The sequence below is a fragment of the Podarcis cretensis genome, assembly GCF_951804945.1.
Source record: "Podarcis cretensis genome assembly, chromosome: 13".
NCBI lineage: Eukaryota > Metazoa > Chordata > Lepidosauria > Squamata > Lacertidae > Podarcis > Podarcis cretensis.
The window spans coordinates 33,496,281-33,611,457 of NC_137182.1; the positions used below are offsets into that span (position 1 = coordinate 33,496,281).

Below are 115,177 nucleotides of genomic sequence, written 5' to 3' on the forward strand. Positions count from 1 at the left end.
TTAAGGCTCCATCTGCTACTACTACCTTGAATTGGGCCCAGTAGCTCACTGGCAGCTAGTGCAGTGCTTTCAGGACCGGTGACACCTGATCTCACTGCACTGGATCCCACCCTAGTTTCTGCCTCCAGACTATCTTCAAGGGCGGCCCCACAAACACACGGTCTTATTTGGTATAAAAAAAGCTTTCCTATGTTCCTGACTTTAGCCCATGACCAGCATGGTAATACAAATCAATACTATACAGCATTTTCTTATAGTGTGCACGGCTAAAAGCTCTGTTATTATCAATTAAAAAACAACCAGATTGACATTCTCAGTTTTAACCAGATCTATTACTGAGAGACTAGCTTCTCTTCCAAGGTTCGAAACATTCTTCTCCCGGGAACATTTACAGCCTTGTTGACATTGCTGAGGCAATGAACACAACTCAGGGACTGTGTTTACTACCTCTGGTTAGTGTACTTGGCATCTGAACAGCTCCAGCTTCTTCCATCTAAGGAAGGTGCTATCTGTTGTCAGACTACAGGGCCAGATTTAGGTTTGATGAGGCCCTAAGCTACTAAAGGTAATGGGGCCCTTTATATGTCCAGCTGTCCTTTGTCAACAACAAATTGTTACTTTTTTTCCCATTGAATATATGCTATATGGTAATTTATGGATCTAAATAGGTATCTAAAGCCATTTGCCACTACTGCTGTATGTAGATTTTATTTTGTTTTTTATCTTATATTTTGGAAATGTACATCCAGGTTTTTTCCCCCTTTACATTTTTTTTTGGGGGGGGCCCAAGGGAGTAGGGCCCTAAGCTATAGCTTGTTTAGCTTATACATAAACCCGGCACTGTCGGACTACAATGCTCATCAGCCCTTGACCATGAGCCACGCTGGTTTCATGTAAAGGAAATTCCAAATAAACAACAGGAAGAGCTTTCTGACAAGAGCTGTTGGACAGTCTCCCTTAGGAGGTGCTGGCCTCTCCTTCCTTGGAGGTTTCCAAGCAGAGGCTGGGTGGCCATCTGCCATGGATGCTTTAGCTGAGATTCCTGCAGTGCTGGGGGCTGGACTAGATGACTCTGGGGGTCCCTTCCAACTGTACAATTCTATGATGGGAGGGGGGGAGGGAGTAGGTCAGGCCCGCCCCGCGTAATTGATCAGAAGACGCAGCACATCATTTGCACGACAATGCCCACTAACGGGGGTGGGCGCTCAAATATTTTACTGGGGCGGAGCTAAGGGCCCTGGGCCCTTAGGAGTTGGCCCTATGAAGCAAAGAAAGGGGGCGGCCAATGGCGCGGGAGGGAGAGGGAAAGGGAAAGGGAAGAGAAGTTCCTTGATCCAGTGCGGAATCCAGTGCGGGGGGGGGGGCAGCGAGACGGTGCATGCGCACTTGCGATGGAAAGCAAGCCGGGTGTGTTGGGGGGGGGGTTGCTAAGACATGCACCAGCCTTGCTGCTGCTGCAGCTGCCGCCGCCGCCTGGAAGTGCTGCCGGGTCTGCCGAGAGGAAGAGGAGGGCGGCCCAACTCTTGGTGCGATCGCGTGTCCGCCAGGAAGGGGTCGGGTTGGGGGAGCTCCGAAGCGGCGCCGGCGCGAAAGGGGCGGAGGAAGGAGGAGCAAGACAGAGGAGGCGGGCGGCTCCGCAGGGTGAGTCGCGGCAAGACTCGCCGCCCCCCTCTCCCGACTCCCGCAGGCAGGCAGGCAGGCGAGAAAGGGGTCCGCGCCACCCCACCCTAGGGCGCCCACAGAGGGAGGCGGTGCAGCCCCTCTCGGGCGGTGCTCCGTGAACCCCGATCCCCAAAGGCTGCCAGTGCCCCCGTGGCAACACTTGAGCTATTCCCGAAGGGGAGGGTCAGAAGGGAGAGCCCTCCCCCTAGAGGTGGAAGGAGGGACGTGGGATCCTTGGCTTGCCCCATGGAGGAAGTGGGGAACCTGATTTTATTTTATTTTAGCAATGCTGAGGTGGTCCGTCTGCCGCCTCTGCCTTCCGCCCCCATTTTCCTTATTAGCAGTGGATTCAGACGTGCTACACACAGTTCGTGAAACAGTATGGGAATTCCAATCTCTCCCCTCCGCTTAGGGAGATGACGGCAGTAATGCCATTTGATCTGCCATCCTCACTTCCATACCTAAATAAAAGAAAAAAGGCAGGATGGAATTGGGATGGGGGGGGGGTAACATTTTTTAATAAACCAACATACCAACAAACAGAAGTAGCAAAATCAATCACCATATGCTGTAGGTTCTGTCTTGCAGTACTGTGCTCTCCACCTTCCACAAACCTGGTAAACTCCCAAATGTTATTTGAGGTGTCACCTGCTGGGTTAATTTCAGCAGGTCTTGCTGAAATCCAGTAGTCCCAGGGGTATTTTGAATTTCTGTGCCTTCAAGGTAGGGCTGTTTTTTCTGCCAGTTGTTCTCAAAGGAGAAGCGGCTTAGGGCATAAGCCCATAATAGATTGGTGAATATATTCTAAAATGATTGGAGCATGGGTTACATGCCATATATTATGATGAATTTCCTGTGGTGGGGTGTTGGGGAATGTCATCAGTAGACAACACCACATTGCATGTGTTTGTATGGCCTCCAGTCATATTTTTTATTGTTTTCTCCTGTTTTTTTTTTTTGCATAGGATCAAGACCAGTTAGCTCTCAGCATTGTTCTTTGTTGGGTTAGTTATTGAAGAGATGGCCCATACTGCTGCCAACTGCCATTTTGAAAGGATGATAGTGACAGGATCCACACTCCCATTACACACGCTGATAGTCTTAAAATGAAGACCTTCATTTAGGTAAGTATATGAAAATGTGACAGAACCCTTGACTCCTGAGGCTTCCGCCATTTTGGATGAAAGTAGTGACACTCCTTAATCCCAGGGCCGTTGTTAGAAAGTGGCTGAGGGGACCCAAGTCCTGGGCTTGTTGTGGTGGGCCTGAGATCCCATGTTCCTTTTCTCTCTTGTGTAAAACCTTCCTTTTCTTAAAAAAAAAGCCTGTAGGTCAGCTGGGCACCCTGCACATCTCAGTGCTGCTGAGACTCCATCCATGTACCACCTTAATTTTCCAGACGCATTTATACATATAAGTTAACATATTAACATTTTGTGTAAGTTTGTGTCATTGGACTGTGCCCCAAGTCCTTTAAATACCTAGTAATGCCTCCCGTTAGGCTTTGCGGCAGCCAGGTTTCATGATACTTGGAGAATTTGGAAATGCACAAGAATATTCATAGAAACAGAAGGCACCCTTTCCCATAACGCAATAGCTAGTAGTTGTGGTTGGAAACTTGATTTTTCCCTTGCAGAAACACACACACAAACACTTGGAATATTTTCGTATGCACCGCGTATGTATTTTGTTGGCATTGTAAAGTGTCTTGGGAAATCAAGCTGTATTTCACACCAACAAAACAGTATATTGTTCCAAGTTATGGCGTATATAACATCTTACAGGCACGCATTGTAGATATTAGGATGGCTTAGAACACGACACAAAATTTACACAGAAAGGTTTCTGTGCAGAGAATATATTGTTGACACAGGATTATTGTACAATGGTATATTTTGCTCTGCTTAGCCTTGCGTGCTTGTGTTTTTCTAGTGCATGCAGTTGTGTGCATGCTGCAAAATAGACTTGGTAAATGTGCACACAGATTGAATATTCCATCTTATCCTCTGTTATATGGACTTCTTTAACATATGAAACTGCCCTTCCTGAGCAAGCAAAATGCTTTTCTCATTGATTGGCTTGCAGCTGCCCCTGCTGGAGCAATATTGAGGCCGCTTCCGGAACCAAATTACCTAAGAACATCAGAAGCTGTCTTCTACTGAGTCAGCCCATTGGCCCATCTAGTCCAATACTACAGTGGTGCCCCGCAAGACGAATGCCTCGCAAGATGGAAAACTCGCTAGACGAAAGAGTTTTCCGTTTTGGAGGTGCTTCGCAAAACGAATTTCCTATGGGCTTGCTTCGTAAGACGAAAATGTCTTGCGAGTTCCTGCAGGTTTTTTTCCCTCCCCCCCTTTTTCTAAGCCGCTTATCTGCTTATCCGATAAGCCGATAAGCCGCTAATAGCGCTAATAGCGCTAATCCGCTAAGCCGTCAATGGGCTTGCTTCGCAAGGCGAAAAAACTGCTAGACGAAGAGACTCGCGGAACGGATTCTTTTCGTCTTGCGAGGCACCACTGTACTGTCATTAGTGGGTCTCCAGGGTTTCAGCCAGGAGTCTCTCCCAGTCCTAGCTGGAGTTGCCGGGGATCAAACCTGGGACTTTATTCATGGAAACCATGTGCTCTAAGCCCTGAGCTATGGCCCTTCCCCAATTTACCAACTGCCCAAACACATCATCAGTACACAGAGAGGCAAAAGATCCAGAGCTTGGATTGGAGAGGACCATGCTTGCCAGGTGAATGTGGCTAGACTGAGAAACACACTCTGGTCTTGAATTGGTGTCATGTAATGACTATGATTTTGCATATATATATAATTTTTATTGCATTTTCTGTTTTACAATTTAAATATATCAATGACTTCCCTTCTTCCTTTTCCATGGTTCATTTTACATATCATAAAATCCCAACATATTTTACAGAAACTATACCATTCAGTATTCCATTATTACATCCATCTTAACTTGTTTACACTGTCGAATTTATCTTAATGCTGCCAGTGTTTTCAGCTGTACACAGTTATTTCACATATATACAATAAATGTTTTCCAATCTTCTCTAAACATATGTTCTTCTTGTTCTCTTATTCTATATGTTAAGTCTGCAAGCTGCACATATTCTGTCAAGCTGCCACTCTCCTTTGGTTGGGACCTTGCCTGTTTTCCATTTTGGGGCTAACAAAACACGGGCCACAGCAGTGGCAAACATCAATGACTATGATTTTGAGTTGTGTGTTTTACCAGGTGGTTTTGGGCAAGCCACCATCCCTCAGCCGTAGTCTTATCTTCAGCGATAACAACGCTGACCTACCAGACCGTGTTGTTAGTGAGAAGCATGTGTGAAGTGCTTTGAACAGGAATAAAAAACACTAGGCAAATTACTCATTTTTTGTCATTTTTTGTAGAGGAGTGAGCTCATGAAGTTAGCAGCACCCGCCATGGTGGACGTTTCCTCTTCTCCTGCCCATGAAGTGGATTTCTCACCATGTCGCATACCTGAGAACAGCTCTGAGGGATCTGAGCTGCCCGTATCCCTGGAGGACTGGAACGATGATGAGAAGGAGCTGGACTTCACCGGAAGCTCTGTAGGCCACTCTAGGAAAAAGCACTTTCTGTGTGTCTCATTGCAAGGCAAGGATGCCACCGCCTCCACCTCCAAGACTGAGGTGAGGGTGGCAGAACTGCAACACTCCTCCCTCTCCAGCCACAAGCCCCAGCAGTGTAGAAAGCAAGGGTTTGTGGCCCAGGAGGTTGGGAGGCCTATAGGCAGCATGGAGGAAGCTGGGCCTTCCCATGGGAGGCATCTACGGTCTCAGGGTGCCTGCAAGAAGAAGGGAACTGCGGAGAATGGGCAGGAAGTGCGGGAGAATCTAGACTCCCAAGCTCCCCACTCAGATGACGTGGTGCAGCTGATAAATGAAGATGGGGTGTATTCCTCAGCCAAGCTGGTGCCCGCTACGAAGGTGGCGCTCTCGCCGTGCCTGCCGCAGCATTTGGAGCACTGCAGAGGGGAGGATTTTGAGATCCGGGAGGTGATCGTGGACGAGAAGCCATTCCAGTGTGCCATCTGCACCAAGGCTTTCAAGCGGGCATGGGAGCTGTTCAGCCACGAAGTGGTGCACAATGAGGAACGCCCTTTCTGCTGCCAACTGTGCCAGGTGAGGTGGGTGAAAGCAGGCAGGAAGCTAGAAATGGGAATGAAAGGAAAAACACACAGAGAACTAAACTACTGGGTTTCCACAATTAGCCTTTGGAGCAAGGTAAAAATCCAACTTGTATTTTGAGGTAGAGCTGCTGCCCGTTGTTAGAAGGAACCAAATGTATTGATTCATGCTTCCTGCTTTCCCGGCCCTGTAAACACCATCTAGGGCAGAGTCTTTCCCTGCAGCATTTTCCTTGGGAGGAAATAGTAAGGGATGTATATGTGTGCGTTTGTGTTTTGTGCTCTTTATATTGCAATAACTAAGGGCCTCCATATGTTGCTGGACTGCAACTCCCACCATCTCTGATCACTGGCCATGCTGGCTAGGGCTGATGGGAGTTGTAGTCCAGCAACACCATTGTAAAGTTGCAGTTCTCATATATAACAACCAGCTGGGATGGAAGCAGTTCAGGTATTCTGATGGAATAGCAACAGCTCAGGAAAGCCAAAGGCATTCTTTTCATTTTGGGCAACAGCTGGTAGCCACCAGTCATTCAAAAGCAATCAGAGCGCCTTACATAAGGATATTTCATGGTTAAGCCATACAAAAATCCAAAGAGATGACCATCTTCTTTCTTTTTTGTGTAAATAATTTTTTGTTAATTTTCCATTAATAACTTTCCAATTAATAACATACCAAATCATAACACAAATAATAAAACCAATTATACATTCCAAATTAAATAGATGACCATCTTCTTTCTGTGTGGCTTTATCCATATGATAAATGACAAGAGGCAATTTGTGCAGAGGAGCAGGCACCGGAAATTATTCCTCTCTGTCCTGCAGTGGATCCCTGGGGGTTGCTGCGTGTGTGTCAGCCTGTTGCTTTCTGCCCCGCTTTCTCTCTCCCGCTCCAGGCCTCGTTCAAGCGCCATTCGGACTACAAGAGCCACGCCCTCGTGCACACGGAAGAGCGGCCCCATCGCTGCGAGCTCTGCGGGAAGCGTTTCAAGCGCGCCTCCAACCTCGCCGAGCACCGGCGCATCCACTCGGGGGAGCGCCCTCACCGCTGCGTCGCCTGCGCCAAGCGCTTCAAGACTCCCTATGAGCTGCAGAGGCACATGCTGACACACTGCGCGGAGCGCCCCTTTGCCTGCACCGCCTGCGGGAAAGGCTTTGCTGCGGCGGGGGCCCTCCTCCTGCACCAGCGGCAGCACTGTGACGACAAGCCCCACGTCTGCGGCGTCTGCGGCAAGCGCTTTGCCTACGGCCACAGCCTGCGCGTCCACGAGAGGGTGCACACCGGGGACCGCCCGTTTTCCTGCGTCCTCTGCGGCAAGGCCTTCAAGCAGTCCAACGCGCTGGCCTCGCACGAGCGGGTGCACACGGGGGAGCGGCCCTTTGCCTGCGCCACGTGCGGCAAGGCCTTCAAGCAGTCCTCATACCTGGCCATCCACGCGCGGTCTCACACCGGCGAGCGCCCCTACGCCTGCGGGGCGTGCGGCAAGGCCTTTGCACGGCCCTCACTCCTCCTGCAGCACCAGCGCGTTCACAGTACCGAGCGGCCTCACCGGTGCCGGCACTGCAGCAAACTCTTCAAGGACTTGGCCTACCTGGCCGTGCACGAGAAGGTGCACACCGGTGAGACTCCGTACAAGTGCTCCATCTGCCAGAAGGGCTTTGCGCACCCGTCCAACCTCCTTCAGCACCAGCGAATCCACCGGGATGGATAGCAAGGACGGACGCAAAGAAGAATTTGTCATTCAATGTAACTTTACGTTCCCCGACTAACAGAAACACAGCAGTTTCTGTTCACCTGTGCACTCCAACCTGCCTCAGTGCTACACATGCATGCTGCGGTGGACGGAGAGCATCACTTGCATGCCCTTTTGCACATTCCCCAAGCCATGCTCAAGCTTGCCTGGGCGTTCGTTGTTGTACACAAATGCACTATGGTTCCCCGCTCCTGCAGCAGCACAAAAATAAATAGTAGTGGGAGTATGAGGATCAGGGCTCTGTGTATTTCACACAAAATTGCACCCTCTGAGAATCTGTGCTGTGGCTTGGTTTTTCATCCTGCAAGCGTGTTTCTAGTCCATAAGATTATAGAAATAATGTTGAAAACCATGCATGGTGTAGTTTTGCAAATCGGAGCCATAGGGCTGAGCAGGAAATCTACAAGAGCTGCAGTGCTCTGGGTAACCCTTTGTCCTTTTCCTTAGCTAGCAAAAACAGAAGGCAATTGTGTAATATAAGCAAATGTATGCACATTGGCTTAAATTGCATAATGTGCTCCACTGACTATTTTTTAAAAGCACAGCCATGGTTCTGAGTCTTGTCGTCTTATACCCTGATGGGCAGTATTGCTGACTTACAGTGCCTTGCATATTTGCAGGCACTTACAGAACTTCCGAAAAAGGTAATTTGTGGATTCTTTTTATAAAAATGTGGGTCAATGTCAAGTCTCTCACAGTGTTGTGAGAGTGTGTTTGTGTGTATTGTATTATGCAGGGCCAGCCTTACCATTAGGTAGAGCGAAGCAGCTGCCTCAGGTAGCAGATGCTGGAGGTTGGAGCTGGAGGTACCATGAGGCTTGCCATATGCCACCTAAACTAGCCTGCTACCCTCAGGTGCAGTGCAGGATACTGACCTGTCATCATTGTTGATGTAAGATTGACTTGCCAGGCCTGTCTGTATACAGAATGGGAGGGAGGAGGTCTTAACCTTTCTTCTCTATTGTAGCTTAGGCAGAATGGGCCTCCTTCCCTCTACCGCTGCCTTTGAGCAAGAGGCGGTGTTTGCAGTATTACAGAAATAAGCTAGGGAAAATGCCATCTATATGTTTAAATTGTAAACAGCCCTAAGAGCTACAGTTATGGGGCGGAATACAAATAATAATAATAATTTCAATTAAAAAGCAATCCTCTTTATTTTCTTTATGTCTTGTGATTTCCACATGCATGTAGATTATTTGTGGGATAAAAAATTCCTGTTCTCTATGGGGTAACCAAATTGAGAAGATCAGTAGATCTCACATCCACGAACTGGAGGTTGTCTGTTCACCATACTCTCACACATGAGATTCAAATGGTGTTAATTATGTGTGTGGTCTAAAACCACTGAACCTCTTGGGCTTGCCGATCAGAAGGTCTGCGGTTCGAATCCCCATGACGGGGTGAGCTCCCTTGCTTTGTCCCAGCTCCTGCCAACTAGCAGTTTGAAAACATGCCTGTGCAAGTAGATAAATAGGTACCGCTGTGGTGGGAAGTTAAACAACATTCCTGTGTGCTCTCGCTTATGTCACGGTGTTGCGTTATGCCAGAAGCTGTTTAGTCATGCTGGCCACATGACCTGGAAAGCTGTCTGTGGACAAACGCCGGCTCCCTCGGCCTGAAAGCCAGATGAGTGCTTCAACCCCATAGTCGCCTTTGACTGTACTTAACTGTCCAGGGGTCCTTTACCTTTACCTTAGTTTAACATATACTTAGAATTTAAATAAGGATCTCTCAATAGTTCACATTCAGACACAATGACAATCCATCATCTGCTGTTATGAGGGTGCTCTTTCCCTTCCCCTTCTTTTGCACACAAGGGAAAAGAGATTAGGAGATTTTATTTTGCAACAGTACATAGTTTGGGTTCCGGATTTGAGGGCAATATGGTTTGCACAAATCAGTAGTTTGGTGCATTTAGAATCTAACTGAATCAGCAGACTAGAAGCAAAAGCTAATCTCAACACCCACAAGGGGATGATGAAGAGAAGGAACAGCACACATCTTTTTATGTCGAACTCTGAATCGAACCATTGCCTCTGTTATTCTTACATGCCAGAATTATCTCCATACTTGCAGATGCAGGGGCTGAGGATTGCCAGAGACATGTGGGTTCATAACAGAGGCAGGGTTTGAACCCCTGCCTTGACCATTGGCCTCTACTTCTGTGTATGTGTGTGTGTAAGCATGTAAAACTCCCTGTGGCATCAGGGTGATTTTTAAGGGTAACCTTTTTGGTGTTTTAGAAACCCATCACCACCAGGCCTGGATTCTGATATTGTGGCCTGATTAACAGACCTGGACACCAATAAGCTTAATGTGACCTGCCACAAAGTTTTCATTTGGTGGTTGTTGCTGACTGCCATTTTGAATCTTGACTAGAACCTCACTGTTCCATCTTTTACAGTGATTTGAATTCAAAACCTAGAAATCCATAAAATGCAAACCTCTTGAACAGCCTAACAAGAAGAATACCTGCCCATAACAATGTTAATTTAATAAGTTGCTGAGATGCCTTTTTTAAAGGTGATGTTATGAAAGCAATTCGGACCTCAGAGCCCAGTATGAGAGATATCAACAAGTTTGGTCTCAGTTTTATGACACTCTTAATGTGCCCTGGAGACACCTCATCAGTTGTGGAGAGATAGAATTGACCAAGACTTAAATACTTTCCTCTTGAATACATATGAAATTACCTGTTAAAACCACATTTAAACCATAGAATCAAAATAGGCCATTCATTCTTGTGGAAACAAATTGATCTCTGACTTTGACTTTCCAAGCTATTCTTTAAGCTCTACAGATCACCACAGATCCTGCACGTTCAGGGCTCTTCCACTAGAGGGCATGGAGGAGTAAGAGACTGGGATCCCTTTGCCAAATTCAGATTTCACCCCCAACTAAAAAACCGGGTGGGAGTCCAGAGGTAACAGAGGACACCTGTGCAGAGAAGCAAGGAAGGGAAGGGTCCTGCCTTGGTGCACACAGGTGTTGTGGTTGAAAGTTACCTCAGAAAAGGTGGAGACTCCATAATCTGGGAAACTATTGTGGAGCTTTCCCCAATTATATAGTTTTATGATTTTTATTATTTTTGTGAGTATGGCCTGTAAGAAAAAAGTTGCAGGGTTGAGTGTTTCTGTTCAGGATGCTCTATTCCCCCTCATTTTCCAGTCCACCCCCTCACAATGGGGAACATTTGTTGGCCACAGTGCACAAAGTCTTCATTGTACACCCCTCTTTTTTTGTTGATGGGGAGAAAGGTTTTGAAACTTTTCTGTACTTTTGCAAACCTTCTGCCATTAACTTGGGGTTGTCATATTTCAGAAAGTGAAAATCGGGACACAAAAGTTGCTTTTTTTTTTTTTTTGCAATGTTGAGCTTTCTTCAGTTTTGCCCAAAGTTGTTGAGTTTTTTTTTCCACACCCACAAACAAAAAAAATGTACCCCCCCCCCACGGCTATTTTTAAGGGAAATTGGCAAAGATGATACTGCTGATACGGATTGCCATACTTGCGGATTTTATGCCCAGACACTGCTTTTGACTGCAGTATTCTGGATATGTCTGGTAAATTCCGGACGTAGGTCAACCTTAGTTAACTTTTCTGAGTGTATAGTGCTCTTTTGACTACATAAGCAACAACACAGCCTGAACGTCAAAAGTATCTTATTCACACATACACATAGTGGCCTATGCTGACAAAATGGCTATTCTCATGAGGCATCAAAATCAGAAACAGCACCCCTAGGCTAGCCCCCATTTATGTGACATGTAAAAAGTGTTGTAAACAAAGCCCATCTCATGGAAGCTAGCTGGTACCACCTATTCTAGACACAGTCCTATAAAACCTGGCAATTCAGATATGTATACTTTATATACGCCATCACAAAAATGCTTAGGTATATATATTACAAATTACCGTAACTCAGTTGGTAAAGCATGAGACTCAGCCTCAAGGTCAAGGGTTCGAGTCCTCCGTTGAGCAGAAATTTTCCTATACTGCAGCAGGCTGGGCTTGATCCTTGCGGTCCCTTCCAACTCTACAATTCTATAATGAATTAACATCAACAATAATAAAATAGTATCAAAACAACATGTGCCAAAACATGACAAAATTGGACAGGGCGGGCAGGGGAGAGATATGATAAGGAGTCAGAGAAACAATATAAAAATACTGTCTATTTATTCCAAACTTTTCAAATATAATGGTGTCTATCAAGGGCCTTAAGACTGCAATTCTGTAGTCACTCACTGGGCAGGAAGTCCTATTGTGCATAACAGGTTTTACTTTCAAGTACTTGAACTGTAAGGCCACGTTCCTATACCCACCAACGTAAAATAAGGCCGATTGAATTCCATGGGACTTACATGTATTGGTCTAGGATTGTACTGCAAAGCGTGTCAAAACCATCCAATTTATAAAACACAACGTCTTTCCCTTGGGAAGTTGGCTCACTGACATTTCAAACCATTTTCTTCCTCATCAAGATCCCACTTTACACACAAACATGTAGCCTGTTAAGAGTTGATGGGGAAAAGAAAAAAATTACATCATCAAGGGAAACCCCTTTAGAACATGTAACAACGTGTCTCTCTCTCTCTCTCTCTCCTCTGTAATGCACGCAGTAACTAACTCCCAAGGGCAAAGCATTTCACAGCCAAGCTGAAAATATCTACTTTCTTAAAATACATATTCTATCGGATGAGAACCTACTATCAAGGCTGCCTCTTGCATAATCACAGTCATTATTCAGTCTGGCAATTCATTACCAAAGTGGATATTTCAGCTTGGCTGAGGAAGAATAAGGATAAAGGTAAAGGTAAAGGTACCCCTGCCCGTACGGGCCAGTCTTGACAGACTCTGGGGTTGTGCGCCCATCTCACTCAAGAGGCCAGGGGCCTATTTTCTCAGTGTATTTATGACATATGTAAGAATAAGGATACATATGTCATAAATACACTGAGAAAATAAGATGTAAGGTTCTAATCTTCAGAGATGTATTATTCTGCACTCTGTACTTTCCTGAGGGCTGAGGAGTGCTGGGGTACTGCCACTGGGTCCCCCCCCTTTTTTGAATGAAACATTCCTTGGGGATTTAAGATGTCTGCAATATTCAACTTATTGATAAATGCAGAAGTAAATGGAAGCAAACAGGCATACCTGAAGCACAGAGGGGTCTGAAAAGAGGGTGCTGGTGAGTTCCCAAAGATACAGTTGCAGTTCCAGCTAGAAACTTGAAACTCTTGAACCCATGGCCCTGAGCTGAAGAGTCCCATACGCTTCCAACTGAGCCATGCATGTATGTACATGCAGTACCCAAGCAGCTGGATCTAGCCGCTGTTTCTGAACCCAGAGAGAGTGATGCTACATCAGAGACATTGTGGTGAATTAAAATGTCGGCTGGAATTGGCTGCTCAGAGAACCAGGCTGAATCTTTTTTTAAAAAAGCAAGCACGGTTCAGGGCAGGTGGGACTTGCAAGGATGTTGAGGCCTGGCTGCTGCCCAAGGATGCCAGGTTGAGCTTGCATCTTCCAAACTGCCAACTGTGGTCTCTGCCCCTCTTGACCCCCTCATGCCAGCTTTGCTTGTCGATAAAACATCCACAACCATAAAGATTAAGGGCTTGGGGGGTCATATTTAAGCAGATTCTAAGCCAGTGGTGAGTGGTCAATTACAACGAATGGGGCACTGCTTCACCAAGCTCAGTCTGCCCTCAACCAACCACCAGCTTGCCTGTCATCTCGCAACCAGTCCGGGGGGTAGCGTTGCCTATCAGCTTCCTGCTCCTTAGCCCCCTCCACCACCTGTGGGTCTGCCTGCCTTCTGCTCCAGCAGTCCCAATGGGCCTCGGCCATGAGTACTTTCATGCAAATACAGTGGTACCTCGGGTTAAGTACTTAATTCGTTCTGGAGGTCCGTACTTAACCTGAAACTGTTCTTAACCTGAAGCACCACTTTAGCTAATGGGGCCTCCTGCTGCTGCCGCACTGCCGGAGCACAAGTTCTGTTCTCATCCTGAAGCAAAGTTCTTAACCTGAAGCGCTATTTCTGGGTTAGCGGAGTCTGTAACCTGAAGCGTATGTAACTTGAAGCGTATGTAACCCAAGGTACCACTGTAAGCATGCTTTGTGTTTCTTTCCGATTTTTTGCTCCATCGACGGAGACGGGCTAAGCTTATCCATTGAATTTTCAACTCTGTTCGTAGCAAAAGCAGGGGGGAAAATACTTTAGGACGATGCAGAAATCTTCATCTTTTGAATTCAAGTGGACAAGGAAAGGCTGAGGAGGGGGTGTCAGGTGATGGGGTTAACAACAACAGGCATTCCAGCCGCAGCGAGTGGGACAAAGCAACGCTCACAGCAACAAGGCCCGCTTATGAATGAGACTCACAACATCTGATTCACATTATTTCCACCCATGCACATTTCTTTTTTGTTTAAAGCCAGGGTCAGCAAGGGCTGTATAGACTGTGCAGGACATTCTGTTAATGATTTGCCTTTGGGTCGCTGCTGCTGCTGCTGAGGCACATGAGAAGATTAATAAAGACCTTCTGAAGAAGAAGCAGGCAGGCTGAGCTTGGGGCAAGCGGGTGGGAGATTTAGCTGCCCACTACTCTTTGGCAGTAGACGTTATCCCACCCATCCCTGCAATTTTGCTGCGGTCTCCTGGAACTTCTCCTGCTCCCTGCACATCCGAGGAAGCCATATTATTGCACAGGTGAGTAAGCAGATTTAGAGGAAATTGAGTCTCTGTGTGTGTGTTCCTGCAAATGCGACATCAAGCTTACTCTCTCAAGAAGGTTGCTATGCTCCACCTCCTGCCGGGCATTGGCTGGTTCGCCTGTGGCCCTTACAGATTCTACATGCCGTGGGGCAAAGAGGGCTCATGTATCAGTACTGCACAGCACATAGAAACAACATTAAAGCAGGGCCCACACAAGGAAATACCTACTATTGGGTCCTGTTCAGCAGTCCGGTTACTGGTTCCATATAGGCCCTAGTTCACATTCCTAGATATGAGGGGCAAAGAGCCATCTGGCTCATTCAGGAATATTCCAGGCCTGCTTCCTGATTGTCACCTCTTATTAAAACAACAACAACTAGACTTTTTTCTTTTTTCTTTTTTACTTTTGGAGAGAGAAAGGAACAGTGTGAGACAATATTGTTGTTGCTAACAGAAAACACCAACACCTGCAAAAACATAGAAAAAAGGAGGTGCATAATTTGAGTTGCTCCCCAAATCACGATGATCACTTCACTGAACTATCGTTGTGCAGCAGCTAGGAATACTAATGCCTGGCTTTAGCTGGAGCAGCAAAGGTAGCCATGCCCTTGTAACCTCCAAGTTTGACTACTATGATCTGTCCTTCAAGTTGGTTCAAGAATTGCAACTAGTGCCACAGTCAGGATGCTTATGGGAGTGACAGGCTGGGTATAAATTCCATCTTAAAGCAGCTTCCCTGGTTACCAGTTGTTTTCTAGGCCCAATTCAAGGTGCTTACGGTTACAGTCCTGGACAGTGTGGGGCCCAAAGATAGAAGAGAATGTCTTCTTCGAATATGGATCTATGGATGAGGTTTGCTGGTTGCCCCACACAGTAAAGACGTATGTAGTGCTGGGGCCTATGAAGAGCTTGTTCAATGGCAGCTCCACATCTATGGAAAGCTCTCCTCATTGAGGTGCACCTAGCTTGGCTCAAGGGCTTTCATGACTGGCCACAGCTTAGTGGGGCAAGGAGACTTCTTTGGCTGGCCTTCCTGCAGTTCCCTCCATTGGCCAGGACACAGTGATGGCAAACCTCCATTCAAAACCATTGTGTGATTGGATCCTGACACCTGAACACACTCTACAGTAGACCCACCCGTCTGCATCAAGAATCCACAGTTTCACTGATGCTTTGTCCCCATGTTGAACTCTCTTTTTTTGCTCCATAGGAGATGGCTGTCCAGTATGTCCATTATAAGGGGATAAAGTTCCCCCCTGGATATAACTCTGTGGAGAACCTTTGCTTTGCTGAGAATGAGTTTGAAGTGCGAGATGACGACATCTTCAACGTGACTTACCCCAAGTCTGGTAGGAGTGGGATTCCTGCTCAGGAATCGGGTGGGGAACGGGATTTCAAAACGGAAAGACATTCTGCATTTGTATAGAATCACAGAATGAACAGCCCTGCCCATTATGTTTGGACCTACTATGAATTCAGGCCAGCTTTGTCCTAAACAAATTATTACAATGCCTTCTTTTCTCGTGCACTTGCAAAAAATGTAGCTGTTTTTATGTGCTTCTGTAATTTGCTTCCCACCCCTGGAAACATTTGTAGTTGTTTAGTTTTTAGGGGGGAGGAATTAAAGGACACACATAACTGAATTTGGAAACTGGATAATTAGGCCTTAACATTCTTTAGAAAGACTTAAGGTTTTAAATTCTGTAATAGTAGCCTGAAACACCGAATTTCAAAAAAGAAATATGGGATTGCTCAAAATCCAAAATCAAATTTGCTTGATTCAGAATTGATTCAGATTCAAATGTTGCTTGAATTTGAATGTTTGGGAAATGTTATTAAGGATGTAATCCTCTATCCACTTTCCTGAGAGTAAACCCCATTGAACTCAAAGGGATGCACTTATGAGTTGGCATGTACAGGAAGGTTTGCACTGCATATTTTGAAATCAAATTCAAAGCCTTGTTTTCTTCTTCACCACTCCCAGTCCCAAATTTTGAACCAGATTTAGATGTAGGAATTGTGGTGGATTGCTTTGCAAATGGCTTTGGGCCAGCCACTGTTAGAAAATGATGGTGTGCTTGGCTTAAAGTAAAATGAATTTGTGGGTACCGACAAAATAACAACCCTCATTAAAGCTGTGGATTTCTTTCTTTCTTTCCTTGATCAAGGAACAGTGTGGATGATTGAGATCCTCAGCTTGATCCTCAATGGAGGTAATCCAAACTGGAATCAATCTGTGCTTAATTCCTGTCGTGCCCCCTGGTTCACCACCCAGCTAGGCCTGGAGGCAGCGCATCTCCTCCCACCTCCACGGCTGCTCACCTGTCACCTCCCCATTCATATCTTCCCCAAAGCCTTCTTTAGCTCCAAAGCTAAGGTGAGTAAAAGGTGGCAGAGCCTAGGGGCACTGCCATGGTGATTGCTTGTGCGTGAAGGGAAGGACATCTTTGAAAATGGAAAATAACTTTTCATTTGATCCAGGAGTGAAGGAGAAAAACAAACCATTTTGTAGTACTGTGGGTCTAGCCCATTCAGCACGAATGGGCTCCATGTTGGGTGTGCAGCTTATTTACAGAGGTGGGGGAAAATTTTGTCATTAAAGTTTTGGTTATAACTCCAGGCCAGACTTTTTTTTTTGCTTCAAGTACCTTAAGCTATTTTCATTGCAAGGACTCAAAAACCAAAATTATAACTACATAGTATAGTTGAGTTAAAGTGATCAGTGTTGGTGTTGCCATATTCACCAGTGAACCATATTCCAGGTCTCATCTGTACCTGCCCTTGGCATCTCACTGTTATCACTCTGAATGGCAAAAGCCATTTTTCATCGCAGAGGTTCCGCCTTGGATCATGCAAAGTTCCAAATTTTACAACATAATGCTCAGGTGGTTTCCTTGTAGTCACCCTAAGACAGTGTTCACCCACTGATAATGCCCCCCCAATTAACAAAAGTTTCTCCCTTAGGTGGTGTACACACTGAGGGACCCCAGGGATGTACTTGTTTCTTACTATCATTTCTCCAAGATGTGTGTCCCCTTTGAGAACCCCGAATCCTTCAACCACTTCCTGGAGAGTTTCCTGAGTGGGGATGGTGAGTTGGATTGAGGGTGGGTGGCTGGAGGAGGAAGAAGAGGCTGGGACATTTGGGTGTCCTTGGTGGAAATCCAGTTCACGCGCTCAGCAGTTCATTGCCACAAGATGCAATGAGGATCCACTCGCTCAGGTGGCTTTCGAAATAACAGCTGAGACAAATTTATAGGGTATGGTTTATCTATAGGTTTTGAGCTGTGGCAGTCACAAGGGAAACTCCTTATGCCTATGGCCCTCCAGATATTGTTGGACACCCACACCATATATTTAAAGCACTTTTGCTTTAACAGTCATGCCTTCCCCCGAGGAATCAAATCAAAGAAATCGTTATTTGTTAAGGGTGCTGGGAATTGTGGCTCCATGTATGGCGTGACCCTCATTTGGGTTCCTGTTGTGTGGCTGCTTACCTGCATAAATCTATCTGTATGTGCAGAGACATGCCTTTTCGGACTCTTGGATGCATGTGTGGCAGTCAGGGTCAGGACCAGCAAGGTGCAGTGACATTGGGGCCAGGCCAGCTGGCTTGGTCCCATTCCCCCTTCTGTGCATTATCTTTAGTCATGGAGAGAACATAGGAAGCTTCCTTATTCTGAGTCAGACCATTGGTCTGCCTAGCCCAGTACTAGTCTACAATGACTGGCAGTGGCTCTCCAGGGTTTCAGGGAAGGGAAATTCCCAGGCCTAGCTGAAGATGCCAAAGATTGAACCTGGCACCTTCTGCCTGCAAAGCAGATGGTCTAACAGCGAGCTACATCCCTTCCTTGAAAAAAAAAAGGGGGGGTCTGTAAAAAGTATTTCCACCACCCATTGCTGATGTCTCTATCTCCATGTATTCCTTGGTGCAGTACCTTTTGGATCATGGTTTGACCACGTCACAGGTTGGATGAAGCTGAAAGGCAAAAGCAACCTCCTTTTCATCAGCTATGAGGAGCTGAAGCAGGTGAGAGCATGGGGCAGATAGGACCTTTTCCAAGGTTTCTGTAAAGCATCCTCCCCATTGGTAGAAAAATGAATGCAAACCTATTCCATGCGTTCTTCATTGGTAAGACAAATGAGACAATGTTTTAGCAAAGCGAAAATCAGGGTTGAATTCAACGCTGCACACGTGTAGTTCCACCCGCACAGCAGGACTTCCTGTTCTTCTCCTTGTACCTCACCCCCGAACTGTTCCAGACGGTCCCCCAACTTAATAGAGCAGATTTTGAAGTTGCAATGGGGAACAGGGGGCTGCAAGAGAGAGGAGGGGGAGATTCCACTGTCCAAATGGAAGTTTATAGACCAAGCAGAATGGCCATGCTGGTAGGGTTGGCTGTCAGACACAAAAGTAGTTTTTGAGCTATTTTTAAGGAAATTTGCCAAAATCTACACTTCCAACATGGGTTACAATGCGTCTGGACACTGTTTCAGACAGCCAAATCCTGACTATGTCTGGGAAATTCCGGATGTATGGCAGCCCTAGGTGTTGGATGCAACCCAGAATTCAAAAATGTCTGCTAGGTGATGGAGGGGAAAGACAATTTACACAGGAACCTCCCATACACCAAGCCAGATCATTGCTCCATCTAAGCTCAGTCTACTGAACTGTCTCACAGGTTTCATACAAGAGCCTTTCCCAGCCCAACCTAGTGATGCTAGGGACCTATCCTGAGCAAAGCATGTGCTCTTCCAGTTGCCCTATGCCACCTCCCATTTTTATTTCATTCATCCCATGAGTCACAACCTGTATTCCTTTTCCATTGTTATCAGTTCTTAAACTGCATCTTAAACATCACTTGAGCTGCACTCATGGACACACTTTCCTTGGAGCAAGTCCCCGGAGTAGACATGTACAGGATCGTGTTGTTCTTTATTTAAAGCGCTACCTCCTACTCATTTCCCCCCCAGGGTTGTTGCATTGGATATTGCAGTATCATAAACAGGCAGACACCATTATTAATATATGGTGAAACCTCTAGAAGCTGTCTCTAGTCTTTTGTCTTGGCTGTGATTACGTCTCAAGTTTTGTGCAAAAATTAGAACCCAGGGAATGATAACAAAGGGACTTGGGGTTAACTGGGAAACTGATTCTCTGGCTGTGCTCAGGATAAATAGGGCTTTGTATATTCTGCAGTTTTCTGACATGATGCAGGATGAGTGCACAATTCATCACCATGAGCATCTCAAATTTCATTAAAACACACACACTTCAGGATACAAAACCTTAAGACTGAAGTTCGGTATCAAAGAACATAGGCCTTACTTTTTCTGCTGCCTAGAACACTAGTCCCCTCTGTATCTGTTCAGGACCTGTTTGGTATTGTGGAACGCCTCTGCCATTTCCTAGGGAAAGAGCTCGATGAGGCAGCGATTGCATCAGTGGTGGAGAACACTTCCTTCGAAGCCATGAGGAGAAACGACATGTGCAACTCAACAATGCTTCCCAAGGAATTTATGGACCAAGAGAAAGGGACCTTCCTGAGGAAGGGTGAGGCTTGCTCCAGTAGCTTTTTCCATAGTTTCATAGGAGATGGGGGAAAGGGGGCATGGCGGACAGATCACAGATAAAGGAACAATCCAGCCAACATAGGTGAGAGAATTTGGGTGGCGCCACCAGTGACCTTGCACAATCAAATATGGCTGGGGCAAAGATGGAGTGAGGACAGGAGTGGGATGTGTGTGTGTGGTGACACAGCAGAATCTGCTGACACAGCAGAATCCTCTCCATGTCAGCAAGACCAGAGACACGCCACCCAAAAACCATTTATATTAATCAGTGCTGAGGCCATAGCCCTAAATTAAAAACCAGGCGATAATTAGCATGTATTAGTGAAACAGTAGAGCATTAGGTTGTTAATGGAGTGGGAGAGAGCAATGTAGTATCTTTGCCATTGCCTAAGAGACAGGCAGTGACAAAACAGAAGAGGAAAGTTAAGCAACTTGAGAAGATCTTGGCTGGCTGGCCATAACAGAGAGTCTAAATAAGTCTTCTGGCACACCAGCTCCATGGGAGAGAGAGAGAAAGAGAGAGAGAGAGAGAGAGAGAGAGAGAGAGAGAGAGATCTGAAGGCTTCTACTTTGACCTCTGACCCTCCTGACTCTGCCTTTGCACCGGTCACTTTTCCCTTTGCTGGAAGTGTCCTGCACAATTTCATTGGCAATTACAGGCACCCTTTGATCTAGTAGCACTGGCTTTTACAATGCTTATTTTCTCTGGCGGGCTGACTTGCAAAGTACTGAGCTCAGCTCCAGAGTTTAATCAAAGGTAGTTTGAATTGAATTGTTGACCATGTACTCATTTTCTAGGCATCTGTGGAGACTGGAAAACTCACTTCACGGTGGCACAGTCTGAATACTTTGACAAGGTTTACCAGGAGAAGATGGAGGGCCTGAAAGATATATTCCCTTGGGAATACACTAGGCAAGAGAACCACTTGGGAAAAGGCCTTAATTTCTGAACTGAAAGATGCCGCAGCTTAAGCTTGTCTATCTGTTACCAAGAAAGCCCTTCCTTAATCCTAAACCCTAAAGTACAGGCACTTTTTTGTAGGGGAAAAAATGTATGAGCTCAGAGCAATTCATAACATTTTTTATAATTTCACATGCTTCAGGGTGCTGGATGTGAACACATGTTATGCTTCAGGGCACAGAGTGGCACATGATGTATCATGTGAAGGCATCTACTGCAGTCATCTGGCTGAAGCTGGGCTGCATTGGAATTAGCAGGGGGAAACTGAGAGAGGCTGCCTTAAGTTGCACAGAAGAAAACGGGGATCTAATCATGTTTCTTTTTCAAAAGAAATATTATTAAGGCAAGCAACGAACAGCAACTGAATATAGCGATGCAACACACTATTAATCTCAAGATGGTAAATAGCAAAAGAAAGGCAAATTTTAAAATAATAATAATCAGTGCTTTTTTCTAAAAAATGTTTAGGGGTACAGTGGTACCTCAGGTTACATACGCTTCAGGTTACATACGCTTCAGGTTACAGACTCTGCTAACCGAGAAATAGTGCTTCAGGTTAAGAACTTTGCTTCAGGATGAGAACAGAAATTGTGCTCCGGTGGTGTGGCGGCAGCAGGAGGCCCCATTAGCTAAAGTGGTGCTTCAGGTTAAGAACAGTTTCAGGTTAAGAACGGACCTCCGGAACGAATTACGTACTTAACCTGAGGTACCACTGTACTCTCATTTTGACTCAAGAAAATCACCATTTTATAGTTCAAATAGGGAAAAAATAAATGCAGTAAATGGACAAAAGTACAAAATTCACAAAATGTTTAGGGGTATGTGTCCCCCAGCGTCCCCCCAGAAAAAAGAACTGATAATAATAATTATAACAACAACCACCACCAGTTTTACAGACAACCACAACAGAGATCATATTTTAGAATCAGCAGTGTGGATTTCAGAAAGTTATTATTCTAGAACGTTTGTGGGAAAGGGCTTCCATACCCCATAAAACAAACTTGAAGGTAGGATGGGTGGCAAAGGCAGAGAGGCCTGCAAAAGCATGTGTTTGGGGGGCAGCATTTTGATTTGAGCTAATCAGATGCCTTTCCTAACTAAACAGTTTTTAAAAATAAATAAATAAGTAAGTAAATAAATAACGGATTAAATTTATTTGTTCTTTTGGCTGCAAATCTGGAACCTGATCAAAGTTAAGTCACTTGTCTCCCACTCCTCTATTGCCAGCTTTTCTGGGTATAGGCATCTCCATCCTGCCTTGTCCTCCTTTGCTTTCAGGCTTATTAGCTCTGCTCAGTCGAAAAGCCTGGAAAGTTGTGTGTGTGTGTGTGTGTGTGTTTAGGTTTTTCCTGGAATTTAAACTTGTTCTGAAAGGGAAATCTAGAAGAAAGTAGCCCCTCCCCCTAGCTGGCATATGAAATATTGCTGATACAATGTCAGTCTGTTATGCGTGCGTTTGTGTGTGGCCCAGCTCCTATAAACTGGGGGGGGGCAGGGGGGGATACAAAAACCCGCTTGGAACTCACATTCTTGGAATCTCACATCCCAAAAGTATGAGGGTCGGTTGCGGTTACGTACTGGCAAGGAAACCGTATGGTATACTCATAAGTGGCATGGCTCAAAAGTATAAAAGTATTCACACTGCGGGATTCCTCCACATGCTGAGGACTGCCTTCCTGCCATACTCAAGAGCTTTATAGCGGCATCTGGCTTGTTAGTAGGTTTTAGTGGACTGTTTAGATGCAGCATGGTTCTTTGAATGTTATTGGTGAGAGAGAGTATTTTGAATGTGGTACTAGTAGATAGTAGTTTTCTTGGATTAATTAATGTTATGTTGTTGGGTACATAAGGACCCATCCTCATGCCTGTAGGCCTCCATCAAAATGATTCTGTTTTCGTGGTTTGCAGCTCATAGCCCAAAGACAATGTCTCATTTCTGAACCAGAGAGGTACTGAGGCTAAACTCTGCCTGGGAATTGCACCCCTGGAAGTGGCACTCTGCATGCGGTCAATAGCCATTCTCTTCTATAGCAACCTGCTTGGACTCTGACATTTCTATTGTCCCAAGGCAAGGGCAGCGAATCTCTTGGACTATAACCCGGGTCACTGGCCATGCCGGCTTGGGCTGATGGAAATTGGACTCCAGCAACATCTGGAGGGCCACAGGTTCCCCGCCCTTGTTTATGGCCAAGCATCTGGTTTAAGTTAAGCCAAACAAGCAGTTCCTGAATTGGGAAGGGAAGGAGAGAGAGAGAGAGAAAGAGAGAGAGAGAGAGAGAGAGAGAAGGCTCTTAATGAAATCCATAAGGTCCATGTGACTTCTCCCAATTTTCCACAAATCATGATCCCGCCCAGCCTTCTAAAAACAGTAGCTACGTGGGGGACAACAGCACATAAACTAAGGATCCCTCTGTCTCCGCTGTGGTCCAGCGGTCCTGCGAGCTCGCATTTCTCAAACTGTCTCAGCATCATTTGCTTAAATCATTTTTCTCCAGAGGATCGTGTGTGTGTGTGTGTGTGTGTGTGTGTGTGTGTGTGCAAGAAAAGCCTTGGCTTAAACGCCAAATCTGCCCGGGGAGTGCGAGCCCTTTTACCGGGCACCCTCCTGGTCTAATGAGCCTCCTCCTCCTCCCGTGCCTTAAAACAAGCGCGCTCTGCACACGCTCAGAAGCAGCCTCGCCTCTCGATTCGCAAACGTTCCGACATCGCCGGCCGAGCCCCGCCGCTGCAAAGCGGGCTGGAGGGACTGAGCTGCCTCGAGCTGCAAGCCGAGGCGCGATCATCCGGCTGGGGGAACTTGTGGCTCGGCTCTCAAGGGCACTCGTAGGCGGAGAGCGGAGGCGTCGGCTGAGCCTGGTCCCCCTCCGTCCCTCCCTTCCCCTCCCCTCCCCTCGCCTGCCTGCCTCCCCTCCCCTTCCCCTCCCCGCTCACTCGGCGCTGCCGCAGTCGCGCCTCCACGTGCCCTTGGCCGGGCTCCGGCGGGGACTGCAGCTGCAGGCAGCCGTGGCGTCGGGGGCCGGGATTTCTGCCAGGGGGTGGCTCCAGGCCGGGCTAGAGCCGGCCAAAGCGGGCGGCGGGGGCGCAGCGCGGAGTTCGGAGGCGGCGGCGGCAGCAGCTACAGAAGCAGCCGCCTCAGCAATAGATCAGGCGAGCCCGTCCCGTCGGTGAGCCCGCCTGTCTGCGCCATGGTGAGCCGCTGTGCGCTCTGCTGGGGGGCGGCGGGTGGTGGTGGTGGGGGCGGGCTGGGCAGGTAACGCGGTCTCCCGGGGTACGTGGGTGGGTTGCTAAGGGCAGTGGGGAGGTGGGCCACGTCGGGAGAGGTATTCTAACCTGACCGCCCCCTCCCTTGAAGGAAGCGCACTAACTGCGGGAATGAGGTGCTGGGCATCAGAGAGGGCATTGCAATACTGGAGGGGGAGAGGGTGATGGGGATCAGGGTGGCTCGCCGCTGGAGGGAGCCCACAGCACTGGGGGGGGGGGGGGGGACGCAGGCGGGGGCGGGGCAAGAGTTACTGTCAGGGGTGTAACTGGCGCTTGCAGCCGAATCGCGACCGTGTTTACTCGGGAGTAAGTACTACTGGCCAACCTCGCTGTGCGCGCGCAGGACTTCTAAGTCTGCTCTTTAATTCCGAGTAGTTAAAAGAGATGGTGTATCTCCTCCTCAACCGCGCCTCCCCTCCTGAATGCTTCATGCCTGCTGATGTGAGGGATCGCAGCCTAAGATTTGTGATTCTGGGTCGGGAACCCCGGTACTGTGGTGGTGGTTAGTGATTTCTGGCCGTGCAGTAAAAGAGTGTGGTTTTCACCAAGGGATGCTCAAACAGAGAGTTTCCTTTGACGTTTCCTGCATCTGTAATTCAAACTACAGAATCTACACTAACCAGAACACTCCTTTTGGTTTAGAATTGTGTGTCTTCATTCTGCTTTCTAGCCTACTCTTCCATCCTGCCTCCCTCCCTCCCTCATTAACAACACTCTCAAATGTTTTTTGGACAAAAAAGGCATTGATAGAGTATATTATTGGGTGGGGGGGGGAACCTTACATTTTGGAGTGGGGATTAAGAGCAGCATAGCTAGCTGAAAGTTGGCTCTGAAGGAGACACCTGATCTCATTGCCTGTGTGGACCAGGCATTTGTTCTAGCTGGGCTCAGGTTGGTTGCTCCAAGCTGCAGGTGGTGGCAAGATACCTTTTCTTCCGGATTTAAACAAAGTCCTACGATCTGTGTGGGAGGTCAGCAAAGGGGAACATATTTTAGTATCTTATTGCATAGCTGTCATTTATAGATCCAAAGAAACCCCAGAAAAGGTTGACCTGGTTCCTGGCTCCATTGAAAAAGAGCAATCTTTGGTGTGAACACACATGCAAAGAATTGTGAGAGTCGAACTGCACATGATCTGTGTATGCATGCCACAAAACCACAGTAGGTGGTTCTTCAAAGGAAAAATGGTTAGACTGATACTTTTTTAGGCATTTGTTTGCTGCCTTATAACCTTGCTTGCCATTTTCCCATAGCAACTCTATTCCCCCCACCCCAAAACACAAACACATACTAGTTGCTACTCTTCCTCCTCCTCAGCTGCTAGGTATGGGTTTAAATAGGTGGAACACATTTGGAAACCTGTGGAGCAAGGAAGGAATAGGACTGTGGCTTGGGCAGAGGTAACTGCCACTGAAAAGTGCCAAATAACCCCTTCCCTCCTTATTATCTCCCTCCCAGAACTGCTTGTTTTTAGAAGCAGCAGCTTTTATTTCACCAGTTTATGTGTAATTTGACTTCGGTGGGCCTTGCACTCTTTTTTTGCTTTTGCAAGTTGACAGTGTGGCAGAAGGGCTGTCCCATAACCCCCATAATGGCTGTGTGGTCTAAGGGAGTACCAGGCAGGACACTGACTGGTGTGCTTCATGCGCCTCCTCTCAGTGCTCAGGGTTAAAAACAAAAGGCACCAGAGCTTTAATCCCGGAAGCGTAAACTGGAAGCCCCCTCTTTGTCAGGTGGGACCGTACAACACATACTTCGCAAAGAAGAAACCGCAAGTTCAGCCTGTGGTGTCTTCAGATAAAAAGGACCAGGCAGCTGATAGGCCTATGCAAATTGTTTAATATTTTCTTGAGCAGATGGTCATTTTCACTATTGTTCTGTACCACTTACAGTGTTGTTGTTTTTTTAAAATGTTTTTATAATGCTGTACACCATCCTCCTGACCTCCTATGAGAGGGCAGTGTAGAAATACTTCTGTGAATAGGTGGATAGCAGGTGATGGGAAGAATGTTTGCCACAAACCAGAGCATTTTTCTACCTGAGGCAGAACAGGAAACAGAGCCCCTCCCACAAGCCAAGGTGCAAAGGACCCCTGGGAGTATGTAATAAATAAGCAAAATAAAATAAATACGAGTTTTCTGCTCTTTCGTGGCAACCGAGACCAGTTGCCTCCACCCTGACTCATGGTGGAGCTGGCCTTCTGCTGAAACTGCTCAGTGCTACTCAAAGGAAACATCTCTGGTCTAGATGGGCAAATGAGCTGGCTTGGCATAAGGCAGACTCCTGTAATCCCAGGTGTGTGAGGGCTAGAGTTGATTGTGAAGTCTTCTCCAGTAGGGAAAGGCACTGCACTTATTCAGCAGGGTGGTTCGTAGGTAATTTGTTCAGCTTCTTATTTTCTCCATGGAAACCATTCCCCGGTACACACAAATATCTGCAGAAACATAATCATGGCAGTCAGTGGTGCCCAGCAGCGATTTCTGAGATCAAGGTGACGTTTTCTAAATGATGTGATTTCCCCCCTCCCTCCACACATTCAAAAAGTGGGTATCAACTGTGTTTTTAAATAGAAAGTTATTAGTTCTTGATGTATTTCAATCTAAGACTCTCTTCACTGGGGAATATCAGTAAAAATGTAAAGGTAAAGGGACCCCTGACAATTAAGTCTAGTCGCTAACGACTCTGGGGTTGCAGTATAACCACTAAACACAGGCACAGTTCTGCAATGGTAATATTTACAAAAAAATAAAAAATAAAGAGAGAAGAATTTAGAAAGTCAGTATATAAAATCATATCATAAATATTGCTAATATTAATATCTGTCATAAAAGTGATTAAAAAAATAAGTATACTTGCTTGGAAAGAATAGATGCACCAATGTGTGCCACATAAGTAAGGACAACGATGATAAGTAATGAGTTTAAACATTTTCCTACATTCTCTATTTTAAAAGCCATACAAAAACTAGTCCTCAGCAATCTGGCTAGGAAGAAGTAGAATTTAACTCTGGCATTTAATTTTCTTAATGCAGGAGGTGCCAACATGGAGCCTTCCAGAGATGATGCTGAACTGCAGTTCCCATCATCCTTGGCTGTTGGCCATGCTGGCTGAGCCTGATGGGAGCTGGAGCCCAACAAGATCTGAAGAGCATGATATTGGCTCCTCTGGACCTAAAGAGATAAAGAACAGCCTGTAACATCTTAATCATACATAGAACTACTTCTTTAGACTTTCTATAACTTCCCTGATCATAAAAAAATGCTGCTTAATTATATATGGACTGAGTTCCTGGCTTACACAGTATATTGCTGGGCAGGCCATCCCAAGACATTCTGCTACCTGAGGCGGAGCAGTCCCCCCAGGTGCTGAGTACCTAAAGCCAGCCAAGTTATTTTAGCACCCGAGGCAGAAAATTCCATGAGCACTTCTCTGCTGCTGTTTCCTCACACTGTAATAATAGATTAGATGAGTAGTAATTTGCTGACCTTCCATGACACCCAAAATCAACTGCCTGAGGGGGCTGCCTCATTGCCTAATGGTAGGGCTGGCCGTACCTGACGCTAGTAAGAGAGAAGACTTGGTCACTTTTAGAAATGGAGGCAGTGAACCCCTTTGAGCAATCCTTGAAAGTTTACTTTGACCCATTGAAAACCACCGCTGTAGAATTAGATGAAAGACTGAGATCTGCCTCTGGTGTTTGATGTGAGACGATGGCTTTTCCACCAACGCTAATACATAATTTGTGCAATTACTGAGTGCTGGGTATGTGCATGCATGCATGTGTGAACCTGCCCCAAAACAGGGCATAATCTGACCAGGGTTCAGCCCCTGTGAAATGTTGCATAGTGTCCAAGAAATGGTGTTGTGTACTAAGCGCTCCTCAGTTCCAGTCTGGAATTCTGTAAGTGATCTTAGGTAAGCTGCTCTCTCTTGGCCTCACCTGTAATATGTATGGGGATAATAACTCACAGAGTTTTCCCTAAGGATTGGTGATGTTGAGTATGTGAAGCTTCTGGAGTCTGCTAAAAACACTATATGAATGCTAAATCTGATGATGACCTAGTGCAGAATGTATTTCCTTGCCGGAAGGGCTGTAGCATAGTGGCAGAACATCTGCTTTGCTTGGGAAAGGTTCCAGGTTCAATTCCTGGTATCTCTAGGTAGGGCTGGGAGGGAATGCTGTCTGAAATCCTGGAGGGCCACTGATGGTCAGCGTAGACAACCCTGAGATGGATGGACCAATCGTCTGCATTCAGGGTAAGGCTCCCTTTCCACTGAGTAATCCTAACTAGGTTGCTGTATATTGATTACATTAATCTTACACTTCCTCCCAGAAGCTTATACAGTGATACCTCAGGTTACAGATGCTTCAGGTTACAAACTCCGCTAACCCAGAAATACTACCTTGGGTTAAGAACTTTGCTTCAGGATGAGAACAGAAATTGTGCGGCGGCGGCCCGGCAGCAGCAGGAGGCCCCATTAGCTAAAGTGGTACCTCAGGTTAAGAACAGTTTCAGGTTGAGACCGGACCTCTGGAATGCATTTAGTTCTTAACCCAAGGTACCACTGTAGTGGGTTTATGTGCCCCCCCCCATTTTATCCACAAAGCAAGCCTGTGAGGTATGTTAGGCTGAGATACTGTCACAGTGAGCTTCATGGCTAAGTTCAGATTTGAATATTTTTCTCCGATAGGGCCAGTCCTATCATTACATAGAGTGAGCTGGGTTGCCTTAGGCGGCAATGTAGAATGACCTGGTTCAGGGTTCCAGCTAGCCAGCCAAATCCGTTCCATTCTCACCTCACGTTTTCCCCCTTCCCCACCCTGTCAGTCAGTATTTTGTACCCACTGAGCATGCTCAGTGTTCAATGAGCAATTTTGGGATCTCCCATCTTAGGATTTTTTAAATAGAAGGCTTCCCCCTTTTTGTACTTCTGCAAACCTTGGGGTTCCCCCAAGTCTGCTGATAATTCTCCTTTGTGCATGGATGGTGCTGTTTTCACTGCAGAAAGATCCACACTTTGAGAAGGAGTTTGGGTTTGATATTAGTACATAGGATGGAGATGCGGAGACTCCAATTTGCGTTTATGAGAGAGAGAGAGAAAATATATATACTCCACCAGCAATATTTCTGGAGGAGGACGGCTTTCTGTTTTTTTGCCAGCCACTGTTCTCCCTGGAACCATCTGCCTTGCACACCCTCCAGGACGGCGAGCCAAGAAGGGGCCTCCCCACTGCTTCCTGCCTCCTGCCAGTGTCTGTGGGGGAAGGGGGGGTTGCCTCTTCCTGTCGGGGATGTAGAACTTCTCCCTCAAGCTTGGCTGGCTCCGAGTCTCTACTTTCCTGCCTCTCTTCCAGAAAGTGGCAGAAAGCTCCGGGGGGGGGGGGGGGCGAAGGAGGAATGTAAAACAGACATACTTTCCACTATTCTACAAAGTACCGTGCGGCTAAAAACTTGAACTGAGGCCTGGTCAGGGCTAGTCCCTGAAAAGTAGCCAGGTTGCCAGTTTGAGCCTTCCTTGTGGGAAGAGGGCTGGGGCCGGCCCTATTATGAGACGCGCTGAGTCACTTGTCTCAGGTGTCAGATTGAAGGGGGCAGTGGAATGAATGCCACCCCCCACTGCCTTGCTAAGCCACCCCCCACCCCCGGCTGCTAGAATGAGCTTGCCCCCTTGCCAGCCGCTGCTTGAGCTCTCGTTTCTGGCAGCTGCCTTGGCTAGACGTTTTGACACGGTGCTGCGAGATTTGGGACACCTTTGCTGCTGTGCTTGCAGTAAGTAGCACTTGCCCGTCTTGTTGGTTGCAGTGGCTGGGGATGAGGGGTGGTGCTGCCTCGCTTCAGGTGGCAAAACGGCTTGGGCTGGTCCTGGTTGTAGGGCACCTGCTTTGCATGTAAAACAAGGATGTAGTGCCTTGGCCTTGGGGATATGAGTGCCACCGCCTGGTTCTCTTTATCAAGCCCTTGGGATTCTTTGTCACTTGCCCTCTTGAGTGCTTTGGCCTGCCTGGAATGCGTCCTTGAGCAGTAATAACTGCTGCTTGCCAGAATGGAGGCTTGTATGTGCACTGGGTGTGTTTAGAAGGAAACCTCTTGACTTCTGTGTGGCTGGAATGCAACCTGCTGTACAAAGGTAAGAGTCACATGTATCTATCTGCTTAAGTTTGCTTCTACCTCTCACATGTGCCTGGAAGGTTTGTTTGCTTGTTTATTTTCATATCCCACCTGCCTTCCAAAGAGCTCAAGGTAGCATTCCTGGCTCTTCCTTTCCCCTCACAACAACCCTGCAAGATAGGTTAGGCAGAGAGAGTGACAGGCCCAAGGCCACCAAGTGAGCTTCATGGCAGAGTGGGGATTTGAACCCAGGTCTCCCAGGCTGTGGTCCAGCACTCTAACCACTACACAACTCTGCCCGTGAGCTTCCTCACACCAGTGAAAAGATTCCAGGTTCAATCCCTGCTGTCCCCTGTTAAATGATATTGAATAGTAGGCAGGAAAATTTCTCCGTTGGGAAGCCACCACCGCACAAGGGCAACGAGTTTACTGGGTGATTTGGGAGGCTGGTTTCAGAGGCAGATTTAGGGGAGTGTGACTGGTGCAGAACCTCGGGGTTGGCACAGCTGTGATGTAGAATGGAAAGCAAGAGGCACCCAATTTTGGCATTGCCCAGGGCACCACTGGAGAGCCAGAGGTTCCTCACCATTGTCCCAAAGGGTAAAGGCATCAATAGTACGCAGGATCTGGAGTGGATGGAAATTAAATGGAAAGGGGTAGCGATGTTAATGGATATGCAGCGGGATGTGTTTTACAAAAGAACAGAAGACAAATTCCTCACTACTTATGCCAAAGAGGAAAAATGCATGGAGAATATCCTTTAAGCTCAGTGATTTCATAGATTGGCTAATTATACTCACTAGAGAAGAAGCAAGGGCAGTTAAATGATACAATAACAAACCCACCTCTTCAAAGAGAAGGATCTGATTCAAAGTTAAGAGATCGATTCAAATTTATTATCACCAGGAAATTATTATTTTTAAAAGCTTTCTTCGTTTTGACTCTTTGGGCACAGATGACTTGGCAAGTTACTTACGCAGCAGAGGTGAAATTGGGATCCCAATCAATCCAGGAAAGGAAAAGGCAGGCTACAGTGGGACTGAAGATCTTATGGAAGTGGAAGCTTGAAGGGTATAGTTGGCCAGGTAGACTGTTCCCCCAGCAACCAGGTAGCTGGCCCCGATGCCCTGATGGTCATTATTGTGCGGTTGCAAAGAGAGAGGACAAAATTCTTCCCTAGAGATTTTGCCTATCTCCAGCAAAATGAGCATACCGCACTTGAAGACATTCATGTTTTGCTTAAACTATATTCCACCTGCTGATAACCACAAAGATGGGATTTCATTATTATTATTATTAGTTTATATACTCCTTTCTGAAGTGGTATGTGGCTTTTTCCAGGGAGCCTCTGTTGGCCACCACATCTTTCTGGCTCTCGGGCATCATCCTGACACAATCCCTTCTCCTGACATGCGCACCAGTGCATGTTACCTCCTGGCACTTTCCTTACAGGCCCCAGAGGTGACCAGTGGTGTCTTCCTTGATGTGTCATGGAAGGAGCACTCCTGAAGTATCTCTTAGTGGAAGTGGTGATGAAACGTGTGAGGATAAGGGTAGCCAGATGACACTTCTCTGACATCCAGTTTTGTAGGTGGAAGTTCCTCCAGCAGGCCTTGCGAACTACCTCAGCAGGGATGTTTGCTGTATTGATGACAAGTACTGGCACATGGCTGGAAGGATCTAGACTTGGTGCACATTGAGTTTGGCTTAAAGCATGAGTTTGAGCCTCATGCTTTAAGTGGGGAAACTTTTAAAGCCCACAGGCCATGTACTTTTCCAGACAACCTTCTGGGGGAACCCAGTGGTGGGTGTAGCCAGAGGCAAAACATGAGTGAAACAACAGGTGTTACTCTTGTCTTTGTGCAGTAGGCCACATTCAAGTCACACAAAGCTTGGAGGTTTCTAAGGCAAGCAAGAGGCCTTATCACAGTTCAAAGACACAGTCCAATCGGCCTCAAGCTCTCCAGAAGAGGGTGGAGCAGTATCCATGAGAGAGAGTCCCAAGGGGTGGACAGAGATGCTTAATGGCCCCCAGGCCTGAGTTCCTCACCACTAAGCTAAAGCATAGTGGGTTACACATTGCTCCATCTTGTTTCTAAAGCATCCAGTCCATATATACCACTTCATATGGTGTATATGAGGCGGAAGAATTGCTGATGGTGTTGAGGAAAGCAGAGTATTCCATCAGTGGGACATTAGGTGCGTTTTCAAAGTTTGCCCTCCGGTGCCATTAAAGTTATCCTGCCAAGCAGGTAAGCAGGTGCAAGAATGTGGGGAGAGGCAGGAGAACAAAGAAGCACAAGAAAAATAATAGGGAGTGCTGGCAGAAGACGTGTGTTTCTGGGAGAGTCCTAGCTCCACAAGGGGGGCTCTTAAAGAAAGAGTAGGGTAGAGTGAAAAGGCAGGTAAGACTAACACTCTCAGCACACTGCCAGGGAGATGTATTCATACATCTCTTGCCTTGTGCCCAGCTGGACCATATACTTCAGCCTGGTCTTCCGCCCCCCCCCCCCCTTAAATAAGATTCATTGTTTCTTCCTTTGCCTGGTGGAAGAGTCGGCAGGAGAGGGGAGAACAGTGAGCTGAGAGGAGGTGCAGCAGGCAGCAGCTGTGATGGGGGGCGGGGGACAAGGAAGAAAGGTGTGTGAGGCGGGGGGGGGGGGAGCGGGAAAGCTGAGGGTGGGGAGATGCAGATGCTGTCGCAGTGCTTCTTCTTCTCTGGGCCCCTCTCTGGCAGGTGACATCACCGTTCTGGCACCGAAAGAAGGAGAAAAAGCACCAAATCCTGTTTTCCCTACCATTGTGTAATCTTAGGCAGCCTCTTCTATATCTGGGATTAGGAGAACTGATTTTTTAAGACATAGTAGCATACCCTCTCCTTTTTAGAAATGTAAAATAAAGCCCTGTTTACGCAAAACACATGAATATGTGCTCTTGCATTTGGTGTCCGCCCCCCCCCCATAGACAGCTACACCCAACAGATGGTTGCTTGCACAAAGGCAACCTAAAAGTGCAGCCCTGATTCACTGTCGTTGCAGATGTGCTCTGTATCCACGTAACGCTATGATAGGTTTCAAGGCACTCCAACTTCTACATCAGTTGTATGTGAGCACTGAGCTTTTCACTGTGAGGTTTTTATAAGCCACCCTGCAGACCTGGCCCTACCGTTAGGGAGAATAAGGTTGCTGCAGCAGATGATGATAGCAATTCTCTGTGTGTGTCTTGCACAGCTCTCCGTATTCCCTAAGGGAGCCTGATGTCCTTTGGCACATTGTCCTTTTGCCACTGCAGAAAACAAGATTCATATGCAATTTTAGGAGGCTGGGGTCTGTATCTTGTCCTTCACCTCAGGCAGCAAAATGTTTTGGGCAGAAAACTGCATGGTCTGTAAACCATTTGAAGAAACGCGGAAATAAAAAGAACAAAAAGTCTCAAAATCTTGTGGCGTTTTAAAGACGAAGGGCTGCATCCCAACTTAGTCCTATTTAGAGTAGGCTCATTGAAATGAATGAATGTGACTCAGGTCATTAATTTCAACGGGTCTATTTGAGTATGACTAACACATTGGATACAACCCTAACAAATGTCTCATGACATTTTGGGTGTGCTACAAGACTCTTAAATTGTTTTTGCTGTGACAGAGTAACACTGTTACCCCTTTGGAAATAAATACAAGAGCTAGTGGTACAAATAAGTCAATTCTAAAGGGTTGTAATGGTCACTGTCTGCTACAGGTTTTTTTTTTTAAGGCTCAATTCAGGGTGGATTTGATTTAAATCAAATCGATTAAAATCACAATTTAAATCACTAGTCAGTAAGACTTGATTTAATTCCCCCCCCTTTTTTTTACAGAAAGGCATTCCTGCTGGTATAATCTTAATATTTACAATGAGATGAAGGTTTCATTTTTTGGAATAATAATTTTTCAGAGTAGTTTTTACAGCTATATCAAAAGTTAATGATTTGATTATACTATTAGAAATACATAGACAGATTATTATGAAATTATTGTGAGGTTTAGTAAGTTAACTGTTTACGTATATTTGGACAACTTTTCTGCTATACTTTATTGGAAGGAAAAAACCAATCATTTCCTTAATAACAATTTAAACAATTTATTTAACTAAAACAATAACATTGTATCATATGTACCCATGTTTGTTAACTTTAGTGGTTAAACGTTTATATATATACTTAGACTGAGTTTTAACATGCATGGAAAACTTAAAACAAATCCTTATTTCCTGATGGCCTTTGGACTATAACGTAACTTAAATAGAAAACTATCTTTAGAAATACTATTTCTTCCAAAAGCATTTTATTTTAAAAATCCAATTTAAATTAAAAAAATCCATTTTTTATTTTTTTATTTTAAAATCATTGATTTTTATCCACCCTGGTTCAATTGATGGTTTAGTTCCATGGACCCCTCCAGAATTTTCACATTTCAGTACCCAGCAGTGTGTTCCTATGTCAGTGGAGCTTGCCTCTAGGTACGAGGATTTGGATTGCAGAATACCCTCTTTTTTTTGGACATGTGTTTCATTCCACTTCTGAATAGACATGGAAGGGATTAAAAACCAAGAAAGAAACTTTTAGCACCTTAACAACTAACAAGCATAAGCTTTCATAGACTTTGGTGCACTTCAAGAAAACTTGTTCCTTAATAAATTAAGCTGCCTAGGTGCCAAAAGACTCTGTTGTTTTCTAATGCAGAAGACTAACAAGACTACCCCTCTGTAAATGTACAGGACTACACAAAGGGGAAGGGTCGCAGTTCAGTGATAAGAGCATCTGCTTTGCACACCAAAGGTCTCAGCTTCAGTCCCTGGCCTCTCTAGATAAAGCTGGGAGTCACCCTCTGTCAAAAACCCCCAGAGGGGTGCTGCCAGTCAGTGCAGGTAATACTCAGCTAGATAGGCCAGTGCCTTGCTTGGTATAGGGTAGCTTCTAGCATGTGCCCTGTAAATCAAGCCCACCACCACCTGATTCTGCAATTTTGGGGATTTTTTGAAAACAAAGCAAAATAAATAAATAAATTGCAATAGGTTTGCAAAGTCGTTTGATCTGGATTCTGAAACCAATGCAGGAAAGCAATTTAAAAGAATTTAAAGGTTTGCATCTGATTCAATGTGCTTGCAAGTGGTACGGAAAGGGTTCTTGCGACTCGTGATTAGGTGCATTTGGAAGGTCTGGCACAATGGCTGCCTCTTGCTGTTGGCCCCTTTCCCTCGCAGCCTCTTTCTCTCTCTCTCTCTCCCCCACCCCCATTTCCTTTGCTGGGTGGAGCTGCGGAAGGAATGAGCTCACAGCTGCTAATGTATTCCAGATGGAACCTCGGCTGCTCTGTTCTCAGACTTTGGCACCTTCCCAGACTCTTTCTTCCCTGCTGCCCCCTCATGCCCCCTGTTCTTTTTACACGCTGCCAATCTCTGCGCGATGCGCCGCCGCCGCCGCCAGCTCCCTTGCTGCCCTGTCCCATTTGGCTCGCCGCTAGGGGGCAGTGATCTGGTGCGAGGCTTCAGCCAATGCTTGCAGGTAGCCACCACCGCTACATCTCTTCTGTGAGTTTGCTAAAATAAATAAAAATGTGCTTTTAAAAAAAGGACAAGATCAAGTACAAGAGGCCCTTGGCAGCAGTGCAGCAAGTCCCGTGTCATGCAAAACAGCAAAGGACATTGCGTTTGTGCTGAGAAGGCACTGGTGCAACTGGTTGGATCTAGCAGTGGTGGAGTTTGTCCTGGAGTATTTAATGGTCTGGGAATTGGCATAGATTCCCTGGTGATTGTATGGGCATTAAAGAGCCAGGGAGCTGGCGAAGGGGCAGAAAGGGAAGGTGCAGGGGAGGCTACTGTTGGATGCTGTTTTCCCCTCACTATGCTCTCTCTCTTTGCAGGAGCCTGAGCCGGTTGAAGAATGCGTCCAGAGTACGCTGGCCGCCTTGTACCCCCCCTTCGAAGCCACTGCCCCCACCCTGCTGAGCCAGGTCTTCGAGGTGCTGGAGCGGACGTACCAGCACGATGCCCTGCGCTACACCCTCGACTTCCTTGTTCCTGCCAAGCACATCCTGGCTCGCATCCAGAGTGAAGCCTGTGTGAGCTGCTGCATCGGTTTGGCTCTGTTCCTCTGGAGTATACCTCTGAGTGGGAAATCTAGCTCAGCACAGGGGCAGTATAAAAGCATTCTGTTCTGACGCTGGAATCCCATTACAGACCTGTAGAATCACAGCTGGTGGACTTCCCCTTCTGCGCTAGAGCTCGCTCCAAGAGTCAGGCCGAGTCTTAATAACTTCAGCATCCCCCTTGCTCCAGACAATAAGTTCCAAACACATCAACCTTGTACCCCCATTTGACTGTTGGCAGATGTGGGTGGGTGGCAGTTTAGAGAAGGAGTGTACATTTTCTTCAGCTTTAGGACTCTTTGAAATGTTAAGCCGTGCACTGGGCTTCCCTCTCCCCTCCCCTCCCCATCAGTTGTGTGGATTCCATGATGGTGCCATGCAAAAGCAGGAACTGTGTGCATCATGAAAATCTCAGCTTTGGTGCAGAAACCAAGTTTTTAGCCCGTAAGATGCTGGAGGGATTCTTATAAATCCTTTGACTGGTGAAATGCCAGCTGCCAGAGGAGGGTGGGACAGGATTTCTCATGATCAGGGAGTGGCTCTTTGCCCCTCTGCGAGGTTGGCAGAAGCAAAATAGATGGTGCAAAATAAACAAATCATCAGTATATTCATTGTCACGGGACTTAGCATTTCTTGATGCACAATTTTCTTTTCTCCCAAGGCAGTGCCGCATATATAATTCTGTGCCTCTCTTTCCCACTGTTGCAGGCTCAGTATAGTGGCTTTGTGTTCTGCCATGAGGGTTGGCCACTGTGCCTCCGCGAGAAGGTCCTAGTGCAGCTGGGCTCGCTGCCCTGGCAGCACCTCTGCCCTGGCGATTTTTACCTGCAAGTGGTGCCTCACCGGGAGTGCTCTCCGCGTCTGGTGCTGAAATGTCTGTCCCCGGAGGGCCGTGGTGTCCAGGAGCTGCCTGTGTCCTCTGACTCCTACCCCTTCCTTTTCACCGTCGAGTGGCTCAATGGCATTAACAAGGAACGCCGAGCGGGGCGCCTGGAGCGTTGCCTCCTGGCTGCTGGAGAGAAGGTGCTGAGCCTGCCCTGGCCAGAACTGGTCTACCCCCAGTTTGTGCACAAGGACGGGTTCATTGTGGGCCAGCGGTGCCCTGCGGACTTGCCTCCTGAGGTCCTGGGGGCCCGGAGCCCTGGAGACGGGCGCCATTCCGGCGGCGAGAACCGGGAGTCTGAGGGGGAATACGTTCACCTCCTGGAGGTCAGCCCCACCCTGCACCAAGCCCCCAGGATCCCACAGCCTTGTGGTACCCAAATTCAGACAATGCCTACTCGCAAGGGGCACAATAAGAGCAGGAGCCGGCGCCATCGGGCCTGGCTCCACCACAAGTCTGGGTGTGGGGAGAACTTTGCCTTGCGCCAGGCCTGCAAAACCCAGGAGGCGGAGAGGTGCAGCCGAGAAAGCAGTGCTCGGGGGGATAGGGTTGAGCAGCAGAGAGGAAATCCTACTCTAGTCCTGGGTTTAGCATCAGAAGCCTCTCAGGAAGTGGCGAGCTTGAGTCCTGGGCAACAAGAGCAAAACCAGAGCCCCTCTGGAACTGAGGCACGAGCGGCCATTTTTGATGTTGTTGCTGCTGCTGCTGCCGCCGCTGAGGACACAGGACAAGGGAAAGCTGAGGTGCCAGGAACTATCCACCACGATCCTGCTCATTCCAAGGAGGACAGCAATGAGAACCACTCTCCGGCTGCAGCCACACCAAAACGCACCTCCAAGGGAAACCGCAGGAAGAAAAAGGGGGCCGGGAGAGGTGGCAGCGGACGAATTAGACAGGGGGTCGATTCGGCTAGCAAAGAAGAAGCAGCTTCTACTGATATAAAAGAGCCCAGGAAAGAGGAAATTTCTGTTGGTACAAGGGAACAGGATTCGAGGAATGCAGAAGCTGTAATTAGCACCCAAGAGCAAGCAGCTAGCATCGAGGACTGCTGTGTCAGCATCGCAGTTTGTGGCAGCACCCAGGAGAGAAGTAGCGTCCCTGGGGATCAAAGCCTTGTCGCCAGAGAGGAGGTTGTCAGTGCCAGTGAGTTGGCTGCTGGCACTGGAGAATGTACTGTTGACACCAGAGAGCCAGAGGGTGATGCAGAAAAGTGCTCTCTTTCTGTCGGCGATGGTGGCATTGGCACCAGTGGAAGGGGCATCGGCAGAGAAGGCCCGAGCCTTTGTGCCGAAGACCCAGCTGCTTTTGTGGAGGCTGACGGACCTGCAGTTGGCAGAGAGGAGCAGAGTATCAGCCCCCCAGGGCAAGGGGTGGATGGTACTGAAGGGCCTTGTATGGGAGAACAGGGCCTCCCCATTAGTACCGAAGAAGCAACGTTGATCCCATTGCTAAAGAAGAAGGAGCCAAGTGCTGATGGGAGAGAGGACGCCCTAAGTACTGCAGCTGATCAGGGCGCAGAGGAAACACAGAATTCGCCTCACCTTGCTGCAGTTCATCTCGGGCAGGCTGTAGACTGGGCGCTTGTGCTGTCGGGTGTCTTTGCTCTAACAGGTAAGTGACAAAGCAAGGTTGTCTTGGGTTCAGACAGTCATCTTTTCAGGCTTTGAAACTGCCTTGTTTTGTCCTTCTTGTAACCCTTAGGATGTGCAGAAAACTTTGGACCCCTATGCTTCTGTATTCACAACAGTGTGGGAATACAGTGTCGGGATTATATTCATTTTATAAATGGGAAAACAGGCTTTGGTTAGCTTATCCACTCACACTACAATCAAAAGCTGGTTTTAAGCCAGTTGAGGCATCTCCCCAGGCAATGCTGCTTTTGCATGAGGAAGTCATAGCTGTTGCAAAGGATCCCACAAACTCACTGGGTAAGGGTAGACAAGCCATCAGCTTTCAGCTTTTGCCCACTCCCATCTGTCCTACAGGTAAAATAAAACTGCTTTCTCTTACAGGGCTGTTGCAAAGATTATTGCAATTAAAGCACCATCTATGTGTTAAATGTAATTATGTATTGCGAGGATCCACCTGTTGGATGATGCTTGTGACATCTCTGCGGCGAGTCACATAGATCCTGCTTCTACCTTTTCTATTTTAAGAAATGGCTTTCCACTATGGATAGGCTTTTCCCTTTTGTTATCATTTTTCTACTTTGGAGGCTGTGCACTCCCAAGTTGTTGGAGCACATTTCTGTCCCTGGAATGTTTATTCCCTCTGTCTCTCTTCTGACCTTCTCCACTATGCAGGGATGGGGAAGTAGTGCCAGAGATGCTGGGTGAGGTTAGTGCTAAGAGAAAACCATAAACAGGTACAAAATTGGTTCAGAGCTGCCCTTAACCGAGAGGTGCATTATGGTGAGGAAAGGCCACCTGGGGACGTAGATTTTGGTTGCCATTGAAAATGGTGGAGTGGGAGGCAGGCAAGTGTGGCCCACAGGGCACAATCGACCAACTGGTCCTCCTGGCTGAAATTAGTAGGAGCTGTGCGAGAGCCCATTATACAGCTTCTTTTAATTTCAGTGGGGCGTGTGCAGAAGAATTCTCCAGTGGATTGTGCCCCATATTAACCAGAGTGCAGAACAGTGGAAGTGCACCATGGGAACTTGGGATGGGATTCCAACACCAAGTCTGGAATTCTGTGCGCACTGCATGAGAGCAAATCCCATCAAATGCAGTACTGCTTAACTTCCCAGTAAATATGCATAGGCTTGGGAAGCATGGATTAGAATGGAGGTACTCTGGCAAGTGGGAAACCCAAGGGGCCATTGCACACTGCAGCCTGTGTCTGACTGTGCGTAAGATCTCTGCAAAACTAGTCTCCTTGGGCTTCCCAAACTGACTGTCCTTTCGCCCACATTTTGCCATCTTCCTCAACATCACAAGGTCTGAGCAAAACAAACCTCCTCACATGCCACATCACAGCAGTTTGCAAAAACCACTCCCTAACCCAAAGCCACAAGACACGACCCAAAATAACACCAGAGCCTGATCACGTTACCAGAGGCCTGTGGCTTGCAAAATGGGAGGCAGACCTCCCTGAGGGCAGACACTAAAGGGAAGCGTAAACAAAGGCAGGACAGAAAGGAAGGGGAAAACTGGAATGTTACAGGGGAGGACAAAGGGAGGAGCTGCTTCAAAAAGGCATGATATTAGTGGCACTCTTTAGGGTCCCTCTATATTTAACAAACTGGTCATCAGAAGTAACAGTGCATCTGAACGTGTGGTTAAGCGCCATTATTTTCTTTGAATTTGCCTCATCCTTTTCCCTCTCCCAATTTAGCTTTTTGGTGAGATGATAAGAGGGGAATCAGAGGACCCTCCACACACAGAAAGAACATGGGGCAGGGGCCATGTGGGTTAGCTTCACATTCTGTTTACCATGCCATCCATATACGTTTAGAGCATGTTGAAAGGAACTCTGTATGTGCACTGCTATACGTGCATAAAACTTCTCCAAGCAAGGGAGAACTCCCTTGAGGTATTCCTAGGCCTCATTCTGACACACTCTGAATGAGTTGAGGGGTGGGGCATGACCACTTGGTACATCAGTGGAAGTGGGCAGAGACCTCCCCCCACATCTTTTTCCATTGTGTGTGTGGGGGGGGGGGCGGTTATTTGAACTGTCTGAAGAACAGCCCTATCAGAACAGATCAGAGCAGCAATTAGTCCCATGTTCAGCAGCAGCCAATCAGATGCCTTTGGGAGCTCAAAAACAGGGTGTGCTAGGCAATATCTCTCCCCACCCCCCAAAAAAATCTGTTCCCAGCATCCGGTATTCAGAGCTAAATTGCTCCACTAGCATGGAGGTTCCATTTCGCTTTCATGGCTAATAACCTTTGATTGACCTGTTTCCCCCTGCATTCATCTAATCCATTTTAAGAACCATCTAAACTGAGGTTAGGGGGAAAAGGCTGTTTCCTTTCAACTGATGTGGTAGAGACCTTTGGGGCTGGATCCAAAGGTTCTCGCTTCCTCTGTTGGAAAGCTTTTTCCTTTGATAGAAGAACTTCCATTGGCAGAAGACTCGGAGGAAGCAAAGGACGAGAACTTTGGGATCTGATTGCTGCCCTTTCCCACAGCACATCAACTTAGTGATGACAATGTGTTCCTCCATGCAACACAACAGTGCTTTGAAAAAGACCTGTAGGGCGAGCTTACATTTGTATAGGGCAGGGATGGAGAACCCTTGGCCCGCTAGGTGTTGCTGAACTACAACTCCCATCAGTCCCAGCGAGCATCCCATCAGGGATGATGGGAGTTGTGATCCAGCAACATCTGGAGGGTGGCATGTGTTCCCCATCTGTGGTGTAGGGCAATATATCCCAGCACACAATACAGCAGCAGGGGAAACGGAAGAATTTTCATTACAATGACAGTGTGTCACCATCCGGGTGTGTGTTTATAAGAACAGGTAACTTAAAGAAAAAGGTAACTCGCTTGGCAAGATTTTCCTAAAGGAAAACAATGAAAGGTGGGTGGGGAGTGTCTTTTAAACAGCCTTAATTTTGTCAGTTATGAATGATACAACTTCCATATCTGCAAAGTACCGTAATTGCAAGTCACAAAAGTGGAGTACTTACACTATTTCTGAGCAAACATCAGACCTTCCAAGTGTCCCTATTTACCAGGGACAGCCCCTGATTTACAAAAGCTGTCCCAGTTTCTGATTTGATCCCGGAATGTCTTGCTTTTCCTTAGGATGTTCCTATTTTCATCAGAGAAATTTTGCAGGGTATGGAGTTATCTGACCCCTGAGCCATCTGAAGGCAGCCCTGTATAGGGAAGTTTTTTAATGTTTAATGTTTTATTATTTTTTTATATATGTTGGAAGTTGCCCAGAGTGGCTGCAGCAACCCAGTCAAATTGGTGGGGTATAAATAGTAAAATTATTATTATTATGGAATAGGTTGTCCCTATTTTCATTGGATAAATGTTGCAGGGTACGGAACATTCAGGGTCTAGGTATCTGGAGGTATCCCTCCTTCCCCTCTACCCAAAAAGAACAATGCATACTATGGCTTTGATGGATCCTTAGTTAACTTATGGAAGCTGTCCCTTCCTCTTAGCTGCAGCCACCTGCCACCCTCACAAAGGCTTCATTGAGGGTCTCTTGTGTGTGTGTGCTCCCTCTTGAGAAGGGAGGAAGGAATGGGAAAACTTTCTCTATGTGAACTTCTTCAAGTGAAATTATCTTAGGATTCAAGCTCTATCCTTACATTGTTGGGGAGGGGGCTGAGCTTCCATTTAGGCTTTTTGGAGGGTTTTATGTAGCTCTTCTGCGAAGGCAGGAATTAGAAACTTTCCTTCTGTGAACTCTCTTATGCTAACATCTTAGGATCTAGGCCTTTGTGCTGTGTGTTTGCTGTTATGGAGCAAATAAATTATAGGAACTGGTAGGAAATGGATTTTTTTTTCAATCAGTAGGAAATTACCACTTTTTCCCAACCCCAAAAGGCAACATAACCCTGGGAAGATAGCGCAGTAACAATTTTATGGAGCATGAGCTCAGGGGTTCTTTCTGTAATAGTCTATTTTTAAAAAGCGTTTTGTGTTGGTTTGGTAAATAGGCATGGCTTGCATATGGCAATGGCTAAAATCTGTCCTCTTTAATCTTGTATTATCTCTGCTTTAGCATGCAAGCATATCAAACTTCTTCATTGATATAGTTGCATCTGGGCTTTTCCACACTCTTAACATGCAGCAAAAACAAGGTTTGCAACCATCTGTATACTTGGCAAAGTGCTGCAGCCAAGTTTGCTTCTCTGAGGGAAGCATGTGTTTTGTTTCATTCACAGGCTGCGTTTTGAGATGTATACTTAAACCTTAAGGTGTACCCTTTAGAATTGCAATGTGTGAACAATTTAATTATATGGTGGGGATTTGAGTGGCATCTAGGGCTTGCCGATCGAAAGGTCGGCGGTTCGAATCCCTGCGGCGGGGTGCGCTCCCGCTGCTCGGTCCCAGCGCCTGCCAACCTAGCAGTTCGAAAGCACCTCCGGGTGCAAGTAGATAAATAGGGACCGCTTACCAGCGGGAAGGTAAACGGCGTTTCCGTGTGCGGCTCTGGCTCGCCAGAGCAGCGATGTCACGCTGGCCACGTGACCCGGAAGTGTCTCCGGACAGCGCTGGCCCCTGGCCTCTTAAGTGAGATGGGCGCACAACCCCAGAGTCTGTCAAGACTGGCCCGTACGGGCAGGGGTACCTTTACCTTTACCTTTAAGCTCAGTGTGATTTCAGAGGAGGGAACAAGGATTAACTGTGAGTCAGGACTAAACTGGATCAGACCCCTTGGCTGTTCCACAGCCTTATGGCAAGTAAGGGAAGATCTGGCCCACAGATCCTTTCTAACCAGCCCTTAGAAAGAACATTTCACAAGCCTCATTCCCCCTTCCCAGCTCTTCTTCACTATAATGCCTGCCATCATTTTGTTCGATTGGCATCAAAAGGGTTCAGGAACCATCAGAATGTATGCTTCCCCATATCCTCAAATGCTTGCTAAGGTCTTCATTTAAAACTGTGCACTTTAGAGTAGTGGTTTTAAAGGCTTCTATCCCTTGCTATTCCCAGTGAAAAAAGTGGCTGTTAAGAAGAAAGGCTCTGTCAGACCTCACTCCAAGTTCCTGCTTGCCTTGAAGCCATGGGCCCAAATGCTTTTTTTGCCCCTCAACTTTCTTGATAGGTTCTTGAAGCCGCACCCCCCCCTCTTTTTACTGCTGTTTGCTGTTTCCCAGTAACTGAGCAGCTGGGGTTGGGTGGCAACGCAAGAAAAGGAAGTTTGGAGTCAATGAAATTTGGATTTTGAGTGGCTAACCTGCTCGTTTGTTTAAATCAGGACCGGAAGCTTTCCCAGGTTCCAGGACAAATGTACCTTATGTTTTTCTTCTGATGCTCCCTCCACAGGAGGAATGGACAGGTCAGGACGGCCCTTGCTGATTGTGGTGCCTCAGCCTCTTCGGGATGAGCTGCCACCAGGACAAACGGAGCTAGTCAATACCATGAGATACCTGTACTCCCTTCTCAGGTAAACTTTTACCTCAAGATGCAGCTCCTCCCAAGGTGACCCAGCAGGAGATAAAGTGTGTTGGCTTGAGTAAACAGCTGTGCTAACAAAGATGTAAATAGTCTTGGAGTGAGGCTGATTGTCAGGATTTCTTTCCAAAGAAAAATAAAATAAATTCATCAAGAATGGTTGAAAATTCAGTAAATTCTCCTCAGCATCGTCATAAAATAGCAAGCTAACAGAAACCGCTTTGGAAAGCCATTAACAGTCAAATTGGCTTAAATTTGTAACTTAAAGCTGCTTTGACACATGATGCTAAAAAGTGCCTTTGAGGCACTGTTTGCGCCAAGTGTGAGTGTTTTCATGAGCTAGTGTGGCATCATGGTTAAGGGCATGAGCAGTGAGCTGGAAAAAAACCCCTCAGTTCATATCTTACCATGAATTCATTTCATGGCTTTAAGCCAGGGATGGGGAACCTGTGGCCTTCCTGTTGCTCTTTGACTCCTGACTCCCGTCAGCCCCAGCTTGCATTCAGAGGACCTCGGGTTCCCCATCCCTGCTTTAAATAAGCCACTAGATCCCACCGCCCTCTCCTCATCTGTGGAGATAATAATGCAGGCCTACCTAATAAGGGCCAGTAAACTGTGCTGATATAATGTATGTGGAGCACTCTGAACACCATGATGTTAATTAGTACCATTCAGTGCACAGTTGCTGTCAGTTCTCTACTTCTTAATTTGGAATTGTTAACAACAAAGAATTTCCTCCTGTGCCTTGTGTGTACTAATGATAGTACACAGAAATATATATATATATACACAGAAATTTCTTCAGTTTTCTCATCAGTACAACTGTGGCCTAGAGTGGGGTTATTGTGAGGATAATATAAGCCTTATGCTTCCATGAAGCCCTTTACAAGTGAAATATGCTGACCAGCTTTTGTACACTGACTTTTTTCCCCCTTGATGACTTTGCAGCTCCATTTCTCCCTTTTCTCTCCACAATTGTTCCAGGCAAGAGCTGAAGGCCCGTGGGTTGACACTATTGTTGGACCTGAGCCAGGTGGATGACTGGGCCCTCCAGGCCCCTGTGCTGCTGCCGGCCATTAGGACATTCCAGGTATCTTCCTGACTCAACTGTAGGAGCTCTGTATCTGTGTCCTCGTGTTTTCTGCTCCTGTTCTCAGTAGACAGGCTGTGGGTTTTACTGATGCAACAATAATTTATTATGGCAATATCTTCAGAATGTAAAGGGGAGGGGGAGGAGAAGGTGCTCACTGTCACAGCCTTCCATATTTAGGATAGGTATGTATAATGGCATAATAACAGTAATGATCATGGCGATGATTATGATTACATAATGAAAAGTGATCACCAACTCTTCTGCCCTGGACATCAAAATGGTACAGTGGTACCTCAGGTTACATACGCTTCAGGTTACAGACTCCGCTAACCCAGAAATATTGCTTCAGGTTAAGAACTTTGCTTCAGGATGAGAACAGAAATTATGCTCCGGCGGTGCGGCAGCAGCAGGAGGCCCCATTAGCTAAAGTGGTGCTTCAGGTTAAGAACAGTTTCAGGTTAAGAACGGACCTCCGGAACGAATTAGGTACTTAACCCGAGGTACCACTGTACTGGATTAAAACAACAACAAAGCTTTCCACCCTTTTGAGAATATATTAATTTATTAATTAAATTTCTATCCCACCCAGAGGAGGGATGGGGTAGCAATACGGTAAAGCTTTGGCTTTTCCATTTCGTTGTCTGAGAGCCACTACTAAGAAGCCCTTTCTGTGACCCCTTGTTCCCTCTTGCATACCACAGAACATTGCAGCTCTTGTGGCTATGCCCTATGTCCAAGGCCCCCTCCTCTTCCCCAATCCACAACTTTTTCTCCCTCTGCCTGTATCTCAGAACCACCTCCCATCTTTTCTTCCTACTCTATGAAAGCCTTATGCAAATACGCCTCCATAAAGCAAAATCCTTTATCTTTTTAGGAGAGTTCTCCAGCCCCCATCCGTCAGCTGCTGGTGATATTGCCACCTGATGACCGTTTTGTACCCCATGAAGAGGAGCTGGCTTTGGAACCTGCTGCGGTAAGTTCTCCTATTTATTATTATTTATATACCACTTTTTCCTCCAAGGTGCTCAAGGCAGTGTACATAGCCCCCTCTCTCCCCATTTTACCATCACAACAACCCTGTATGCTGAGAGACTGTGACTGGCCCAAGGTCACCCAGTGAACTTCATGGCTAAGGGGGAAAGGTCACTTATTGACTGCATTTCTGAATCACCTTTCTTCCCAAGGGATCTCAGTGCAATGCACAATAAAAAAGTACTTCCAATAAATAAAGCATAACAGATAGCCAAATATGATTTAAAAATATCAGAACCATTAAAACACAAAAAACCTTACCTGTAGTTGTTAGGTATTGACGCAACTTTACTCGTTTTGTAAAAGCCTAGCAGAAGCATCTTCGGCTAGTGCCTCAATGTATAAAGGAAGGAGGGAAAATGTACCGCCAAATGGAGAGCATTCTAGTGTTGGGGTGTCACCACAGAGAAGGCCCTGTTGCATGCCCCTGTACCAGGAATGCACATGGGAACAATGAGTAGAGCCTCATCTTGAAGAACAAGTTGGCTATTATTGGATTTTAATCCAGGCCTCCTAAGCCCCAGCCATCACTCTATATGCAGAATAAAAGTAGTAGAATATAAACATGACAAAATACTGCAGAGAGAACACTAAAAGAGACAACATAATTTGTACTTTGTCGTACATAACTGTACTTCCAAGATGTGTGTGTGTGTGTGTGTGTGTGTCTCCATATATATGTGTGTGTGTGTGTGTGTGTGTGTGTGATAATTATAAATAGCTAAGGACTGCCCCTCTCTTCTCTAATGTTAGTTTGGGCCTAACTTGAACCTAGGGTTCACGAGTGGAGCAGAAGATGGGTGGTGAAGGGACTGGGGTTAGGCACTGATGCAAGGAGGCAGGATTGCCTCTGACCTAATAGACTCCTTTCCCCACAGGAGGTCAGAGTTCTCTCTCTTCCTGAACTGCCACATTATGTGGCTTTGGACCAGCTGACTCCGACACTAGGAGGGACCCTGAACTACTCAGCGCGCAAATGGGTTGAGGAACACCAGGTAAGAGAGATTAACAAGGAAATGGACCTTGTGCGCTTCTGCACATGGTTCATTCATGGAACCAAGGCAGCCTCCCCGCAGCCCTGCACAGAATCCCCCTGCCTTTCCTTCCTAGTGGTATACGGTTAATGTCATAGGCGCCGGCTCCCTGGGTGCCGCATCACCCACAAAACTTCCCATGAAGGAGCTGGGCGCCCACAAATTTCGGCGTCGTGTCCACAGGTAGCCTTTTCCTTACTGGCTTTCAATATATCCTTGAACCTTCTCACCCCACTCCAGCTGCATCCAGACTCTGTGTTAACTTGGGTCTCGTGTGGGCCCACAGACCACTAACCACAAATGACAACGGGCCACTGTGACTCCTCCTTCTCTCACAAGGCATTTTCTCTGGGTGACCTTCATGTATATTCCAGCTCGGCACTTCTGTGGTACTTATCTTCCTCTGCCCCACCTCTTCTCTCTGCACAGGCTCTTGAGCAACTGCAGTCACTCTGTCGTAGTGTCCTACAGGCTGTGTGCGAGGCCAGTGCCCACCTTGAAGCAGTGGGAACAGCATCAAGTCAAGAGGTAAACTCATGTGGTGGTTCTCCAGAGACTATGAGGGTGCAGGAACATAGCAAGTAATTGGTTTGTTTTTGTGATGTGTGATACTTCTGTTTATGGACTTGTACGTTTCTCTGGTTCACTTGTGGTTCTATAGTTGTTACGACTTACAGTCTTAAATAAGACACGGACATGTCTGCTCAGAAGTAAGCCCAATTGAGTACAGTGGGGCTTTCTCTCAGGTAAGTGTGCATAGAAATGCAAACTTACCTACTGTGAAAGCATCAGCATAACCATTCCACTGGGGACACTAAGATGGGACTGAACTTTGGTTCAGTTGGCCTCAGGCCTGTATGAAATTCATGTATTCTGCATTAGTCCTAGAAAGAATCGTATAGCGTGGAGAAACTCCAGCTTGGCATGCTAAAAAAGACTGGAATCTTTTTGCAGATACTCCCTTGTGTACTGCTACAGTAATAAGGGTGAAAAAATTAAGACAGTGACTAAATAAACCTACATCTCGGTTGTACCACTTCAGAGTGCAGGCTGCTTAGTTTTCTGTGGAGGGTTGGGGTAACTGACCAAGTTTTCTAGTGGTCAGGAAGTGAGGTTTCACCACTTTGTGTATCTCTTTGCTCTTCCCTTTGATGAGCAGCGGCTGTAAAAATTATTCAAAGTAAGATGAATATCAACAAATTTGCTTGATTATTTGGCCATTGTAGAAACCAGGGTTTTTGCTGCAGTATTTGGGTTACTGAGGATCTGATTGCCCCCCCCCCATTTTTAAAGCACAGAATGTGCATGACTTTAGTGATTTATTCCCTTGTACAGTCAAACCTCAGTTGTCGAACGCAATCCGTTCTGGAAGCCCGTTTGGCTTCCAAAATGTTTGACAACTGAGGCGTGGCTTCCGATTGGTTGCAGGAGCTTCCTGCACTTAGTGGAGCTGCGTCGGATGTCGGGTTCCGAAAAACGTTTGAAAACCAGAACATTTACTTCCAGGTTTTCTGCATTTGGAAGCCGAAACATTCCAAAATGGAGGTGTTCGGGATCCGAGGTTTGACTGTATCTCTAACTGCTCCGTAAACAAATCAGCATGAATGCTCAATAAAGATTGGATACAATCTAACCTCTGTATTAGCTTGGTGCAAACATATCAGGATGAATTCTGAATAAACATGCTGGGTGGAGGAATCGGGACTGGTTGTGTTGCTGTGCTGTTTTGTTCTATGCTATTATTATGCAGTTATTATGATAGTCATGTCAGCGCTGGTATGCAGCATTACCACGTTGCCATAGTTTCTTTTCTGTCATTGAAGTCAGAATTCCCATTCCACTATCCCCCAACCCATTCCTTTTGCCTTGTCCTAACTGCTAGGATCTCACCCCTGTAGGAACTGTCGGCCCAGATCACCTTGCACCAAGAGACCATGCAGAAGCTCCTCTCAGAGCCGCGCCTGCTGGAACTCCAGCGCCGTGGGGGGGCCTTGCTGGCACGGCTGCCCCCCCTGGGGCCCTGCAGGTGAGGATCAGGGCTGCAGGGCATCATAGCAGAAAGTTCCCTTTGTCCCCTGTTCCCATTTGTTCTGTAGCAGAGTTATGTAAAATAACAACAGCACTTGTGGATAGCTTTTAAAGCTATTGTATAATACACTTCACTGCTGTTCAATTAACCTTCCTGCGTGTTGGAGTAATCCTGCAGTTATGTGCTTATGTATCTGGAGGGGATGCTTAATTGGTGTGTGAATGGGTGGCAGGGAAGGTAGCTTAGCAGCTTGATTTCCATTGTGTGTGTGTGTGTGTAATCAATATTGTGTGATCTGCACCAGCAAGACCAGCAAGACATAGCTGATTTCCCATTGTAAGCATGAAGTTGTTCTTGACTCTCTCTCTAACTTTATGTCATGCTGCGCAATGGCATCTGTTTTGCACTATGACACCCCACCCTCCATGGCAGCCATTTTGTGACTGGTGCCCCCCAGCACTCCCTCAACATTTGAAATGTGGCCACTGGGTCAAAACCAGCCCCTGATATATGTAATGTGTAGCTTGTTCCTAAGATCCCTGAAACACAAGGTGGGGGTGGGAAGGCAGCAACATTTTAGCTGATCTGGAGCAGTAAAAAGACTTGCAGCAGTATGCAGCCATTGGCCTGTGAGGGCTAATTCCTGTCCCTCTCCGCCCAGGGAGAATGTCCCTTGTGAAGAATTTTCAACAGATTTTTATCCAAACTTTCCTCAAACCCTCTTTTTGTACACGTTGGCATCTTCCATTGAAGTAGACAGAACCTGCTGTTACATAAAGCAAAATAGCTGAGTGGGAGGGGATTGTTCCCCAGAATGGCTGTAATTGGGTCACGTTCAGTTCGGCCTTCACTGGCGTTAACCTGGCCCACGCCAGTTTCTTCCTTCCTTGCTTCATGCAGCAGCTTCATACCGCAAGGCTCAGAGTAACTGTGTGTATCCTTTCCCCCTGTAGTACAGAGGCTGTGACTGCTACCAGGCTCTACCAAGAGGTGGATGAGGCCCTTCATGGCCTGGTCCAACTCAGCAACCGGCGCCTGGAGGTGCTGCAACAAGAACGGGAAAATGCACAGGTAATTCCTAAAGTCCCTCATTATGTGTTTGTGGGGAAAGCTGCAGCCTTCAGGGCTTTGGCAGAGCTGGTATCAGCGAAGAGAAGTTTCCCTTCTTTTTCTTAGTGTTTGGCAATTGAGCTGAAGGAGCCTTAAAGACATCACTGGGACTACAACTCCTGATATCCCTAACCATTGGCCAAGTTGGGCCTTACCTCTGAAGCTCATTCTTACTGTTCCTAGAACTGAACTATAAAAATCAAGCTGGAGGAATTCTGCAGAGGATGTTCGGGAGAGATGCTAGGCCTAAAAACTTTTTTTTTTAAAAAAAGGACAATGCACCTACAAACAGTCACATCTGAAGCATGAATCTTGATCCTGCTGGGAATTGTTGAAAGGGATGAGAGGAGCTTCACAGATCATTGTTTTATAGGGCTCAGTTTTCCTCAGGCAGGTGATGGAAGAAGGGGATAAATGCAGGCACCATGTCTGAAGGGGCTCTGAGGAGGCATTATGGCGAAAGAAATGCAAGGGTTGCAGAAACAGGATAGGTATACAAACTGTGGTAGTGGTAGAGGTGTGGCGAGACTATAGAGATGCTGTGATGATAAAATCTCATGTTCAGAATGTAGCACCCTGCTTGTGGTTAACGCTTAGCTGGAATGAAATATTCAACGCAGCAATAGAGAAATTAAAATAATAATTTATTTGTCAGACAAATAAATATGAGGCACAGTGGTATATGGTTACCAAGCTCTGGCCTGGCCTCCTGCCATTCTGGCCAGCACTTATATTTCCTTAATCCAGCCCCCTTGCTCCTCCTGTGGCTGCCTCTGTCCAATCAGCCTGGTTGAAATTCCTATTGGCTGTTTGCTAGAACCAATCACAAAAGATACACCCATTTCCTTTTGCCCTTTTATGGGAAATAAAAGCTATATTTATAATTGGCAAACAAGTAGCCATTAACCTCTACAAGGCACCTTAATTACCAAATCACCTTTGCCCCCTTAATTCTAAAATAGAGCAGATGGCTAAAACAGATGGTGGCTAATTCTATTTTAAACAGGTATCAAAGATCTTTTGTACGCATCATCAATGAAAGATCTCCTTCATTGGAGGTTCCTTTAAACAAAAACCTGACAACCATCTGTCTAGAGTGCTCTGATGGTGCTTTCTTGGTTGGCAAGGGGGGGCTAGGCTGGTGGCTGATGGCCCCTGTGATCTCTTCCAACTATATGAAATAAGAATCTAGCATAAGGATTTAACATTTCTTAGCTTCTAATTCCTTTGCATAATTACATTTAAGCCAATATATTTTTAATACATAATATATAATTTTTTATAAGCAAAGACGTTTTCAAAGTAAGAAAAAACTTAAAAACACTTTCTTTCCCTATTTCCATTAGCTCTTGCCCTTAGGAAAATGTGGCTCAAGTCTCTAATGGGAGGCACAATAATTCTTACTATTTACCAACTTAATTGTAGCTTAATTGTACTCTGCAACATGCAAGGTCAGTGACCTCGCTCAGCCTTTTATGACCGCAATAAACCAGAGGGCCTCTCTGGCCAAGAGGATGAACATCTGCCAAAATCCTAGCCAGCCTAGTTCCTGCCTGGCATGAATCATTTGTGAATTTGAACTCATTTTTAAGATACAACCTTGATCAAAAAATACAAGCTTGATAAAAATGCAGGCTTATGATTAGATGCCTCAAGAATTTCACCTCTCCTTTTGCAGAAGCTAAAGACTTTGGGCCTTTAAATTGGCAACCAGGGCCAGCTCTAGAGGGTGGCAGGATTGACCAACTGATAGTATTTCCACTTTGCACAGATCCAAGAAGATCAGATGCAGCTGGAGAGAGTTCTGAGTTTGTTTGCCCTGCCACCTCCACATTTTGCAGGTGCAGAATGGGACTGCAATGCTCAGGAGCTCTCAAAGATCTTAAATTACAGTGGAATTTGTACACTGGCGATATAAGAAACAGTGAGGTCAACAGAGAGCAGCCTTCTGGGATTGGCCAAGCTTTTGCTACTTTTCTCTCTCTCCTGCTTCTACACAGGTTCAGGAACAAGCTCTGGAAAACAAGGCCCATCTTGAATCTACTGGCAACTGTGTAGAAGAGAAAAGGGAAGCAAAGAGGCCTGTTGAAGGGTTGGCTGAGGGGGCATCACTGGAGAGGACACTGCTGCAGAGCCCCAAGTCCCCAGGGAGGATGCAGCTCATGCCAGAAGCTGGCTGTGCCCCACGGCCCCGGGCCTGCAGCATCAGTGCCTCCTCCTCACCCAAGCATGGCTGGGGCCTGGGGTCCAGATTTGGCTCCTCTTGCAGCCTGACCTCCCTCTTCCAGCCGCACCCCAGCCCCAAGGCCTCGCCTTGCTGTTCTCCCACTCGAAGCGGCGTCCTGGAGAGTGGCAAGAAGAGACAGGGCCTTCCCAGCAGCCCCAAATCATCTCTGTCCCCCGTCTCCCAGCTGGCTTTGCGGGCCTTGAGTGACCCTGGCCGCCCCAGCGTGCACATCCGCGGCCTGGAGGTGAGCAGCCGTGAGCTGGCAGATAGGAGCTGTTCTCCCCGTGAGCATGTGCTGCTGAGCCGTAGCGGGACCCACGTTGCAGAAGCACCTTGGGGGGCCACGCCTCGCACGGAAAGAAGGCGCTGCCTTGGGTGAGTAGCGGATGGGTACATGCGGGAGGTTTTCCATCCACAGTCTTTGTGTTACCCCAGGGGTATGATTGAGGCTGAGAAGATAGTATTCTGAACCTGTCAAACTTAGATTTGCAACCAGGCCCAGCTCAAGAAAATCTAAATTGCACCCCCCTTTTTCCTGTGAATTAATGTGAGGTATGGTCAAGCTTTTCTTTGTAAGTGTATTAAAATGTACAGAGAAGCTGCTTGTGTTCTAGGCCTCATGTGTCTGCGGTTTGATATGCCATCTCCCTCTGTGACACCCAAATCTTCTCCCCAGGAAGGCTAGCCTGATGCCATCATTATATATCTTTAGGTGCCAGGCAAAAGCTTTTCTCTTTAACCAGGCCTTTGGTCTCCATCTTTCTGTGGCCTCTTAGGAGTGGGTGGGGTGTTTTTAATGCATTTTAATGTATTATTTTAATGGGTTTTTTTAAAAAATGTATCTATGTGGATGTTAGTTTGTTTGTTTTGGTTGTAAGTTGCTTTGAGTTGCCTTTGGCAAAGAAAAAGCGACTAATAAATTTAATAAAATAACAACAACAACACTAGCCAAGCTGCTAGCACTATATCACCAGCTGTATTGCACCACCAACACCCCACAAACATTGTTCACTTCACAGGACCCACTTACTCTATATTGTTCAGGGAGGGCCGAGTGGCTTGGTACTGGTATTGCGTTTTATTTTATGTGCATGTTTGTATATGTAGAAATATGTGTGTGTACTTTTTATCACTTTTATCACTTTTTAGCACAGAGTGTTTGCTAAATAACTGGCGCGTGTATGATCACATACTTCTTATTTATCAAAGACTCTAGTGGTGGAGGTAAAAATGATAAAAAGCATACAATGGATAAGATCCTTTTAACTCAATCCTAGTACAGTGGTACCTCAGGTTAAGTACTTAATTCGTTCCGGAGGTCTGTACTTAACCTGAAACTGTTCTTAACCTGAAACACCACTTTAGCTAATGGGGCCTCCTACTGCTGCCGTGCCACCGGAGCCCAATTTCTGTTCTCATCCTGAAGCAAAGTTCTTAACCTGAAGCACTATTTCTGGGTTAGCGGAGTCTGTAACCTGAGGTACCACTGTAGACATGGGCCTTGTATCAGAGCCATGGGGAGGGGTGTGTGATTCTTTTCCAACCTCCCCCTTTCTCCTCAGGGTCCAACAGCAACTTCTGGCTGAGCTGCTGGAGTGTGAGCGGGAGTATTTGACCGCCCTTGCCCAGCCCATCTCTCTGTCCCAAGAACCTGGGGGACAGGCCTGGCCGGCCGAACTGAGGTGCTTGGGCAGTGCTCTCCGGACCCTGCGGGACCAGTTGCTGGCTTTCCATACCAGCTACTTCTTTGGCGAGTTGGAGGGGTGCATGAACCACCCGTCACGTGCTGGGGGCTGCTTCCTGCGACATGTGAGTGCCCCTCCACAACTAATATCATTTTGTTCTTGCACACTGGTGTTGTTCCCTTGCAGAAAAATCCTTCTTCCCTTTGTGCCTGCTGCAGAAGGTCTGCTTCTTTTGATGAATGAAAACAACCTTAAAAGCCAAACTAGCTCTGCTCCTGTTTTTTTTACCATTCTGGCACATAGGAATGTAGCAGCTGAAGCCTTTCCTGGCACAGAGATAAAATGATGGGGAATTTAATTGCCCAATTAATGCCTATTGGACCTCTGTTGAAAGAAGCAAGAACAGGGCCAGTGGAAAAGAAGGAGAGATAACAATCCTGTCCTTTGAGCTCGCCTCTGGGGCATATTTTCCCATTAAAGGAAATGGGGGTGGGTTGGAGAAGAGAAGGAATAATCCCCCTCACATGAGCTAGATTTCACATTGTTTCATTGCAGCAGCCTAATGTCTGGCCTCCTGCTCAGTTGGAATGAATGAGGGATCTCTCTCTCTCTCTCTCTCTCTCTCTCTCTCTCTCTCTCTCTCTTCTTCTTCTTCTTCTTCTTCTTCTTCTGTAGGGAGAGAAGTTTCAACTTTATGCCACGTATGCCAAAGAGCACCACAAGTTCCAGGCTGCCCTGGCTTTGCTTCGAACTACCAGCAAGGTAAGATCTGTGGCCGCAGGGGACCGAGTTTTAACTCTGACCTTTGTGTGGGTGGGTTGCTGATAGAATAGCTTTAGATTCTTTCGACCCACTTATTGGAAATCCTTCCATGGCACTAATCTTTAGTGGGAGTTTGATGTTCAACTAGTCAGCCATCTGATTTGTGAGGAGCTTGGCCTCTGTATGTGGCTGTTTTGAAAACTTTGTGCACCTTTCAGTCTCTCTCTGACTCTGGGTGAGACCGTTTTCAAGACTGGAGTTAGATGCAGGTCAGAGTAAAGAGACAGAGTCAGCTGTCAGTGAATTTAACTCTTTGTTCAAGGAAATTGCATACAACTCAGCAACACTTCCCCGCAGGTCTTGCCCCTATAGAGCAGTTGCCAGGACTGAAGGTCCCAGTGTTCCACCCCCTCCTAGGGCTCCTCCTCTCCCAGATGTTTCCCAAGCAGTCTCAAAATGTGTCTGCGCACCTCTGGTCTCTGTTGTGCCCTCATCATTATCCTGCAAGTTTTTGGAGACCAGTGGGGAGGGAAGTTTGTCACAGCCAGAGAGGGAGACTCCTGGGATGCTTCAGCCTTGGAGTCTGAACTGCTCCCTGTCACAGGTTCCTCCTGTTCACTAAACCCTGTTGCCCCTTCAGCATCGCGCCTCTTTTCCCAAGCTTCCCCCTCTGACCTCTCCTCAGCGTCCCACCACCGGTTCCCAGGCTTTGAGCCTTCCTCCTCTGGGATATCCCCTGAGGGCTCCCTGCCTGGTGCCTCCCACCACCCCTCATCATCCAGGAGTCCAGGGTATTGTGGCAGGTGGGTGAAGGAAGGGCAAGAGATTGAGTGCCTTGAGTTCCATCACTTCTGCAGAAGATCTTGTTGCCCTGCTTCCAGCTCAGCTGCCTTTTCTCTCCCCTTCCTCCATGCAGAAGAGCCCGGCAGAGCTGCGTGAGGATGGGCAAACGGCACACACGTTGCGTGTGCCCCTGGAGCAGCTGGAGCGGTACCGGCGCTTCCTGGGTGAGCTGCTGCGCGAATGTGAGCTGGAGCGGGGGCCTGGCCGCCAAGCCCTACAGGAGGCCCAGCAGCTGCTGGAGGCCCAGGAGCAGCGAGGCAGGGACCTGCTGGCCGCAGAGCAGATCCGGGGCTGCGAGGTGAGCGCATGGGCGCTCCCCTGGCATGCAGCGCTGCATCCTCCCTGCTGCTTCCCTGTGCATGCGCTGCTCCCTCCCCTACTGCCTGTCCCTCACTCAAACCAGGTATCCCCTTCTTCTGGTGCTTGCCCATGGCCAGGTTTTGCCCTTGCTGCACTCTGGGATCTCTGTGCAGGACACTGAGTGGGAACACACACGAGGAAACTGGACAAGTGACACTTTTGACCACTTCTGCGATTGGGGCGGTTGGGGGGAGGGAGAGACCTCAGCCAGATGACTCTGATCAGCCCTCCTGCTTCCTTGCAGATGAAACTATCGGAACAAGGGCCACTGCTGCAGCGTGGCGAGCTCACCGTGGTGTGTGGGCGTCGTAAGTGCCAGCGGCATGTCTTCCTCTTTGAACGGCTGCTGCTCTTCACCAAGTGCAAAGGACCCGAGGGCGGCTACGTCTGCAAACAGGCCTTGCAGGTGCGCAAGCGTGTCTACAATGGAGAGCTCCTTTCCTTGAGTCGTGAGCTTCGTGGTTTGGGAAGGAGGGCACTGACACACAAGACAGGCTCCTGCGGCATAAATGGATGGAATAATGGTTATTTGGAATGGAATTGCTGGACCTGTTTGGTGGAATATACATCCCCACCCTTGATTTGCATAGGGCACAAAGCGGGAAGGAACTGCCAGTGCAACAATGAATGGGATTAAAATTCAAGAAAGCTGAATTTAGCAAAGACAGGTGTTTGGCATTACATAATACACCAAGAACAAGCCTGGATTATTAACCATGGTTTGTCTGAAGCAAGACAAGCCAGAAGCTTGGGTTCAGACAACATGCTAAGCCTAACCATTGCTTAGCTCACAGCAGTGCAGCAGGACTAGAGGAGGAGCACAGCAGTAGCTGTTTCCCTTCTGGGAAATACGCTGCTATTATTATTATTATGCTATTATTATTATTACTACTACTTTATTTATATGCCACCCATCTGACTAGGTTGCCCCAATCATTGTGGGCAGCTTCCAACAAATTATAAAACCACAGTAAAACATCATTAAAAGCTTCCCTATACTGGGCTGCTTTTGGATGTTTTCTAAAAGTCAGATAGTTGATTATTTCCTTGACATCTGACAGGAGGGCATTCCACAGGGCGGGCACAACTGCCCTCTGTATTCAGAAAGTCACAGTTTGGCTTAATGTTATCTCTGAACCAGGTCAGTCTTGAACATAGACTTCCTACTTCTTGTTGCAGGTGGCCATGTCCTAAGTTTTCATTATCCTCTCTTTTTCTTCCACAGACAGCATCCATGGGGCTGACAGAGAGTGTGGGGCCTAGTGGGCTGCGCTTTGAACTATGGTTTGGACGTGGACCAGGCCGACAGGCCTACACATTGCAGGCAGCCTCTGCTGAAGTCAAGCATCAATGGACAAATGTTATAGCCCAACTGCTATGGAGACAGGGTATGTGGCTACCTAAGAGATGGTCCCAGCAGGATGAGAATTGTACCAGGGCAATGTTTGTGCAGATAGTTACTTCACTTTAACAAGCTCTTAATCTTCTTCCTCACTTTCTTCCTCTTTCAGTGAAAATAGTTAAAGAGCCAAGAGCACAGACTGCTCTCCAAAGAGGAATGGTTATTTATTTTATTATGAAATGTTGTCTGCCTTCCTATAGTTAGAATGATTAGAGTAGCTTACAATAAAAAAGGGTTAAAACACAGAGAGAATAATACATTCTCAACATCTAAATAAGCTAAATGCAAGAAATGTAGCAATATAGCACAAAATAAAACAGTCCAGCAAGAATTAACAGCACTAGACATCTGGGGAAATAAAAAGGTCTCTGCATGCTGCCAGAATGACACTGGCATGAGCAGCAGAAAAGCTTCTCTAGGGTGGGAATTTCAGTACCAAGGATGCCACCACTGAAAAAGCCCTTTCCCTGACAGCCACTTGCTGTGCCTCAGATGGCAGGGGAGCCCTTAGAAGAGTCTCTGGTGGAGATCTCGGTGTACAGATGGACACATGTAGACAGATGGTCTTGTGGGCACTTCAGTTAATATTCCTGAGCAAACTAGGGAGAAGTGGAGAAGGGTCCTGCCCAGGTATCAGAGTAGGGCCTGCCCCACTCCTCTGAGGTGCTTCTCTCATTTACTGTAATGAAGATCTGTTTTCAGTATGAAAAGGAAAGAAAGGATCATTGATGGCTGGTGGATTGTGCCACTAATTCCCTGGGCTGGTTATCAGGCGGCAGACACGTGGGTGTGGGCAGGCTGAGATTCATGGGGCAGTGCCCCACTTGCGATAATGAGCCAGCCTCCGCTGGAAGAAAACTCAGTATCAACACATAACCTCACTGAGCACTATCCTCTCTTTGTGGAGAAAAAAAATGGAAAATGAACTCATGTGCATAATATGTGTGTGAATAGTATGAAAGCAGGGCATAGCTCTTTGAATATTCCATGCTATACCTAATGCTTACCATAGAGAAAGGCCAGAAAGATTATTCTGTTTGGTGAGATGGGAGAATGCCAAGGGTACTGATAGCACTTGGAGCAGTTTTTAAGAATAATGCCTTGGATGTTTTTTTTCTCCCTCTCTTCAGCTGCCCATCCATCTGTCTCGATGAGCATATCCTCCTGCCCTGCCCAGCGCCTAACCCCTCTCGGCCTTAGTCCTGGGGCCCCTCCCGGGCTGTCGTTACCCGGCCACTTTGAGGAAGAGGAATGGGACCTGGATGTCAAGCCCATCCCAAGGGGTGAGTGCACACTGCTGTTCTCCCTGCCTTCTTACTGAGTGTTGCTGCTCAAATTTGCACTCACCCCTACCTTTCTCTGCTGCTCCCCTTAGCCGAGACCTCTGAGTCCGATGGACCCTCCCCAAGCCACCAAGAGCTACCTAGGCAAGGAAGAGGATCGTTGCCCGGCAGCAGCACTGCTTTGGGGCACCCCCAGTCGGTGAGTGTACACAACACCCAACGGCTCTTTGATGAGGGTGTCTGTTGTCATGGGTCCATTTATACAATTGAGAGAATCACGTGGTAAAGCCCTTCTTGGAGTGCACTGGTTCAGGCTTCCAGCAGGGAAAGAGCCGCATGTTCAAATGGTTCCCCTTATCCAGACAAAATGAGCACACTCAGGAAGAGTTCAGCCCCATTTATGCTAACTTCCTATAGAAATAAGGTATCCACATCCTAGGCTCATTACTCTCCCCCCCCCCCAAACACCCACACATTTTTATCACTTGATCCTGCCGATTGTATAAATAGGCACTAAGTTTGGGAAGAGCACCAGTGGGGCTCTACCAAATCTCTCCTTGCTGTGAAAAGGGTCAGGGGCATGCTGTTCTGGGTTAGGTGCTGGTAACCCAGTGGCTGTGTGCGCCTGGGCAGAAGTCTGGTGTGCTTTTGTGTGTGTGATAGTGCAATCCTCCTGTCCCACCCTTGCCCCCCTCCCTTCCCCACCAGGATTCACCACGCCATCCCTGATGGCTTTCATATGTTTTCTTTATTTGCCAGAGCTCTGGCGTTGCCGACGAACCAGTGACCCCACTCTGAGGCCATGGCGGCCAGGTACAGAGCCCCTGCCAAACTTCTCTGCCTTTGTGCAACCCCCTCCCACCTCTTTACCTAACTACTGTCACCTTTTCCCCAAAGTGCAGCACATGGCACTCCCCCATGTCTTTCTCTGAGCCTTTATTTCCAGGCACACTACTTGCTCAAGTTCACTCCATCCGTTACATGTATGACTGTACTGTCCAGGTTTATCTGTGTTTCACCATCCTGCAGCTTCTCTTTGTCTTGTGTGCTGTTCTCACTGGCTATCCAGTTGTCTTAATGCTACTACAGTTGTTTTAAATTAATCTAATCCCTACAGAGCAGGCATAATTTAATGGCTAACAGTGTGAACTGGCAAGTCACTGATTTAAACTTTGCCTCAAGCATGGATTTACTGGGTGACTGCCATTTATCAGCCTCATCCCCCTACCTGTGAGAATTGGGGGAAATAATATTGACCTACCTTGCAGGGTTGTTGTAATAAACCTGGAGATAATCTAGCTGAAGTGCTTTAAATACTTAAAAAATCAAGCTACAAAATGCTAAGTTTTATTTTTACAGGGAAGTAGGACCTATATGTTGTCCCTATCACAGCTTATAATGCATTATATTTAACTAGACCAGGATGGGTTGCAGAGAATCATGTATAAATTTGGCTCATGAGGACTAGAAACTTGTCGAGTATTGGGTAGCCAGAAAAACTAAGAGGCTTGGTGTCTTTCTTTGTATCTAGACACTTACCCATCTGTTTCTTTTGCAGCACTGGGTGTGGAGTCTACACCGGAAGCTGTTCTCCCCAGGCAGCCGTGGAAGGCAGGACTCAAACCCCAGGAACTCTGGGAACAGAACTGTCTGAGCCCCACCAAACCTTGGAGATGGGGCATGAATGGGCACTAATGACAAGCAGTTCTATGACCTGCTCCTACCAAGACTCCTGATGGCTGTCCCATTCACGCCCCTCTGCTACCATCCCACAGGAACACCCAGACATGGGCTGCAGTCTACCTTGGGATGGCTCTGTCCTATCCCTGGCAGTACCCATCCAGTGCCTTTTCCACCATTTTTTCGGGCTGCAAAATACTGGAGATTCTTGACCAAGCTGATGTGGTTGGTAGTGAAATGGTTGTGTATTAGGCAAGGAAGGCCAAACCAATGAGCTCTGGGCTGACCCAAACTAAAGTGCAGACTAGAAGGAAACTCTGGAGTCACTGATCGAGTGGGGTGGTTTCCAGACAGTGTTGAAATACTCATTTGCCTGGTGCCCTACCTCTGATCACAGCTTCAATCTCTTGCCCAATTGGTGTTCTGATCATTTTGATGGGAGATGGAAGGAAGAATCTGGGCTGCAGTTGCTAGGCAACAACAGTATGCACTCCCCAAACCATGTCCAGGTTAGCCGAAGAGGAAAAGGAGAAGGTGGGTCTGGATTGCATGGTGAATTACTATAGGACACAAAACCACCTTCATCCAGAGAGCAAGTTCAGAGGCAGCCGAAAGGAAAGGCATGATACAGCAATATACATAATGCTATGGAGGTTCACGTAATACAGCTCCCCTAGGACTGTACCACTTTAGATTGCAGATGGGTAGCGTGTTTGCATACCCCCACATAAAATAAACTAGTATGCCGAGGAGAAGGGCTCTAACTTAAGTCATCTCCCTGGTGTGCTGTTTTCTTAAAATATGTGAAGAGTTTTGACAAGTAAGAATACTTGGTCAAGTTTACTTCCCCACACTCATGTGTTTGCAGTCTGAGGACACAGAATCCAAGGAGGGCTGTATCATGATTCTGCTGCACCTGGGGAAGTTTTCCCCCTCCCTTGGTTGCTTTTGTTTGTTTTTGAGATAAGTCTCTGCACACAGTAATGTTACCACATTGTTATGAATACAGTAAGCCTACAACTTATGTGGGGGTTACATTCCAGGGATCGCCTTTAAAGCCAAAGTCATGTATAGTCAAAACACATTTGAGTGCAATGGTGGGTGGAATTGCCAAAGTCTTTTTTCCTAGATGCCTACCCTCTTTCCGCCTCCCTTTAATTCTTTTTTAAGAATTATTACCAAGCGTGTGAAGCTGAATGCACACAAGTTAAATGTGGTTAAGTTGTAGGCTTACTATACGAGGAAAAAGCCAAGTGAAAAAAACACAGGGGCTGTGAAAGAGTGTTTTGCTTCTTTTAGATTACTTGTTGGAGGTCTGCAAACACCCTTCTGCAATGTCTGTGACATTTTGGAATCTGAATTGTAGGAACTGATCTCTTAACAATTGGTGCTATATTTTGTGTAAGGTAGCTGAATATGTGGTGTTTTTGTTTATTGAGACTCTTCTATTGGATACAAATGGCCTACCTTTGGTCTGATTTTGGTAACTTGAGTTGCTCAGCTAACTTGTTCTCTTTGGCAGGTCTTGTGCTGCATTTAAACCTGGGGCCTCTCATATAGAAATCACACACACTTCACCTGCCCACATGAAAAAGATTTAGTAAACTCACTTGGGTGCATAGAGACTACGTTAGTGGCACTTAGTTCCCACTGAAATCAGCAGGAGTCGTAACCAACTTTTCACATTGATTTCAACAGTAACTAAGTGCAAAACCACCCTGTGAGCTTCAGATGAAGGGCAGTATAGAAATTTAATAAATAATAATTATGATACTAAGGTGGCCTCAATACAACTAACTGTGTGTGGACTATACTGCTTCAAAAACAAACATTAATAGGGAACCAGAAAAAATGCAAAAGATAAGCAGTAATAATGGAAGACATGTTTGTAATGTCAGAATGGTGCACAGGCCAGGCAGTTCTTGAGATTTGTAAGGAAACGTAGGAATTCTTTCACAGAGAACACTGAAAGTGGCTGCTAACTACAACCTCTTCTCCCAACCTTTTCAAATACTGGCCTAACAATCCTCATCAGCCCCATGTATGTCAAGAGCACTGATATATATGCCTTTGTCCAACTTGCCACTATAGAGCTGTGGCTCTACAACTCCCTCCCTCCAGTTGGATTGGAATGAATGTCTCTATTTACAACCACTTTTTGATGAGGCTGGTGCTAACTTGTGCTTTGCCTAACCACTAAAGTAAAATATAATGCAGAAAAGCAGCTTCAAATATGCAAAGCAGGCACAAATGAGACTTAGTTCTTGAAAAAGAGTATGTACGGTAGTAAATCTGTTTCTGGGGTGTACTATTTGACCAACTAGACATGATGAATGGTCCATGTGTTTTAACACGGAACTGCTCTTGTTATGTTTGAAAAGGTGTACATGTTGAGTTTAACCGCAAAAGTGGTCAGTGGGTAAGAAGTGCAGAACCCTCCCCTGACTGTGGTTTATCTCCCTGAACACTTGGCAATCCTAACCCATTCACTCCTTTTGCTGTTGAAATCATGTGCTTCTCACATTACTGGGCAGCTTCATGTTTGTACACGGCACTGTCATCATCATATGTAGCGTCCAGATTACATGACTGCTATATGTATGTGAAGTCTAGCTACTGTAAACCGATTGGGTTCAAAATTCAAGGTATCATGGTAGGGGACTGTTTTCACAATTAGAAGCATTTTCTTAGAAGCTCCAGCCCTGAGTTTTGCGGCATCTGCAACTCTTTACCTGTGCTCGCCTCAAATTACCAACATTGTTTTAAGTGTTATGAAGTGGAAAAGGTGAGGAAGGGCCAAGAGTAAGTTGGAGTTGAGGTTGGTCCTGGGGAAGGTAGAAGCCCAAGGAAAGTAGAAAGTACGGGTACTGCAAGTGTTCCCATTGAAAGGGTTCTCCAAATGGCTGCTCTGCTGGCTGGGAAGATATGGTGTTGTAGCTATGCTGGTTCAAAGAAGTAAAAATTGTGCAAGCTGCACAGGTGTTCATAGGAAAATTAAAATACGATGGGAACAAACTAATTTTTAACCCATTTGAAGAATGATTTTTAGCTACTGCTGCCCATGAACCTAAGCCATGTAAGGTACTAAGCAAACCCCTTGGGTCTCTGTAAATTAATGGTTACCTTTGCCAAACATGTAATCTTGTCAAAATAATCAGTCAGGTTTGTCTAACAAGACCTTATTTTATATAAAAAGCATGCTGAACTGTATTAGTCATTTCTGTTCTTCCGTTGCAGGGGCTACCCTATTAATTGCTTTCCCACTACTTTTAACTTGGGTTTTCTGTCAGCTTAAGGCAGAACATATTTATCTCTAGGGCCGATTTCACTTGCCCTTGAGGGGCTTAATATTGGTTCAACATCTTGCTCCCACTATTCTCTGTTTTTTCCTTGATTTGGAGGAGGTTATTCCGGAGAAAAGGCTTTCCTTAACCAACTCCTTTAAAAGCAATGACTACTTGCTTAAGCTTGCAGATATACGCATGTGGGCATATATCTCACTGAAGTTAATAGAACTGAGGAAGGGTTAGCTTGTTTGTGTATTTACACCAGTGCGTGCTTAGTGAGGTCCTTCATTCATCCCCATGCTCCCTCCCCACAAGGGTCCTTTTCACCATACTGCCATTTACCCTTTAGCCTGCCCTAGCTGGAGCCTCCCCCCACCCATACCCTGATATGGGGAGGGAAACAATGCCAGGCTGAAACAGCCCCCTCCCCCATCTGCTTTCCTGTCCTTATAAGTATTTGGCTTGTGTGCTCCTGTTCCCACTCTCTCTGAGGCCTACACAGGAGGTGGATAAAAACCTGACCTGTAGTTGCTAGGCAACCAGAATGTTCCTGTTCCTATCCGCTTTCCCTGAACTGACCTGAGTGGCTAAACAGTGAGAGGCCCATCTAGCAGGCCTCATGCTTGAGACCAATATTCCAGGCGTGCCTATCTGCAAACGCAGCCTGACAGAGCCCGGCTCTTCCTCTCCTTGTCAGTGCCCATAGACCTTGCTTTTTCCTCTATGGTTTGGTGATGGAGAGAGGCTAGCATTTTGCCCTTCCCTGTCTCCTGGCACCACCACAATCCAACAAAGCAGGCGATGCCACTGGCCACATGCCCTCACCACAAAATGGTTCACAGTGCCCGGATCTCAACTCTTAACAGCTAGCTGTACATCCGTAAAAGCTTCTAATCTAGACGGTACCTTCCTCTGCCATGGCACCGCTGTATAGATAGGGACAGGCTCTGCCAAGCTGGCCATGACAACCCAGCATCCCTTTCTATCATGGCATCACAGAACAAAGCTAGGCTGTGTCTAGCTAGTGCCAGGCCAGTGTGCTACTCCCCACCCACCCCTGCCAATGATACTCCATCAACCAAAAAGAGCAGACTGCGTCAGGCTTCCCGCCCACCCACCAGTGTACAGCAGAGCAGACAATACTTGTCTGTGCCAAGATGGTGCCCTGCTCTCCCCCCTCCCTGGCTCAGCAGAGCAGCATCCTGCCACCACAACACAGTGGCTCTTAATCTACTTCCATTACGGCCCCTGTGTGCTTGGCTCTGCCACAAGCAGCAAATTTTGACTATCACTGACCCGCCCGTCCCCCCCGTCAAACATTGCCCACAGAGCAGGCTGTGTCCCTCCGCAGGCCACTAGGATGCACAGGCAACTTGGGTTGTGCCAGGGCAGTGCCACCCATCCTCGTGGCGCAATCTTCCTAGGGGTTTAATGGGGTAGGTTTAATCCCACACTGTTCCCTTCCCGCTGCACCCCCCCCCCCGCGTTGAGACAGTGCCCCTTCTTCCTACTTATTCCCTGCCACCATGGCAAGGGAGATCCAGACTGCCCTTCGCCGTGCTGGGGCAGCGCCTGCTTCCACTCCCGTGGCGATTTTCGTTCCATTTTGCAATGCACGGCCTAGCAGAGCGAGGAGAGGCAGCAGTGGCAACCCTAGCCCCAGCGTGCCTCTTTCCCCATATTCCTTCCTCTCTCTGTCCCCATAGAGTGCCCCCCTCCCTCGGGGAAGGGCTGCCCCCTCCGCGCCCGGCCGAGCGAGAGCGCACAATGGAGCCGGGCAATCCCTCGCCGCGCAAGGCTCAGAAATGCAAATCGCCGCCGCTGCCTGCGGCTCCGTACAATGGAAGGGAGGGAGGAAGGGAGCGAGAGAGAGGGAGGGAGGAAGGAAGGGAGAGAGAGTGAGAGAGAGAGGGAAGGCGAAGAGGAGAGGAGAGGAGAGGGGGGAGCCCCACTGGCGGGGAGGCTGCTCGCCCCGGCCCAGCCCCGACGACGCGGCGGGTCCCCGGAGCGCCCCCCTCCTCCTCCGCGCCGCCTCGCCGTGCGCCTTGGTGAGTAGCTGCGCTGCGCCGCGCCGTCCGCCCGCCCACCGTGCGCCCCCCTCCCCAGAAAACCCGCCCGACCACTCGGCTCTCCTCTCTCCCCCCCACCCCCGGGGCTCCCAGAGCAGGTGCATGGCAGCAGGGGAAGCGAGGCCCGGGCTCCGATCTTCGTCGCGGGGTGGGGTGGGGGGCAAGTCACCCGGCCGCGGGGCTGCAACCGGGCCAAGCTGCGGGGTTGCGCACCGCCTGGGCGGCGCACGGAAACCGCCCGGCCTCGGCCTCAGGCTTCGTTATCCCCGAATGACCCGGTCGATTTCCTCCATGTCTTTCTCTAATAGATCCTTCTCTCCCCACCCCCAGCCCCACTATTCCTCGTCGTCTCTCTCTCCCCCCCCCCCCGCAACTCCCCAGCCACGTGACTGTGATTGGAACTTAGAAGGGGGGCTCTGCTTCAGAAATCGGAGTAGGGGGAAATGTGGCGCGGGGGGTGGGTGGGCCCGTTGGGGCCATTTGGGGTGAAGTCGCTTCTGCGGGAGGAAGGGAGGGGGGTTCCTATAGCAGGTGGCTCGGAGCCATGAGGGGTCGCGGCGTGGGGTGGGGTGGGAGTGTATCGCGGCTGGTGCTGCAGCGACGAGGGCCAGAGGGCCATGCTCTCATTCCATCTCTAGGGCATCCCCCTCTCCCTCAACCCCCCTCCCCGCCCCACATACTTTGTAAGGGTTGTTTCCAGCTGTCCCACAATCCCACATTTCTGTACCCTTTCAGTGGCACTAAATGGAATGCGCACGCGGGGGGGGGGGGCTGTCCTCCGATGTAATGACCCAAGATTATTAAGTTATGACTCTCAGAAGCTTGAAACATAAGTGGGGAGAGGGGTGTCTAAAGGGTGATGACTCGGTAGCCCTTAATCACTGGAACAGCCCCCTTTACTCATCCTAACCCCCAACCCCCCCCCCCCACTGGAATGTGCACTGGAGCATTTGCTCAGGCAGCTGCTCCCTTTGTTCAGGGTGTGTGGGGCGGGAAGGGGGGGGGTCAGCTCTGTGTCTTGCTGGGACAGTCACTCTCTTGTCTCTTCTCACACGCCAAAGCGGGGGCTGTGGTGTGAGTGAGGGGACTGGCCTGCTCCCATGGATATATTTCCCCCTCTCCTCCCCCTATACTCCATCGTGGCCTCGAAGTTGGCGGGAGTTGGCTTGAGGCCTGGCAGCCGCCATCCCTATTCCTGGGACCCAGGGGAACCTTGAAAAGCTGCCCCGTTTTTCCTCAGGGTGCCTTCCCCTAAGAAGCAGCCATCTTGTTTGTTTCTGAATAAGACTAAATGGGCACCCAACACACACACACCACCGTTAGGTACAGTTGCACTCTATTATCATGTACCTCTCCCTCCCCATAGTATGCACAAACAAGCAAGACAGGATTGTCTGCCTTCCTAATACTGAGTAGGCCCAAAAGACTTCATGGTGTGTGTGTGTTTTTTAAAAAAAGATTAGTCATTTGGGTACTGCTATAGGCCCAGCATGGCAAGGTGCCAAAATGAATCAGCTATCTTTTATGCAGGCTTATGAATACCACCAGCCTTGCATTGCTGCAAGAGAACAAGGCCTCCTGCTTGATTTTGGCAATACCTAGGGGAAGAACAGGCCCGTAATACTCTCTCTGCAAACTAGACCCACCATTATAAGCAACAGAATGTTCTATAATAAAGGTGTCAGGATAGTACCTGGTATGCTGTTCCAAAATCACGGCTTAGTATTAGAACCTGTTTTTATATGCCTCCAGGCACAATCATGTGTAAGAGACACTCTGCACATCATCCAAGGCACTCTGTTATTAGTTCTTAATAACAAAGAAAAGAGTGCCTCAGAGGATGTGCAGAGTGTCTATTACACTAGCCACAGCAAGCTACCCTCAGCTCTCCCTCCGTGCCACCACATGGGAATACAGGGCAGACCTGCCTTATCAGAGGCTGACTTACAAACAAGATTAAGGCCTGCCCATTGGGCAAGTGTCCCCTCTTTTGAAGAGCGTTTGCAAGGAAATAATTAGTATGGTAAACTATAAGACTGCGTGCCTTTCTAGATGGCAAGCTTTCAGGTTGCATAGAACACTTGCAGACAATAATAAAAAGTTGGGCAAGGCAGAGTCTTTTTTTCCGTCTGAGAAATGTTTCTATGCTTCTCATATGATTGCTGCCTTACTCAGCCTATATGAACCATTTTAGGGCTTGTTCATACAAGGTTATGTTATCCCGAGTTTGTTACTCTGAAATAATATTCTATGTCTATACAAGCAAAGAATTCCAGGGAGTCTCTGCTCACTCTTGCTTACTGTCTCAGTTCATTCAAAGATTGCTAAATTTGCTCTGAGGCACACTGAACTCCATCTAGCAGCTATCACAACACTATATAAGTTTACATGACCTCTTAGCCCAGGACGACATGGGAGCCAAAGAGTCTCTGATTTTGCCACAGGTTGTCAAATCTCATTTCAATTCCTTCAACCCCTGATTCACCCCTTGAACCTGTAACAGGCCAGTGTTTATGGAGAGTTGAAGGGTTGCTGTCCTTGAGTAATGAGGACATTTCTCCAGCACAGCCTTAAACTGTTAAAAATAGTCATGCTATTCCCCACCTGTCCCAGAAACCTTGGAAACTGTAGTTCTGTTAGAAATGCTAGGGCTCTCTAACAGAAGTCTGTATTCTTGTTAGACTGCAGTTCCCATGATTCCTGGAGTTGGAGAGCTTTGACAGCTAAACTGGTATAAAACAAATAGGAATTTGCAGTAGCATAGAGGTCCCCTAAGAAGCTTTAAGGATACCATGGTTCCTTTGGGATAAGAATTGCCATCTGTGTTACAGAGAGTGTAAAAGCTATGAAAGATACATACATACACAGTTGCCATCAGAAGTAAAGTGCATTCCCAGAGAAGTCTTAACTAAACCTGAGGGTAGAGCCTATGGCTTATTTTTATGTAAAATGTGTAGCCTTTAAAGGGATTCTAGAAATGTTACTATAGTTATTAGTACTACCTCTGCTACTAATGATGGTGATGGTTGCAGGATTAAGGAAGAAGTGCTGTTCACATGCATAATCTTATGATGCTGTATGAATGCTGTGGTTAAATTTTATTTGTTAAAGATTATAATCTCCTTTTTTTTCTACCAGGTGCTATGGCACATGTCTTTAGCTGTGAATTATTTCTATAAACAGCAGGTGTGTTGACAAAACTGCTCCTGGGCTCTATCACTCCAGATTGTAGGTGGCAAGACTGAATGCCCATCCATAGGAAAATACTTCTTTCAGCAAGGGAACTAGATATGAAGAACCTCCCTGATCTGCTGGCTTTTGTAGGTGCAGGAAGCATTCAACCACGTGCACAGGAAGCCAGTTCTGTGAAAGGTATTGCCTTTCCAGTGTGACTATCAACTCCAGACAGACGTTTCTCATAGTTGCTCTCTTTTCTTCTGTGAGGTCTGTTGCCCTTCCGGAGGGGAGGAGGGGTGTCACATGATAACTATGAATTCACAGCTCTGATTCACACATGCCAAACCTACAGCGAATGTCATCTAAGGTTTCTACCCCCCTCCCCTTCACCAAAGCCGACTGTTTTGAATCTGCAGGCCTTGGACCACCTTGCTTCTTGTTATAGTCCTTTTTTTTTGCTGGCGTCTGCACAAATCAAAGCTGCTTCCTTTTCCAAGAAGGTGTTTGCAAGCTGTAAAATTGCATTTGGACATTTTCCTTAGAATGCGGGGGTTTTAAGGCACACACACTTAAAGTGATGTACTTGGGACTTGCTACCTCTTTACACGATTTAACCAACCGATTGTTTCTGTAAATCAGTGTGATTAACGGGCTGGTTTTTCATTTTTTTGGTTGAAGTGAAGATTCCAGTTCCTGCTTGTAATTGTGAGCACAGAATCAAGAGTTGGTTGTTCATTTCAGATTAATTAATGCAGGATGCTATCTTGTGATTCTGCTGGTGTTTTGTTACCTAGAACTGGGAGGCTTAAGAGCCTGCTGGGATGCATCAATTGTGCTTAGTTCATCAGAAATCCTTGCAGCCTTGAGTATTTGTGTTTTAGTAGTGATGTAACCTAAAGCAGAGGTGAGGAACCCGAGTGTGGGTCACAATATCAATTTGGTGGGCCTGACCAGAGAACACAGCATGAAGGCACTTTGGTTCGCAGGCAAAGGATTGTTATTTATTACACACAGAAAATAGGCCTCTTCAAACACCCCCCCCCCCCGGCATCAAATGAGGGGAAGAGCAAGAGAGTGCTGCACCTTTTGTTGTGTCACCATGTCTACAGCCCTTCAGGTGTAGGGAGCTGAACCCTGCAATGGAGGGAGCCTGTTGAACATGTGAAGGCTCCCTTGTGTGATTGGGAGTCCCTGGAAGATCAGAAATCTGAATTCTGTGGGGAACCAACACAAATAGAACAGGCTCCCTGCTGCGGAAGTTCAGCCCCTCAACATGTGGAGGGTGGCAAGAGCAATGACACCATGGAGGGGGCTTGGCAAGGGAGCACCCTCTTTGGCCCATCCCTACTCTTCTAAGGACAGTGGAGTCTGGTGAGCTGCTAACCCAATTTGCCCAGGGATTGTTTCACCACACCAGTCCTGCATCCCATTGAAGGCTACTGCTTTGGGGAAAGAGAAAGGTCATATCCCAAGCCAATCACTGTGTAATGAAGATCCCAGATCAAACCTACTACCAGCTCCAACCCCTTTATAATCAAATTAGCCCTGAAGCCCAGCTCTAATTCCAAATCAGACTGGATGAGTCAGATCCTGAAGACACTGTAGGATTTATGTCACTATAATAGTTAGGACTGCTAAAAAATCTGGGAGTTGCGAGTTGGGTGAGGGTGCAAAAGATGCTTTTTGTTTTCTTTTTTAAGAGATCCCTCACTTCCCTCACAAAACTGCAGGCTTTGGGGAGGACGGAATGGGATAATTGCTGTGGTGTAGTGTTTAAAGAGTTAGGCTTGTGGAGACCTGGGTTCAGCTCTTCATTCAGCTCTGGGCTATGTACCATTTCTCAGCCAATAGGACTTGTTTTCATAAAAAGGCAGGAAGAAATCCAGGTACTCTCTGCCTGCGAGCTTCTTTGAAGTTGTGGAGGAGGGCAACAAAAGTGCAATAAAAATAAAATAAAATGACTTGTTAATCCAACTGTTGCATAAATGCACTTGTAAGTCTCTCTCTCTCTCTCTCTCTCTCTCTCTCTCGGCTCCTCCTGAATTAGGGTTGTGGGATTTGTAGGAGCAGGGCATGCCTGAAAACTGTGTAGAGGGCCTATTGCAGAGTGAGGGAATAAGTAGTAGGAAGAGCCAGCCGCTCATCCTGTTTCCTGGATTCCTAACATGATATTTACAGTCATCACGTTGAATACTTGGCTGCCTGAATGCATCCATACATTCTGAGCTTGGTAAAATATTTTAAATAGCTGGGCTCTGACAGAGCCAATTTTTCAAGGATTTTGTCAGTCTTCTCTTTCCTTTTCCAGGGAGGAAACTATTGCAGGGAATGAGAGGAGAACACCCACAAACACACAACCTCCATCACCAGCTAGCCTTACCCCACTGCCACTGCCATCACTTGCTGCAGTCTACAGGCAGGGGTGGGGAGCCGTAGGTCTCAGGGTCAAATGTGGCCCTCCATGTGTCAGTCTGGCCCTTTGGGACTCTTCCTCCTGAACCACATCCCCTCTTCTCAGGCCACACCTGGCACCAGCCCTGCTTCACACCCTCCTTGAGTGGCTTTGTGTGACTGGAATGTATCCTTGAACTCTGAGGTTGCAAAGAGGAGAATGTGAGCCTGAGGAAGGTCCCCTACTCCTGAGACGAGGCCACATCCAGACCTGACACGTAGGCCCTGCGTCAGGAGGCGGCATTGCCGGGCACTCACAAAGCCCACACCCCAGCAGGGAGCCCACTAGAGCCCCCTCGTTTACCACTGATGCTCCTCCTAAGCATTGCTGCCTGTTCAGCTTTTCAGCTACTGTGTGGTTTGAAGGAAGAAGGCAAGCGAAGGGGAGGTGAACCCACACAGGAAACAGGCCCAGTAAGGACATCTTGCTCAGTGACCATTCAAAGCCTGATGTAGGCCAGAGTGAGAAAAACTGAAGGATGGCTGGATTTCAATGCACCTCCTTCCAGTGGTTCCCGATACAGTACTTTGGGAGGCGACCCTCTGAAAGTAACCATATTTTCTCTCCCCTTTTCTCCAGTTATTGTCTTCTGGTGGGAAGAGAAAGAGAGAGAAATAGGAGGGCTGTGCTTGTTTGCATCTGCTTCAGGAGAAAGGAGGTTCCAAAGAATCCATATATTGCGGGGTGTTTTTTTGCCATAAATTATAGCTTGAGTTCCACATGCATAGAATTGTAGAAGATGACAGCCTTGCCTCAGGCAGAGTGGGAGCGAGGTTTGGGTAAACATGTTGATCAGACCACACCTGCTTATGGTATTGGGGCATATCACATGTCTATATCTTGGTGTGCAGTTAGTTCCCTGGCATTTGTCTTCTGCATCATCAGGATTTCAGATTTGAGGTAAAATAAAGCTATTAAACTATGGAGCTTCTTGTCATTAAAAAAAAGGTGGCAACCAGCACTGTGTCAGTTCCTCTATCCCCACCCAGTTTTGCTTGATCTTTCTCCTCAACTTCTGGCATGGTCTTCTCACATCTCTGTCTCTTCTGCTCTCTCCCTTAGAGCTGTGCTTCCTAGCCCCCAGTTTCCTTTCCTTTAGCCACTCTGTCTTGTATTCCCCCACCCTTCAAGAGCTTTTTGCCCCTACTGTCCTTTGCTCTGTGCAAAATGTTCCTAACAGCCAAAGTTTAATTGCCCTCACAGAAGCGGACACCCCTGGACACTTGAATGTTTGTGAACATTCCCTGACATCACAGTAGGTCAACTAATGGTTGTCGGGAAAGGAGTAGGGTGCAGAGCACAGCTGTTTTGTTTTTTCCCTGTCTCTTATGAGCATGATCCCAATTTATTCCTTTAAAGCTGGAATATCTTGAAATGGTGCTCGTAGAAGCCCGAAGAACACCCTATAGAGTTATGCATTTTTGTTTCAATTTCATGAACTGCAGAGCCAAGTGTTTCTGTTTTTATTAGCTTCTGTGGAAGCGTAGGTTTTCTGTTATTCGGAGCCGTGGGTGCATGTTCTGCTGAACTCTGCAAAAACAATGGGATGTTTTACGTGCAAGCACTTGTACCGTGAAGCATTGAGAGACATTTCATGGTATGAGAGTTGTTAACACATACTTTGCCTGTTTGTATCCCACTCCTTCCTCCAATGAGCTCTCCACAGTCAGCATAGAAGTTGAGGGTGTGGGGCCCAGAAGGAGAGGCTGCATGGGAGGTCTCAAAGGGATGCACCCAGCCTGTGAGCTAGAGACTCCACTGAGGTCATCCATTGAGCCAAACCAAGCACCCCTACCTTTACCCCACAAATTTTCCTTTGGATGATTCATTGAGGTAAGATTTGACGGATTCGACAGGCAGTCAGATCAGGAAATAAATTTCCCCCAGGGATGTTTTGCCCTTCCCTGCATTCTTGTCAGACTTTGTACAAACTCTGAAGTGAAAGAAGATGCAGTTGAGGCTTTTCCCACACTTCTCCTGCCACTCACTCTCTCCTTTGGCTTGCAGGGTGGTGAAATAATTTCCTGCTGCAGAAGGTGGGAAAAGAGAGGTTGGGCAGGGCCAAGGGAGGGGCAGCAGTGAAGAGAAGCCATGGCTACGCCCTGTTTTTTACTTCAGAGGCACTAAGCTGCGTGGCAGACAAAAATCTCCATTGCAACCTGGCAGTGTATTATCTGGCTTGGCTTCCTTCCTTCATCTTACTGCTGGACCAGTCCTGCTTTAGCATCCCCAGGAATGTTGGTCTGAGACACAACATGGGCAAAATACTTGCAAGGTTCCAAAGGCTCTGTTCCATAGAGATAGAATAAGGACCACTGTGCTGTCAGTTCAAGGTTTACAACTTTCTCACCTCACTCTCTGGTTCCTAAAACAGGTTAAATCCAACTTAAATCATGCACATTGCATGTGGAAATTAGGGTGGGTAGTGTTCTCAAAGCTACCAGCATGAGTTTGACTAAACTGCGGGAGGCAGTGGAAGACAGAAGTGCCTGGCGTGCTCTGGTCCATGGGGTCACGAAGAGTCGGACACGACTAAACGACTAAACAACAACAACAACATACTCAAACTCATGTCAACAAATCTCTCTGCACTTGAACCCCTTCCCCTGATGTTTGGGGTCTCTTATGTCAGGATTGGGGAGCATGATGGTGGTCTTGCCGACGCTGTGGGCTGAAACTCCCAACTGCCCATTGGTCATGCTGGCTGCGGTCAATGGGAGTTGGGAGTCCCAACTTGCAGAGTTCCCTTCCCTGCTCTTATGTATTCAGTGGTGAGCAAAATGCACCCTGGGCAAATCCAGCGGTACTTCAGTCCTACACTGTATAAGTTCCAGGGTTAAGCCTCGGCAGCAGAAATGTGCCAAGATAGCTCTCTGGATGTGGCACAGATTAAGTCCTTGTGAATGAAGAATTAATGGTATTCGTCAAATAGTGAGCACTGCAAAATGGCAACTGTGGGCAGAAGGCCTGAGCTTTTCTTGTTGAAATTCTTTTTTTAGTAGAAGCATGAAAAGCTGCCTGATATACCAAGTCCTATCTAGCTCAGAATTGGCTGGCAGCTGCTTTCCAGGGTTTCAGACAAGGGAGTGTTTCCTCTCCCTATCTGGATATGTTGAGGATTAAACCTGAGACCTCCTGCATGCAAATCAGATGTTTGACCTCTGAGCTAAAGCCCTTCCGTTTCTCCCCTTTCCTGCAGCTCATGCTCCCGCCTACTTGCCTATCAGGTGTGAGATGTCAGGTCACATCCTACGTGCTGCCCTTTCACCAGTCAACGACTGAAGCATGTGATCAGGAGCATCATGGAGGTAAGCCAGAAGACCAGGGTTAGGTGTGGTTGTCTAGGAGAGGGACTTAAATGCCCTTGCATGTCAGCCACACTGTCTCAGCTAGAGATGGGTAAGCTCTCCCAGGCTTATCATGAATTAGTTTGGAAAGTAGGATCTTCTTTCTCCAATCTCCGCCCCCCTTCAAATGGGAAGATCTTGTATAATTTTTTCCAAGCTGAAAGTCAAAGCCTAGAAAAATTACTTCCATTCGCCCTCTAATGGATGTAATGGAATGACATGACTTAATTACTTTTAATAGGGGAGGCTATACACACACACATTGTTGCACTGTTTTTTTTTTTGTTTTCTTTTCCACCTTTGATACAAATCCTTGCCAGGCAGGCTACATTCAAATCAAAATATAGCAATGAAATCACAGCCAAATAGTATCCTAGCATATCAGTTCATCAGGATCCTTCCCACAGGGCAGCTGGTGTCATTTGGTACGATTTTTTTTTTGCTTAGGGTGGTGAAGGACGGTCCATCTGGGACAGGAGAAGCCTCCAATGCCTTTTTCATCTGCATTCTTATGGGCTTCCCATGGGCAACTATGAGAGGAGGTTCTTACACCTGCCGCATAAGCTCTTGTTCCTTCCCACAGGGCAGTTGGTGTCAATTGGCATGGGGGTGGGACACATTCCAGTTGGAGCTGGAACAGGAGAATGGGCAAAAACTGAAAGGAGGAGGAAGCTCATCTCCTGTCAAAGAGTCCTTTGGAATGTAATGAAGCCCCATTTTTCCATCACATTCAAGAGGGAAAAACTGTACCCTCCTGGGGCACAGGAAGCCAGCAATTGGGGTAAAATGTGGAGAAAGATTCTGGGGTTGTAAAGGTCATTTCTCCTTTGGTGCCTATGGGCCAGGCTTTTACTAGCCTAGCTCTGGAGAATGTTGCCCTTATCTCTAGTCTCAGCAATGGGTCTTACTGCTCTTCCCCTTGTTGGGTTCCCAGCAAAGCTCCCTCAGCATGATGTCCCTTTGCAGCAAACCTATAGATTGATTGGCTTTCAGCCTATGGTTCTGCAACCTCCACTGTGGCAAAGGATTAGGTTTGGGCACCTAATCCCTGCTGGAAGAGATGCTTGAGTCACCCCTTGCCCTTACAAGCGGAGCTTGGCCTTCATATGAGGGAATACCACGTGGCTGTGTTATCAGCTGCTAGTTTGCAAGCTGCTTTTGTAGCAACGTAGATGGCCTTGTCTGCTTCCCCTAGGAGCTTGCATGGAGAAGCAGTAGCGGGGAAGGGTGTCTGCAGGCCTCCTGCCTGGCCAGCGCTACTCTGCATAAAGATCATTCGCTCCTTCCTCAGATTTTAAAATATACGTTCAGAAAGAAATCAGAAATTTTCCTGCTAGGGATATTAGGGCAAGAGATTAAAAAAGAGGATCGTAGAATAGTATACTATGCAGTGGCAGCAGCAAGGGTAGTATTAGCCCAAAAGTGGAAACAGCAGGAAATGCCAACGGTGGAGGAGTGGAGATCTAAGCTGTTGGACTACGCAGAACTGGATAAATTAACAGGAAAAATTAGGTATGTAAGAGACCAAGTGTTCATCAAGGATTGGGGAAAGTACGTGGATTATCTGGAATGTATTAGTGAGGGACAAACAACGCTAAAGGGATTCAGAGACGCACTGTGAAAGACTATGAGTTATTGTTTAAAGCAAATAGGAGACAGAGATAGGCACAATGACAATATAAGCAGAGAAATGTGTGAATTTGATTATTGCTTCGAATGATTTATGGACAAGCTGAAGGAAGTCTTGAAAGGGATGGATATGTAATAATGTCAATGGGAAAATTATAAGTTTATGTATTTTTTTTATTTACCTTTTTTCTGTAATTCTTCCTTTTCTTTATTTTCTGTATTCTGACTTTTTTACACATGTGTTAGTTTTTACTTTCTTTTATGGAATCAATTAATAAAAAGAATGATGAAAAAAAAAAAAGATCATTCGCTCCTTCCTCCAGCAGTGAGCTGTTTAGTTACACTGGAACAGCAGTGGTGTGAAAGAGGATTTTTTTGGGCAGTGTGTGTATGTGTCATTCCATGCTGAGTTTTCCACTGCCTTTCCCCTCCTTCTCGTTCCTGCAGGGTGCAGATTACCAGTTGCCTTCTGGCCACTCAGCCAGTGTGACCCTCTCTTCCCCATCCTCCTCCCCCTCTTCCTGTGATGGAGCGGACACCCTGGCTTTCAACGGGGAGCTGGATCTGCAACGCTACTCCAACGGGCCGGGGGGACCTGGGGGCGAAGCCCGCCCTTACCCGTGCCCCATCTGCGGCAAGCGGTTCCGCTTCAACAGCATCCTGGCCCTGCACACGCGCATCCACACCAGCTCTTCCCCTCTCACCTGCCCCTACTGTGGCCACCGGGCGGGGCAGCGTGCCAGCCTGCGCCTCCACTTGCGCTCCCACTGCCCCGAGGCCCGCGCCCGCCTCAGCCACCAGAGCCGCCTGCTGCTTGAGCTGGAGGAACGGGCGCTTTTGCGGGGGCAAGAGGAGGAGGAGGAGAAGGAAGAGGAGGAGGAGGAAGATGAAGAGGAAGAAGAAGAAGAACAAGCTGCCCCTGCTCCACCTCCACCCCTGCCCACCTTCCGCTGCCCTTTCTGCAAGGGCAAGTTCCGTACCGCCGGCGAGCGGGACCGCCACCTCCGCATCCTCCACCAGCCCTACAAGTGTGGACAGTGCTCCTTTGCCGCCGCCCAGGAGGTGGAACTCCAGTGGCACAACCAGCAAGCCCATGGGCTCCCGGCCGCCCGGCTGCCCACCCCTCCTGCCCCTGTCCCCGCCGCAGCCGCCCCGCCTGCCCCTCCAGCCTCTGCCCCTGCTGCTCCCTCTGCCGCTGCACCCACTGAGTTCCGCTGCCAGGTTTGCGGCCAGGCCTTCACCCAGTCCTGGTTCCTCAAGGGTCACATGCGGAAGCACAAAGACTCCTTCGACCACAAGTGCCAGGTGTGTGGGCGTGGCTTCAAGGAGCCGTGGTTCCTCAAGAACCACATGAAGGTTCATCTCAGCAAGCTAGGCCTCCAGAGTGAACAAAGAGGGCCCGGCCCAGGCCGGTCCGCCCAAAGCTTGCTCGTCGGCTGCGAGGCCCTCTACCCTTCCCTCCTCTCCCCTCGGCCCACGGATAAGGCCAGCACGGGCAATTTCTTGGGCTATGGCGATGCCAGCTGCGCCGAGCGGCTGCAGGCCACGGCTCGGGCGGTGGAGAGTGGCCAGCAGTGGAGGGAGCGCTCTTACGCAGGAGGTTCCAAGCTGGTGAGAGAGGACCCAGGAGGGAGCCACCGCTGCCCAGATTGCTCCCGGACCTTCGGCACGTTTCAACAGATGGCCTTGCACCGACAGAGCCACCTGTCCCGAGAGAGGGAGTGGAGCAAGGGGCAGTCGCTGGGCTCTCACCTTCTCGCAGGACACTGGCTCCCCACAAATGTCAGAGCCTCCACAGCAGCCAACACCAGTCCGTCTCTGCTGACCCAGGAGGAAAAGGGCAAGTATGGACAAGCAGAGCATAGCTGCTTTGGGATTTGGGGGTGGTTATTTTTTTGTGGGGGCTACCAAAGTGGGTCTCACATATCACAAAGCAACCTCAGATTCTAGACCAACCCGTGCTTTTGAGCTGCTTCCTCTAGCAAAATAAAAAATGAGGATGTGGGTGGGTTACATTCCATAGCTAGGCTGCTTTTAGCTGAAAACTGCATTTCCCCCTTTGTTTTATAAAAGGATATGTGTGAGGGGTGGAGGAAGAGATTAAGGGATATGTCCAGTTGATGGATATGAATAAAGGTCAGGAATAAACTGATAGAATTGTATCGGTAGGCCAAACCCAGCAAAGGAAGCAACATACTGGGTGGAAAATGCTTAACAAAACCATATGTTTAAAATAATGATGTTTAGCAGCGGCCTGTGTGGTGGGACATGGTTGCCACTATTGGGTAGCATCCAAGGCAGAAGCAGGGCAAGACCCATGTACTTACTGATGTCCACCTTTCCTCCAGCCCTCTAACAGAACTGCACAGGAGGCTGATGATGCCATTGGATGTCAGAGCACATCCCACCAAATAGGATACTACTAAATTCTTTAAAACATTTAAGTAACTAGCCTAAAGGGATAGCCAACATGGAGTTGACCAGTTGCTTTTGGACACCAGTTCCCATCAGCCCCATCCAGCATGGCCTAGTGGTCAGGGGTGATGGGAACTGTAGTCCTTAAATATCTACAGGACACCACTTTGGTCTAAACAACGGAGTGCTTATAATATAAAATACAAAATAAACCAACTAACAAAAACCTTGTAAAGCTACCATGCCTGGAATTCTGGGAAGGGCAACAAGCCTGGCATGCAGTTATCTACAAATATTACCTCAGAATGAGCAAGAGTTTCGTGATACCCAAACAATAGCTCTCAGTATTCAAAATATTAGTTGGTGTAACTGAAACATTTTTCCATTGCTCTGGACAGTTTTGCATGATTGTACGGTGTCTCACCTCTGCCTCCCAGTTAAAACAAGTTTGGGCAAGGGGATGTTGGTGTCATGAGACCTTGTAGCTTTCTGCATAAGCACCCACATGCACCCACACCCAGATTCTGCATGAGGAAAATTCAAACTCTGTGTCTTGAAGGAAATAAACTGCATTGATGCAAATAAATACTTTCCCAAGTGGTTTTACAACATTCCTTCAAAGCACATATCCGCACAACAAATGCATATCTGTTTTATACTGTTCCACTGTTCTAGAAGCCATACTGTTTTGCTGTTCTCCCAGTAAACCTGGGGAACTGTGATAATTGTGCTGAGAACTTTTCTGGAACCTGTAACTCCTCCCTCCACAGAACAGCAGTTCCTACCAATTCCTGATTAGAGAAAAGCGCTATTAAGCCATTTTAAGCCTATGATGTAGAAATGTCCTAATTCTCAAGTCTGCCACATTGCTTAGCTCTTTAAAAAAAAACATAAGGCATGAATCACATGCTGTGTCACCGCCATGAGGTGATTTTTACCATGTCATTTTTGTATGGTGGATGTGTTGCTTAAATATGCCCTCAGGTGGCGAAAGCTGGGATTTACTACACTGGTTAGAATAATTGGAAACTAGGCTTTGAGGTTATTATGTTTAGTGTAGTAAATTCCATCTCTTTCCACCTGAGGGTGCATTAAAACATGTTCACCATTCCAAAAATATCATGGCCTCATTTTTTGCTTTGTATGCATTTGTGTGTGCATTTCTTCTTCCCCACAAGACCAGCATGAACCAACACTCAGGCAGCTAACTTGGGCCTCAGTACTAACAAGTACCCAATACTTCCATCATTCTCACTTTCAGCTACCCGCAAATATTACTTCTTCTGTCCTTTGGCAGAACCTTTTACAGGAAAGAGGAGGGAAGGAAGCATGGTGAGGTTGCCTAGCAACTTGGAATGGAATAACTAGCAATTGTGCTTTCCACCCCTCGCTTCTTCAAGCAAAAGTTTGAGCTAAACCATAGTTTGGAGTGATGTGAATGAGCTGAAGTGAGCCTCAGGGTCTTGTGGCTGTGCTCTCCCTCTCCTGCTCTTCCATTAGGATGAGTTTGAAAGCTTTTGCCTAACCACAGCTTGTCATCTAAACTGACAAGCTGTGGTTAATGTTGATCATGGTTTGTTTGAAGCAAGCCAATGTGAAACCATGTTGCTGACCAAATGGTTTTTATTTTAGACTTGGTGTATGAGGGTGCAGTATAAATTTTTCCAGTCAATTGATATATATATATATATGTGTGTGTGTGCGCGCGCGCGTCATATGACTAAGAAAAAAGAAGTAGAAAAGATGACAACACGGTCAGATGTTAATATAACAAACAGAATATCTCTTTTTAAAAAATCAAACCAACCTATCAAAGTCAACTTCTGTTGTCACAAATGATTATTTTTCTATTTCCATCTCTAAAAAACATAAAAAATCACCATTTTTTTGACACATCACTGCATGGTGTGTGTGATGTTTGTGAACAGTTGCAATGATTTTTTTTTATTCTAAAGCATCCCATGTAATCTTTACCCAAGGCAGCCAATCTTCTGTCATTGGTGTTTATTTTCAATTCACAACCCACCCACCCCCGTTTAGAGCAGTCATCATTTTTTGCAGCTACTATGTTGGGCTACATTTTGAAACAAAGGTGACAAATTAGCTACAGATCCAGACCTTGCAATGTAGCTGTCATGGTTGTCTTCGAAGGCATGGTCTGTGTTGGGGTGAAAAAGTGAGACACCTGTGGCACTTATGGATGTGTGTGTGGGGGGGGGGTAAAAACTATGTTTCTATAGCTCTAAAGAAGAGCAAAGTGGGCAGAGAATCCATATGTAAAGCATATAGAGAAGGGTCAAGAAACCTTGCAGTCCCCTCATACTAAAAATCTTCCCTCCTTGCTGTGTTTTCCCCAGACATGCAAGGGCAGTCGCGCCTGGACGGATCCCGGCGGGGCACTGGGAAAGACTGTCCATTCTGTGGGAAGTCCTTCAGATCCTCCCACCATCTAAAGGTGCACCTCCGCGTCCACACAGGTAAGATCAAGATGCTGCAAAAGTGGGGTAGGGTTTGCCTAAACTGGTGGAAATGTGCAATAAGGCTGGTACCTGCTAGGTCCCCCCCCCCCAAGTTCTGTATCTTGCAGAGGCATACCACACGGGTGGAACCTGATACCATCTGAGGCAGCTCAGACCTCTGTACAGTCGTACCTTGGTTGAAGAACGCCTTGCGAGTCAAACCTTTTGGCTCCCGAACGCCGCAAACCTGGAAGTGGGTGTTCTGGTTTGTGAATGTTCTTTGGAACCCGAACGGGCGAAAGGGCTTCCTGCAGCCAATTGGAAGCCGTGCCTTGACTTCCGAACGTTTTGGAAGTCGAATGGACTTCCTGAACGGATTCCGTTCGATTTCAGAGGTGCAACTATACTGCCTGTTCCTTTGCTTTCACCAGACATGCAAAGCAGTGGCACAAGTGCAGACATGGAACAGCATTCTCTGCTGATCTCAGTTTAGGCTGCCTTTCCTTTCCGTATGGAAACTCAAAACTGGTTACAAAAAGCCAGCACAAAGAAATATATATTATGTATAAAACTACCAATTAAAATGGTAAACTAGACTAGTAAGCTCAAGGTAATTCACATAGTTGTCGTCTCCATTTTATTCTCCCAACAACCTTGCGGGGTAGGTTAGGCTAAGAGACAGTGGCTGGTCCGTGAGAGCTTCCTTGCAGGGGATTGAAAACACTCACCACACCAGACCGACTTATTTGCAAGGATGCTTCATATTTTGTCTGTTGGTTCCTTTCGAGGCTCTCCACCTTAGAGAGGAAATGCAAAGTTGTGGTGTCACAACCCAAAGGCCCTGCTCTGCCTGTTCATTGATTTAACCTCCTCAACAGGTAGAACTTAAAGTGGGGCGTTCCCCGTGTGTCTTAAACACTGGGTGAATTGTAATATTCCGATCTGAAGATCACACTGTAGATGGTTGATGCTTTTTGCACAACTCTGCAAGGTTGCCTTTATTCCTGTTTTATAGTTTGGGGAAACAGAGAGAGAATGATTCACCCAAAGTCCCTCGGTTAGTTTGCCCCAGAGGTGGAGCTTGAACCAAGGTCTGCCAGGTCCAAAGTCAACTGTCTAGGAAACAGGAAACTGCATTTGTTTGCTGCCTTTCCAACTTGCCTCTACCATTTCTCCTTGCAGGCGAACGCCCATACAAATGCCCTCACTGTGACTACGCTGGGACACAGTCTGGCTCTCTCAAGTACCACTTGCAGCGCCATCATCGGGAGCAGAAGAGTGCTGCGGCTGCAGCAGCTGCTGCAGCAGGAACGCTGGAACGGTGCCACATTCCCCTCGCTCCAACCGCAGTCCCTGCCTTTCCCACCACGCAGCTCGCCAAGAGCCACAGGCCCTTCCTGTCTCTCGGGAGCTTGGGTGCAGCTCGGTCCCGCCCATCCCGCCGCAAGCCGCTGCTCAACGGGAAGACCGACTTCCAGCCCCTGGACCTGTCGCTGCGCCCGACTTTGGCAGGAGGAGCCCTCCACCGCTGCCAGTTCTGCCCCTTCGCCACCTCGGCTCCTGAGCTCATGGAGTTACATCTCCAAGTCCACCACAGCCGGAAAGCCCGAACCCGCCGCTGCTCTCACACTGCCCCTAAGCCCCGGGGGGTGGCGGAGGAGGAGCTGCCCGAACCCCAGAGCCCCCAGCTGAAAGCACCCGAGTCTCTAAGTCCAAAGGGGGAGATGACCAAACCTCAGAACCTCTGGCATTCGGAAGACCAGGGAGAACTTCCCCGGCCTGAGTTGCCCCGCGGGAAGAGGACGCCCGATCGAGCAATAGTTGCCAGCCTCTCTCCTGGAGCCGCACCAGCTAACCAAGATTGGGAGAACCTGTCTCAAGACTCTGAAGAGCCAAGAGGAGAGGAGGAATTGCCTGCCCCCAAGGTCCAAAAGGGCCCACACCAGGAGACATCTAAGACAGGCCAAGGCCTCATGGAATTGCAGCTGGAGCCAGTGCAGGCCTGAGTACGTCTACTCTGCATATATAAACCAGTTTTGAGCCTGTCTAACTGTCATGGCGGCTCTCAAGCAAGGGACCCTGGGAACTGTAGCTCCTTTCTATGAAGCAGCAATCTCTAATAAAGAATTCTCAAGCACCCTACGAATCTACGCTTCCCAGAGTTCACGGGGAGGGTCTTGGATAGCCCCTAGCTTAGTGGTAGAGCCCATGCTTTGCATGCATTAAGGCCCCAGGTTCAGTCCCTCGTATCTCTAGCCAAAAGAGACAAGGCTCGGAAAGGCCGCTGCCAGAAACCTTGAACAGACACGGCCAATTCAAGCAGAAAACATGGGGCTCGATGGATCAATAAATAGTCCTGCGCAATAAAAGGCAGCTTCACAAGACAGTTGAACCAATTTCAGACCTGTTTACATTTGTAGTATAGACGTGCAGAGACCAGAAGAGGCAGCTAGTAAGATGCCACTCCACAAATGACAGGGTCATGCACCCATCTGTTGAGAGGCGTCAAAATAGAAGGTAGTAGGGTTGTCTTTTTGGAAACAGGTTTCTGTGTCTTTAACAGCAGCGAGGCAGGCGGAAATTCAAGAGGTGCAGATCTTCTCTGTCATGGAGCTGTTAACGGTACAGAAGACCTGTCAGGAAAAGTGCCAACCTTGGGATGTAGAAGGGAGAAGCTGTGATAACGGCTGGGGTGTGGAATTGGTTAAGGGGCACCGATTCTGTTAAAAGTCTTTTTTAGTCAAACAGGGTTTTGGGGTGAGGTGGCTGGAGTCCATTGGATTCCAATGCCTTGTTCTCGCCTCAGTTCTGGGCTTGATGCTGCTTCCTATCGGTGCCACCGTATGAGAAATTGGGCCCTTTCAGGACCTCATTGTTGGCACAAACATAGGGTTGATAGGCCCTGTAGGGAACAAGATACCTGTGGTGTATACCGTTTTTGTAAAAAAAGGGGAGCATTTCTGCGGGCACAGCTTTCCCTCTCCGTGGTGCTGCTGCTATGGCGGGAGAAGCTGGCCCTTTCAAAATCCCCCCTTTAATAACACAGGAGCCCTGTCTCCATTAGCCTGTTTACCCTGTCGAGTGCCACAGAGGCAGGGCAGGCTGCACCAGCCACTCTTGGCCTAAGGGGACTTCAAGCACCTGTGTTGGGGCCTTGTCTCCATAACAACCAGGTGCTACAGTCTCTTGTGTGCGCAGCAAGCAAGCAAACCCAGTGCCAGTATGTTATCTCCGTAGTGACCCAGGAACAGAGCCCTGTTTCTGTAGTGAACTGGCATGTCAGGGAGCTTGACAACTTCTAGAGTTTTCTATTTTTTTATTGTTTTTCTTGTAGAAAATTTGAAACTGGAAATAAAAATTAAAATGAGAATCAACTAACGCTTCATTCAGTGCTTGTGTGAGTTGTGATCAGTGTTCTCAATGCAATCCCTGTCAACAGATTTAAAAGCTGCAGCTTCACATACCCCCTTTTTTTTAAAAAAAAGAAAAATCCCCTAGAACAACTGTAGTACTGCTGTAAGCTCACTGTCCTTTAATGGTGCAAAAATAAGTTTTACCAGATTTTCTGTTTCTGAACATCTGAGAACTGGAAACTAATCCCTAAAATTGTGTGTTCCTGGGTTTGAGCTCAACTAAATCATATTAAAGAATCTCATGGCGCCTTGAAGACTTAACAATTTTACTATAGCATAAACTTTCTTGGGTGGCTTGATGCCTCTACGTTTAGAGGAGGAACAGAGCCACCAAATAATACGGTAGTAGTTTCTACATCTTCAATATATTTCTAAGGTATGCAGAAGTATATTTGTATGCATTTTTAAAAAATAGCCTGAAAAAAGATCTGTGGTCCGTGCTTTCCAGGACCTACAGAATGAAGGTGTCAGCTTAAAAACAACAACCACCAAATGCTGGAGCTGTCAGGCTTTTTTATATAAAAAAAGAAAGAAGGTGGGAAGAGGATTAATCTGCTTGAATAAATAAAAATGTTCAGTATTCTGGAGCAAGGGGTGAGGGTGGGGGATGCATGCAATGATTTTTTTTTAAAAAAAAACTACACTGGGCTGCTTACGACCTGTTTATTGAGCATTAATTTGCTTGAACAAAGCATATGAGGAGGTTATGGTGATGTCCGATCTTTATTTATTGAGCATCTGTTCTGATTTGTTTGCAGGGAAGTGCAAGAATAAGCATCCTCATTTGTTTGTGCTCATTTACATGCCTTCCTGTCAGTCATTTGTCCCCATACTCACACTTTTTAGTGCACGTCACTGACAGTCTCCTAACCACATTTTGTGTGCCTCTCTCATGTATTATTATTATTATTATTATTATTATTACATCAGAGCTACAGAGCACTATAATCCATTGTAACTCTGAAAACCTAAATTTCCAGTGTGCAATTGAAACCCTTCTGCAAAAATACAATCTAGAAGTGACTGATGGCAAAGTTTTTCCTTCCTACCCTTTCCCAATGTGTTCCTTCTCTTCTAGCACAATCTGGAAAGGTTGAAAAACTCCTTCTAAACCTCCCTTCTGTTCTATATAGGCTGGAGTTCTATATAGTAAGAGTCATTTTAGGAGTCATATAACGGTGATACTGAAACCAACCTGATACCAGGTCTTTCTTGAATTTCTTTTTCTTCAAAAAAGAAAAAAGATTATACCCATTTTCAGTATAACTTAATATATCTCTATAAGTCCACAATTCACCATAATTATTACTTTTTAGCACAAGCGTCTATTGGGGAGGGAATCAATTTGTCCAAAGATTTTATATCCTTATTCCTTTTCTGTTGAATTCCATTGGCACAGCAAATGGAGGCCACAAGCGGATCTATGAACTTGCCTTTAACATCTTGCCCTCCATGATTGCAGTGAGCAACTGTTCTGGCTTGGCCTTGGAAACACATGAAAATGGTCAGCGGCCTTTCCTCCCCTCGAGGCCTGCTAACTATGATGAAGCGTGAGAGAAGATTCCTTTGAGATTTATGGAGTAAATGCCTCATAAAATAGATTATTTAAGCAGCATACAAAGCAAACAAACCATTAAGCACACATAAAAGCCAAATACAAAACTTCCTCAAATGGCCAATGGCGATACAAGATACACAGTATGGGATTGTTGGGGTTTTTTGTTTTTGTTTTAGAATAATGGTGTGTCAGTATTATTTACAGCCTTGAGTAATTGAGAGGACAATGGGGATTTTCTTGGAATAATAATTGAAAGGTGTGCTCCTAAATTCTAATAGTTTAGCCTTGACCATACACATGCCTACCTCAAATCAGCTATGTGGGCCTCAATGAACAAGAAACATAGAGGACACAAAACCAAATCTTTTACTGTATTGGGAATAACATGTTCAAAATGCAGAAACTGACTGTGGACTCCATGCTTTGAGAAAAAGAGAAAGGCCATTTCCAAGACTCTCTCCAATAATTTTTATTGGTTTTACAAAACAAATCACACATTTATCACATTTAAATTTTTAAATCAAACAAGAGTCTTCCAAATCTTAGGACTTCCCTCCTCCCCTCTGTGGGTCCTTTATATATCTAAAAAACTGCATATTCTAGTTCATCTGCACTATAGTCCTCCAAAATAACCAAAGTCTATGTAACATTGCAGAAGTTATTGAAAGCCTGCCAAAGAGCTCAAGTGATTACAATACACTGTTCTTTTAAATACAGTCTGGGCAGGGACTAAGAGAGGGGAGTTCCCAGTTCAAAATATCCACTCAACCTTGGACTCACTCAGTAATCTTAGAAAAGTCATCATAATCCCTCTGTGCCTTAACTTCTCACGTGCAAATGGGGATAATAATGTTTGCCTACCTTACAGGGTTGCTGTAAGGAGCAGTGAAACGGCGAGTGCAAAGTACCTCCTTCCCTTAAAAGTGCAACGGAAATGCTAAGAAATAGTGTTATAATAAAGGAAGAAATAAACTGCGGGTATGCACTGCTTGAATGCAAAAACGACAGCTCTGCATAGGTACGCCTTATATTGCATGCAAACAATGGAAACCCGGTGTTCAATTAATCCGCTCCCCTTCTTTGGGGAGCTGTGTTGCGGACCAGCATCCGGGACCCCCAGCAACACGGCTTGGGGGAGGAGGGATGCCGCTTACGTCATGGGGATTCCTGGCACGTCACGCCGGGGGCGTGACCGCAGGCCGTTTAAACTGCAGCGCGGCCCGGGAGCGGCCTCTTTTCGGCTAAGGCTAAAGAAGTGATTTAGAAGGGAGCCTCGGGCTTGATTCAAGCAGAAAGAAGGCGTGCGAGAGGAGGAGGTTGGGAAGCAGGATCTTGGTCCGCCGCTTCCTCTCCTTTCCCGGTTGAATTCAGGACCTTCCATGATGCACCCATTTGGACAGAACATGTGAGGATTGTTTATAATATTCTGTTGGGGAAACCCAGCCAGATGGGCGGATGATGATGATGGTGATGATTATAGATCATCTTCAAGGTAGAGACGGGGACATGATCACCCCCTGAGGGGGCTTTTTTTGGTTGGGAGCTGATGATTTGCGTCAATTGGTAGCGTAGTTTTTTCTGGGGAAGGGGAGGCCGAGGCTTAGAGTTTTTCTCTCTTTGAAGCTCTTACTTCCGTGGTGCACAAATGTATAGGGCTGCTAATATTTATTCGTTGGCATATTTTTTTAAAGATCTGTTGGCGTGAGGGATAGCTGCGCCTCCCTGGCAGCCAGGAGGTTGGGTTAGGAGACCACTGGATCACACCCGTGAATCTTGGGACTGTCCACACTACTGTGTTTTATTCTAGAGCCATGCATGCAAGATCAATCCGCCTTAAATACTTTGTGTACTCCCATCGCCTTGATTAAAAATATAACAGAGTAGCTGAAGTTGTTTCAGAGGCAACCTTCCTTTCGTGCAGCGCATCTTTCTTAATGCCACAGTCGCTTTACTCTGCTTTTGTTATTCTGAATTTTGGACTAAGGGTCCATAAATCAGAGGAGATTACCATGCCTTAATATCCTTCAATTGCCTTCCTGTTCTTTTGTTTGAGCGCCATAAAGGAGGTTTTCCCTTCACAGTCCAGGGGCAAAATGGAGATTACAAACTCTGGGGTAATAAACATGAAGCAGGGATGTGTGATTGCATTCAAGGCCCACCCTTCTCACCTTAGTGGCAGTGTCTAAATTTTCCTTCTTTCCTTGGAAAAGGTGTAATTAGGCTCATTGGCTTTTTTTGATGGATGAAATATTCATTGTGGCGATCACACAAAGAATCATTGTTGAAGGAAAAGGTGGGTTTTTTTGTCCTGCCTGCTCATGTTCTTCCACAGGAAGATTTCAGTTGTAGAGAACAAAGAGTTTTCACTGTGGGGACAGCCAGCAGCCAAAGAAAGGCCTTCTCTCAGCCAAGATGCAACTTGCAAAAGTGCTGGGCCTTTTAAAGAGGGTTCGTTGTAGTTGTTTTATTTTTACACCCTCTGAACAATGGTATCAACAGGCCACTCACCTCTTTCTCAACCTTTTATTGAAACAAGTGGCCTAGCAGGAAGTGGTAGCTTTGATCTAATAAGCAATCTTTACCTGTTCATATTTATATTGATGCGTCTGCATATTTTATGCAAAAGAAAAGGAACTTCTATCGATGTTTTGAGAGTACATTCAAATTCAGGTGGCAGTCTTATACATGGGAGTAAGACTGAATTTAATAATTCCGGGTAGACGCATGTAGGATTAGCAGTCAAAGACTTGCCATATTGCACTGGCCAAGGCAGACTGTGGCGGAACATTTTTCTTCTTTTGCTATGCCAGTTCCATGCTGGCTTGGCCTAGCTTCTGTGATAGGAATTTTGAGGTCTTTTTGAGGTTCATAAGTGTACCAACCAAGCACGTACACAGATCAGCACAGAAAGACTGACCTGAAACCATTTTGATTCCCAAACTGACTAAAAGTTTTCCCTGCAAGGAGGGAGGCGGGGTCAGGGAGCCTTCCCATTGTCTCAGGAATTGAGTAATCAGCATTTTAATGTGTAACAGACTATCAGGAAAGACAACCAGGAAAGGAAATCAGATAACCTGGCAAACAGGAAAAACAACATTCAAATTTCTGTTTTAGACCGCCTTTTCTGTGGTCTAGGTATGATGTATCTGGGGGGTGGTCTTAGGTTACACCCCTTCTATGATGTATGTATGATGTTTCGGGGGGTGGTCTTGATCTACAGGGTGGCAATCTCAAAAGTCTTTATAAGGCTTTGCGTACCATTGTTCTGGGTGGTTCATCTTTTCCTGTGTGTGAGGGGAGCACCCTGTTGCAACAGATCAATAAAGATCTAGCTTAGTAGCTGCTTTGCTTCTCAGTATTCTCTGGTTGGCCTCTGTTATTTTCTCCTATCAATAGGGAACCTACGTAAGGACTCTATATGGGCTCTTGGATACCCCATAAGGGAAAAGGGCAATTTTTGTTTACAACAGTTCCTTGTAGAGGAACTGTGGGGCTTAATTAAGATGCATCATCAGTAAGGGGTACCTCCTGCACCCCAGAACTTTATTGGGCTAGTGAAGCTGGGACTAACAGAGGGGACCCCACCATTCTACCCCAAGCTATCAATATGATACAGGCTTATTACAGGCTGACAAACTGAACTTTTAAGACAAAATAAAAGAAAAAAAATTCCTTCCAGTAGCACCTTAAAGACCAACTAAGTTAGTTCTAGGTATGAGCTCATACCTAGAACTAACTTAGTTGGTCTTTAAGGTGCTACTGGAAGGAATTTTTTTTCTTTTATTTTGTTTTGACTATGGCAGACCAACACGGCTACCTACCTGTAACTTGAACTTTTAAGGTACTTCAGCCACAGAACTTAACCTCCCATGCAGATCCTTGCACAAGGTTTGTGCTATCATTTTACTTCCATTACTGTATAATATTTTTTATTCTACTTTTCCATTTTAAAAAACCTGAACATGACTTATAGGACTTGGAATATTACACTGAAATACTATCATAAAATGCAAAGGTAGAAACCATATTAAAACAGCAGAATAGATAGTGATATTTGTTGCCAGGTCAGCAGAATAACAATGTAAGCAATTAAACATTTAAAATATTTATTACTGCCACCTTTTCAGGAGGACCCAGTTGTGTTTGGGTTGGGTATTTTATTGGAATTTTTTTGGGGGTAAAATGGGTGACATACAGTGGTATCTCGGGTTAGGAACTGAATTTGTTCTGGAGGTCCGTTCTTAACCCAAAACTGTTCTTAACCTGAGGCGTGCTTTCACTAATGGGGCCTCCCAGTGTGCAATTTCTGTTCTCATCCTGGGGCAAAGTTCGCAACCCAGAGCAACTACTTCCGGGTCAGCGGAGTTCATAACCCGAAGCGTTTGTAAACCGAAGCGTACCACTGTATTGGCCAAGAATTGTTAAAGCATTGACATTGTTAGAACCCCATTAAAGGTTATTATCAACTACCTTATTAACTTCGTCAACAACAAAATTTCTTTTTAAAATGTTATTTTATTGTGGGGCAAGGAAATTAACTTATATAATAAAGTTCTTAATTTTTAACAATCTTTGGTAAGGTTTATGTAAGTGAAATGATTCACTAAACAGTTCTTTTCATTTTACTCATGGAATGCCATGCTAATCCTGAAGAGCTGTGATTTCTTTTGAAAATGGAAGAGCTTCAACTAACTGATTAATTAAAAACCAAGCACAGTAGCTACAGAATTTTAAATAATTCTTTAAAATAAATTTAAAAAGGAAGTATTTGTTAAAAAAGTAATTTCGTGGGTCCTACAGTGACCTACAGGGGTCACCAGTGATGTTTGCCATTGCTGACAGCTTCCCTCTTGTTTGGAAATGCCTGTAGTTATGGCAGTTTACCAGTAGGATAATAATAATTTATTGCCCTGTGCATCTGACTGGGTTACCGCAGGCACTTTAGGCATCTACACACACACACACACACGCACACACACATAAATAACGAAACCTCAAACATTAAAAATGTCCCGATACAGGGCTGCCTTGAGATGTCTTTTAAAAGTTGTATAGTTATTTATCTCTTATACATCTGATGGGAGGGCATTCCACAGGGAGGGTGCTACTACTGAGAAGGCCCTTTGCCTGGTTCCCTGTAACCTCACTTCTCACAGTGAGGGAACTGCCGTAAGGTCCTTGGAGCTGGACCCCTATCTGAATGATAGGTGTGGAGACACTCCTTCAGGTAGGGTGTACTTTTTAAAGCTAATGTGCTAAATTTCCCCCCTGACTACTGAGTGGGACATGTTGTTGTTGTTGTTCCCTGCCCATCTGACTCGATTTCCAGCACATATAAAAACATAATGATATGACAAAGGGAGTAGACTTCCCTTCTGATCTTGCTAACTAATGACACACACACACACAAAAAAAAGGTAGGCTGCCAAGTACAAAGATATTCTTCTCTTCATAATAGTCAAATAGTAGACTTTCAGTTGGCAATACCTGGTGGCTGACCAGCATGCTAACTTTAAATTACCCCCTTCTAATGCCCCCTGAAATTTCTTCAACAGACCTGAACTCCAAGGCTTTTGAGGATCAGGAGCATAATCTGTCCCCAGTGGCCTGTCTACAGTGAGAAAAAGAGGTTGAACCAACAAAAGGTGAGTTTGTCCAGGGTGGTTGTCTACCAGCTCCATTTGGTATGCTGGCTGAGACCCTTCCTGCCTGCACACTGTCTCATTGGAGTGGTACATGCACTGGTTATCTCCCGCTTGGACTACTGCAATGTGCTCTACATGGGGCTACCTTTGAAGGTGACTTTGAAACTGTAACTAATCCAAAGAATGGGAAAGATTTATAAAGTATTTAAGAGACCACTGTAAACAAATGAAAACATTAGCAGGACTTTAATAACACTTGTAACGTAACAAATACTTTGGACAATAGAGAGAGACTTAAAATATGGATGATGAAATAATATGCAGTTGAAAATGTTGACAATAGGACCCATGGAAGGGATGGAGGGAAGTAATGAGATTCAGAGGAATCTCTAAATTTGAGTATGTATTTGATATTGTTATAATTCTACATTTGTAAAATCAAATAAAAAATATTTATGAATACAATTAATCCAGAACGTGGCTGCCAGACTGGTGATTGGCAGCAGCCACTGGGACCATAAAACACCAGTCCTGAAAGACCTATATTGGCTTCCAATACGTTTCCAAGCAGAATTCAAAGTGTTGGCGCTGACCTTTAAAGTGTTTACCTGAAGGAGCGTCTCCACACCCATCGTTCAGCCCTGACACTGATGTCCAGCTTCGAGGGCCTTCTGACTGTTCCCTCACTGTGAGAAGTGAGGTTACAGGGAATGAGGCAGAGAGCCTTCTTGGTAGTGGTGCCTGCCCTGTGGAATGCCCTCCCATCAGATGTCAAAGAGATAAAGAACTATATAACTTTTAGAAGACATTTGAAGGCAGCCTGTATAAGGAAGTTTATACAGGGTTTAATGTTTAATGTTTTATGCTTTTATATTTGTTGGAAGCCGCCCATGAAGGAATGGGTTTCCAAAACCCAAAAACTGACTGTGCAGACAGTTTTTAAACTGCACCAAAATCCCCATTTCTCCTTAGCTAAAATGCATAAACTTCAGCCATTGAGCAAATGCAAAACAAGAACACAGCTCTCTCCCTTATCAGTTTGACGGCAAGACTGGCCTTGACTTTACCAGTAGAACAGACACAGACATATCTTATGTTCTGACCACAAATGACGGGGAGACCCAAGTCTGGGACTAACGCCAGAGCATGTTCTCGGAAGTAGTGACCTTTTGCTCCAAGATAGGAATAGGAACAGGAATATCCTTTTATGGTCAGCAGTGCAGGAAGGAAATCTCTTTTATGGTTGAGAGTACCAGAGCAGGAACATATGTGATGTCAACCTGCGTACATAGGCTGACGTGGTTGGAAGGAGGGAGAGGGTGCCTGGAGGATATAAATACTGCATGAAACTTGTCATTTCTTTGTACTTGCTGTGGACTCACCACGCAGGTGCCTTCTGCTATCCGGAGAGCAGAATAAACTCTTTCTTTGAACCAACCTCGGTGTCATTTTGACTTCCTTCCTCCTGTCCCGGAGCAATGCAGACCCAATCTGTGAACTCCAAAAGGCTACACCCAGAGTGGCTGGGGCAGCCCAATCAGATGGATGGGGTACTACTACTACTACTACTACTACTACTATTATTATTATTATTATTATTATTACAGGGGTAAAGAGACTACGCAAGGCCAAAGCCAATTAGAAGCAAGCCGTCCAAATCTGTTAGTACTCATTCCTTTGTAGACAGATTCAAATTTTTGTGAAACTCATAGCCAATCACTAATCAGAAGAACTATTCCAAGGCCTTGTGGGAAGGAGTTCTGATGGCCCTCTGACCTTGCCCAACACCTGCATGTACATTTTAGGAATACAGCAGCTAACAGTTCCCAGTTGGTGATGAATCAACACACCCAGTCCAATAAGTCCTTCAGCTGTGAGAATTGCGGGAAGAGCTTCCGGTGGCCTTCCGACCTTGCTAGACATGAACTCGCTTGCCATAGGAGATTAAGGACAGACAAGAGCACCCAATCCCAGAAGTCCTACATCTGTGAGACATGTGGGGAAAACATCCAGTCATCTACTAACCTTGCTCATCATAAATGCTCTTGCAGTGGAGGAAAGATAAAGACTGACCAGAACACTCCCTCCAAGGCACCCTACATCTGTGGTCTATGTGGGAAGAACTTCCAGTGGCCTTCAGACCTTGCTAGACATAAATCCCCTTGCCATAGGAGAACGTCAAGGACAAGCAAGAAGTCCTATGTCTGTGAGAAGTGTGGGAAAAACTTCCAGTCATCTACTGACCTTGCCCGTCATAAATGCTCTTGCTGTGGGGAAAAGGTAAAGACTGGCCAGAACAGCCCCTCCAAGGGATCCCACATCTGTAGTCTATGTGGGAGGAAATTCCGGTGGCCTTCAGACCTTGCTAGACATGAGCTCGTTTGCCATAGGAGAATGTTACGGGCAAGCAAGAGCACCCAGTCCCAGAAGTCCTGCGCTTGTGAGAAGTGTGGGGAAAACGTCCAGTCAATTACTAAACTTGCTCATCATAAACACTCTTGCTGTGGAGAAAAGGTAAAGACTGGCCAGAACAGCCCCTCCAAGGGATCCCACATCTGTAGTCTATGTGGGAGGAAATTCCGGTGGCCTTCAGACCTTGCTAGACATGAGCTCGTTTGCCATAGGAGAATGTTACGGGCAAGCAAGAGCACCCAGTCCCAGAAGTCCTGCGCTTGTGAGAAGTGTGGGGAAAACGTCCAGTCAATTACTAAACTTGCTCATCATAAACGCTCTTGCTGTGGAGAAAAGGTAAAGACTGGCCAGAACAGCCCCTCCAAGGGATCCCACATCTGTAGTCTATGTGGGAGGAAATTCCGGTGGCCTTCAGACCTTGCTAGACATGAGCTCGTTTGCCATAGGAGAATGTTACGGGCAAGCAAAAGCACCCAGTCCCAGAAGTCCTGCGCTTGTGAGAAGTGTGGGGAAAACGTCCAGTCAATTACTAAACTTGCTCATCATAAACGCTCTTGCTGTGGAGAAAAGGTAAAGGCTGACCAGAACAGCCCCTCCAAGGCTTCCTACGCCTGTTGTATATGTGGGAAGAATTTCCGGTGGCCTTCAGACCTTACTCGACATGCGAACACTCACTCTGGAAAGGCGTTAACAGAGCAGAGCACAGCCTCCAAGGAGCTTGACATTTGTGATCATACTGGGAAAGGCCTTGACAGTCTTGCCCAACATAAACTCAGTCACCCTAGGGGGGAACAACAGATTGAAGCACCCAGGCACAACAGCCAGACAACAGAACAGAGCATCAGTATCCATAAGCCCTTTCTTTGTGACCAGTGTGGGCAAGGCTTTCCGTGGCTTTCTGACCTCATTCAACATTTGATGGTCCATCCTGGAGAGCAACTTTATGGCTGTGACATTTCCCACTTGCAACCGATAAAGAACAATGAATCACATCAGGAAAACAATAAGGAGGAAGGCCAGAGTAATTGTGAGGAAGATGTCCCTGTGGAGAACATATCTGGAGAGTATCTGCAACGCCTTTCCCCCCTGGGTTCTGGGGAACCTTGCAAACCTTTTGCCTGTCAGAATGCCTGTGAGTGTGGCAAATGCCATTTTAGAGCACACAGTGACCCCAAAGTGCTTCCACCAAACATTGTGTGGGAAATTGGGGTCGAGGGCTTGCCTCATCCCCTGTTCCAAATGCAGCCTTCTGAGAGTGGGTACTGTGGGACTGATAATGACGTTAACCCACAGCCCGAGCTGTCTCCCTTCCGTGTTGACATCAAACCCAGCACTGAGTTGACCCCCATTTTGAGTTCCCGTGAGGCAGTCTCTGTGGAGTGCACTGTCCCAAGCACCTCAAGGGGACTACAGACGAAGGCTTCGACTGAAAGCATCACCAGTTCTACTGGGCAACCACAAGCTGTGGCCAGTCACCACCCTAAGGTGCCCCAATTCCTGAGCACTCCAAGCCTGTTGATGGAGGGAGCTTCCTCACTAGTGGAAGGGGGCAAGCCTTATGCTTGTCCCAAGTGCCCAAAGCAGTTCAGCTTGACTTCATACCTGTCAAAGCACCTGCTCACCCACCGGGCGGGGAAGCCATATAAATGTTCCACCTGTGGTAAGGTCTTTGCCCAGCGTTCATATCTGACCAGGCACCAGGAGGTACACACAGCGAGCTTGGAGCATGAATGCCTCGTTTGTGGAAGCTTCTTCACACGGTCTTCGTATCTGAAGAAGCACATGCGCAGGCACCTGGAGGTCGGGCCAGCCCAAATCTTAGGTGGCAGGCGATCGTTAAAGGGCAGCAAATTGACAGTTAATTAGTATAGCTTTACAGCTGTGGCAGGCCCCCTTTTGGATGCACCAGAACATTTCAGGCCTCCTCTTCTCCTCCTTCTAAGTATGTGCATTGTCTTTTTTGTGTGTGCAGTGTGCTAACGCTCTCCCTTCGCTGTTGGTGCATTGTGATTGGCTGAGTGGGCCGAAAACACACATGTCCTGAGCTTGATTGGGTCAGCTGAGGGTCAATAGATATATCCTTGTTTTCATGGCCCTGAAGCTCCCTTGAGGGACATTAGAGAAACCTCAGACTCATGCCCAGTATGTTGGGGTTCTTTACTCTGCCTCCGTCAAACTAGGGATGAGATGGAACAGAGGCAAGCAAGCAGCCGCTTTGAGGACTGCTTAAGTTAATTGACTTTAGATTAATTGCATACCACAAAAAACCAAGGATGCCTTTGTGAGGATTCTGAAGGCAGGAGACAGCTTATTTTGGGTGTGAGATAACTTGACAGTGTAAAGCAGGGCTCAGTAACCTTTTTCAGCCGTGGGCCGATCCCTCAGACCATGTGGTGGGCCATACTATATTTTGAAGAAAAAAATGAATGAATTCCTATGCCCCACAAATCACCCAGAGATGCATTTTAAATAAAAGGACACATTCTACTCAGGTAAAAACATGCTGATGTAAAAACACTCAATCTGTGGGCCGGATTGAGGTGATTGGGCCGCATCCAGCCCATGGGCCTTAGGTTGCTTACCCCGGTGTAAAGACTTATTACAGACTGTCAGAAGGAAAGACCAAGTTGATTAGCGCCCACTCCATTCCATTTTGGTATGGGGAATGTTCATCAATACAAAAGAAGTGTCATTATTTTAAAAAGTATCATCTCTGGTACTCTAGTTTCAGCAAGTTGTCTCCTTCTCTTCATAACCTGGTCCTCAAAACTACAGGATCAAGAAGATGATGTCACCACTGGCATCATCGACAAGTCATAATCGTCACCTTAAAATATATGCTTCAACCTTCTGGTTTGCTGAAACAGAGCAGCCCTTCCCCTCCCAGGCAATACATAAACAGAACATACAGGGCCTCGACCATCTGCAAGCCCAGGTAAACCCAGCTTCTGGCTAGGGTTGGAGAGAAAGGGCTCAACTTTCTGGTTTCTATGTTCTATGGATGCAGGAATATTTTTTTCTTTTTTAAAATGAAAACTGAAAATTCAAGGGAAAGACCTGAAAAATCCTCATAGGGATTGGGCTCCAGTGCAATGGCTCTGAGGCAAGAGATGATCCAAAGTTTAAAGGGACACTTTGGGATCAAGAGCTTTCTGGGTTTACTTTGCAGTAAGTGACGAACATACAAATGGATCTTGGAGACCCTAAGACTTATGCTGCTTAGTCATCCTTTGTTATAGGGCAGTCTCCTACTTTGGCATAGGTATGAAGTACAGTAATACAAAGCGTTTTGGAGGAGAAACCAAATGGTGTTGCAGCTGAACTGAAACTGCAAAGCTATTTGTAATGTGTCTGTTGACAGGTTGAGAAAATGCTGTTCTTATAATGCTTTAAAATATGTTTATTATTGAGGTTTTGCCATCTTGCCTCCTGAAGGGCAGTTTACAAATAATGCATTACAACGGATACACTTTGGCAGCAATCCTGTGCACACTTTCCTGGCCATAAGCCCTTTGGACAAAGTAGGCATTCTACATAAACACATATAGGATTGTAAATAGGATTCATATCTAGCAAGAGTCTAGAGTGAGATTTCATTATTTCAAAATGCCTCCCCCACCCCCATGACATCCAGAGAGGTAGCTGTGTTGGTCTATTGCAACAAAAACGAAGAGCCTTTGGTACCTTAAAATCATTTAATATGTTATACACTTCTAGGTATAAACAGGAGTGCCAATCTGAACTTTTGACATAGTTTATTACTGCAGGTCATGGCATTAATACAGTTGGTATCATTCAATATGAAACATACCCCTAAATGATCTTTCCTGAGCTTGGTCTAGTTCTTAGTGCAAACATGTCCTGGAAGCCACTTACAAGGAGACTTCCAGAGCTCCTAAGACTTTTATGTAAAGGTCAGCACAAGTAATGCACTAGTTACCAGCAAAATTTAAGCAATGCTTCCTGTAAAATAATGGATTCCATAGATTATAACCATTTTAATCATGGCTCACTAGAATTATACTCTTTCAACTACCAGTTTAGCAGAGTCCATGAAATAGGAATCGGGCATCTCAAAGACCCCTTCCCCTTTCTATTAGGATGCATTGGCTAAAATTAGTACAGAACATTAGATTTTTCAGTGGTTTGTTGATCAAGGAGCTCCAATTTACACAGTGTCTTCAAGAAACTAGCACATACTTTGCACCAAGATAGGTATGCCCTTCCCCTTCCCTTTCTAACTTTTCTTTTAACTCACTTCCTCTAAATTTTTGGGAACAGGGATTATTTTACACTTTAGATCAAGGTGTGTTTGTGTTGTGAGATTTTCTGCCTGCTTATTTTGTAGCTTTGCTGTCCAAAGCAGCACCCATTTATTCTGTCGCTTTCATTTTGTGTAATAAACCAATTCTCCTTCCTCTGGCGTGAGAACTTCTTGTGGGTATAAGGTTAAGGTTAAACACCTTAACAACAAACACATGTTGCAAATAGCAAAAGATCCCCAAAGTATCTTGGCTTAATATTAAGTGTGCCCATAAGACAACATGGGTTCTGGACACAGATGCAGGTGTTAAATGCACCTCTTGTGGCACATGGCCTTCAGTCCATTGAATATGTGCATTATGCTGAGCTAGAGTTAGATGCAAACAGTATTTTTTGGAGGGCTGGGGGAATTGCAAGCAGTGAGGTCAAAGTGAAATGGAATGCAGAAAAGTACAGATGGTGATTTATATAATTGTTGTTTAGTCATTTAGTCATGTCCAACTCTTTGTGACCCCATGGACCAGAGCATGCCAGGCACTCCTGTCTTCCACTTCCTCCCACAGTTTGGTCAAACTCATGTTTGTAGCTTCAAGAACACTGTCCAACCATCTCATCCTCTGTCGTCCCCTTCTCCTTGTGCCCTCAATCTTTCCCAACATCGGGGTCTTTTCCAGGGAGTCTTCTCTTCTCATGAGGTGGCCAAAGTATTGGAGCCTCAGCTTCACGATCTGTCCTTTCAGTGAGCACTCAGGGCTGATTTCCTTAAGAATGGATAGGTTTGATCTTCTTGCAGTCCATGGGACTCTCAAGAGTCTCCTCCAGCACCATAATTCAAAGCATCAATTCTTCTTTATGGTCCAGCTCTCACTTCCATACATCCACTACTGGCAAAACCATGGCTTTAACTATATGAACCTTTGTTGGCAAGGTGATGTGTCTGCTTTTTAAGATGCTGTCTAGGTTTGTCATTGCTTTTCTCCCAAGAAGCAGGCTTCTTTTAATTTCATGACTGCTGTCACCAGCAGTGATCATGGAGCCCAAGAAAGTAAAATCTCACTGCCTCCATTTCTTCCCCTTCTATTTGACAGGAGGTGAGTTATTCAGGTTATTCAAGCCCCTTTGCCATGGCAAGGCAGTGATCCGTGAAGGGGACTTATATAATTAACTGTGGTCAATAAAACAAAGCAGTTGTCAATGTTTTGTGAATGACCACAGTTAATTGTGCAGTTATTACTGGACTTTTCAGCATTTCATTTCCTTTTATTTTGCTTACAGTTCTAACCCACTATCATGTGCATATATTCCTGGTGCATCTGATGAAGTACAGTGGTACCTCGGGTTAAGTACTTAATTCGTTCTGGAGGTCCGTTCTTATCCTGAAACTGTTCTTAACCTGAAGCACCACTTTAGCTAATGGGGCCTCCTGCTGCTGCCACGCCGCCGGAGCACGATTTCTGTTCTCATCCTGAAGCAAAGTTCTTAACCCGAGGTACTATTTCTGGGTTAGCGGAGTCTGTAACCTGAAGCGTATGTAACCCGAGGTACCACTGTGGACTTCAGTCATGAGACCAGAAGAAGCCCCTTGCTGGATCAGGCCAAAGGCCCAGTTAGTCCAGGACTTCATTCTCATAGTGACCAGTCAGATTCCCATGGGAAGCCTGCAAGCAGGACCTGAGCATGACCCCCCCCCCCATTTGAACTAGTGGTCAAAGGCCTAATGCCACATGGAAGCTTATTCAATAATTGTTGGCATCCGTCTGTTCTTGGGAGACAATGGAGGAGTGCACTTTTGGGGATTATGTCAAACCATTGGGAGAGTTATAGCACCTGCTGTGGTTGCAAAGACCTATGCTGGAAAGACATGTTCAGTCCCTCCAAGTGTCCCTATTTTCCAGGGACGTCCTTGATTTAGAGAAGTCCTGTCCCTGTTTCTGATTTGATCCTGGAATGTCCCACTTTGATGATGATGATGATGATGATGATGATGTTGATGATAAGCCCCACTCTTGGCGGCTTTACACAGAACATTAGAAACAGAACAAAACTTCAAACATTAAAAACATCCCTGAACAGGGCTGCCTTCAGATGTCTTCTAAAAATCGGATAGTTGTTTTTCCTTCGAGACCTGAGGACCAACAAAAAGGGCCACCAACAAAATCGGCAGAGAGAGACTGACAGAGACTTGAAGGCCTCTGATGTGAGGAATCCGGGCTAGGATAATTGCTTGGGAAGGGATGGAAACTGGGGTAGGGAGGGAGGGGAGAGCAGAATTTCAAAATTTTATGATTTTTGTATTTGGCCATTATGACATATAATTAACAAAAATACAAAGGGAGAAATTCGTGGAAGGGTAATTAGGTCGACCTTAGAAAAAAAAAGATTTAATGTTTAAAAGAGAATTGGAAAAATTAAATTTGGATAAGTAAAAAGAATTAAGTTTAAAAATAACAATAATATGTTAAAGATGGGAGATAAGAACTTGCTGAACTAATTTTTGGAATTGGGATGTATGAAGAGGGGGTGGGGGGAAGTCAGGGAAAGGGGGTAATGAAAATAAGAGTTTAAAAATATATATGTTTTGTTTTTGTTTTATAAAATGTGAAAACCTAATAAAAATTTTATTAAAAAAAAAGTTGTTTTTTTCCTTGACATCTGATGGGAGAGCAGTCCAAAGGGCGGGTGCCACCACCGAGAAAGCCCCCTACCTGGTGGTCCCTATTTTCATTGGAGAAATGTTGGAGGGTATGGAGTTATCCAGCCCCCAAGCCTTCTGAAGGCTATCCTGTATAGGGAAGTCTTTGAGTGTTTTATTTTGTTTTTATATATGTTGGAAGCTGCTCAGAGTGGCTGGGGCAACCCAGTAAAATGTGTGGGGTATAAATAGTAAACTTACCATTATGAAATGGGATGTCCCTATTTTCATCAGAGAAATGTTGGAGGGGATGCATGATTTGTTGTAGCTGGGGAAACTGAGGCGTCCAGTTCTGCTGCTGCAGGTGCCCCATGGCGTTTCTTCTCTCTACGCTCCTCCAGGTGGTTATTCCTCCTCTGGTCACTGCTATGAATACATGACCTGACTGTCTACATGCCGTGATAGCTGATGTCGTAATACATCTTTGTTGTAAATCTATGTAGGTGTGCTTAACTAAAACAGCCCTGCCAATAACTGCTGATACTCAACAGAGAGAGGCCAGATTTAAGCTTTATCTGGTATTGTGGGATCTTCCTGTTCAAGCATCTTTCACAGATGTATTCAACTATCTGGAGGAAAGGAGCTATCTCAGAAGATGGAGCAGACTTGCTCTCTGTTGCTGCAGAAGGCAGAGGGTAGACATCTTTTCAAGGTAGCCAATTCTAGCTGAGGATTAGCAGAAACTTCCTAATACCATGAGCTACCGAATAGTGATGCAGACGATGCAGAAGGTGGCAAGCTGTCCTTCAAGTAGAGACTGCATGGCCATCTGTCAGGGAAGCTATATTTGTAAGATGTCTAATTGAATGTGGGACTGGAGTAGATGATCTCCAAGAATACCTTCTGACTTTAAAATTCTGTGAACTCAGGTTTGGGAACACAGTTGGTTCAGGGAACTGGTCATCTCTAGTATCTGGCTGCATCTTGAGATGCATTTTACCACATGCTCACAAGAAATGTGAGGGAGCCGGACTGTGATAACCTGCACTAGGTAGCCAGGTGCAACAGATTACCAGATACCATAAAATATTTCCACACCAAGTAACCATTTGGGGAACAGGTGTATTTATTTACCTATAAAGCTGTGCAGGTGTAACAAAGTGTGTCCCCTAGTTGTGAGACCATCTGGTAATACAGTATTTTTCGCACTATAAGACCACAAGACGCACCTAGTTTTTGGAGGAGGAAAACAAGAATTTTTTTTTCTGAATTTCAGAAGCCAGAACAGCAAGAGGGATCGCTGCGCAGTGAAAGCAGCAATCCCTCTTGCTGTTCTGGCTTCTGGGATAGCTGCGCAGCCTGCATTTGGTCCATAAGACGCACACACATTTCCCCTTACTTTTTAGGAAGGAAAAAATGAGTCTTATAGAACAAAAAATACGGTATATTGAATCAGTTTGGGATTCCTAAACAGTCAATTCTGAGAATTCTGGGTCACTTCCATTTATTACCCGTGGCTCCCATTACCTTCATATACTACAAGGACCTCCAGTCCCATATTGGGAAGGTATAGTTCTTCTACCAGCAATATAGAGGCAGAAATAAGTGCAGACCTCTAAACACCCCACTGTCTTCAACCCCCTTCCTCTGCAGTTGTTGGAAACATGTCAGAGCTGGAAAAAACTTTCCGCAAATTTGCCGTGTACGGGGAAACGAGCAGCAGCGGCAATGAAATAACGGGCAAGAACTTCTCCAAGATGTTGAAGGAGTGTGATGTGATGGACGGGAAGTTTGTGACCAGCACTGACGTGGACATTGTCTTCAACAAAGTCAAGTGAGCCATGGGGTGGGAGAGGCAGTGTCTGGTGAGGAATGCTGAGACCACAGGGCAAGGACACTATATTAAGTGGTCACTGCAAGGCTCTGGCCCAGAAATTGCACTTTCTCAGGCACCAAGCCTTTAAACTCTGCAAGTAAAAAGTTAGTGTCCTGTCTTAGGACTTTTTAAACAGTGGGCGAGTTCACTGTCCCTCAGACACTGTTGGGGGCCGGACTATAATTTGAAAAAAATTTGAACAAATTCCTATGCACACTGCACATATTTTATTTGCAGTGCACAAAACCAATGAGACCAACCCTTCCCTTTTATGTTGCCTGAAAAGCAGGAGTGTACCCAGGGGTTGGCTCTAGTAAAAGGTGCAGACCCATGGGAGCACAAAAATTGCACCACTCTATTCTGGCTCATCTCCGGCAAGGATGCAAGGGACTGATACAGCTTCTTGCCAAGGGCACAAGGGAGCCTAGGTATGCCTCTGCTGATAAGCCAGCTCTACTGGGTAGCATAGCAGCTGGACTCATTGCTCCTCTCTCACACCAGCCTTTTCTTCTGCCTTGTCCCATACTTAACTGACTTGTACATGGTGACAGCAGCACCCAACCCACCTGGGTAAAGTCCAAGTGTTCTCATGGAGGAAAATCCTTTCCCCTTCGTTCCTCTTGTCAGAATTCCTCCTTGCCAGGAGACTGAGCGCATGGTGAGGCTTCTGTGGCTTCTGCACACTGAGGTAAATCTGGCACGGTGAGGTGTTTCTGTTGAAAGGAACATGCGCATGCGAGCGTTCTTTTCAAGGAAATTCCTTGCCATGCCGGGTTTACCTCAGTGCGCGGGGTCTGCTCAGTCAGTCCCCGTGTGCTGAGGGCCGGATTTATGAGCCTGGCAGGCCGGATCCGGCCCTTGGGCTGTAGTCTGGGGATCCCTGCCTTAGGAGATTAAACTCCCCCCCCCAAAATAAAACAACCCTAACCCACTGAAGATTGAGCACACTCAGAGGCCACAAAATACTGTTTCTCTTTGGAAAAGACATCTGAAGGCAGCCCTGTTTAGGGAAGCTTTTAATGTTTGATGCATTACTGTATTTTAATATTTTGTTGGAAGCTGCCCAGAATGGCTGGGGAAGCCCAGCCAGATGGGTGGGGTATAAATAAATTGTTGTTGTTGTTGTTATTAAAAGGGTGGAATTCCCTGTGTAGAGGAAATAATGGAATGGAATATCCTAGAAAAAGGTGGGCTAGCTTGCTGGAACCCTGAACAGGAGCACTCTTAATCCAATCCAAATCTTTATTACAGACAGACCAGCATATAGGAACACTCTATGCAGCAACATTTTGTTGTAGGGCCCACTTGTTCCTCCATAGTCTGATATATTGGCAAAGAATGTGCAGTATGGTTTGGGTAGTTCTAGGTTAAAATATCACCTCAGGCATAATCAAGTCACTCTGCTTTCAGCCTCATCCCTACTACTGCAATATGGGGATGAGAATAATGGGCCGTTGCGAGGATTATTGAGGTAATCTCCTGTGCAAAACACTTTGCACACTTGAAATCTACAATATGAAATTATTAGGCCATTTCACACAGAACCCAGTTATGGCAATATTTTCACCCTCCATTCTGATTTGTGGTATGAAGAAACTGTTTTGAGCAGAGCTGAGACAGCCTTCTCCAGCCACAAAGCATCGAAGGGTCTATGACTCTTTAACTCGCCTCACAGGGTTGTTGTGAAGATGAAATGAGATAAGGAACTGCTCCAAGAGCCTTAGAGAAAGGGTGGGGCACAAATGTAGTTGAACAAATCAAATAGCCGCAGAGGCTATGAGCTAACAGCGCTCTCCCTCTGCAACCTTAAGGACCAAAGGGGCCCGCAACATGAACTACATCGAGTTCCAGCAAGCCGTTAAGGAACTGAGCAGAAAGCGCTTTCAGGCAAAGTCCCCAGAGGAGGCTTTATTGGCCACATACCAGCTGATGGAGGGCAAAGAACCAGCCAGCACGGGAACAGTGAGTGTGGCTCTCCTATGAAATGGGAGGCAACCACTTTTTTAAAAAATAAATAAATAATGCATTTAAATTAATTAAGTCATTTAGGGAATACACACACACACACACACACACACACATACATATACATATACACACTCTGCATTTCTGTGGGAGGGCAGGGGAAATGTACAGAATGCAGTACTGAGAATCCTAGCTTTATTTTTATTTTTTTAAGAAAAAAAAAGTTTACAATCCTTCTGGCTGGGAATGTATGGCCAAAAACTGTAGGAACAATAACTCCTACAATCTCAGAAGGAATTAAGATGGGGAACAAGGCTTCAGCGCCCCGCATAAATCAAAATAATTTATGTAAAATCGCAAGTCCGTAGCAGAAATCATTCAAAATGAGAGAATATTCAAATTCCACTTGATTTGCCTAATTCATAAAGGCTGCAGAATTCACCTCTTGGTGCAGAATTTGGATAGGAAGGAAGCTGAAGCATTGGCCTACTGACCAGCACGGGAACTTCTTCAAAAGTGCCGCTGAAGAGGGGTTTATCCTGAAATGATTTGGGCCTCGCAAATTTTGCTGCAGATTTTGAATAGCTTGTACCTGTTTTTATTTTTGCGCATCGCATGCCATCCCGCTTTCAGTGCCCTACACAAATGCGAAAGGCTTAGAGTTTAGACACTATCTTTGAGGGACGAGGCAACGAACACATCCACGCATCCCCCCACCTCATTATTTTGCATTTTTAAGCATCAGCTCAGCGCTAACCCCTCCTTCCAAGCACCACCACTGCACCACTGACTTTCCACTTGCTTGTCTTGCAGAAATCAACCGCGGCTAGTGTTGTGGAGAGGCTGACAGACACCAGCAAATACACAGGCTCCCACAAGGAACGGTTCGATGCAACTGGCAAGGGCAAAGGGCTGGCTGGGCGTACGGACCCGGTTGAAAGCCACACCGGCTATGTCGCTGCCTACAAGGGGGCTGGAACCTACGATAAGTACCACTAGATGTGGGGCACAGCCTTCTGAAAACCCTGCCTGTTCCCATTGCCTTGGGAGGGGAAGGCAATAAACATCTGCTCTGATATGTTGCTTGCCCCTGGGTGTGTTTTTGGCTGTGTCCAGGCCTAATTTCATGCAGGTGGCAAGAAGTGAAAAAACTGGAATGGAGGAAGGGGTGTCAGAAAGAGAGTGGGGGGAAGGGGAAAGGCCTGCAAGGTAATGCCCCCCAAATTAGGAGTAGAGAACTTCTAGGGCACTGGCCAATGTTGGCCACAATCAACGGGCCCAGATTAAAGCTACTTGGAGGCCCAGGGCTATGAAATCTCGGGAAGCCCAAAACTTAGTAGCATCTGCTCATGAGAAACAAAACCTTGTCTCTTCTTTATCTACTCAATGAAATTAGAATGCTGCCAAAATGTTAGCATTGATAAAAAGCTTGTTTCCTTAGATGCTTTCCGCTTTTTTCTTGTTGGAATTGTCTGCGTTTGGGCCTTCAAAATTTCATCTTTAAGAAACTCCCATCTATCTTGGACTCCCTTCTCTTTGAGTATTTCTGACCATGGGATCTCACCCAGTAGCTCCTTCAGCTTTTTGAAATTGGCCTTCTTAAAGTCCAGAGTGCATGTCCAACTACACTCAGCTTTCCCTTGCCTCTGTATCCTGAAACCCAGGATAACATGATCACTTCCTCCCAAGTTTCTGAATACTTCCACTTCTTTGATCAGCTCCTCCCTGTTGGTGAGTACCAGGTCCAAGATAGGTGATCTCCTTGTTGCTTTTTCCATCTTCTGGGAAATGAAATTGTTAGCAAGGCAATGTAAATCCAGCACTGCCAATGTAAATCCAGCACTCCCTGTCAGGGGGCCAATTTGGCCACTGATGCCACTTCCCCCAAAACATTCCCACTGGTGTGCTGGCAAAGCAAGACCACCCACCTATCAATCTCCTGGTGCCATCATGATCTCAGGTGATTAATATGTGGGTGGCTGTACCCAGTTATCAAATTTGGCCCACAAGGTGGGAAGATATTAAGATCTGTCTTGCTAGGCCACAAGGATTACCACCCCACCATTTTCTTGTCTATAAACCCAACATGGTATATTGTTTGATTTCTTTTATATTGACCTACACTTCGCATATTGTTTTGAGATTCCTTTATGCTGTATTTGATTTTTATGTCATGCACAGGGCAATCTCCATTTACGCAGGGGTTCTGTCTGGAAGACACGCACAAAGGAGTCCCTTCTTCTGCTCCCGCCCTGCCCCCTTTCAGCGCTGAAAAGGCACGCTTCTTGGCAGGAGAGTGTGTGCTGATTGCACGCAAGTGGGGACGATGCCTGTGTTGATTTTGAGATCTTGTTTGTTTGAGATTTGGTCCCCATTTTGCACATTGTTTTGACAGGCTTTTGTAAAGTACTGGACCTCCAAGTTGTATCATGTTCTGAAACTGTTACATATGATTTATATTTTCTGCACACGAATCTGAAATTATTTAGAATCTAAAATGATTAAGGAGTTTTCTAAATGGAATAAAATAACAACAACAAACAAACAAACAAATTGATAGCTGTTGCTCTAAAATGTACCCGAATTTCAAGAGTCTGTAAACCAGCTTGTGAATCTCTGTGTAACCAGCAACTCTCTCTGGGTGCCATCTCAATTTCAAATATGTACAAGAACAGCTATGTGAAATACCTTCCTTTCTGGTCATGCCTCTCTGTATTTCTTGCTCCAAAATACTGTGATGTTGGGCCAAAGTTGATAAGATGATCCGGAAGCTAGAAGGCTTTCATTTTACATGGAAAAACAACCAGCACCCTGCCAATCTGCAATGCAGAGCAAACTATGATGTCATAGAGAACTTGACACAGTCACAATGACCACCACAACTAGCACCATCAAGCCAGTGGTGCTTCTGGCTCAGAGCAGGCTATCCTTCCTAGGAGGAACAGGGCAGGAGCAGAACATCTAACTCAGGTAAGCCCAAGCTCAAATTAGAGCAGGGGTGGTGAAAATGTGGACTTCTAGAAGCTATTGGTATACAACTCCCACCACCCTTCATTCATCATTGACTTTTCTGACTGGAACTGATGGGCGTTGGTGGCCAACAATATCCAGAGAGCCACAGGTTCTCCATCCTTGATTGGTATGCATGATTTTATTTGTTTTGTTTTGCTTTGGGTGCTACTTCAAGTTTCAGTTGTTGGGAGTAAGATTCAGGGCAAGGGCGAAAGGCCAACCCTTGTATACAAGTGGTACATTTCAACAGCATTTGTACCTCCTAATATACCTCAGAAAAATAGGTTCTTTTAAGGAATAACCAGGTGTGTGGTTTGATAGACCTATGTGTGCATGAGAGAGGGAGATTTCCCTCCAAAATGTTTACCCCTGGGCCTTCTTACACAGCTGCCAAGGAAACACAGCATAAAACAATGACACCATCACTACAACACTGCTCACCCTCTGCCTTTTTTAATAGCTCAAAGAGGGCTTTCGAGATAGTCTTGCTGGAGGGAACCAGAAACCCATGTCCCTTTTCATTCCCATTTCCCACTATTGCAGGAGGCATGGCATCTGAGCTGGAAAAGGCCTTCCACAGATATGCTGTGTATGGAGACACAGCTGCCACTGGAACTGACATGACGGGCAAGAACTTCTCCAAGATGTTGAAGGAGTGTGGCGTGATGGATGGGAAGCTCGTAACCAGCACTGATGTGGATATCCTCTTCAACAAAGTCAAGTGAGCTGAGGGTGTGAGGGCTGGTTGGATTTGCGTTTGGACAGGCGTTTTGGGCCAACCCCATAGCTAAGGGCCACTGGAAGGTTGTCCTGGTCCAAGCCCTGTGTCCTCTCTACTGTGGAACGGCTCAACAATCCTGCAAGCAAAATCAGTTCAACCTTTTCCATATGCTGTTATGGAGATAACAGCACTTGCCTTACACTTCAGTAAGATCATAAGAACCTGCTGAATCAGGCCAGTGACCCACCTAGTCCACCATCCTGTTCTCACAGTGGCTGATCAGATGCTTATGGGAACCCAAAATCAGGCCCTGAATTTGGCAGGAAACCCATAGGGTTAATCCTACTCAAAGCTGACCCATTGAAATTAATGAATCTAAGTTAGCCAGGCCCAATAACTCCAGTGAGTCTATTCTGAGTAGGACTGGCATTGGATACATCCCATAAACAATCCTACACAGGAAGCATAATGAGGCGGCAGAGTCCTGAGCTGCACAGATTTTTGAATGCTTCTGGGTTGATTTTTTTTTGGTTTTTTAAATTCCTATGCAAGTAGAAAATGAGCACATAAGGAAAACTGCGAGCCTGGAACTTTCCTCATGGATTTACTGGTTTCTACATTCAGGGAGCTGGGTGGTTTTTTTTTGTCCCCCCCCCCAACTTGGGATGCCATTAAAAATGGTTTCTCCCACCTGCGATGTAAAGTGGTGCAAATCTACACCAAGATTCATGTCAGCTGTGGGTATGACACTGTGTGTGGATCTGTGAGCAATTGGGAGGGTCTGCTGTAAGTGGGGCTCAAAGATGATGCCGTTCTCTTGTCTCCAGGAGCAAGGGTGCCCGCAACATCACGTTTCCAGAGTTCCAGGAAGCCCTGAAGGAGCTGAGCACAAAACGCTTCAAAGGAAAGTCACCCGAAGATGCTTTGGCAGCTACACACCAGATGCTGGAAGGCAAAGAACCAGGCAATGTGGGGGTAACGGTGAGTGACAAAGAGCTCCCCTGCGAAGGAAGAGCACATCCAAACTGTCCTGCTTCCATCCCCCCCCCCCAAAAAATAATAATTATTGGGCTCTTTTGGGCAAAACCACCACACAAACTGCCAAGGGTGGACCCTAAGGACCTGTCTACAAAACCAAGTTGCCATGAGGCAGGACTGGGAACCTCAGCTCCAGGAGTCAAACGTGGCTGGACTGTGCCCTTGAACTTTGATAATGCCTCTTGCTTATAGGAATTGAGGACAGGCAGCAGTGGGTGTAGAAACTAGTCAACTGCACTATCACAGAGCTCTCCCGATGGGGACCCTGAGGTCCAGCTGACCTTTACCAGCAGCCAAACTGTTATTGTGGCAGGTCCTGCCCTGCAGAACACCTTGCCAATGGAAATCTGGCAGGAGTCATCCCTGCTCATTTTTGGACTTCTTCTAAAAACTGTGTATCATTCAGACGCACCTTTCAGATTTGCCAGCCAGCTCCTCCTGATGTGCTTAACATTGTTCTTGCTTTTGTTGTAATGCTTTGTTTCTCATCCATATATTTTAGATGAAAGTGCGGTTCATGAATATTTAAAGAAATAATTACATTTGTTGTGGTGCCCACATTTACCTCTGGTTTGGCCAACCATTGGCATGTGGCCCTCAGAAAGTTTCCCAGATGGTAATATGGCCCTCAGGCTGAATTCACCCTGCTTTACTATCTCCACATTGGCAGGTGTCAGCACACATGTTATCATCGGGCAGCTACCAGGGCCCCACTGTTGTGTGTCCTAATTCTCCTCTATTTCCCCCCCGGCCATTCTTTAAATTTTCCACAAGGCTTCTCAGCAAGCATTATATGTGGCACAAAAGGAAATTGAACAGATGGCTACTTCCAACGCCTTGGTGCTGCTAGGGTCACTGCCACAACAGCCAGGCCAATTGGGCCTCACCAGACCTCTTCCCCACTATTAGACCTCTTCCCAATATAGAGCAGGAATGGACTCAATGCAATCCTTGGAGCCCAACCACTTTAGGGATATAGTTCCATCCTACCCATGAGCCTTTGCTGTACAGTCAAGGGTTGTGCGGACCAGCAGCAGTTTGTGCTGCCCCATCCCTAAACTTTCCATAGGCTGGAATAATCCCATGACTCAGGCCCGCTGGCTTGGTCCAGTGTTGTGGGGGCTGGAGCACCCAGCCCACCCAGCACCTATGCCATGACTAATCAGCACCCACCACAACCATCACCACTTAAGTGTTCTGCTTGCTTGTCTTGCAGAAAACTGTTGCAGCTGGTGCAGTGGACCGGCTGACAGACACCAGCAAATACACAGGCTCCCACAAGGAACGTTTTGATGAAAGCGGCAAGGGCAAGGGCATCGCAGGACGTGCTGACCTGGTCAGTAACAGCGGCTATGTGGGTAACTACAAGGGGGCTGGAACCTATGACAAGTCCCACTAGATGTGGGGCACAGCCTTCTGAAAACTCTGCCTGTTCCCACTGCCTTGGAAGGGTAGACAATAAACATCTGGCCTGATCTGTTGCTCTCCTGCGTCTTATGTGTGCCTCTGGTGCCTGAAAGAGGAGAGTGTTAAAACTCCCTTCTCCCAATCTTAAAAGCATAAGAACTTAAGGAGAGCCTGGTGGATGAGGCCAATGGCCCATCTGAGCCTGCATCCTGTTCTTACAGTGGACAGCCAGATGCTGGAGGGAAAACCAAAAAGCAGGAGTCAACCACAAGAGCGCTCTCGTCTTCCAGGACAGAACCCTGTGGCACCACACTTGTCACTTTTTCCGAAGCTGTGTGCGGCAGACACCAGCAAATAAAACTTTCTGCATGTTATGCTGCAATTGTGGGGGTCCCTCTGCCCTTTTTTGCTGTGCCGTTTCCATCATGGCCAGCAGAGAGCAGCAGCCTACCACCAATAACCCTAGGCAATAGGCGCTCAAGTAAAAAACATGCCAGTGCTGGTCTCTCATCTCCATGGGGTGTGTCTGCAGCAGCTGTTTTCCATGGAACAGCTGGTCCAGTCTTTAGTTCCTCTGTCCCTAATTAGAGCTCGATTTCTTCTGCAGCTCATCATCCACCACCCCAATAATGTGATTAGCATTTTTAATAAGGAAATTGCTTTTTCCTGCACTGACAGAACATTTACCGTTCAAACAGATATATAAGTGAGTGCCAGCATTGCTTAAACAAAAGCTGGAAAAGGTCAAGAAAAGATGGAAACTAGGGAATGAAGAGTAGAGGACTTTCTACAGGGGCTAGCACCGTTACGGTTAAATGCTATGAGTTGTATCTAGTGTTAGACTCATTGGGATTAAGGGGCCTAAATTAGTAAAGTCTGTTAATTTCAGTGGGTATACTCAGTAGAATTGACATTGGATACAGTCAATGGTTGTCCATGAATACTCAGAAGTAAACACCACTAGAAGTGCCAAGAGGCTTAGTCTCATGATGTAAGTGTGGCTAGACGTTTAGCCATAATTGGCTTCCTCATAGTTTAAATGGACTTGTTCATATTTTGAAGATAAAGCTATTCTGGGGTGTTTGCTAGATTCAATGAGAATGGGAGATACAGCTGTTTCTTTGTAGATTACATTTCCTTTCATATATGTATCTCAGAGGTATTGATACTGAAGTTTTGAGATACCTATTTTGAGATAGGAACAACTGAGTGGTTTAGAAAATGGATGATGAATCAATTAAAAATTAGTTAATAGCATAACTTCCACATGACATGCAAAGCATGTTGGAGCCCATCTCGTGGTATTTACACACATGTAGGCTACCTACGTTTCTATGTGCCGCTCTGGTTCGCCAGAAGCAGCTTAGTCATGCTGGCCACATGACCTGGAAGCTGTACGTCGGCTCCCTCGGCCAATAAAGCGAGATGAGCACTGCAACCCCAGAGTCGGGCACGACTGGACCTAATGGTCAGGGGTCCCTTTACCTTTACCTTAGGCTACCTATTTGGAGACAGAGCATGGAGGAGTATGATATTTCTTTTCACTTTGTTGAGCTGATACTTTAGCTTGATTTGAGCACAGCTGCAGATGAGAGACAAATGCTGTAACATCAAGGCCACCATGCTATACAGTGTTAAGCATGTTTAAGCTCACGGATTTCAATGGCTTCAAGCGCAAACATCTTTGAATTGCAGTGGCTTGATCTCTGACAGAACATTACATTTCCACCTTCCCCTTCCTTCTGAAGTGTCAAGCCTGCTTTTTGGGAAGCTGAGGGACCCTTGTGAATTAGGCAGGAAGGTGCAGAGAAGAAGGAAATTATCAGAAATAATCTTCTCCCACTTACATTAATGGGGGGAGCAGCTAGGATCTGGAGCAAGCCAATACATTTAAAAGAGAACATAACTCTATGGCTGATTGCCCCTCAAATATATAGAAGCGCCACTTTTTGACTCAGATGGTGGGAGTCAGGGAAGCGTGGTGCCCAAGCCAACTCTAGTTGCACATAGTTAAATGGGAATAGTTGTGTGATAATATAATGCAGATAAGAGGACACCTGCATTCCTTTGTGCTTCCGCAAACCTGAATCAAGTGCACAGCAGCCCGATGCAGATCAATGCGGATTGTTTTCCTCACCCCTCATTCCTTCCACTTGCAGACACCCAAATTATGGGTTTGCTAGTCACAAGGAAATTGTGCCTGACTTGAAATGGATTGAGCCAAAGAGTCAGGGAATAAACAGAAAGAGGCTTTTTTTTCACCCATGGCCTAATTCAAAGGTCTCCAACAGGACTGCTTGCCCCCCACCCCCCAAGGATACCATGGCTTCAGCCTTAGAGGACGTTGTTTAGCATTCCAATCTCAACTTTCTTTGCACCGCTGCCTTTTTAAACAAAAGGCCTTCCAGCCTTCTTGCTGGAAGCGGAGATGGGGCCCAAATTCAGTTTTTAGTGAAAACATTGGACACAGTCACATGGCCTCGAGCTGGGATGAAGGCCCAGGCCTTTGCGGAGACAGGTTCAAAACTTCCCCATTCCACAATGATGGATACTCCTTTTGTTCCTTGAAACTAACAACTAATAAAGGCTTTGACCCTCTCCCCCTCTCTCTCTTTTTGGAAGCAGTGGGGGAGAGGGAGCACTTGGCAGCATGAGTGGTGTTTTGGTCTTGGAGCTGCTTGCTGGAGCACAATGGCAGAGGGAAAAGATTTACACTTTTGGCTCTTGGTGAAAGGTTAGCCCTGCAAAGAGGAATGTCAGCTCCACTGGGAGGAAGGCTTGGATGGAAAACAGATCTGCAATGGGGAATTCTGCTGCAAGGGAGTCTCTAAAATCCCTTCCATGGGTGCGGGTTCTTTGAATGCTCACCTACATAATAAAAACATGTGTAGTAAATTATTAGCTCAGGTATCTGGGTCCAAATTTGCTATCTGCAGGGAGCGTTTTAGTAGGGGGGAGCATTAAACACCCCGCCCACCTGCATGGTTCAGTCCAAGCAGGACAGTATCATATTGCTCTACAGGCTCATCCATGCTTCTGTTTCCCTGTGATTTCTAGTCACACGTCCAAGAAGTTCTTCTTTTGTCCTGCTGCTTTTCCTGGGAAAACTTGCTGTTTACTACTGAATCAGAACAAATGTCAATCAAGTTTTCTGGGGATTGCCGTTTGTTCTGATTTACAAGTAAACAGCGGGTTTCCCTGGGGAAAAACAAAAACCTCTAGAACCCGTGACTGGAAATCATGACACAAACAGGAGTGTGGATGAGCCTTACCTCTTCCAAGGCCAGATACAATAAAAGAGAGCTTTGGGATCTCCTACAGGAATATCGGCAAAGATTTGTTTGCTTGTTATTAGACCCGTAAGAAATGATTTGAAGTTCAGCAAGTTAAGTTCCCTAAACTTAACACTCTCGTCAAATGAACTGGCTATTCAGATGATTCCCTCACCTGAAATCTGCACCTGTACATGTCTCTCCCCGCAATTCCATTGCTTAAATAGCAGCTGTGGGGCTGAGGTGGTGGGGAAAAGATTTGGAGAAGGGCATGGTGTTAAAGGTTACATA

At 46.5% G+C, this 115,177-nt stretch overlaps 6 protein-coding genes and 1 long non-coding RNA gene across 15 annotated transcripts; 6 read left to right on the forward strand and 1 right to left on the reverse strand.

Annotated features, from left to right (window-relative positions):
• The first annotated feature begins 2,078 nt into the window (after positions 1-2,078).
• Positions 2,079-9,647, forward strand: LOC307201681 (uncharacterized protein). Its single transcript, XM_079950975.1, has 3 exons — positions 2,079-2,786; positions 5,068-5,820; positions 6,725-9,647. The coding sequence occupies exons 2-3, from the start codon at positions 5,080-5,082 to the stop codon at positions 7,538-7,540; spliced, it is 1,557 nt and encodes a 518-aa protein (XP_079807101.1). The 5' UTR covers positions 2,079-2,786; positions 5,068-5,079; the 3' UTR covers positions 7,541-9,647.
• Positions 9,648-12,591: 2,944 nt separating this feature from the next.
• SULT2A1 (sulfotransferase family 2A member 1) lies at positions 12,592-21,957 on the forward strand. 3 transcript variants are annotated; one of them, XM_079950976.1, is made up of 8 exons: positions 12,592-13,455; positions 13,700-14,296; positions 15,513-15,651; positions 16,471-16,679; positions 17,267-17,393; positions 18,238-18,332; positions 19,676-19,856; positions 20,675-21,957. In XM_079950976.1, the coding sequence occupies exons 3-8, from the start codon at positions 15,516-15,518 to the stop codon at positions 20,824-20,826; spliced, it is 900 nt and encodes a 299-aa protein (XP_079807102.1). In that variant the 5' UTR covers positions 12,592-13,455; positions 13,700-14,296; positions 15,513-15,515; the 3' UTR covers positions 20,827-21,957. The 3 variants fall into 3 exon arrangements, with proteins under 3 accessions (XP_079807102.1, XP_079807104.1, XP_079807103.1); XM_079950978.1 differs by having other exon boundaries at positions 15,516-15,651; XM_079950977.1 differs by lacking the exons at positions 12,592-13,455; positions 13,700-14,296 and having other exon boundaries at positions 14,440-15,651.
• A 1,832-nt stretch (positions 21,958-23,789) lies between these two features.
• Positions 23,790-64,047, forward strand: ARHGEF40 (Rho guanine nucleotide exchange factor 40). Of its 3 annotated transcripts, XM_079950652.1 has the most exons (20): positions 23,790-24,025; positions 36,105-36,302; positions 37,038-38,823; positions 44,169-44,289; positions 45,282-45,387; positions 46,265-46,363; positions 47,301-47,417; positions 47,886-47,984; positions 49,355-49,482; positions 50,439-50,556; positions 52,596-53,197; positions 54,385-54,631; positions 55,183-55,269; positions 56,186-56,410; positions 56,717-56,878; positions 57,698-57,860; positions 59,005-59,157; positions 59,250-59,356; positions 59,917-59,970; positions 60,716-64,047. In XM_079950652.1, the coding sequence occupies exons 1-19, from the start codon at positions 24,023-24,025 to the stop codon at positions 59,953-59,955; spliced, it is 4,560 nt and encodes a 1,519-aa protein (XP_079806778.1). In that variant the 5' UTR covers positions 23,790-24,022; the 3' UTR covers positions 59,956-59,970; positions 60,716-64,047. The 3 variants fall into 3 exon arrangements, 2 of the variants coding, with proteins under 2 accessions (XP_079806778.1, XP_079806777.1); XM_079950651.1 differs by lacking the exon at positions 59,917-59,970; XR_013832712.1 differs by lacking the exons at positions 59,005-59,157; positions 59,250-59,356; positions 59,917-59,970; positions 60,716-64,047 and having other exon boundaries at positions 56,186-56,276; positions 57,698-57,835.
• Positions 64,048-65,596: 1,549 nt separating this feature from the next.
• ZNF219 (zinc finger protein 219) lies at positions 65,597-85,046 on the forward strand. Its single transcript, XM_079950662.1, has 5 exons — positions 65,597-66,172; positions 75,022-75,130; positions 77,246-78,638; positions 81,571-81,690; positions 82,855-85,046. Exons 2-5 carry the CDS (start codon positions 75,125-75,127, stop codon positions 83,676-83,678), a joined length of 2,343 nt encoding a protein of 780 aa, XP_079806788.1. The 5' UTR covers positions 65,597-66,172; positions 75,022-75,124; the 3' UTR covers positions 83,679-85,046.
• A 2,793-nt stretch (positions 85,047-87,839) lies between these two features.
• On the forward strand, positions 87,840-106,514 carry LOC307201439 (tubulin polymerization-promoting protein family member 2-like). 4 transcript variants are annotated; one of them, XM_079950657.1, is made up of 5 exons: positions 87,945-88,048; positions 92,199-92,288; positions 103,249-103,429; positions 105,283-105,433; positions 106,250-106,514. In XM_079950657.1, the coding sequence occupies exons 3-5, from the start codon at positions 103,260-103,262 to the stop codon at positions 106,433-106,435; spliced, it is 507 nt and encodes a 168-aa protein (XP_079806783.1). In that variant the 5' UTR covers positions 87,945-88,048; positions 92,199-92,288; positions 103,249-103,259; the 3' UTR covers positions 106,436-106,514. The 4 variants fall into 4 exon arrangements, with proteins under 4 accessions (XP_079806781.1, XP_079806780.1, XP_079806783.1 ...); XM_079950656.1 differs by lacking the exons at positions 87,945-88,048; positions 92,199-92,288 and adding an exon at positions 97,517-97,635; XM_079950655.1 differs by lacking the exons at positions 103,249-103,429; positions 105,283-105,433; positions 106,250-106,514 and adding an exon at positions 93,923-97,042 and having other exon boundaries at positions 87,840-88,048; positions 92,199-92,296.
• A 289-nt stretch (positions 106,515-106,803) lies between these two features.
• Positions 106,804-108,227, reverse strand: LOC307201455. The gene is made up of 2 exons (XR_013832718.1): positions 108,125-108,227; positions 106,804-107,217 (listed from the first exon to the last, which is right to left on the reverse strand). It is a non-coding gene; the product is annotated as an uncharacterized lncRNA (long non-coding RNA).
• Positions 108,228-108,297: 70 nt separating this feature from the next.
• Positions 108,298-111,682, forward strand: LOC307201452 (tubulin polymerization-promoting protein family member 2-like). 2 transcript variants are annotated; one of them, XM_079950688.1, is made up of 4 exons: positions 108,298-108,406; positions 108,992-109,169; positions 109,997-110,150; positions 111,424-111,682. In XM_079950688.1, exons 2-4 carry the CDS (start codon positions 108,997-108,999, stop codon positions 111,604-111,606), a joined length of 510 nt encoding a protein of 169 aa, XP_079806814.1. In that variant the 5' UTR covers positions 108,298-108,406; positions 108,992-108,996; the 3' UTR covers positions 111,607-111,682. The 2 variants fall into 2 exon arrangements, with proteins under 2 accessions (XP_079806814.1, XP_079806815.1); XM_079950689.1 differs by lacking the exon at positions 108,298-108,406 and adding an exon at positions 108,425-108,575.
• The last annotated feature ends 3,495 nt before the right edge of the window (positions 111,683-115,177 follow it).

What these genes read in the sequence shown, in the direction of transcription:
- ZNF219 (XM_079950662.1), top strand. An exon ending in GCTGACCCAGGAGGAAAAGG is followed by an intron (nt 78,639 to 81,570) that starts GCAAGTATGGAC and finishes TGTTTTCCCCAG; the next exon opens with ACATGCAAGGGCAGTCGCGC. An exon ending in GCACCTCCGCGTCCACACAG is followed by an intron (nt 81,691 to 82,854) that starts GTAAGATCAAGA and finishes TTCTCCTTGCAG; the next exon opens with GCGAACGCCCATACAAATGC.
- SULT2A1 (XM_079950976.1), top strand. Translation starts at nt 15,516, where the DNA reads ATGGCTGTCCAGTATGTCCATTATAAGGGGATAAAGTTCCCCCCTGGA. An exon ending in TCTTTAGCTCCAAAGCTAAG is followed by an intron (nt 16,680 to 17,266) that starts GTGAGTAAAAGG and finishes TTTCTCCCTTAG; the next exon opens with GTGGTGTACACACTGAGGGA. An exon ending in GCTATGAGGAGCTGAAGCAG is followed by an intron (nt 18,333 to 19,675) that starts GTGAGAGCATGG and finishes GTATCTGTTCAG; the next exon opens with GACCTGTTTGGTATTGTGGA.
- LOC307201452 (XM_079950688.1), top strand. Translation starts at nt 108,997, where the DNA reads ATGGCATCTGAGCTGGAAAAGGCCTTCCACAGATATGCTGTGTATGGA. An exon ending in ATCCTCTTCAACAAAGTCAA is followed by an intron (nt 109,170 to 109,996) that starts GTGAGCTGAGGG and finishes TCTTGTCTCCAG; the next exon opens with GAGCAAGGGTGCCCGCAACA. An exon ending in CAGGCAATGTGGGGGTAACG is followed by an intron (nt 110,151 to 111,423) that starts GTGAGTGACAAA and finishes CTTGTCTTGCAG; the next exon opens with AAAACTGTTGCAGCTGGTGC.
- ARHGEF40 (XM_079950651.1), top strand. An exon ending in TGGCTTTGGAACCTGCTGCG is followed by an intron (nt 46,364 to 47,300) that starts GTAAGTTCTCCT and finishes CTTTCCCCACAG; the next exon opens with GAGGTCAGAGTTCTCTCTCT. An exon ending in AATGGGTTGAGGAACACCAG is followed by an intron (nt 47,418 to 47,885) that starts GTAAGAGAGATT and finishes CTCTCTGCACAG; the next exon opens with GCTCTTGAGCAACTGCAGTC.
- LOC307201439 (XM_079950655.1), top strand. Translation starts at nt 94,125, where the DNA reads ATGAATCAACACACCCAGTCCAATAAGTCCTTCAGCTGTGAGAATTGC.
- LOC307201681 (XM_079950975.1), top strand. Translation starts at nt 5,080, where the DNA reads ATGAAGTTAGCAGCACCCGCCATGGTGGACGTTTCCTCTTCTCCTGCC. An exon ending in TCTGCTGCCAACTGTGCCAG is followed by an intron (nt 5,821 to 6,724) that starts GTGAGGTGGGTG and finishes CTCCCGCTCCAG; the next exon opens with GCCTCGTTCAAGCGCCATTC.